At 43.9% G+C, this 103,232-nt stretch overlaps 1 protein-coding gene across 3 annotated transcripts; it reads left to right on the top strand.

Annotated features, from left to right (window-relative positions):
• Positions 1-25,344: 25,344 nt before the first annotated feature.
• notch1 (notch 1) lies at positions 25,345-99,171 on the top strand. Of its 3 annotated transcripts, NM_001135695.1 has the most exon segments (34): positions 25,763-26,079; positions 27,852-27,933; positions 46,433-46,695; positions 56,847-57,185; positions 65,401-65,523; positions 65,665-65,898; positions 66,187-66,342; positions 66,667-66,852; positions 67,104-67,217; positions 69,846-69,959; positions 70,357-70,590; positions 70,794-70,904; positions 72,084-72,276; positions 72,360-72,505; positions 75,071-75,184; positions 75,998-76,120; positions 76,236-76,388; positions 76,488-76,716; positions 77,438-77,639; positions 77,883-78,036; positions 80,660-80,844; positions 83,813-83,945; positions 84,327-84,584; positions 84,739-84,851; positions 85,280-85,851; positions 86,166-86,606; positions 86,879-87,024; positions 88,932-89,145; positions 89,219-89,309; positions 89,533-89,695; positions 93,792-94,090; positions 94,381-94,528; positions 96,444-96,541; positions 96,820-99,169. In NM_001135695.1, coding segments are annotated over 34 exon segments (7,467 nt in total). In that variant the 5' UTR covers positions 25,763-26,021; the 3' UTR covers positions 98,098-99,169.
• The last annotated feature ends 4,061 nt before the right edge of the window (positions 99,172-103,232 follow it).

Raw genomic sequence — 103,232 nt, 5'->3', positions numbered from 1 at the left:
TGAAGGTACCACGTTCACCTGTACAAGCAATAGTACGCAAGTATAAACACCATGGGACCACGCAGCTGCAAAACCGTTAAGGAAGGAGACGTGTTCTGTCTCCTAGAGATGAACGTACTTTGGTGCTAAAAGTGCAAATCAATCCCAGAACAACAGCAAAGGACCCTGTGAAGATGCTGGAGGAGACAGGTACAAAAGTAACTATATCCACAGTAAAACGAGTCCTATATGACATAACCTGAAAAGCCACTCAGCAAGGAAGAAGCCACTGCTCCAAAACCGCCATAAAAAAAGCCAGACTACGATTTACAACTGCACATGGGGACAAAGATCGTACTTTTTGGAGAATTGTCCTCTGGTCTCATGAAACAAAAATGGAACTGTTTGGCCGTAATGACCATCGTTATGTTTGGAGGAAAAGGGGGACGCTTGCAAGCCAAAGAACACCATCCCAACTGTGAAGCGCGGGGGTGTCAGCATCATGTTGTGGGGGTGCTTTGCTGCAGGAGGGACTGGTGCAATTCACAAAATAGATGGCATCATGAGGTGGATACATTGAAACAAAATCTCAAGACATCAGTCTTTACATTTTGGTCGCAAATGGATCTTCCAAGTGAACAATGACCACAAGCATACTTCCAAAGTTGTGGCAAAATGGTTTAAGGATGGCAAAGTCAAGGTATTGGAGTGGCCATCACAAAGCCCTGACCTCAATCCTATAGAAAATGTGTGGGCAGAACTGAAAAGGTGTGTGCGAGCAAGGAGGCCTACAAACCTGAGTTACACCAGCTCTGTCAGGAAGGAATGGGCCCAAATTCACCCAACTTATTGTGGGAAGCTTGTGGAAGGCTACCTGAAATGTTTGACCCAAGTTAAACAATTTAAAGGCAATGCTACCAAATACTAATTGAGTGACTTCTGACCCACTGAGAATGTGATGAAAGAAATAAAAGCTAAAATAAATCATTCTCTCTCCTATTATTCTGATATTTCACATTCTTAAAATAAAGTGGTGAGCCTAACTGACCTAAAACAGGGACCTTTTACTAGGATTAAATGTCAGGAATTGTGAAACTGAGTTTAAATGTATTTGGCTAAGGTGTATCTAAACTTCCGACTTCAACTGTATGTTTAAATGTATTATAGCAATGTTATAACATTCCAAGCAGAGGAGGGATGTTTTTTAAGATGTTGTGTTTTTGAATAATAGTCTGGTGTTAGACAATTGTGTCATGACTGTCAAGACTGTTGTCTATAAGATCATGGGTTGATTTGAATGTATTAACATGACTGTAGATTGAAAGGGAAGTGAGATTGGGCCAGTGGTCTGAGTTTGCTGGTGGTCAGGAGCTATGTTCCCTCTAAACTGAGTTGCAGTAGCGCCGAGACCACGAACTATCCACCCACAGAGAGAAGCACGAGATTGAACTTCACTCAACAATTCAAAGCAGTGGTCACTAACCCAATCGACTGGATGATCTCCAAGGCATTCCTAGTCAATCGCCAAGCATTTCTGTAAAAAAACGATAAAGCCTTGTATTCCCATTATTTATTTATTTTTGTCTCAGGCTGTTGGCGGTAGGTGCATCTGATTCAGGAAGGTGAACTGTTGCCATTTTAAACAATTTCATGTGTCTGAAGGCACAAACTCTGCCTTGAAGTGCACTATATGCCTTCCTCTGGCCAATCAGATGGTTCAGATTACTGTGTCTGCAATTTGATACTGTGAGATTTCAAAATGTTTGAAACCATGACTAGAAATATACTGTCAACGAATACAGCAAAGAGCTGCTGTTTTTATGAGTGAGTTCATGTTTAAGTTCTTACTCAGCACTGTCAACACTTTGTATTCAACACTTTTATAAGTCATAAAATAGGTGTTTTTCCTACTTCCACTCAGCGCTACAACAAGCACTGCAGCAGTAATGAATTTAGGAGGAAAGTGTATCTTTAGGCTTGGGTCTTTTTTAATATCAAGGAATATTTCACTTTCTCTGTTCATAGCAGTAACAACATGAATTTGTACATGAGGCTGAAATAATGTGGTGCGACGTCAGTTTCGCCATCAGCTGGAAGACGGTTTCCCTTTTTGGTCAGTGTCAGTGGAGGAAAGGGAGAGGGGAGGGATGTTGAGAGGCGGACTCTCTTCCTCCACTAAGACTGACCATCAGCCCAGTAAAATAAAAAATAAAATATGATTTAAATGTATGCTCACTCAGCTGTGCTTCACAAGTAATACAACAGTAATTCAACAACGGAAAAATAATACAACAACGGGTGTGATCATATAGGCATTGGCATTGGCAATGCATTGGCAGGGCAATTCAAGCAAAGTCAATATGCAGTGGTAATGTATTGGACAAACCTCATTGCTACAGTACACTGTTGCATAAGCTTACTTTTTTTTAAGTCAAGAAATAAAAAAAATCTGAGCAGTAGATCTCAGCTTCAGAGGAGGCTGGTGGGAGGAGCTATAGGAAGACAGGCTCACTGTAATGGCTGGGATGGAGTTTATGGAATGGAGTTAAACATGTGGCTTCCATTTGTTTGATATGCTTGATACTATTCCATTTATTCCATTATAGCCATTGGTTAAGAAAGCGTTTTGAACACTTATGTTAATCTTTCTGGTTATAACCTTTTTCGGTAAGACAGATCTTCCAAAGGTGGTGGGTTGGCAGCACCTTCAGTGCTCGGTTGTCTCCACCAAGTCTGTCCCCAAACAATTTGATTTGCTGGTTTTAAGCATTAAACTTTCAAATAGTTGTTTGTTGAAGGTTGCTGGGTGTTACCGTCCACCATCAGCACCAGCTTGTACCCTACCTGCCCTAAGTTCTCTCCTGGCCCCTACACTAAGTCTGAATGTGTCCTTTAAGGTGACCTAAACTGGCACATGCTTAAACCACCTGACCAAGTCCTAAAGCAATGGGACTCCCTAAATCTTTCTCAGATTATTACCAATCCCACAAGATATGACTTCAAACACCCAGAAAAGGCTTCTCTCCTTGTTGTTATTCTCACAAATAATCCTGATAGGTGTCTGGTGTTTTCTGTAATGACCTTGGTGATCACTGTTTTACAGCCTGTGTTCGTAATGGTTGCTCAGTGAAATGACCTGTCCTGATTTGTCATAGACGCTTGGTAAAAAACTTTAATGAGCAAGCCTTCCTTCATGACCTGGCCTCTGCAAATTGGTATAAAATCAGCTCCATCCCCTCTGTCGAAGATGCTTGGACTTTCTTTTTTGATAATTTCAGTGGTATTGTTAACAAACACGCCCCTATAAAAAAATATATAATTAAAGACAGTTTCAGCCTCTGGTTCGACCGTGATCTTGCAGAGTTACTCCACCTCAAGAATTGCATTTGGCGAAAGGCTCGGCACAGGCATACTCAGGCTGACTGGCTCTCGTTCAGGCAAATGAGAAATAAGTGCTAACCGGAAGGCCAAAGTTAGTTACTTTAAGGAGTCGTTCTCTCTCTCTGGGTCTAACTCCAAAAAGTTATGGAAAACGGTTAAAGACCTGGAGAATCAACCTCTTCCTCACAGCTGCCCATGTCACAACCTCTTTGGGCTAGACGTGCCGCTAGCGACCCAACTCGACAATATCCAGTGAAATTGCAGAGTGCGAAATTCAAATGACAAAAATCGTAATATTAAACATTCATGAAAACACGTGTCATACATCATCTAAAAGATTAACCTCTTGTTAATCCAGCCGCTTTGTCAGATTTCAAAAAGGCTTTGCGGCGAAAGCAAACCATGCGATTATCTGAGGACAGCGCCCCGCACACAAAAACATTACATACATTTCCAACCAAGCAGAATCAGAAATAGCGATAAAATAAATCACTTGGCTTTGAAGATCGCCATCTGGTTGCAATCACAAGGGTCCCAGCTACATAACAAATGTTATTTTTGTTCGATAAAGTCCTTCTTTTATATCCCAAAAACCTATTTTTCATTGGCGCGCCCGACTCAGTAATCCACCGGTTTCCCTCGTTCAAAATGCATATAAATGAATCCCGTAAATTACCAATAAACTTCTTCCAAACATATCAAACAACTTTCCTAATCAATCCTCAGGTACCCTAATATGTAAATAAACAATCAAATTTAAGACGGAGAATAACGGAGACCATTACCGGAGATAAATAACAAAGTACGCGCCCTCACCAGAACACGCAACAAACACTACAGCCAACTTGGGAACCACTTACTAAAACTACAAATTCTAGCTCATTTTTCAAAAACCAAGCATGAAACTCTTTTTAAAGACTGTTGACATCTAGTGGAAGCTCTAGGAACTGCATTCTGGGAGTTATTCCTTTTATATTCCCATTGACAGCCATAGTAATCAAGGGTGAGCCGAAAAAAAATTCTGGATGGATTGTCCTAAGGGTTTTCACCTGTGATATCAGTTCTGTTATACACACAGACATTATTTTAACAGTTTTGGAAACTAAACTTTAGAGTGTTTTATATCCAATACTACCATTATATGCATACCCTAGCTTCTGGGCCTGAGTAACAGGCAGTTTACGTTGGGCACCTCATTCATCCAAACTTCCGAATACTGCCCCCTAGCCCGAAGAAGTTCATGTTGATGATGTGGTTGTTCCTGACATGGTTGAGCTCTTTAATCACCACTTCATTAGGTCAGGATTCCTATTTGACTCAGCCATGCCTCCTTGCCCATCCAACATTTCCTAATCTCCCACTCCTTCTAACGGGACTAGCCCCGATGTTCCTCCCTCTTTTTTTTTTCTTTTCCCCCTGCCCCTCTATAAAGTTTCTCCCTGCAGGCGGTCACTGAGTCTGAGGTGCTAAAGGGGCTCCTTAAACTTGACCACAAAAAAACATCTGGGTCAGATGGTTTAGACTCTTTCTTCTTCAGGGTTGCAGCCCCTATCCTCGACAAGCCTATCTCTGAACTTTTTAAAAGGCCTTTCCTCTCTGGGGAGGTGACCATTGCTTGGAAGGCAGCCACGTTGTGTCCTTCAGTTAAAGAGGGAGATCAAGCTCATCCTAACTGTTATGGGCCAAGTTCTATTTTGCCCTGTTTATCAAAAGTGTTGGAAAAACTTGTCAATAATCAACTGACTGGCTTTCTTGATGTCTATAATATTCTCTCTGGTATGCAATCTGGTTTTCCTCTCAGGTTATGGATGTGCCACTGCAATCTAAAAGGTACTAAATTATGCCACCATTGCCCTTGATTCCAAGCAATGCTGTGCTGCTATTTTTATTGACTTGGCCAAAGCTAAGCTAAGGAGTATTGGTGTCTCCGAGGGGTCTTTGGCCTGGTTTGCAGTGTATGAAGTCAGAACATCTTCTGTCTCAGCCAATGCCTGTCACCAAGGGAGTACCCCAAGGCTTGATGCTAGGCCCGAGGCTCTTCTCAATTTACATCAACAACATAACTCAGGTGGTAGAAAGCTCTCTCATCCATTTATATGCAGATTATACAGTCTTATACTCAGCTGACCCCTCTCCTGGATTTAGTGTTAAATGCTCTACAAAGCTTTCTTAGTGTCCAACAAGCTTTCTCTACCCTTAACATTGTTCTGAACACCTCCAAAACAAAGGTCATGTGGTTTGGTAAAAAAAAAGCCCCTCTCCCTACAGGTGTGATTACTACCTCTGAGGGTTTAGAGCTTGAGGTAGTCACCTCATACAAGTACTTGGGAGTATGGCAAGATGGTAGACTGTTTTTCTCTCAGCACATATCAAAGTTGCAGGCTAAGGTTAAATCGAGACTTGGTTTCCTCTATCGTAATCGCTCCTCTTTCACCCCTCTTTCACCCCCAAACTAACCCTGATTCAGATGACTATTCTACCCATGCTAGATTACAGAGATGTCATTTACAGATCGGCAGGTAAGGGTGCTCTCGAGCAGGTAGATGTTCTTTACCATTCGGCCATCAGATTTGCCACCAATGCTCTTCATAGGACACATCACTGCACTCTATACTCCTCTGTAAATTGGGCATCTCTGTATATTCGTTGCAAGATCCACTGATTGATGCTTATTTATAAAACCGTCTTAGGCCTCACTCCCCCTATCTGAGATACCTATTTCAGCCCACATCCTCCACATACAACCCCTGTTCTGGCAGTCACATTCTGTTAAAGGTCTCCAAAGGACACACATCCCTGGGTCGCTCCACTTTTCAGTTCGCTGCAGCTAGCGACTGGAACGAGCTGCAAAAACACTCAAACTGGACAGTGTTATCTCCATCTGTCACGCCCTGACCTTAGAGATCCTTATTATTCTCTATGTTTGGTTAGGTCAGGGTGTGACTCGGGTGGGAAATTCTATGTCTTCTGTTTTTTTGGCAGAGTGTGGTTCCCAATCAGAGGCAGTTGTCTATCGTTGTATCTGATTGGGGATCATACTTAGGTAGCCCTTTTCCCACCATTAGGTTGTGGGATCTTGTTTTCTGTTTAGTGTCTTTGTCTGACAGAACTGTGCGCTTTCGTTTTCGCTTTTGTTATTTTGTTTTAGTGTTTTTTTAACAAAAGATTCATGAACACTTTCCACGCTGCACTTTGGTCTACACTTCCTACCATCAACGAGAGCTGTAACACCATCTCTTCATTCAAATGACTCAATCATGGACACTCTTACTGACAGTAGTAGCTGCTTTGTGTGATTTATTATTTGTCTCTACCTTCTTGCCCTTTGTGCTGTTGTCTGTGCCCAATAATGTTTGTACCATGTTTTGTGCTGCTACCATGTTGTGCTGCTGCCATGTTGTGTTGCTCCCATGTTGTTGTCATGTTATGTTGCTGCCATGCTATGTTGTTGTCTTAGGTCTATCTTTATGTGTGTGTTTTGTCCTATATGTATTTTTTTATATCCCTGTCAACGTCCCTGCAGGAGGCCTTTTGCCTTTTGGTAGGCCGTCATTGTAAATAAGAATTTGTTCTTAACTGACTTAAGACATTTAAAAAATAATTACAATGAGCCCGTTCTCCTATAGCTCCTACCAATAGCTTTCACTTCTCAGCTTGCATTTTGACTCAAAGTGATCTTGACTCTGTTCTAGAGTTTTCCCTGTTAACACTATCAATGTTTCCCTTTACTGTGGCAATTGTGATTGAATCAACGCAAAATGTGTCACTTTCAATACAACATACCTAAACAAAACAAACTATGGTGTCACACCCTGATCTGTTTCACCTAGCTTGTGCTTGTCTCCACCCCCCACCAGGTGTTTCCTAATTTCCCACATTATCCCTTGTGTACTTATACCTGTGTTTTCTGTTTGTCTGTTGCGAGTTCGTCTTGTCTAACCAACATTTTGTCCCGTTTTCCAGTATCTCCAGTTTCTGTTTTCTAGTCTTCCCGTTTCTGACCATTCTGCCTGCCCTAAACCTGAGCCTGCCTGCCGTTCTGTCCCTGTTTGACTCTGCATCGGATTACTGACCTCTGCCTGCGTTTGACCCGCTGTTTGCCTGCCCCTTTTTTGTAATAAACATCTGAGATTCTCCTGTGTCTGCATCTGGGTCTTATCCTGAGTTGTGTTAGTACGAACTGGCCATGACTGACCAAGCAGACTCGGACCAGCTTCGCAACGTTGTCTACTCCCAAGGAGCCACCATTGGAAGACACGAGGTGTTACTTCAAAATCTTATGGAAGGATTCCAGACCTTGGTGGAACACTATGACTGTGCTTTCAATACATTGCAGGAGCAATTCCGCAGATTATCTATCTAGCCACAACAGTAACCTCCCAGCCTCTCAGTAACCCCACTGTCAGCAACGCGTCTTTCCAGCCCAACCCGGCTTCCCGAGAACCCCGCTTACCTCCTCCGGAGCGCTTCGCTGGAGTTTCGGAAAACTGTTGGACATTTCTCTCCCAGTGCTCCTTCATCTTCGAGCTGCAACCCTCTTCTTTTCTCTCGGACCGCTGGAAGTTAGTGTACCTCATAACGCTGATGTCCAGGAGGACTTCCACTACTCCCGTAGAATGGCAGATTATGCGGTCGAGTTCCGGAAGGTGGCTGCCGAGAGTGCCTGGAACCCGGAATCCCTGCTCGAAGTGTTCCTTCATGGATTATCGGAGGGGGTGAAAGACGAGCTCGCAGCCTAGAAGCTGCCCATGGATCTCGACTCTCTCATCGCCTTGAACATACGGACCGATGGGTGGCTACGGGAACTTCGGAGGGAGAAAAGGTCTGTTCCCAGTCATACTCGCTCGTCCACTGATCCCACCTCACCTCCGAGGAATCCCAGAGGTCCCCGGCATCTACATTACCAAGAGAATCCGACATTACCCGTGTTCCCCCAGGTTTCACAGAGGTCTGCCGACTCGCCTCCTCCGGAGCCTGTGCAACTTGGCAGAGCTAGATTGTCTCATGCTGAACGTTTACGCAGGCTGAACTCCAAGAGCTGTATGTATTGTGGAACTACAGGACATTTCATTTCTACCTGTCCATTAAAAAGACCAGGCTTATCAGTAGGTACGAGTACGCTGCTGGCACGCTGGTGGGCCATACTCGTACCCCTCTCCATGCCATCCTGCTGTGGGGTAACCGGTTTAAATCTCTCCGGGTACTCATTGATTCTGGGCCCAAACATAGTTTTATGAACGCTACCCTGGTGTCAGAGCTGGGAAGCCCCACTCAAACCCTCTCCATTCCCATGCATGTCAGAGCACTGGATGAGCGCTCTATTGGCAGAGTTACCCACAATAAGATTCCTATCCACCTGCGAGTGTCAGGTAACCACAGTAAGTCTATGCAATTTCTGCTCATCGAATCTCCTCAAGTACCCATGGTTTTGGGGTTTTCATGGCTCTGGAGGCACAATACCTTTATTGACTGGTGTAACAGCCATTGGTGGAAGAAGGTGAGGCCCAAAGCGCAGCGTGGTACGTGTTCGTCTTCAAAACAACAAAACAACAAAGAGACAAAACAACAAAGAGACAACCGAAACAGCTCTGTCAGGTGCAACACACACTAAACAGAAATTAACTACCCACAAAACCCATGTGGGCAAGAGCTACCTAAGTATGGTTCTCAATCAGAGACAACGATAGACCGCTGTCCCTGATTGAGAACCATACCCGGCCAAAAACAAAGAAATACAAAAACATAGAAAAAGGAACATAGAATGACCACCCTAGTCACACCCTGGCCTAACCAAAATAGACAATAAAAGCCTCTCTATAGCCAATCAATCAATCAATCAAATTTATTTTATATAGCCCTTCGTACATCAGCTGATATCTCAAAGTGCTGTACAGAAACCCAGCCTAAAACCCCAAACAGCAAGCAATGCAGGTGAAGAAGCACAGTGGCTAGGAAAAACTCCCTAGAAAGGCCAAAACCTAGGAAGAAACCTAGAGAGGAACCAGGCTATGTGGGGTTGCCAGTCCTCTTCTGGCTGTGCCGGGTGGAGATTATAACAAAACATGGTCAAGATGTTCAAATGTTCATAAATGACCAGCATGGTCGAATAATAATAAGGCAGAATAGTTGAAACTGGAGCAGCAGCACAGTCAGGTGGACTGGGGACAGCAAGGAGTCATCATGTCAGGTATTCCTGGGGCATGGTCCTAGGGCTCAGGTCCTCCGAGAGAGAGAAAGAAAGAGAGAATTAGAGAGAGCCAGGGCGTGACAACTGGACTGTTGGTTCTATCAATGTTTGCAGTCCATTCAGCTACGCTCATTGTCTGGAGTCGGCACCGCATGCCCGGGACGTATTGGGATAAGGCTCAGAGCTCTCCGCCGTTCCCGCAGAGTACCAGGATCTCCAGGAGGTTTTCAACAAGACCAAGGCCACAGGGATTCCCCTGTCCTACAACTGCGTTATTGACCTTCTCTCTGGCATTACACCACCTCAGGGGCGGCTTTATTACCTGCGGGGTGGAGACCAAGGCGATGGAAAGGTACATTGATGACTCCCTGGCTGCAGGGTGTATCCATCCATCTGCTTCCCCCGCAAGCGAATCGACTACTGGGGCCTTAATGACATCATGGTTAAAAAACTTTACCCGCTTCCACTCATATCCTCATTTTCAAACCTCTCCAGGGGGCTACGATCTTCTCGAAGTTGGATCTTCGGAACCCCTACCATCTGTTGCATATACGGGAAGGAGACAAGTGGAAGGCAAACTTTAACACAGCTAGTGGGCACTACTAATACCTTCTGATGCCATTCAGACTGACCAATGCTCCTGCAGTGTTCCAGACCCTGGTTAACAATGTTCTCCATGACATGTTGAACCAGTTCGTGTTTGTCTAACTCGATGACATCCTCGTCTTTTCCTGCTCAGCATAAAAGCATGTCCTACCCGTCCGACAGGTCCTCCAGCGTGTCCTGGAGAAACAGCTTTTTCCATCGCTCCACCATCTCCTTCCTAGGATAAATCATCGCGGCAGGGAATATGCAGATGGTTCTTGACAAGGTGAGAGCGGTGGTGGATTGGCCTCAACCCACATCCAGAGTGCAGCTGCAACACTTCCTGGGGTTTGGTCATTTCTACCGCCATTTCATCCAGTGTTACGGCACCCTGGCTTCCCCCCTTTCAGTACTCACCTCTTCCAAGGTCCCGTTCATGTTGTCTCCAGCTGCTGACCGGGCGTTCTCGGACCTCAAGCATCGATTCACTTCAGCTCCCATTTTAATCCATCCGGATCTGTCCTGTCAGTTCTTGGTGGAGTTCAACGCCTCGGATGTCGGAGTGGGGTCTGTCTTGTCCCAGCGTTCTGCTCAGGAATAAAAGCTGCATCCTGCGCTTTCTTTTCCCATGTCTTAATAGCACTGAGAGGAATAATGATGTTGGAAAGCGAGGACTACTCAGTGAAGATGGCGTTGGAGGAGTAGAGGCACTAGAACATCCATTCTTAGAGTGGACTGATCATAAGAACATGGAATATTTCCGCACCGCCAAGCGCCTCAACTCTAGGCAAGCTTGATGGGCCCTGCTATTCACTTGATTCATCTTTACCATCTCCTACTGCCCGGATTCCAATGTGAAGCCTGATGCGCTCTCACGCCTCCATAGTCCCGCTGCTACACCGTTGGACCCCGAGACCATCCTCCCTACCTCTTGACTAGTGGCTGCACTCATCTGGGTCATAGAGAACTAGGTCCGGGGGACCCAGCTAACCGGATATTTTCCCCGACTCTGCCCGTTCCCCGGTCCTGGAATGGGCTCATTCCTCAAAACTTGCCTGCCGTCCTGGCCTCCGTCGAACCCTGGCATTTGTACAACAACGTTTTTGGTGGCCCACCATGATTCCTGGCGTCTCCGCGTTTGTCGCCGCCTGTTCAGAATAAGACTCCGCGGCAAGCTCCGGCTTTTCTCCTTCAACCACTCCCTGTTCCTCACCGCCCCTGGTACCATATATCCCCGGACTTCGTCACCAACAGCCTCCATCAGATGGCAACACCACTATCTTTACGGTGGTGGGTAGGTTTTCCAAAGCCGCCCATTTCATTCCCCTTCCCAGGTTACCCTAAGCCAAGGACACGGCCCAGCTTATGGTGATCATGGGTCTCAGTTCTTGTCCCAGTTATTGAATGCATTCTGACTCCTCATTGGGTCGTCGGCCAGCCTGTCCTCTGGTTTTCACTCCCAGTCTAACGGCCAGTCGGAGCGAGCCAATCAGGACCTGAAGACAGCTCTTTGTTGCTTCGCCTCCGCCAATCCCGACCACCTGGAGCCAGCAACTCGTGTGGGTGGAATACACCTGCAACACACTTCCCTGCTCAGCCACTGGTCTCTCGCCCTTTGAGTGTTCCATGGGATATCAGACCCGGCTCTTCCCTGAGCAAGAGGAAGAGGCCAGCATACCCTCGGCCCAGATGTTCATCCGCCACTATCACCGTACCTGGAAGAGATCCCGGTCCGCTGTTCCAGGTATCGGCAACAGGCGGTCCGCCACCAGTCCCCTGCACCCCACTATGGGGTCAATGGCTGTCCATTCAGGATCTGCCCCTCCGGGCGGTGTCCCATAAACGTTCACCATCTTTTATCGTCCCTTTCCCCATCGCTTGTTACGTGAAGTGGAACAGGGGTAACCAAGAGCTCAGATGAGGAGAATAGGATGAAGTAACCAAGGTATTTATTGAAACCCAGGGGGAGATGGAGTGAGGGTCAGGGGAAGCTCAGGCAGGTTGGAAGGTGGAAACCAGGTGCTGAGGCTAAGGCTGGAGCGATAGAGGTTGAGACAGGGTAAGCAGGTCCAGAGGGGAATCCAAGGGAGTAGTAGAGTGGAGAATCCAGGACAGAGTAGCGTGATGACAAGATGTGGGACTGGAGACAGGGACAAGAGTCAGAGCAGGCAGAACTGTAGCGGAGAGCAAAACAGTGTCAGGCAAGGAAAACAGGCACAACAGGATAACAGGATCTGAATAGTAACAAACAGCTAGAAGTATATACAGACTGAGCAGAGATTACGATCTGGCAACATGGAAGTGGCAGGGCTGAGTATTTGTAGAGGTATTGCTTATAGAACAGGTTGCAGCTGGTGGGGATCTGCTCTGACTCCAGCACACCTGTCTCCGCCCACACAATCACACACACAGAAGAGAGGGAGAGGGAGAGAGTACTGGGGGAGCGGCGGCAGGTCAAGGAGACACAGGATGTGTAGTAGAGGGCGTTGTAGGAGCAGATGTGACAGTACCCCCACCTCCACGGGTGCCACCTGGCGCTGGCACTGGAAGTTTGTGCTCAGCATACCTGAAATTTGCTCAGAGGGAACATTGGTCTAGAGACTCCAGACTCCTGACAGATTACAGGGCTATCACTGTATCAGTAACTTGTTGTTGAGCTTCTCTTGTGAAATAACATCCTTACCTGGTTACAGTACTAAACAATCTTACCTGCCCCAATGTGGAACAGGCATGTTCAGCAAAATGATGGAACATTTATGTTTGCATGGTTTTACCTGTGATATTATTTAAATATTGTTGCATTATATACCATGTACATCTGTCATAGATTAACCATACTTGAATTAATTATTATAGAATATAATAAAGTCGTATAGAGTATGGCACATACAGGCACATAAGGGGGGGAATTCCTACCCGAGTTAAGCGTGAGTAAATGCACATATCAGTCACTTTTCTCTCTACGGGTATTCTGACCTTGAATTTATGCATGAAAATAACATGAAATGAAGGTGTGATAGAGGAGTGTCTACAGATTCACTACGCCGTATTCTGACCTTGACTTAATTTACTAATTTTACACACAAGGAAAACACGAATAAGGTTGAGCTAACCTGCAGGTTCCAAGTGGAAAAAGCATCTACTTTATTTTTTATGATATAATCTCCATGCACAGTAATTAGGTAAATTGATAAGAGCTATTGATAAGAGCTAGGTAAATTAGCAATCCATTTGGAGAAGGGGATTTTAAATATACCTAGCAATTGTTTTAGATGATGTTTCCTTATGATCCCTGTAGACTAATGTGAAACCAGTCATATGGAAGCAAACAGAAAATCATATCAACATGACAAGTTTTGTGGCCACTTTTCTATAGTAAAACTAGGCTATAAATCGCTGTGCGGTTATTCAGAGACCTGGGTGTTTCTCAATTATATATTACTATTTGTATCAAGTTAAATATTGGGAGCTATTGGGAGCCACCGTCAGTATATACCCACATAAATGTATAACTGTCACTTTAGTGTTAGTTTCCTTCAATTTGGAGCCTACATTTTGCATCATTCTATTCCATTCTGTTTATCTTTCTTTCCTCTGTTACGTCCATATACTTGTTCCTGAGGGTTGCTAGCATAGTGGATAGTATTTGCAATAGTATTTGAATCATTATGGAACTAACCACACTTAGCAGTTTAAACCTGGAGCCTGGCGCACGGTTCACGATGACAAGATCATTGTCATACAGTTTCATGATTAGTGAGGATTAAGGTACAGTGCCCTCCACTAATATTGGCACCCTTGGTAAATATGAGCAAACCAGGCTGTGAAAAAAAACGTCTTTATTGTTTATCCTCTTGGTCTTTCATTCAAAATGTACACAAAAATCAAACCTTTAATTAAAGTAAAATAATTGGAAGAAAATATTTATTCTTATCATGAAACAAGTATTTTTCTCAAATATATGAGTGCCACAATTACTGGCACCCCTTCATTCAATGTGCAACCTCCCTTTGCCAAGATAACAGCTCTGAGTTTTCTCCTATAATGCGTAATGGCAAAACCTTGATTCTGTGATCAGTGAACCACTTTTGTGTTGATTTTGAGGTGTGCTTTGGATCATTGTCCTGCTGGAAGATCCAACCACGGCCCAAATTTAAGCTTCCTAGCAGAGGCAGTCAGGTTTTGAATTAATATCTGCTGGTACTTGATGGAGTCCATGATACCATGTATCCTAACAAGTTGTCCGGGGCATTTGGAAGAAAAACAGGCCCACAACATCATATATCCACCACCATACTTCACAGTGGGGATGAGGTGCTTTTCTGCATGGATATCTTTCTGTCTATGCCAAACCCACCTCTGGTGTTTCTTTCCAAAAAGCTCTATTTTGGTCTTACCTAACCATAGAATCCGGTCCCAGTGAAAGTTCCAGTAATGTTTGGCAAACTGTAGGCGCTTGAGTTTGTAGTTTGATGCCAGCAAAGGCTTTTTTATGACAACCCTCCCAAACAAACTTGTGGTTATGTAGGTGGCATCTGATCGTAGTTTTGGAGATTTTCTGACCCCATGACCCAACTAACGTCTGCAATTCTCCAGCTGTGATCCTTGGAGATTTTTTAGCCTCTCAAACCATCCTCCTCACTGTGCGTGGGGTCAATATATATAGACACACATCCTCTTCCAGGCCGATTGTTAACATCTCCAGTTGCTTTACATTTCTTAATTATTGCCCTGATAGTGGAAATGGGCATTTTTAACATTTGAGCTATTTTCATATAGCCATTTCCTGATTTGTGCAGCTCAATAACCTTTTGTCGCACATCATCGTTGTATTCTCGGGTCTTTCCCATAATGAAGGATGACAATGGGAACTTGGCCTGTGTGTCACCTCATATTTATACCCCAGTAAAACAATGTCGTTAAAAAACAATAATTAAATTGTTACCAATGCTCTGGATAACATGAAAACAGCCTAACAAGCTCTGCTAGGGCGAGTAAAATGGTCAGACTGAGGTGTCCTTCATTTGTGTCTGGAAGATGGCGCCGACAGAGAAGGCTGGCTCGCTTCTAGTCTTTAAAAAAACAAAATACCTCAAAGTTTCCTATGTATTATTTCTTATATTGTTAGCCCAGAAAATATTAAGTGTTATTACATACAGCCGGGAAGAACTATTGGATATCAGAACGACGTCAACTTACCAGCACTACGACCAGGAATACAACTTTTCAGAAGCGGATTCTTTGTCCACACCACCCAGGGCATTTAAACTGATCCCAGAGGCCAACCCAAAACAATGCCGCTGGAGAACAGGAAGACGGAGTGGTCTTCTGGTCAGACCTCGGAGGCCTTCACACCACTCACCGCTTTTGAGTATATTACTCGCTAATGTCCAGTCCTTGGATAACAAGGTCGACGAAATTAGGGCAAGGGTTGCTTTCCAGAGAGACATCTGCGATTGTAACATACTATGTTTCACGGAAACATGGCACTCTCGGGATATATTCGGAGTCGGTAAAGCCACCTGGATTCTCAGTGCATTGCGCCGACAGGTATAAACATCTCTCCGAGAAGAAGACGGGCGGGGGTGTATGTTTCATAATTAACAACTCATGGTGTAATTGTAACAACATAGAGGAACTCAAGTCCTTTTGTTCACCTGACCTAGAATTCCTCACAATCAAATGCCGGCCAAGAGAATTCTCTTCCGTTATTGTCACAGTCGTGTATATCCCCCCTCAAGCCGATACCACGGTGACCCTCGAGGAACTTCACTGGGCTTTATGCAAACTGGAAACCATATATCCTGAGGCTGCATTATTGTAGCTGGGGACTTTAACAAAGCTAATGTGAGAACAAGACTACCTAAATTCTATCAGTTTATTGTCTGTAGCACTCGCGCTGGAAAAACGCTGGGCCACTATTACTCTGACCTTCGCGATACGTACAAGGCCCTCCACCGCCCTCCTTTTGTAAAATCTGACCACGACTCCATTTTGCATTTAACCATGGAAAGGCGACTGGGAGTATGGCCAAATACAAAAAGTGTAGTCATTCCCTCCACAAGGCAATCAAATAAGCAAAATGTGAGTATAGAGACAAAGTGGAGTCACAATTCAACAGCTCAGACACAAGACACATGTGGCAGGGTCTTCAGACAATCACGGACTACAAAAGGAAAACCAGCCACGTCTCAGACACCAATGTCTTGCTCCCAGACAAACTAAACACCTTCTTTGCCTGCTTTGAGGATAATACAGTCCCACCAACGTGGCACACTACCAAGGACTGTGGGGTCTCATTGTCCGTGGCCGACGTGAGTAAGACATTTAAACGTGTTAACCCTCGCAAGGCTGCCGGCACAGACAGCATCCCTAGCCGCGTCCTCAGAGCATGCGCAAACCAGCTGGCTGGTGTGTTTATGGACCTATTCAATCTCTCCTGATCCCAGTCTGTTGTCCCCTCATGCTTCAAGATGGCCACCATTGGTTCCTGTCCCCAAGAAAGCAAAGGTAACTGAACTAAATGACTATTGCCCCGTAGCACTCACTTCTGTCATCGTGAAGTGCTTTGAGAGACTAGGCAAGGATCATATCACCTCCACCTTACCAGTCACCCTAGACCCACTTCCACGCCCCCCCCCAATAGGTCCACAGACAATGCAATCGCCATCACACTGCCCACTGACCTATCCATCTGGACAAGAGGAATACCTAAGTAAGAATGCTGTTAATTGACTACAGCTCAGCATCCCTCTAAGTCTCAACCCCGCCCTGTGCAATTGGGTCCTGGACTTCCTGACAGACCGCCCCCAGTTGGTCCGTCAAGAGTGCGTGCTCAGCCCCCTTCTGTACTCCTTGTTCACCCATGACTGCGTGGCCATGCATGCCTCCAACTCAATCATGACGTTTGCAGACGTCACAACAGTAGTAGGCTTGACTACCAACAACGACGAGACAGGGAGGAGGTGAGAGCTCTCGGAGTGCGGTGTCAGGAAAATAACCTCTCACTCAATGTCAACAAAAGAAAGGAGATGATCGTGGACTTCAGGAAACAGCAGAGGGAGCACCCCCCTATCCACATCAATGGGACAGCAGTGAAGAAAAAATCTAATCAAATTGTAATAGTCACATGCACCAAATACAACAGTGAATGCTTACTTACAAGCCCCTAACCAACAATGCAGTTTGAAAAAATACATATAAGAATAAGAAATAAAAGGAAAAGTCATTAAAGAGCAGCAGTAAAATAACAATAGTGAAACTATATACTATATCGCTACAGTGTCAATGTGCGGGGCACCGGTTAGGTAGAGTTATTAAAGTGACTATGCATAGATGATAACAACAGAGAGTAGCAGCGGTGAAAAAGAAGGGGGGGTAAATGCAAAGGTCTGGGCGGCATTTTGATTAGATGATCAAGAGTCTTATAAGCCATAAGACTCTTGATCATCTAATCAAAATGCCGCCCAGACCTTTGCATTTACCCCCCCTTCTTTTTCACCGCTACTACTCCCTTTCCTGGCGTCCTCGATCATCTCCTTTCTTTTGTTGACATTGAGTGAGAGGTTATTTTCCTGACACCGCACTCCGAGAGCTCTCACCTCTGGGGGTAGAAGCTGTTTAGAAGCCTCTTGGACCTAGACTTGGCGCTCCGGTACTGCGCAGTAGCAGAGAGAACAGTCTATCAGTCTAGCAGAGAGAACTATGTCTAGGGTGGCTGGAGTCTTTGACAATTTTTAGGCCCTTCCTCTGACATCGGCTGGTATAGAGGTCCTGGATGGCAGGAAACTTGGCCCCAGTAATGTACTGAGCAGTTCGCACTACCCTCTGTAGTGTCTTGCGGTCGGAGGTCGAGCAGTTGCCATACCAGGCAGTGATGCAACCAGTCAGGATGATCTCGATGGTGCAGCTGTAGAACCTTGTGAGGATTTGAGGACTCATGCCTAATCTTTTCAGTCTCCTGAGGGGGAATAGGTTTTGTTGTGCACTCTTCACGACTGTCTTGGTGTGCTTGGACCATTTTAGGTTGTTGGTGATGTGGACACCAAGCTCTCAACCAGCTCCACTGCATCCTCGTCGATGAGAATGGGGGCATGCTCAGTCCTCTTTTCTTGTAGTCCACAATCATCTCCTTTGTCGTGATTACATTGAGAGAGAGGCTGTTGTCCTGGCACCACACAGCCAATTCTCTGACCTCCTCCTTATAGGCTATCTCCTCCCTATCTCCTCGTTGTCGGTGATCAGGCCTACCACTGCTGTGTCATCGGCAAACTTAATGATGGTGTTGGAGTCGTGTTGTTACCTACCCTTAACACCTGGGAGCGGCCCATCAGGATGTCCAGGATCCAGTTGAAGAGGGAGGTGTTTAGTCCCAGGGTCCTTAGCTTATTGATGGAGGTGGAAGGTGGAAGGTGGAAGGTGGAAAGTTAAGTTCCTTGGCATATACATCACGGACAAACTGAAATGGTTCACCCACACAGACAGTGTGGTGAAGAAGGCGCAACGGCACTTTTTCAACCTCAGGAGGCTGAAGAAATGTGGCTTGTCACCTAAAACCATCACAAACGTTTACAGATGCACAATTGAGATCATCCTGGCGGGCTGTATCACCAACTGGTACGGCAACAGCACCACCCACACCCACAGGGCTCTCCAGAGGGTGGTGTGCACAACACATCACCGGGGGCAAACTACCTGCCCTCCAGGACACCTACACAACAGCCACTGCCTGTTCACCCCACTACCATCCAGAAGGTGAGGTCAGTACAGATGCATCAAAGCTTTGACCGAGAGACTAAAAAACAGCTTCTATCTCAAGGCCATCACACTGTTAAACAGCCATCACTAGCACAGCGATGCTGCTGCCTACATACAGACTAGAAATCATTGGCCACTTTAATAAACAGAACACTAGTCCCTTGAATAATGCCACTTTAATAATGCACACATATCTTGCATTCCTCATCTCATCTCATATGTATATACTGTATTCTATACAATCTATTGCATCTTAGCTTATGCCGCTCTGTCATTGCTCATCCATATATTTATATTCATATATTCTTATTCCATTACTTTACGTAGATATGTGTGTATTCGGTATCTGTTGTGGAATTGTTAGATATTACTTGTTAGATATTGCTGCACTGATGGAACTAGAGGCACAAGCATTTCGCTACACTCGCAATAACATCTGCTAACCATGTGTATGTGAACAATAATAATTTGATTTGAAGTAGCTAGCAAGCTAGCCAACGTTAGCCTGTTACCTTGGGTGCTTGACTGCAGTTGTGGGGCCAGAATGCTCGGATCAACCCTATTCGTCCAGAGCTTCCAGTGTGCGCTCTGATGCTCCGAGAAGGAAACGCCCAGAGGGCACTCTGAGCACACTTTGGCACTCCAGATTGAACATACAAATGCACCCTTTAATTGATCCCTATATTCGGAACCTGTTCTCTCGATGTATTCTAGTGAGTCTGTTGCCAAAATTTGAATTAAAAGGTATGCCGGATTTAAACGATGGCTTAACATAGATGTACTGAAAACCCTATTGAATGCAAACTCCACGAGAAAATGTGTTGGTCATCAAGGTGGAGGGTTTTCTTACCAGATGACTCAAACTGAATTCTTCTGCTGCTCCATCTTTCACAACATGCTTCAGAGATTGCCATCATTGAAGTAATTTGTGGTGAGGTCAAAATGAGGGGTGTTGTACAAAACCATTTCATCAGTGATTGGATCATCTCTAACCAATCAGAGTATCAAAGCCAAAAAAAGAATTTTCAAAAGGCCACTTTACCCACGTGTGTTCTACTCTGGCCCAACCCATCGGTTTCTGGGACCAATCAGAACGTTCAGAATGTGTTTGCATTCTAGAAATCGTTGGGTATCTAATCAGATCCAGACTCATTGCAGAGAAGAAACAAATGTCCGTGGGCTTGAAGTAGCATTTGGCCTGAGCGAGGAGTGTGGGTAGCCAGCCAAAAGGTTTTCAGCTGTTGAATTGCATGTATTCAGCATGCAAGTCTGAATACCAGCTACTGAGAAGTGAATATGTAGCGGTCTTTATATGTACCACAGGGGAACCAAATGAAGAGAGACACCACGGCTGTCTTTTTTGGCTTTTATGTCAATCAATAGTATTATGAAAAGACAGGAACACAACCGTCTCCAATGCACCATCTGACAAGTTGTTCGTTCTCTCTGTGTTTTCTCAGACTCACACAATCACATTCATACATAAAGCCACAATGTATAGTATAAAATAATAACCAAACCTTAATACAAAGAATGTATAATCTTAATTCTTAGACAATAGAACCATACCTGCAATAGTATTATGAAAAGACAGGATAGGAACACATCAGTCTCCAATGCACCACTGTATATAGACTTTTTCGATTGTATTATTGTATTATTATTGTTTGTTTATTCCATGTGTAACTCTGTGTTGTATGTGTCGAACTGCTTTGCTTTATCTTGGCCAGGTCGCAGTTGTAAATGACAACTTGTTCTCAACAAGCCTACCTGGTTAAATAAAGGTGAAATAAATAAATCTGACAAGTTGTTCTATACAGGAGCATGAAGAAAGGTAAAACACATATCCTGTCTCACATCCCCAATACATTGCTAGGTGCTTTCTGTGTTGACAGTACCAAAATACAACAACTCATGTGCAAAAACACTGAAATACAAACAAGCTACAAAGTGAAATCGCCTTTATCCCATTCAGACCTTAGAGTGCTAAAACTATATCTCCCATAATGCAACGCTAGCATCAGTCGGCAGCTCAGCTACCCGTTTGCATCACAGAAAGGCATGCTAGCTAGCAACAGCAATACTTTTTAGCACTCTGTAAACTATATCAATAACAACAATAAAACTCTGAAAGTTACATGTTTCGATAGTCTCACACTCCACTATAACAATATCTACAGCATTAACCTTTGATTGAATTATTTGAACCTTTTCTTTATTTCATGTTATGGACTTCTACAAAGGAGTAATCTGCAACATATACCCCATCTTAATTTCAGCAAACTTTAAGACAAAAGGTAAGAGTTCTTCCTCCACAGGGGTAACCTTGACCAAGAGTCATCCAGAAGGACAGCAGACTTTGCCAGGTAGAAATATGCCCATATACAGTACATAAAACATATGACCCCATAATAAAGTATTTCTCATTTCCTTAATATATCCTCTGGCCTCTGTTTCACTGGGGTACTGTCACTTCAACAAAAGTTGATATGGCTTGAATCAGGGCAGCTAGATGCTCTCTTTTGTCAGGCTCAGCAATCACTTGACTCGTTGACTCTAAAAGTCTTCTGACAGGCTTCACAACTCTTCCAGTTTGAGTTCTCAAGGTGCCTTCACTGGGTCTCAGGACTGTATCAGTGAACTCAGTTGTCTGTTTCTGTGCTCTTCCTCTCTCTGGTTACTCATTCTCTTCTTAGTAGATCTTATGCATCCAGAGCCGCTGACTGATGCACTTCTACTGCTCATGCGATGTAGACTGCTCACTGAAGTCCCTTTTCTACTTGTGTCATCTTCAGAAGGATCACTTGAATCATCACTAGGCATCCTTGAGGAGCTTCCTGTACTGGAGCTAGCTTCTTCTCTGGAGATTAGGTCCTTGCATAGGCTTTGAGGAGCAGCTTCTCTCATGTCTACTCCATCTTTCAGTCCCAAAGATTTTTGAGCTTCAGCTTCCGTAGGCCCCTCGGGGTTCTGGCCTTCAAGAATCCAGGCAGCAGTTCTTCGATCCTCTGAATCCTCATCCACATCGAACACTGGTCTTTCGTCCTCTGAAGCAATAGAGACGGCTGTGGACATCTCGTCTGTCCCACCGGCAGGAAGTTCACTGGCAGTATGAAGTTTCAATGAACTACCTTACTCTTCTTGAACTACCTTACTCTACGTAACATTGCAAAAATCAGAAACTTTCTGTCCAAAAATGATGCAGAAAAATTCATCCATGCTTTTGTAACTTCTAGGTTAGACAACTGCAATGCTCTACTTTCCGCTACCCGGATAAAGCACGAAATAAACTTCAGTTAGTGCTAAATACGGCTACTAGAATCCTGACTAGAACCAAAAAAAATGTACCATATTACTCCAGTGCTAGCCTCCCTACACTGGCTTCCTGTTAAACTTCTTATGGCTGCAGGGGCAGTATTGAGAGCTTGGATGAAAAGGTGCCCAGAGTAAACTGCCTGCTCCTCAGTCCCAGTTGCTAATATATGCATATTATTATTAGTATTGGATAGAAAACACTCTGAAGTTTCTAAAATTGTTTGAATGATGTCTGTGAGTATAACAGAACTCATATGGTAGGCAAAAACCTGAGAAAAGAATCCAACCAGGAAGTGGGAAATCTGAGGTTGGTCGATTTTCAACTCAGCCCCTATTGGAGTTACAGTGGGATATTGGTCATCTTGCTCTTCCTCAGGCTTCCACTAGATGTCAACCGTCTTTAGAAACTTGTTTGAGGGTTCTACTGTGAAGTGGGGCCGAATGAGAGTGGATTTGAGTCAGAGGTCTGCCAGCAGTCACACGCTGGTCACGTGCATTTCACATGAGAGGTATCTCCAGTTCCATTGCTTTTCTGAAGGCAAAGGAATTCTCCGGTTGGAATATTATTGAAGATTTATGTTTAAAACATCCTAAAGATTAATTCCATACATCGTTTGACAAGTTTCTACGGCCTGTTACGGAACTTTTTGACATTTCGTCTGCAATTAGTGAACGCGCTTCGTGAGTTTTGATTTGTTTACCAAACGCGCTAACAAAAGTAGCTATTTGGACATAAGTGATGGACATTATCGAACAAATCAAACATTAATTGTTGACCTGGGATTCCTGGGAGTGCATTCTGATGATCATAAAAGGTAAGTTAATATTTATAATGTTATTTCTGACTTCTGTTGACTCCAACATGGCGGATATATGTATTTGTTCTCTGAGCGCTGTTCTCAGATTATAGCATGGTTTGCTTTTTCCGTAAAGCTTTTTAAAAATCTGACACAGCGGTTGCATTAAAGAGAAGTATATCTTTAATTCCATGTATAACACTTGTATTTTCATCAACATTTATGATGAGTATTTCTGTAAATTGTTGTGGCTCTCTGCAAATTCACTGGATGTTTTTGGAACTACTGAACATAACGCGTCCAATGTATACTGAGATTTTTTTATATGAACTTTACCGAACAAAACATATATGTATTGTGTAACATGAAGTCCTATGAGTGTCATCTGATGAAGATCATCAAAGGTTAGTGATTAATTTTATCTCTATTTGTGCTTTTTGTGGCTCCTCTCTTTGGCTGGAAAAATGGCTGTGTTTTTCTGTGGCTTGGCTCTGACCTAACATAATCGTTCGTGGTGCTTTCGCTGTAAAGCCTATTTGAAATCGGACACTTTGGTGGGATTAACAACAAGATTACCTTTAAAATGGTATAAGATACTTGTATGCTTGAAGAATTTCAATTATGAGATTTCTGTTGTTTTGAATTTGGCGCCCTGCACTTTCACTGGCTGTTGTCATATTGATCCAATTAATGAAATTGCAGCCCTAAAAAGTTCTTAAGGCAAGGGCTGATTTCAAGGTTTTACTGCTAACCTACAAAGCATTACATGGACTTGCTCTTACCTATCTTTTCGATTTGGTCCTGCCGTACGTACCTACACGTACGCTACGGTCACAAGAAGCAGGCATCCTAATTGTCCCTAGAATTTCTAAGCAAACAGCTGGAGGCAGGGCCTTCTCCTATAGCGCTCCATTGTTATGGAATGGTGTGCCTACCCATGTGAGAGACGCAGACTCGGTCTCAACCTTTAAGTCTTTACTGAAGACCCATCTCTTCAGTAGGTCATATGATTGAGTGTAGTCTGGCCCAGGAGTGTGAAGGTGAACGGAAAGGCTCTGGAGCAACGAACCGCCCTTGCTGTCTCTGCCTGGCCGGTTCCCCTCTCTCCACTGGGATTATCTGCCTCTAACCCTATTACAGTTGCTGAGTCACTGGCTTACTGGTGCTCTTCCATGCCGTTCCTAGGAGGGGTGCGTCACTTGAGTGGGTTGAGTCACTGACGTGATCTTCCTGTCTGGGTTGGCGCCCCCCCTTGGGTTGTGCCGTGGTGGAGATCTTTGTGGGCTATACTCAGCCTTGTCTCAGGATGGTAAGTTGTTGGTTGAAGATATCCCTCTAGTGGTGTGGGGGCCACAGTGTCTCCTCCTGTCTCAGCCTCCAGTATTTATGCTGCAGTAGTTTATGTGTCGGGGGGCTAGGGTCAGTCTGTTATATCTGGATTTCTCCTGTCTTATCCCGTGTCCTGTGTGAATTGAAGGATGCTCTCTCTAATTCTCTCTTTCTTTCTTTCTTTCTCTCTCTCTGAGGACCTAAGCCCTAGGACCACGCCTCAGGACTACCTGGCATGATGACTCCTTGCTGTCCCCAGTCCACCTGGCTGTGCTGCTGCTCTAGTTTCAACTGTTCTGCCTGCGGTAATGGAACCCTGACCTGTTCACCGGACGTGCTACCTGTCACAGACCTGCTGTTTTCAACTTTCTAGAGACAGCAGGAGTGGTAGAGATACTCCCAATGATCAGCTATGAAAAGCCAACTGACATTTACTCCTGAGGTGCTGACTTGTTGGACCCTCGACAACTACTGTGATTATTATTATTTGACCATGCTGGTCATTTATGAACATTTGAACATCTTGGCCATGTTCTGTTTTAATCTCCACCCGGCACAGCCAGAAGAGGACTGGCCACCCCTCATAGCCTGGTTCCTCTCTAGGTTTCTTCCTAGGTTTTGGCCTTTCTATGGAGTTTTGCTAGCCGCCGTGCTTCTACGCCTGTATTGCTTGCTGTTTGGGGTTTTAGGCTGGGTTTCTGTACAGCACTTTGATATATCAGCTGATTTAAGAAGTGCGATATAAATACATTTGATTTGATATCTTTCTCTCTGTTTTCTCTGACTGAGGAGAACGGGAGCTATGGGTAGTACCGGGGTGTTAGTAGGTAACGTAAGCACCCAGATGAAATAAAATACATTTAATGAAATAAAACCCGAATATGTTAATATCATTCAGCTACTGTAGCTGTCTACTTAACATCAACAGGCCGCACTAGTAGCAGAACAATTAAAAATAGACACCAAATGTAAAGTTCCTGACGATCATAGCGATCTGACTCCCCCCTTCTGTCTGAACTTGGAATATTCCTGTTCATGGGCTTGGGCCACTGACCCTTAACATGGTTGTTCTGTTCTGCATTGTGCACTATTCTAATAATTTGAAATTCGATGGAATAACCATTTTAACTCCCCAACACATAGACAAGGCATGTGTAGGAAAGGCGTGCATATCCCAAATCTGAATAGGGCTAAACTGCATTACATTCAAACAAATACAAATGTATTAACAGGACATGATACAGCAGCAAGATACAACGTGTATTATGCGGGCTACATTCACAAATGGGGGGAAGGTGTTTCCTTTTCAATGTATTATTGTACACATTTCATTACACGTACTGTATATACGTGTATCTGCTAATTTGACAATGACAGTGAAACCATATCGAATGAGTTGACTTGATAGGCAGCCGTTGGTCTACCTGAGTGAAGGCTGGGGAGGAGGAACTTTCAGAGTTGCGCGATAGACTGCTCTTCATTCCGAACTCAGAAGCGTATGCGTCGACATCTCACGAATTGAGTTTTCACGGAGACTATTCTCTCCGGAGTGTGTCGTCTGGCAGTCCAATTTATTTATTTACAAGGGATATTTATTTAAAACAATTTAACCACGTCTGCAGCTAACGACACTGTGGATCTATGCAAATCGTAGGAATTGTAGGGCTTTTTTGAAGTTGAAGAGAGGAGGAATGTATCGTTTCTTTGTGAAACTAACGTTTCTTATTCCAGTCATCGTCATAACACAAGGTAAAGTGCCTGGAAAAAAACTACTGCAAAGTTATTTCTCCTAAGGATTTAAACCATTTGAGACTGAATGTTTTAATTCAAATCAATATTATTAAGTTGAGTTGAATGACTGTTACGTTAAGTTTGATTTTGTTGAGTGCTGCAAGATCACTATTCTTTCATTTCAGTAAATGAGGCTTTAATGTTTGGAAAATAGGCTACTGGTGCTCTGCCTCTGTAGTCTATGGATGTGAAGTGGTACTTAATCTGATATGATTTAGAAGTCTTGTTGGCTATTTGAATTGCTTTATTACGGATCTCTGATCTTCTGCGTCTTTCTCAGTGCGAACAAATCATGGGAACTCATCCCTGTGCCTTGGCACATCGGTCTTACACACTTCACAACTCAAAGTGATGACGATAATTTTAACTGTATACTCTTGACTAGTAGACTTCAGCATATTTGCAATGCAAAACGTTTAGCCCACTAAGCATGTAGGCTATTGTTGATGTGTGACCTTTGTTCATCTTCTTTTTTTAAAACGTGCACTTGATTTCGTCTCGTTAGGCTATATCTAGATTTAAAATGAGATCCATTTTGTTTTATTTCTCATGAAGTAGGCTAAGGTTAGCCTAGGCCTGACTAAACTTGATTTCGTCTGTGGAGCGATAGTTTCGTGGTAGGCTATGTATGGAAGGCGTGTGTTGCGGGGGGCGTTGGTGAGAGGGTGTTATTCTCTCTCTATGGGAGAGCGTGTCAGTCCCGTAGGAGGTGGGGGTTGCTGGCTTGTTTTATGACTGTGATTTCTTTTGTTCACACGTCTGAGCTCAGCAGCTGTTGCGCTTTCCGCGCAAAATTAGCCTTGAGAGCTGTTAATGGGTACTATGGATCTCCAATGTCATCTGGGCTTGATGTGCCCAGACGGTAATACACTCGTGTCCCCCGGCGACTGGTTCGTGCATAAAACATTCTCCATTCAGGCTGCAAAAGGCTTTGATTTCCTCCTTAATTCGATTCAATGGCAAGAACGCGGGAAAATAACTGGGAAAATATGCATACTTTCTTTATGTAACACAATTTTCCACCACCATGCTAGAGTGGCTAATGCCTAGGAATGCTAGTCACGGATGTTGCGTATCGCGTTCAGTCAATCTGGTTGCAGCAGTCTATTGTTTACCCCTGGCTGATGCTGCGTTGAAAGCAACTGGGAACTCGGAAATGTACGCCACCGGACTTCAGTGGGTCCAAATTAAGTCGAAACTCGAGAGAAACGAGTTCCGACTGGGAAAAATGTATTTGAACGCCACCAACAAAAAAACATGCCACCTGCTGGAGAGAGACAGACATGGCTTTGGCAATGTAAACATGTTTCCCATGCCTATAAAGCCCCTTAAATTGAATTGGCAGATTTTTGGATGAGTTTGGCCTCTTTCTTCCTCTTTGATGTGGGGGCAACATCAGGAAGTAGTATTAGCCCCCACCATGCATGCTGCTAGCCTCGCCGGCCAACAAGTAGTCTAGACCTACATTGTCCCCCAAACCACAGCTTGCACACAACATGATTAGTTTCAAAGCACACATCTCAGTTGGCATTTAGCAAAAATGGTTATTGTGCAAGTGTTATTAATGTGAATTGGCTTTTAAAGTTCCACTTTCTGCAGCCTATGTCTTACGGTAAAATAACGTTTTTACAGTGGGCCTATTAATGACTGAATTTAATGTGTTTTTGTGTGAATGACTGTTTTTGTGAGAGTGTTATTGTTGCTATTTTATAACAGATTTTTCCCTACAGGTCTAAGATGCTCTCTAACTACTGAATCATGTCTGAATGGAGGGAGGTGTGAGGCCTCCTCTGACAGAAATGGAGAATGCAGGTAAATAGTCCACAGTCCACATATTGACAACACTTTGCTGAATGGCTTTTCTTGTTTGATATCAACCTCAGAACTTTTTCCCCAATACCAGGCCAGTTATTACAACCGTGATCAGGATTTTGAGTTTGGGTGTTTCTAAGCACAGGAGTTCAAAGTTGGGTTAGGTTATTGGAACTCTGAAGTTATCCGTGGGTATTTTGTAAGGTGCATGGTGCAGTGTTAGGGGTATAGTAAGGTTTTGATAATAGTGTGTGGTACTAGACATATTAGAGTGTTCTTTGGTAGGCTATAGAGGCAAGAGGCCTTGTGTTTCCCCTCATTCCAGCCTTTGAGAGGCAACTCTGCTCAGCAACCAGAGGCCCTCCACTTTCCTCTGAGCAAGGTCCTTCCTGTAGCCGCAGAGCCCTGCGCGTCTGCACTCCAAAAGAAAAGACTGAAAGAGAAGTGCCCCCCCCCCCCCCCCGCGCTTATGAATGCAGGACACTTCCCCGGCGGCGTGAGGGACGCGTCCCAGTCCTAAATCTTGTTTTTCTGCTCTTTCATGGGGCGACAGCTGGGGATCGCCTGCCGCCCGGTGACCATTGTCCCTTAGTCAGAGCAATGCTGTGTGACTAATCAGAGTGGGGCTTCCCAAGAACGCTACAACTACTAACCCCCCCCCCCCCCCCCCCCCCCCCCAAAAAAACCGCCACAACACACCCTAAAACTCTTGCCGTACCCCGTTCGAGGGCTCTTCTCCTGATTCCTGAATAGGCATTCTTCCCCATTATGAACTCCAGTAGAGGGCCAGATGGTGCTGAAATGTAATTGGATTGGATGTTATTGGTGGAGTGAATTTAATTGGAGTAAACTGAAGAAATTTGAAAGCAAACAAGTGGGAGTGAGTGGAGCAGATGAGGGCTCTCTAGCCTGGGCCTGATGCTGGTGCAGGGATGGGCAGTATATGTTACAAAATATTGTGTATTTATACATTTATTGTGTATTTTTACATTTGAATTTAAAGACCGTCTGTAAAAACAAATATACAAATGACCCGTGTTCATCCCTGAAAATATTTTTATCACCATGTTGCTGGTGGTCTCTGAAAGAGTTCAGTGGTGGGTGTGGCCTGATGGCATTTGGGGAAGGCCCCACTCTGGGGACAGGGAACCTATGCTAGCCCGTGGGCCACAACTCAATTACATCTGAGTTAGAAGTGCCTTTTGTTAAATAAGTCAGGTGTTAAATTAGATTAAAATGAGACTGGATTGCCAGCACAGGATAGGGGGATCTAGTGCCTCATCAGATAGAGATGCGGATGTCTCTGTCCACTCTCTCCTTAAGCTGCATTTACAAAGGCAGCCCAATTCTGATATTTTCAAACGACCAATTAGTGACAAAAAAATCAGAATTGGGCTGCCTGTCAAAACGCAGTCTTAGTCTTCCTCTTATTCATCATGTATCTCTCTTTTCCTCACCAAGCCAAAACAACCATCAATCATAGTTGACATTTAGGTGTGTCAGTGTCAATATCCAGGGGTCAAAGTGGAGCGTCACTGGGAAGGATCTGGGAGGGTATTGATTATCAAGCTCATGTTTATTTATTAAGTTTATTATTCACACGCACACATCTCGTTCCACCTCAAAAAACGCAAGAGGATTTCGACCCTCAATCTCAGATTGTTCTGAATTCGTTTATGTTAGAAACAGAAACGCCAATCCCACCCCAACAACAGGTATATAGTATCAGTCTGTTTAACAAGTAGTAACTGCGGCTCGGAGTATTGTTTCTTCATTGCATGTAATGTATTCCCAGTGAATTTGGTGATGTTTTTTCACCCTTCTCAGAGAATTTTGTTATTGAAGTTATTGGGCACTGCATCTCAGTGCTTGATGCGTCACTACAGACACCCTGGTTTGAATCCAGGCTGGATCACAACTGGATGTGATTGGGAGTCCCATAGGGCGGTGCACAATTGGCCCAGCGTCGTCTGGGTTTGGCCCGGTGTAGGCCGTCATTGTAAGTAAGAATTTGTTCTTAACTGACTTGCCTAGTTAAATAAAGGTTCAATTTAAAAAAAACATTTTTTTTATGTCCCATCCTACATCCTGATATTACCAGATTGGGATGACTAGATGGTGCTGTTTATAATTTTTAACTACAGAAATGTTTTCAGAACAACATGGTGGGTTTTATGGTTTGCTGAAATGACATGGAATGAATTACCCCCAACTGTTTATGTGGAATTACCTAAGGTAGTCTTGGGAAAAGTGTGCCCAAGTTTCAGTGTGTGGTTTGATTGATGTGATGGTGCGGAGTTCCATCAGAGGAGGGCGGATGTCAGCAGCAGAAATGTCAAAGAGCATGTAGCACATCATCTGATCACCCTTTTACTTATTTTGAGGAATTTACAAATTATTCAAGTCATTCTAGATGAGTGATCCAGAGATTGGGCCCATGACACAGATGGCAGTTATGGTGAGGTGGAGTTTGACTCAAATATACTGGGATAGATTTCAGTCATACTCTGTCAGAGACCTGACAGGTCAAAGATTTAGAGAGTTAGAATGGACATGATAGGGGCTTAGCCTGGTCCAGATATGCATACTTTAGTTCAGCTAACTTCTCAGATAAATTAAGAGAACATATTCCCATTCAAGTCAATGTTTTATGATGGACCAACTGGTGGCAAAATTCTATATAGGTTGGTTTAGAGGACCAAGCTAAAATGCATCTGGATCAAACTATTAGGGATTAGGTTTGGGTTTAGAACAGGACATGGTTTTACTGACTTGTTTACGCTGCTCCTTCCTGCAGGATTGCCTCACCTCCTCGAAAACAGGAAGTACTTTTTTGGGGGGGTGGGGGGGTCGCCCATGTATTCTGTCCTCCACCTCAGGTTCCAAGAATAGCTCACCTTATGGCTTCACATCCTTGCATCGATATTAGTTTGGTCTGAGGGAGTTTTGTCTGATAAGGACAAAACCTTTTTAATGCTCATAATTGCCTATAAATAGTCAGTGAAACGGCCCTAATTAATATTCATCCATACTGACTGCATAATGACAATGACGGCAAATCCCGACAGGAAGACTAAAAAAGAAATGGAAGTTCTTGTAGGGGAGGTTGAAGCAAGACAAAATATATTGTTTGGTGGGCACAGTGTGGGCATTAGTGGCAGCATGTGGCAACGCTATGAATGCTTCTGGCTCAGAAGATCAGACCCTCTCAGAAATAAATAAAGAACTGGTCTGACTTAAAAATGGAGGCCAAAAGGCGCATAGCCTCACACAGACAATGTTTGTGCCACGGGCGGGGGAAAGGGGACACTGGAGCTCAACCCCCTTGATGAGCAACTTGCCAGTATTATAGGGGAGTCCCTTCTGAGTGGAGTAGTGATGGAGGGGGACACTGACATTTTATTTATTTCACCTTTATTTAACCAGGTAGGCAAGTTGAGAACAAGTTCTCATTTACAATTGCGACCTGGCCAAGATAAAGCAAAGCAGTTCGACACATACAACGACACAGAGTTACACATGGAGTAAAACAAACATACAGTCAATAATACAGTATAAACAAGTCTATATACGATGTGAGCAAATGAGGTGAGATAAGGGAGGTAAAGGCAAAAAGGCCATGGTGGCAAAGTAGATACAATATAGCAAGTAAAACACTGGAATGGTAGATTTGCAATGGGAGAATGTGCAAAGTAGAAATAAAAATAATGGGGGTGCAAAGGAGCAAAATAAATAAATAAAATACAGTAAGGAAAGAGGTAGTTGTTTGGGCTAAATTATAGGTGGGCTATGTACAGGTGCAGTAATCTGTGAGCTGCTCTGACAGTTGGTGCTTAAAGCTAGTGAGGGAGATGTGTTTCCAGTTTCAGAGATTTTTGTAGTTCGTTCCAGTCATTGGCAGCAGAGAACTGGAAGGAGAGGCGGCCAAAGAAAGAATTGGTTTTGGGGGTGACTAGAGAGATATACCTGCTGGAGCGTGTGCTACAGGTGGGAGATGCTATGGTGACCAGCGAGCTGAGATAAGGGGGACTTTACCTAGCAGGGTCTTGTAGATGACATGGAGCCAGTGGGTTTGGCGACGAGTATGAAGCGAAGTCCAGCCAACGAGAGCGTACAGGTCACAATGGTGGGTAGTATATGGGGCTTTGGTGACAAAACGGATTGCACTGTGATAGACTGCATCCAATTTGTTGAGTAGGGTATTGGAGGCTATTTTGTAAATGACATCGCCAAAGTCGAGGATTGGTAGGATGGTCAGTTTTACAAGGGTATGTTTGGCAGTATGAGTGAAGGATGCTATGTTGCGAAATAGGAAGCCAATTCTAGATTTAACTTTGGATTGGAGATGTTTGATATGGGTCTGGAAGGAGAGTTTACAGTCTAACCAGACACCTAAGTATTTGTAGTTGTCCACGTATTCTAAGTCGGAGCTGTCCAGAGTAGTAATGTTGGACAGGCGGGTAGGTACAGGTAGCGATCGGTTGAAGAGCATGCATTTAGTTTTACTTGTATTTAAGAGCAATTGGAGGCCACGGAAGGAGAGTTGTATGGCATTGAAGCTTGCCTGGAGGGTTGTTAACACAGTATCCAAAGAAGGGCCAGAAGTATACAGAATGGTGTCGTCTGCATAGAGGTGGATCAGAGACTCACCAGCAGCAAGAGCGACCTCATTGATGTATACAGAGAAGAGAGTCGGTCCAAGAATTGAACCCTGTGGCACCCCCATAGAGACTGCCAGAGGTCCGGACAGCAGGCCCTCCGATTTGACACACTGAACTCTATCAGAGAAGTAGTTGGTGAACCAGGCGAGGCAATCATTTGAGAAACCAAGGCTGTCGAGTCTGCCGATGAGGATGTGGTGATTGACAGAGTCGAAAGCCTTGGCCAGATCAATGAATACGGCTGCACAGTAATGTTTCTTATCAATGGCGGTTAAGATATCATTTAGGACCTTGAGCGTGACTGAGGAGCCCCCAAGACCAGCTCTGAAACCAGATTGCATAGCAGAGAAGGTGTGGTGAGATTCGAAATGGTCGGTAATCTGTTTGTTGACTTGGCTTTCGAAGACCTTAGAAAGGCATGGTAGGATAGATATAGGTCTGTAGCAGTTTGGGTCAAGAGTGTCACCCCCTTTGAAGAGGGGGATGACCGCAGCTGCTTTCCAATCTTTGGGAATCTCAGACGACACGAAAGAGAGGTTGAACAGGCTAGTAATAGGGGTGGCAACAATTTTGGCAGATAATTTTAGAAAGAAAGGGTCCAGATTGTCTAGCCCGGCTGATTTGTAGGGGTCCAGATTTTGCAGCTCATTCAGAACATCAGCTGAGCAGATTTGGGAGAAGGAGAAATGGGGAAGGCTTGGGCGAGTTGTTGTGGGGGGTGCAGTGCTGTTGACCGGGGTAGGAGTAGCCAGGTGGAAAGCCAGCCGTAGAAAAATGCTTATTGAAATTCTCAATTATGGTGGATTTATCAGTGGTGACAGTGTTTCCTATCTTCAGTGCAGTGGGCAGCTGGGAGGAGGGGTTCTTATTCTCCATGGACTTTACAGTGTCCCAGAACTTTTTTGAGTTAGTGTTGCAGGAAGCAAATGTCTGCTTGAAAAAGCTAGCCTTGGCTTTTCTAACTGCCTGTGTATAATGGTTTCTAGCTTTCCTGAACACCTGCATATCACGGGGGCTGTTCGATGCTAATGCAGAACGCCATAGGATGTTTTTTTGTTGGTTAAGGGCAGTCAGGTCTGGGGAGAACCAAGGGCTATATCTATTCCTGGTTCTAAATTTCTTGAATGGGGCATGTTTATTTAAGATGGTTAGGAAGGCATTTTTAAAAAATATCCAGGCATCCTCTACTGACGGGATGAGATCAATATCCTTCCAGGATACCCCGGCCAGGTCGATTAGAAAGGCCTGCTCGCTGAAGTGTTTCAGGGAGCGTTTTACAGTGATGAGTGGAGGTCGTTTGACCGCTGACCCATTACGGATGCAGGCAATGAGGCAGTGATCGCTGAGATCTTGGTTGAAAACAGCAGAGGTGTATTTAGAGGGCAAGTTGGTTAGGATGATATCTATGAGGGTGCCCGTGTTTAAGGTTTTGGGGAGGTACCTGGTAGGTTCATTGATAATTTGTGTGAGGTTGAGGGCATCAAGTTTAGATTGTAGGATGGCTGGGGTGTTAAGCATGTTCCAATTTAGGTCGCCAAGCAGCACAAGCTCTGAAGATAGATGGGGGGCAATCAGTTCACATATGGTGTCCAGAGCACAGCTGGGGGTAGAGGGTGGTCTATAGCAGGCGGCAACGGTGAGAGACTTGTTTTTAGAGAGGTGGATTTTTAAAAGTAGAAGTTCAAATTGTTTGGGTACAGACCTGGATAGTAGGACAGAACTCTGCAGGCTATCTTTGCAGTAGATTGCAACACCGCCCCCTTTGGCAGTTCTATCTTGTCTGAAAATGTTGTAGTTTGGAATTAAAATGTCAGAATTTTTGGTGGTCTTCCTAAGCCAGGATTCAGACACAGCTAGAACATCCGGGTTGGCAGAGTGTGCTAAAGCAGTGAATAGAACAAACTTAGGGAGGAGGCTTCTAATGTTAACATGCATGAAACCAAGGCTATTACGGTTACAGAAGTCGTCAAAAGAGAGCGCCTGGGGAATAGGAGTGGAGCTAGGCACTGCAGGGCCTGGATTCACCTCTACATCGCCAGATGAACAGAGTAGTAGTAGAATAAGGGTGCGGCTAAAAGCAATAAGAATTGGTCGTTTAGAACATCTGGAACAGAGAGTAAAAGGAGGTTTCTGGGGGCGATAAAATAGCATCAAGGTATAATGTACAGACAAAGGTAAGGTAGGATGTGAATACAGTGGAGGTAAACCTAGGTATTGAGTGATGAAGAGAGAGATATTGTCTCTAGAAACATCATTGAAACCAGGAGATGTCATTGCATGTGTGGGTGGTGGAACTAATAGGTTGGATAAGGTATAATGAGCAGGACTAGAGGCTCTACAGTGAAATAAGCCAATAAACACTAACCAGAACAGCAATGGACAAGGCATATTGACATGAAGGAGAGGCATGCTCAGTCGAGTGATCAAAAGGGTCCAGTGAGTGGAGAGGTTGGTTGGGGGTCACGGCGATTTAGACAGCTAAATCGGTAGCAAGCTAGCATAGGAGCAAGCTAGCATAGGAGCAAGCTAGCATAAGATGGAGGTCTGTTATTAGCCAACTCTTGCGTTCCGTCAGTAGATTAGTGGGTTTCCGTGTGGTAGAGGGGATGAATCCAAATCACACAACAACAACAAAAATAAAAACAATAGATATAGTTATAGAGGCCCAAGAAGAAAAATAAATCAATAAATAAAATAAAAATAAAATAAAAATTGTCCGATTGTCTATTCAGATAGCAGCCGATAAGATAGGCAACGGCTAGCAGGCCGCAGATGAGCGCCCAGGCAACGTTGCACCGGAGGAGCCAGCCGGACAGTTCCCTCGGGTAGACAACGTCGGCAGTCTAGCCGTGAAGGCCCGGTGGGGCTCCGCGCGTAGGCAGCAAAACGGGTCCGGATAGGTGACTGCAGCCCAGGAGTGATTGATGGAACTCTTCAGCTGGCTAGCTCCGGAACAATTGATGTTAGCTCTGGAATCGACGAAAGCCGATAGTCACACGGATAGCAGCTAGCTAGCTGCGAGATCCAGGCATGGACGTCCAGAGCCAGCGGCCGAAATCCAGGGACATGGAGAGAAAAATTGGTCCGATATGTTCCGCTCCGAGCCGCGCTGCACCGCGCCGTACAAAACTGGCGATAGATTCTCGAGCCAAAGGACAGCCGATGACCACAAACCGTGGTCAGCTGAGTACCAACGATTAGCCAGTAAATAAGCTAACTAGCTTCTGAACTAGCCCCTGAAACAGCTTCAGAGTAGCTTCTGGACCAGCTTCTGGCTAGCTCCCGGCTAGCTTCTGGCTAATTTCTGGCTAGCCTCTCGGAGGATCACAGATCTGAGGTAAATAATACTTTTTTATATAAATATAAATTGGTGAAACGGATTGCAGGAGAGTGTTCTGAAGATGAGTTTTTGGAAAATTAAAAATGTATGTGAAAAAAAAAGTTGTGTGTATATATATATATATATATATATATATATATACGGGACACGACAGGACGAGGACAAAAATACGTCTGAACTGCTATGCCATCTTGGGAGAGTGTATTGCACATGCAGACGCACCGGGTGATCCAGGTATGTAATTAGTATTCCCTCGTTTGAAAAGAGTAAACCAAATGCATCCAGTTGTTAAAAAAAATATTTAGACAAACAATTGTGATTTTTTTTTTCTATTGTTTTGAGTCGCTGCGTGTTCCAGCGGGGTCGGTGGTGCTGCAGCTGAGCAGGAGCTGGGTGCACCCAGCCCTGCCGTCTCCACTGCACCTCATGCGTCACAACCCTCCAATCGGCCGTGTCCTCACAGATGCAGTCCTGCAAACGCAAAGAGACACCATCGACTCTATTAACAAGGTTGCCAAGGAGTTGAAGTTGGACAGGCGCGGCTTGGTTTCTGCGCATGCTTTTCTGTAAAGCTGGGCCCTCTACAGCATAGAGATCCAAGAGAACAGAGCTTGGTAATCGGAACAGACTCATAAGCCACTCATCAGTGGCCAGAAATCTTCCATTTGCCAAATCTTCCAACAGTGCCAAAGCAGCCATTGTGCATCAGTGCACATTGTAATTGCATGCCTTTTTATACCCACCCATTTGATTGTCAACGCTACCCATTTGCGTAACACCTTCAGGTGTGGTAATTACCCTGATTGTAACTGACAATGACAGGACCATTATCACATTGACAGTTCTGCGCAACGAACATGTGATAACAATATATGAAACTCTGCACTTGTATCTTCCCACCTGAGGCATCGAAAACGGCATTGGTTTAAATGTAATTTGTCCTACTGTTCACCTTATTTATGAGAATACATTTCATAACATGCAAGTATTGTTTCATAATTACAGATCCAATTAAATATGATTCCCGATTAAACTGTAAAACATATTTGAGGGGTTATTTTGCAAGAACAGATATCTCCGTTTTTATTTATTATCCTAAATCATGTTTTTAGTGTTGTTTTTTGTGCACTCCAGGGAACTCTTCATATATAATATGTGAGAGGTAATATTTCTATTTATTTTACACAATGGTATCAATTTCAAGGCGTTTCTCGAGTTTCATCCTTCTGCCATCGTAGTCGGAGTTTCACATTTCTCCAGTTTAGGTGCGTACGTATGGGTCAAAGTGTCCGTGGCGTGCACCTTTTGTGCCTATGCAGCGTTTATGAATAAGGCCCCTGGGAGACTAGCAGGCTAGGAACCTGGCCTGCGGTGACACACTGCCCCAGACAACGACTGACCCTCCACCTCCAAATCGATCCCGCTCTAGAGTACAGGCTTCGGTGTAACGCTCATTCCTTCGAAGATAAACGCGAATCCGACCATCACCCCTGGTGAGACAAAACCGGGACTCGTCAGTGATGAACACTTTTTGCCAGTCCTGTCTGGTCCAGCGATGGTGGGTTTGTGCCCATAGGCGACATTGTTGCTGGTGATGTCTGGTGAGGACCTGCCTTACAACAGGCCTACAAGCCCTCAGTCCAGCCTCTCTGTCTATTGCGGACAGTCTGAGCACTGACGGAGGGATTGTTGATTCCTGGTGTAACTTGGGCAGTTGTTGTTGCCGTCCTGTACCTGTCCCGCAGGTGTGACGTTCGGATGTACCAATCCCGTGCAGGTGTTGTTACATGTGGTCTTCCACTGCGAGGACGACCAGCTGTCCGTCCTGTCTCCATGTAGCGCTGTCTTAGGCGTCTCACAGTACGGACATTGCAATTTTTTGCCCCGGCCACATCTGCAGTCTTCATGCCTCCTTGCAGCATGCCTAAGGAATGTTCATGCAGATGAGCAGGGACCCTGGGCATCTTTCTTTTTGTGTTTTTCAGAGTCAGTAGAAAGGCCTCTTTAGGGTCCTACGTTTTCAGAACTGTGACTTTGATTGCCTACCTTCTGTAAGCTGTTAGTGTCTTAACAACAGTTCCACAGGTGCATGTTCATTCATTTATGGTTCATTGAACAAGCATGGGAAACAGTGTTTAAACCCTTTACAATGAAGATCTGTGAAGTTAACTCGTAAAAATCCAAATATCTTTGAAAGACAGGGTGCTGAAAAAGGGACGTTTATTTTTTTGCTGAGTTTATTATGATGATATTTTTGTTAATTTTGTTCTTTGTCATAGGGTATTTCAACTGTTCATGCACGCCCAAATTATTGAGGCAAGCTGAAGTCTATGCCCCTTCATTGGTCAACAGTAGGGATTCTTCAATGAAGTGTTGGTTGTCATTCAACTCGTTTTCATGCAAATCTTTCACTTGAGAAATACTGCACCAAACATCTTCGTTATATATAAAACTGCACGACTAAGATCTTTGACTTTTTTTTAGGAATTGTATACTGGCTTCGGCGTCTCAAGATGGACAAGCAGTACTATTGCTGCCTTTTCTCATATTTTAAGCGAAGGTCTATTAATTAAGGGAGTATGCGAAACCCCCTCTAAGATTGTTCAGAGGAACGCATTTATCCTCTGCGATGCTCCTCCACGATTCAAGGAATGCTGCCTGCAATGTATGCGAATGCTGCTCTTCATTTGTCCTCCTATAGGATTAATCCGTGCTCTCTGGCAAAGCTCAACTCCTAGTTGAGGCTTAAGGCCATATCAGGAGCCGTGCGGCCCAGGGTCAAGCGCCAAGAGTGTTGGCAGGTGTTGGGCTTTTATTGGCTTTTAAGTCTCAAGGGCCAGCACTCCTTTCATGACCCGAACCATTCCCAAGTGCTGAATTTCCATTGGAGATTTACCCCAAGTTTTACCCCGAGCTAGAGGTCTGGGCAGAACAGATTTCTTCATCCCGCCTGCATCCGCAGCTTTTCATACTTTCTGTCCGATGCCCACCCACTACCACAAGAACTGGTCCCAAACCCAATCGCAGTCACTAGTTAGCCATGGTCCCAGCAATTGTGTGCCCTATAGGCAATATCAAAATATGCACAAATAACCAAAGAAATAGGTTAAATTACCAGAGATTCTCATATGGCCCATTATATTAGATTATTGCTATGCTATATCAGCCAATAGACGTAGTTTAAAGATGAGAGAGTGAAATCTTGCACTTTCTCTTGAGCTATTTTATAGCCTACCTTTTTGGAGTGGGGCGATTTTCAGACCGAGACAAATATACAGTGCCTTGCGAAAGTATTTGGCCCCCTTGAACTTTGCAACCTTTTGCCACATTTCAGGCTTCAAACATAAAGATATAAAACTGTATTTTTTTTGTGAAGAATCAACAACAAGTGGGACACAATCATGAAGTGGAACGACATTTATTGGATATTTCAAACTTTTTTAACAAATCAAAAACTGAAAAATTGGGTGTGCAAAATTATTCAGCCCCTTTGCTTTCAGTGCAGCAAACTCTCTCCAGAAGTTCAGTGAGGATCTCTGAATGATCCAATGTTGACCTAAATGACTAATGATGATAAATACAATCCACCTGTGTGTAATCAAGTCTCTGTATAAATGCACCTGCACTGTGATAGTCTCAGAGGTCCGTTAAAAGCGCAGAGAGCATCATGAAGAACAAGGAACACACCAGGCAGGTCCGAGATACTGTTGTGAAGAAGTTTAAAGCCGGATTTGGATACAAAAAGATTTCCCAAGCTTTAAACATCCCAAGGAGCACTGTGCAAGCGATACTATTGAAATGGAAGGAGTATCAGACCACTGCAAATCTACCAAGACCTGGCCGTCCATCTAAACTTTCAGCTCATACAAGGAGAAGACTGATCAGAGATGCAGCCAAGAGGCCCATGATCACTCTGGATGAACTGCAGAGATCTACAGCTGAGGTGGGAGACTCTGTCCATAGGACAACAATCAGTCGTATATTGCACAAATCTGGCCTTTATGGAAGAGTGGCAAGAAGAAAGCAATTTCTTAAAGATATCCATAAAAAGTGTTGTTTAAAGTTTGCCACAAGCCACCTGGGAGACACACCAAACATGTGGAAGAAGGTGCTCTGGTCAGATGAAACCAAAATGGAACTTTTTGGCAACAATGCAAAACGTTATGTTTGGCGTAAAAGCAACACAGCTGAACACACCATCCCCACTGTCAAACATGGTGGTGGCAGCATCATGGTTTGGGCCTGCTTTTCTTCAGCAGGGACAGGGAAGATGGTTAAAATTGATGGGAAGATGGATGGAGCCAAATACAGGACCATTCTGGAAGAAAACCTGATGGAGTCTGCAAAAGACCTGAGACTGGGACAGAGATTTGTCTTCCAACAAGACAATGATCCAAAACATAAAGCAAAATCTACAATGGAATGGTTCAAAAATAAACATATCCAGGTGTTAGAATGGCCAAGTCAGTCCAGACCTGAATCCAATCAAGAATCTGTGGAAAGAACTGAAAACTGCTGTTCACAAATGCTCTCCATCCAACCTCACTGAGCTCGAGCTGTTTTGCAAGGAGGAATGGGAAAAAAATTCAGTCTCTCAATGTGCAAAACTGATAGAGACATACCCCAAGCGACTTACAGCTGTAATCGCAGCAAAAGGTGGCGCTACAAAGTATTAACTTAAGGGGGCTGAATAATTTTGCACGCCCAATTTTTCAGTTTTTGATTTGTTAAAAAAGTTTGAAATATCCAATAAATGTCGTTCCACTTCATGATTGTGTCCCACTTGTTGTTGAGTCTTCACAAAAAAATACAGTTTTATATCTTTATGTTTGAAGCCTGAAATGTGGCAAAAGGTCGCAAAGTTCAAGGGGGCCGAATACTTTCGCAAGGCACTGTAGGTGATCAATATGTATTTCTAGACAATGCAGTAAACTATGTCCTAATCATATTGAGGAAGTTAATTTCCTTGGAAAAATAGCTGCCTCATGCTCTCCGTCCATGCATAAGGTATAGAATACAATTAGAAAAAATACCACACGCAGCTATTCACTCACATGGCTACTAAATTTAAAGCAGCAAGAATGATGAGAGTGGACATTTGCACTTTCTCTTGACCTACATTTACATGTAGGATATAGCCTACCTTTTAGAAGGACGATTTGGCAGATGGAGACAAATAAATGTTAATCAATATTAAAGAAAACTAAAAGGAGCAACGCTCGCTCAAAATGGTAGCTTATTCTACGCCCCATCGTCAGTGATTGATCAACATTACTACTCCCAGTAGCATATTTACTCAGTACTGGTGCCCGTCGTATATTGCCTCGTTATTGTTACCATTTTTCCTTTTGTTTAACAAATGTTTCTTACTTACTTGTTAAACTCTGCATTGTTGGTTAAGGACTCGTATGTAAGCATTACACCTGTTGTATTCGGCGCATGTTTTTTTATTTTACCAGGTAACTTTACTGAACGCGTTCTCTTTTATTTACCTTTTATTTAACTAGGCAAGAACAAATTCTTATTTACAATAATGGCCTCGGAACATTGGGTTAACTGCCTTGTTCAGGGGCAGAACAACAGAGTTTTACCTTGTTAGCTCAGGGATTCAAACTAGCAACCTTTCGGTTACTGGCCCAACGCTCTTACCACTAGGCTACCTGCCGCCCCATTTACAGCAACAACCGGGGGAATATAGGGGGAAGGAATGAGCCAATTGTAAGCTGGGGATGAATAGGTGACCACATGAGGGCCAGATTGGGAATTTAGCCAGGACATCAGGGTTTACACCCCTACGATAAGTGCCATGGGATCTTTAGTGAACACAGAGAGTCAGGACACCTGTTTAACACCCTACACAGGGCAATGTTATGTCCCCAATCACTGCCCTGGGGTATTGGGCTATTTTTTTAGACCAGAGGAAGGGTGCCTCTTACTGGCCCTTTAACACCACTTCCAGCAGCATCTGGTCTCCCATCCAGGGACCAACCAGGACCAACTCTGCTTAGCTTTAGAAGCAAGCCAGCAGTGAGATGCAGGGTGGTATGCTGCTGGTAAATGTGACAAATAAAATGTTATTTGAAGACTAACATAATGCTGAAAGGGCGGAAAAATATGAGCAGAGGGTTAATTAAGTAAGAAAGGGGGTGGTGGTGTGGGGAGAGGTAAAGGACGGAGTTTACCTGAGCAGTGGCAACAAACAGCAGGAAGGTAAATGCCACAAGTGTCACACTTCTTCATGCACGGACATGTACTTTTATGTATTTTATTTAACTAGGCATACACACCAGAATGTTTTTTATCCGCGCTACAGACTGCTATATCGGCTCGATAATAAAGGACTAGTAAAAGCCCAGTGCACTACGTTGTGTAAATGGGGGGGGGTAAAGGTGGGAGTTGGGGGCTGTTTTTGTGTAGGAGGCTAAAGTCACTCTCAGTGGCAGATGGCAGATCAGGCCCCATAGGGGGAGGGGAGGAGAGGGGGCTGGCCCAAAGTCACAAATGTGTTTGGGGTCAGGGGTCAGGGAAGCATCTGCTCTGGCCCTGAGGGGACATTGCATTGCTGGGAGAGACCTGTTGCTGGGGTCTGTTGCTGAGGCCTGATAGTTTTACAGCGTCCTACTGACTTTAGGACAAAGAAGATCCATTACAGTGAGGGGATGGGGAACACGAATAGGCAGACACGCGCACACACAGACTCCACCTCTGTCTTTCTCTTTCTTTGTCTATTTCGCACAAACACAACTCTCTCCAAACAAATAGTAGCAATTGTAGTGTGAACAAGCCCCTGACACAACCAAAAAAGTTATCCTGCATGATGTATTGAGTTTTTTTGTTTACTTATCATGTTACCTCATCCCCATATTATTATATTTTTGCTCCTTTGCACCCCAGTATCTCTGCTTGCACATCATCATCTGGACATCGATCACTCCAGTGTTAATGCTAAATTGTACTTATTTTGCCACAATGGCCTATTTATTGCCTTTACCTCCCTAATCTTACTACATTTGCACACACTGTATATAGGTTTTTTCTATTATGTTGTTGACTGTACATTTGTTTATCCCATGTGTAACTGTTTGTGTCGCACTGCTTTGCTTTATCTTGGCCAGGTCGCAGTTGTAAATGAGAACTTGTTCTCAACTGGCCTACCTGGTTAAATAAAGGTGAAAAAAAATTATAATAAATAAAAAGCAGTGGAAACTGAAGTCTGCATGGGAGGCAAAGAAAGACACGGTTTTGCCAATTGCCTCTGGCTGGACCCCTGGGAAGGGTAGAGCGGTTGGCCTCACCTCCGGTCCTCATATCGTAGTGAGTCAACCACAGTCTCCCGTGTGAGGTCTGAGACGAGCTCTGTAAAAATTACACATATAGGAGAGCTGTAAGAAGGTTCAGAGATAGTCATTGCTCTCAGCCCTGTTTTTTAATGTATATATGTAACCGCTATTTAACTAGGCAAGTCAGTTAAGAACAAATTCTTATTTATAATGACGGCCTACCGGGGAACAGTGGGTTAACTGCCTTGTTCAGAATGACCTTGTCAGCTCGGGTATTCAATTACTGGCACAACGCTCTAACCACTAGGCAACCTGCCGCACCATATGAATTGACAAAGCCATCAATCATGTTACGCCATCTATTCCTATGTGAAGACTCAATAGCGCATTGAATCCAAATGAAGTTGGTTAATTAAGATGGCGTCGCATGGAAACATAACATGCGCAGTTGGAGGTACTCCAGGGTGTGACGCTGCAGCCTAGCTCAGTGCTGCCCCCTCTCATTGAGTAACTCCAGTTGAAGGCATAATGGGGTACTGCAGGCTGCTATTAGCAACTAAATTATTCTTAATGTCTTCTGTTTTAAAAATCGCACACAATCTGTTCAATGATATATCTGGTGTATTACAAGCAATTATTGGTCCCATGATTGTCTTTTTGTTTTTTTACACGAAGATTCATCACGTAAGATTGCCATTTTTCCATTCACTATAATGGTGGGTGCTGTTTTCTGCTAACAATGCCAACAGTACCGCGGTCGGCCTTGAACTTCCGTGGCTTAAATGAGAGGGGCAGTCGTTCTCCCCTGGTTGTGAGAGAGATCATGGGTCATCACTTTTATGGCAGTAAAGCTTATTTTGAATTTGAGCGGGAGAGAGAGGATTCACAAGTGAAAGTATTTCGAGAAAGTAAGCTGTGGTGTTGCATGGTGTACCTAAACTTCAGTACTTTTGATACTATAACACAATAAAATGCTCAGGTATTCGAATTTGTTACTTTCTGTTCTATAAAAAATTTGTCGCACATTTTGGAAATCACCTAAATGTATTGAACTTATTTGAAAATGTAATTAATTTTCCCAAGCTTATCATAAGACATGAAAAGATTGCATCAATGATTCCTATTCCCTGCTTCTTTCTGAAGCGGTAATGGCACGGGAATGCCCCTGACTGTGTGTCTACAACTTTGTGTAGCCGTTAGCGATGCTAATGATAACCGTCTTAATGTAGTTGGATAGGCTAATCAAACAACAATGCTAGCTGCATGCATACTTGAATTAAAGGGTAAACCACACAAACAAACTGGGGAAAATCTGTCATTTTCATGTTTTTTTATGTGGTATTGTTTTGGTATTGAGTATCATGATACTAAACCTATCAAAGTGAAAATTCTGTTAACGTGACAATACTAGGTGAAAGGGTGACTCCGGTAAAGGTCTCATGTTTTTTTGTAGCAACACGCACCTTTCGGTAACATGATAACCCCGCCGTTGCATGTGTTCCTAGACCCCCGAATAGCAACATTCAGAAGGGGGCGATAGCAGAAATGTCCTTTTTGTCTTCCCATTTGTGGTAAAAGCAAAGAAGAATCATGTTGAAAACATCACCACTGTTAGCTCATTTCAAAGAAAAACAATTGCATATTTGAGTAATAGCTAAATGTAATGAAAGTTTAAGTTCGTTTTACATGACTTTTTTTTGTGCCTGGCAGTTGGCTGCAGGCTACTCCTCTAGCAGCGTGCTAGCTAGCTGGCTAAAAACAGCACGCCAGCTCGCCTTTTAGCTTCCCACGTGAAATAATCAGATTTTATAATGAAATAATATGCCATGGCAAAAATGATTATACTTACCAGTGTAACCTACAACATTATCCCAGTTTTCATATAAGCTAAACATAGAATGTCATCATGTTTGGACACAGAGAAAAGCACATGGCTAGTAGCTGTTTTTACCATTTGAAAATAGCCTGGAATCGTGTAGTTATACTTCCAAACAAAATACCTTTTTGGGGTGAATTGTAATAATGTTGTTTGGCTTATTATTTGAGCAGTCCCAGAGATCATATTTGGTTATCAATACATATCCTATAAAGATCAGATCAAGGAACCAAGTGAGTTTGGTGGTAAAATACAGCTTAATTGCCTACACAACACTGCCCCTACGGTTGTGCAAGGAATTATATGTTGCTTTTGTGCATACTGCAAGTAGACCTCCTTTCATGACAAAATGCATCCACTATCTAGAGGACAGCATCCCCCTCTAGAGGACAGAGAGGAGGGGAGAGGGGGAGGAGGTGTGCCTAACAGCTGCCTTCATTAACATGCGCACCTGCTCCCTGTGGAGATTCTACGAGGCCAACAGATGCCCTCTGACATGCATAGACACACTTACACTCTCTCTATCTCTCTCCCTCTCACACACACACAGATTCTCTAGATCGCAGTCTAGATCTCTTAGTATAAACGTTAGATTATTACAGTGATGCCTAGTCAGACTAGTTTTCCCCTGCCAACCACATCTGCTGCCATGGTTTGGATGGGGGTGAGGGTCTTTCTGGGAATAAAGAGGGTGTCTCATGATGTGGTGTGGGGGGGGGGGGGGGGGCGGTTGGACTAGGAGACTGTTGCTGTGTGTCTGTGGAGGGGCACAGAGGGGCTTAGTAGCCTTAATGTGGTGCTCCGTATCTGGGCAGCTGGGCCGTTCAGTGCCCCTTGATCTCTAGGGTCATGACGGGATGAGGGTGGACAGCCTGGGTTAGAAAAGGTAGCTGGAAACGGGCACAGCGAGACTGTCCCCAAATCCTGTTTTTGGTGTCGTCTGTTGTCCCAGCAGAGTGTGTTTTCGAAGTTCTGAGGGACATTTAATCCAGGAAGACACACTAGGAAAACAGCCCACCCTGGCCTGGCTCTCGCTCCATCCCTCCCTCCCTTGCAGGGCTCCGGTGGGCCTCTGCTGAACAGGAAACTGATAGGGCCACTATCCACACCCATCCTCTTGCTTCCCTCCACTCCTGGCTCGTTAGTATCATGTGTTGATATAGCGTTTGGGGAGATACAATTCTATTGTACTGCATGAGAAACTGCAATGGAATTCCACCATACTCTATCCTCATTCTCTACATAAAAGAAGTGGTTCCTCTGCTTTTATACCATTTGTAACCTTTTAGACTGCTGTCCACTTGATTCGACCACCTCTGTCACTGGTCTCCTTTCTCTCCAGGTGTACAAGTGACTATGTGGGTAGCCGCTGCCAGTACTCCAACCCCTGCAACCCCTCGCCATGCCGCAACGGTGGCGAGTGCCGCGCCGTATCCCACGGCAACACTTTTGAATTCCACTGCAAATGTCGACTGGGCTTCTCCGACCAGCTGTGCCTGACGCCTACCAACCATGCCTGCATGAGTTCGCCATGTCGCAATGGAGGGACTTGTGACCTGATCACGCTCTCCGACTACCGCTGCCGCTGCCCGCCCGGATGGTCAGGTAAGATATGAGGATGTATATTTTTAAGGTAATTTCTGATTTTAGTGAATAGATATTGGGAGATGGTGACAGTAGGGAAAGATAGAGACACTATATATACAAAAGTATATGGCTATTTCAGCCACCGCTGTTGCTGACGGGTGTATAACATCGTGCACATTCGTGCAATCTCCACAGACAAACATTGGCAGTAGACTGGCCTTACTAAAGGGCTTAGTGGCTTTCAACGTGGCACCATAATAGGATGACACATTTCCAACATATCAGTTCGTCAAATTTCTGCCCTGCTCGAGCTGCCCCAGTCAACTGTAAATGCTGTTATTGTGAAGTGGAAACGTCTAGCAGAAACAACGGCTCAGCCGCGAAGTGGTAGGCCACACAGCTCACAGAACGGGACTGCTGAGTGCTGAAGTGTGTAAAAATAGTCTGTCCTCGGTTGCAACACTCACTACCGAGTTCCAAACTGCCTCTGGAAGCAACGTCAGCAACAAGAACTGTTCGTCGGGAAAGTCATAAAATGGGTTTCAATGGCCGAGCAGCCGCACACAAGCCTAAGATCCCCATGCGCAATGCCAAGCATCAGCTGGAGTGTTGTAAAGCTTGCCACCATTGGACTCTGGAGCAGTGGAAACACGTTCTCTGGAGTGATGAAACACGCTTCACCATCTGGCAGTCTGACGGACAAATGTGGGTTTGGCAGATTCCAGGAAAACGCTACCTTCCCGACAGCGTAATGCCAACTGTAAAGTTTGGTAGAGGAAGATTAATGGTCTGGGGCTCTTTTTCATGCTTCAGGCTAGGCCCCTTAGTTCCAGTGAAGGGAAATCTTAACGCCACAGCATACAATGACATTCTTGAAGATTCTGTGCTTCAACTTTTTTTTTTGTCAACAGTTTCGGGAAGGCCCCCCTCCTGTTACAGCATGACAATTCCCCCGTGCGCAAAGCGAGATCCATACAGAAATGGTTTGTCGAGATCAGTGTGGAAGAACTTGACTGGCCTGCATAGAGCCCTAACCCCAACCCGATCGAACACCTTTGGGATGAATTGGAACGCCGACTGCGAGCCAGACCTAATCGCCCAACATGAATGCCTGACCTCACTAATGCTCTTGTGGCTGAATGGAAGCAAGTCCCCGCAGCCATGTTCCAACATCTAGTGGAAAGCCTTCCCAGAAGAGTGAAGGCTGTTATAGCAGCAATGTTCCAACATCTATAGTTTTGGCAAGTCGGTTAGGACATCTACTTTGTGCATGACACAAGTAATTTTTCCAAAAATTGTTTACAGACAGATTATTTCACTGTATCACAATTCCAGTTGTTCAGAAGTTTACATACGCTAAGTTGACTGTGTTAAACAGCTTGGAAAATTCCAGAAAATGATGTCATGGCTTCAGAAGCTTCTTATAGGCTAATTGACATAATTTGAGTCAATCGGAGGTTTACCTGGGGATGTAGGCCTGCCTTCAAACTCAGTGCCTCTTTGCTTGACATCATGGGAAAATTAAAAGAAGGAGGAAAAAGGGGTGGCTTGCAAGCCGAAGAGCACCATCCCAACCGTGAAGCACGGGGGTTGCAGCATCATGTTGTGGAGGTGCTTTGCTGCAGGAGGGACTGGTGCACTTCACAAAATAGATGACATCATGAGGCAAGGGGTGGCTTGCAAGCCGAAGAGCACCATCCCAACCGTGAAGCACGGGGGTTGCAGCATCATGTTGTGGAGGTGCTTTGCTGCAGGAGGGACTGGTGCACTTCACAAAATAGATGACATCATGAGGCAAGAAAATTATGTGGATATATTGAAGCAACATCTCAAGACATCAGTAAAAGCTTGGTCGCAAATGGTCTTCCAAATGGACAATGACCCCAAGCATACTTCCAAAGTTGTGGCAAAATGGCTTTAGGACAACAAAGTCAAGGTATTGGAGTAGCCATCTCAAAGACCTGACCTCAACCCTATAGAAAATATGTGGGCAGAACTGAAAAGGCGTGTGCGAGCAAGGAGGCCTACAAACCTGACTCAGTTACACCAGCTCTGTCAGGAGGAATGGGCCAATATTCACCCAACTTATTGTGAGAAGCTTGTGGAAGGCTACCCAAAATTTTTGACCCAAGTTAAACCATTTAAAGGCATTGCTACCAAATACTAATTGAGTGTATGTCAACTTCTGACATTTCACATTCTTAAAATAGTGGTGATCCTAACTGACCTAAGACGGGGACTTTTTAATTGGATTAAATGTCAGGAATTGTGAAAAACTCAGTTTAAATGTATTTGGCTAAGGTGTATGTAAACCTCCGACTTCAACTGTATATATTTACAGGCCCATTTAATTTTGTTTGGCTTGCCATTCCAAATAAAATAAAATAAATTGCTCATATAATCAAAAAACAAGTCGCTAGGTGTGTAGGCAAGGCCATAAGCAAGTAGGTGAACTAGGATATGACTAAGAAATTCATCAGGGTGATTTTTCTATCACGTAGACAAGTAGTTTCCTTTCCATGGTATCAAGATCTTATCTATTTAACTTTCTTTTAAAATGTATTTTATTGAGATCATTTGTTTATTTTTGGCATTTGAACACAGGGTATTATTGGTAAACAACACGGTAATATCAAAATTTTATATTTTAGTGATCCAATACGTAATAATAATGTAGTACACTTATCATAAAAAAAAATATATACAGTTCCTTGCGAAAGTATTCGGCCCCCTTGAACTTTGCGACCTTTTGCCACATTTCAGGCTTCAAACATAAAGATATAAAACTGTATTTTTTTGTGAAGAATCAACAACAAGTGGGACACAATCATGAAGTGGAACGACATTTATTGGATATTTCAAACTTTTTTAACAAATCAAAAACTGAAAAATTGGGCGTGCAAAATTATTCAGCCCCCTTAAGTTAATACTTTGTAGCGGCACCTTTTGCTGCGATTACAGCTGTAAGTCGCTTGGGGTATGTCTATCAGTTTTGCACATCGAGAGACTGACATTTTTTCCCATTCCTCCTTGCAAAACAGCTCGAGCTCAGTGAGGTTGGATGGAGAGCATTTGTGAACAGCAGTTTTCAGTTCTTTCCACAGATTCTCGATTGGATTCAGGTCTGGACTTTGACTTGGCCATTCTAACACCTGGATATGTTTATTTTTGAACCATTCCATTGTAGATTTTGCTTTATGTTTTGGATCATTTTCTTGTTGGAAGACAAATCTCTGTCCCAGTCTCAGGTCTTTTGCAGACTCCATCAGGTTTTCTTCCAGAATGGTCCTGTATTTGGCTCCATCCATCTTCCCATCAATTTTTACCATCTTCCCTGTCCCTGCTGAAGAAAAGCAGGCCCAAACCATGATGCTGCCACCACCATGTTTGACAGTGGGGATGGTGTGTTCAGCTGTGTTGCTTTTACGCCAAACATAACGTTTTGCATTGTTGCCAAAAAGTTCCATTTTGATTTCATCTGACCAGAGCACCTTCTTCCACATGTTTGGTGTGTCTCCCAGGTGGCTTGTGGCAAACTTTAAACAACACTTTTTATGGATATCTTTAAGAAATGGCTTTCTTCTTGATACTCTTCCATAAAGGCCAGATTTGTGCAATATACGACTGATTGTTGTCCTATGGACAGAGTCTCCCACCTCAGCTGTAGATCTCTGCAGTTCATCCAGAGTGATCATGGGCCTCTTGGCTGCATCTCTGATCAGTCTTCTCCTTGTATGAGCTGAAAGTTTAGAGGGACGGCCAGGTCTTGGTAGATTTGCAGTGGTCTGATACTCCTTCCATTTCAATATTATCGCTTGCACAGTGCTCCTTGGGATGTTTAAAGCTTGGGAAATCTTTTTGTATCCAAATCCGGCTTTAAACTTCTTCACAACAGTATCTCGGACCTGCCTGGTGTGTTCCTTGTTCTTCATGATGCTCTCTGCGCTTTTGACGGACCTCTGAGACTATCACAGTGCAGGTGCATTTATACGGAGACTTGATTACACACAGGTTGATTGTATTTATCATCATTAGTCATTTAGGTCAACATTGGAACATTCAGAGATCCTCACTGAACTTCTGGAGAGAGTTTTCTGCACTGAAAGTAAAGGGGCTGAATAATTTTGCACGCCCAATTTTTCAGTTTTTGATTTGTTAAAAAAGTTTGAAATATCCAATAAATGTCGTTCCACTTCATGATTGTGTCCCACTTGTTGTTGATTCTTCACAAAAAAATACAGTTTTATATCTTTATGTTTGAAGCCTGAAATGTGGCAAAAGGTCGCAAAGTTCAAGGGGGCCGAATACTTTCGCAAGGCACTGTAGATCCTCTAAGGCTGTGGACGGATCCAAATTGTGGATACATTCTTTTTTTTAAAGAATCATCAGCCTAAAATGACACCTTTTTTGTTTTTAAGCCCTGGATTTCTAGCTCCTTGATATTATTGTTGGATCTGATTTGAATAGCTGACATTTCGATTGTCAAACAAATAGATATGCCGATAGTGGACAACCTTGTTTTAATACTTTCTGAGAAGTAGCCATTATTTACTATTTTACACCTAGGTTACTATACATAACTTTAACCCATTGAAATATTCCAGGCATTTATATATATATTCCAGTCGTACTTTGTCAAAAGCCTTTTCAAAGTCAGCTGTGGTTTCACAGATTTTTCATAGTGTTCTATTGTTTCCAGTACTTGTCTTATATTATCTCAAATGTATCGTCCATGTAAAAAACCTGTCTGATTAGGATGAATAATATCCGACAAAACCTTATTTATTCTATGTGCTATGCATTTTGCTAGAATTTTTGCAATACAACCCTGAAGTGTAAGGGGCCTCCAATTTCTTTTACGGACTGGATCTTTATATTTAACACTTGGGCCCTGTTTCAGTAATAATGAAATCAGACTTTCTTGTTGACTCTCTGATAATCTACCATTTTTATAGGACTGGTTAAAACATGCTGATAGCGGTGCTCTGAGTACATCAAAAAAGGTTTGGTATACCTCAACTGCCTAGAAGACCAGCATCCCGGAGTCTGCTCTTCACTGTTGATGATGAGACTGGTGTTTTTGCGGGTACTATTTAATGAATCTGCCAGTTGAGGACTTGTGAGAGGCGTCTGTGTCTCAAACTAAACACTCTGTTTATAGTCCAATAATATATTTAAAACCATCCATCTACCTTGTGGATCTGTTTGAACAATTTGCACAGTCGGATCAAAATTATTGTTCATTAATATCATCACCCCTTTTGAGTTTCTTTTCCCATTGGAGATGTATATTTCCCCCCCCCCCCCCCCCCCCCCACCCAATCCCTTTTCCACACAATTTCATCTACATTTGTTGAATGAGTTTCCTGTAAACAAAATATATTATATTCCTTCTCTTTAAGCTAGGTAATGATAATATTTTCTTATTTTCTGCTAAGCCATTACATTTATAAATGGCAATGCTTATTTCACCATTTACCATAATGATATACAAGTTTAAATTATATTTATCATAATATATGTTTATAAACTTACCATTAAGAAGTACCATAATGATTGAGTGTCCATATAGCTGTACCATGATATTTGCACTGCTACTAGGTAAACCTTGAATTGTTGATCTATGGGTCTTTAGCTAAGTCCAGCTAACCTTTTGATATGCTGATCATCATTACTTTTATGTCAGTTATATTATTTGTCCTACCTCTCTTATTACGAGATGGAGTCCAGACAGGCTATTTTAGGAAACTTTAGATTAGGCCTATAGTGTAATTCACCATATCAAATTAATTGACAAGGAAAGTTTGAAGGGGGAGATGGAGAGACCGCTATAGTATTACTAGTGATGTCATGATTATCCCAGCATGTGCCTTATTCCAGAGGAAGATTTGCATTGGATTAGTTTTTCCCTAAATGCCTCATGTAATTCTTTATTTTTTAAATTCAGTTGAATATTTTATTTATTTATTTTATCTGTTCTTATACCAGGTAAGTTGACTCATTTACAGCAACGACCTGGGGAATGGTTACAGTGGAGAGGGGGGGGATGAATGAGCCAATTGTAAACTGGGGATTATTAGGTGACCGTGATGGTTTGAGGGCCAGATTGGGAATTTAGCCAGGACACTGGGGTTAACACCCCTACTCTTGCAATAAGTGCCATGGGATCTTTAGTGACCTCAGAGAGTCAGGACACCCGTTTTAACGTCCTATCCGAAAGACGGCACACAGGGCAGTGTCCCCAATCACTGCCCTGGGGCATTGGGATATTTTTTTAGACCAGAGGAAAGAGTGCCTCCTACTGGCCCTCAACACCACTTCCAGCAGCATCTGGTCTCCCATCCAGGGACTGACCAGGACCAACCCTGCTTAGCTTCAGAAGCAAGCCAGCAGTGGTATGCAGGGTGGTATGCTGCTGGCTCTATGCCGGAAGCCTGATGGTTTTTATTCTAGGCGTAAGGATATTTCAACATCGTGTCTAAATGATAAAAGGCTGATCCCTCATGCTTGGCTGCCTAGGTATAGGTGTCCCCATAGGGTTATTATTTAAATTGAGGAAATGTGATCATAATCATTAATTGAGCAATCCACGTTAGACGTCCCTCCTAGTCAAAAGGCTCTCGATCCTGCTGATGTGAGCTGCTGGACAGTGCACTTGCATTTGATATGCATTTTTGGATAAGACAAGCTCAGTGAGGAATCGGGGATTCCCTGTTTTGCAATCTGTTGCCTACGTCAACAGCCACTGTCAGCCAGTTTCATTAAATAGACCTGGGCACTATGCTTTTTTTTATAGCACATTTAATTAAACTGACGATTTGGAGATCTTCAACTTCAATTAATTGGCACAAAATGGGCATCAGACAAATAAATAAAAAATGGCTCTGGCTTTGCATAACACAGATGTTGGTCGCCTAAATTGTGGTAGGCTAGGTCTAATATATAGGCTAGCATAGTCCAGCCTATTAATTAACTTCTAATTTACACATATCTGTCTTCACTATTCCCTTCTTGCGCAATTCATGCATCTCCACTGGCCTCCACTGGCCATCTATCTTCCATCCTCTCTCTTTCTCTCTCTTCCATCCTCTCGCTCTTGCTGGATCGAATCCCTGAGCTGAAAAGGTAAAAATGTGTCATTCTGCCCTTGAGCAAGGCAGTTAACCCACTGTTTCCCGGGCCCCGAAGACGTGGATGTCGATTAAGGCAGCACCCCGCACCTCTGATTCAGAGAAGAAACATTTCAGTTGAATGCATTCAATTGTTCAACTTACTAGGTATCCCCTTTCCCTTTCATTTCCCTCTTTATACCTCTCTCTTCCATCCTCTCTCTTCCATCCTCTCTTCCCCTATCTCTTCTTCCTCTCTCTTCCATCCTCTTATAGCTATTGAACCAGTAGCCTAGCCCAATTCGTGAACCAGAAGTAGCAATATAGTTTGGTTACTTATTTTGAGCAAATACATTTATTTGAGGAAAGAGGCACCTTGCTCTTGCTTGCTGGATATAAAATAGGCTACTGCTTTCACAATGAACTGGCAGGGAAGTTTGAATGGCAAGAGCTTCTCTAGTGTGATGTGATCACATTGGCTGGTGGTAAAAATGCAATAAACGGGTATCTTCTGTTCTCCACACGCCACACACACACATGTATTTTGTCAGCATGCCCAATGTTACAATGTTTCCAATCAAATGTATAAATTAAGTTTACGTTTTCCTCTCAATTGAATTTGCATAAATATTGTGATTGGATGATAGCTGTGAGGGTTATTGAATCAGGATCAAATCCTCTGATCTCCTCGAGCTCATTAATGATAGAATGTTCATATTTGAAGATTGCCAAAAGGCCAGTCTCTTTGGGAAATGATAGGAGTGGAATGTAGTAGCTGAACAGAGACTGCAACCAGGCTAATGGGATACCAAGAAAATAACGTTTATTTTTTTCATTAAATGTGTTCAAAAGCCAATCAACTATCCTGCACCATTCCCAGGGGGTTGTGGGAAGGTTGTATGCAAAATAACCATAGGACAACCATTCTATCACCAAGCTCTAACATCAAAATAAAATTGATTTATATAGCCCTTCGTACATCAGCTGATATCTCAGAGTGCTGTACAGAAACCCAGCCTAAAACCCCAAACAGCAAGCAATGCAGGTGTAGAAGCACAGTGGCTAGGAAAAACTCCCTAGAAAGGCCAAAACCTAGGAAGAAACCTAGAGAGGAACCAGGCTATGTGGGGTGGCCAGTCCTCTTCTGGCTGTGCCGGGTGGAGATTATAACAGAACATGGCCAAGATGTTCAAATGTTCATACATGACCAGCATGGTCGAATAATAATAAGGCAGAACAGTTGAAACTGGAGCAGCAGCACGGCCAGGTGGACTGGGGCCAGCAAGGAGTCATCATGTCAAGTAGTCCTGGAGCATGGTCCTAGGGCTCAGGTCAGTTGAAACTGGAGCAGCAGCACGGCCAGGTGGACTGGGGCCAGCAAGGAGTCATCATGTCAGGTAGTCCTGGGGCATGGTCCTAGGGCTCAGGTCCTCCAAGAGAGAGAAAGAAAGAGAGAATTAGAGAAAGCACACTTAAATTCACACAGGACACCGAATAGGACAGGAGAAGTACTCCAGATATAACAAACTGACCCTAGCCCCCCGACACATAAACTACTGCAGCATAAATACTGGAGGCTGAGACAGGAGGGGTCAGGAGACACTGTGGCCCCATCCGAGGACACCCCCGGACAGGGCCAAACAGGAAGGATATAACCCCACCCACTTTGCCAAAGCACAGCCCCCACACCACTAGAGGGATATCTTCAACCACCAACTTACCATCCTGAGGCAAGGCTGAGAATAGCCCACAAAGATCTCCGCCATGGCACAACCCAACGGGGGGCGCCAACCCAGACAGGATGATCACATCAGTGAATCAACCCACTCAGGTGACGCACCCCTTCCAGGGACGGCATGAGAGAGCCCCAGTAAGCCAGTGACTCAGCCCCTGTAATAGGGTTAGAGGCAGAGAATCCCAGTGTAAAGAGGGGAACCGGCCAGGCAGAGACAGTAAGGGCGGTTCGTTGCTCCAGAGCCTTTCCGTTCACCTTCCCACTCCTGGGCCAGACTACACTCAATCACATGACCCACTGAAGAGATGAGTCTTCAGTAAAGACTTAAAGGTTGAGACCGAGTTTGCGTCTCTGACATGGGTAGGCAGACCGTTCCATAAAAATTGAGCTCTATAGGAGAAAGCCCTGCCTCCAGCTGTTTGCTTAAAAATTCTAGGGACAATTAGGAGGCAGGACCAAATCAGAGAGATAGGTAGGAGCAAGCCCATGTAATGCTTTGTAGGTTAGCAGTAAAACCTTGAAATCAGCCCTTGCTTTGACAGGAAGCCAGTGTAGGGAGGCTAGCACTGGAGTAATATGATCAAATTCTTTGGTTCTAGTCAGGATTCTAGCAGCCGTATTTAGCACTAACTGAAGTTTAGTTAGTGCTTTATCCGGGTAGCCGGAAAGTAGAGCATTGCAGTAGTCTCACCTAGAAGTGACAAAAGCATGGATTAATTTTTCTGCATCATTTTTGGACAGAAAGTTTCTGATTTTTGCAATGTTACGTAGATGGAAAAAAGCTGTCCTTGAAATGGTCTTGATATGTTCTTCAAAAGAGAGGTCAGGGTCCAGAGTAACGCCGACGTCCTTCACAGTTTTATTTGAGACGACTGTACAACCATTAAGATTAATTGTCAGATTCAACAGAAGATCTCTTTGTTTCTTGGGACCTAGAACAAGCATCTCTGTTTTGTCCGAATTTAAACTTAGAAAGTTTGCAGCCATCCACTTCCTTATGTCTGAAACACATGCTTCTAGCAAGGGCAATTTTGGGGCTTCACCATGTTTCATTGAAATGTACAGCTGTGTGTCATCCGCATAGCAGTGAAAGTTAACATTATGTTTTCGAATGACATCCCCAAGAGGTAAAATATATAGTGAAAACAATAGTGGTCCTAAAACGGAACCTTGAGGAACACCGAAATGTACAGTTGGTTACATATGGTTTTCAGAACATTATGTGCTAGCTGGGTATGGCCTAAATGAAGTGACCAAATGAAATACTGTTCATGCAGGTATGTTTGATGTTAATTCTTTGTTGTCATCCTATCCTCCTCCTCTAGGGAAGACATGCCAGATTGCCAACCCCTGTGCATCCAACCCCTGTGCCAACGGTGGACAATGCTCACCCTTCGAGTCCCACTACATCTGTGCATGCCTGCCCGCCTTTCATGGCCAGACCTGCAAGCTGGACGTCAATGAGTGTGCCCAGATGTCGTCACCCTGTCGCAACGGGGGCATGTGTGTGAATGAGGTGGGCTCCTACCACTGCCGCTGCCCCCAGGAGTACACGGGTGCCAACTGTGAGACCCCCTACATGCCCTGCAACCCCTCTCCCTGCCACAGTGGGGGCACTTGCGTGCAGAAGGGGGACACCACCTATGACTGCAGCTGCCTGCCAGGTAACCCTTCACCCCTTTGCTCAAATCAATTAAAATTCTTAATCTGTGCCTGTTTGAGCCTGCCTGGCATTGACTTTTCAATCATTTGTGTTTACCAAAGAGGTACTGTCAGGAATTGATTAATAGAGAGCTGTTGTAGCTTGGATGTGATTGGTGGATATAGGGCATTGCTAGTCTCTGGTTTTTGCTGGCATGATATTATTGCGCAGACGTTTCCCAGCTAACACATTTAGTTCCTTGGAAGTTGTGGGAACGTACGTTTTTGGTTTCCCATTGGTTCCGGGAACGAAACCATGAGTTTCCTGACCTGTAAAACAGAACTTTTTTAAATGTTCTGTAAACGGAAGGGAAAATGTTTCCTGTTCTGGGAACGTAAATGTATAGATTGCTGGGAGGTTCTGAAAACATGCCTTTAAATAGAACCATGAGGAAACCTGTAGGAAACGTTATGGCTAACTACTGAAATTCTACTGTTATGGCTAACTACTGAAGGCAAAGGGTGGCTACTTTGAAGAATCAAATACAGTGGGGCAAAAAAGTATTTAGTCAGCCACCAATTGTGCAAGTTCTCCCACTTAAAGATGAGAGAGGCCTGTAATTTTCATCATACACTTCAACTATGACAGAAAAAATGAGAGAAAAAAATCCAGAAAATCACATTGTATGATTTTTTTATGCATTTATTTGCAAATTATGGTGGAAAATAAGTATTTGGTCACCTACAAACAAGTAAGATTTCTGGCTCTCACAGACCTGTAACTTCTTCTTTAAGAGGCTCCTCTGTCCTCCACTCGTTACCTGTATTAATGGCACCTGTTTGAACTTGTTATCACTATAAAAGACACCTGTCCACAACCTCAAACAGTCACACTCCAAACTCCACTATGGCCAAGACCAAAGAACTGTCAAAGGACACCAGAAACAAAATTGTAGACCTGCACCAGGCTGGGAAGACTGAATCTGCAATAGGACCTGTTTTTTTTTTACCAAATAGGGCTATCTTCTGTATACCACCCCTACCTTGTCACAACACAGCTGATTTGGCTCTAACACATTAAGAAGGAAAGAAATTCCACAAATTAACTTTTAACAAGGCACACCTGTTAATTGAAATGCATTCCAGATGACTACCTCATGAAGAGAGAATGCCAAGAGTGTGCAAAGCATGGCTACTTTGAAGAATCTCAAAAACACTTTTCTGTTATTAAGGTTTGTATCACAATTAAAGTGACCAAATAACTCCAAATGTACAGTGCCATGAAAAAGTATTTGCCCCCTTTCTGATTTTCTCTATTTTTGCATATTTCTTTATACCTAATGTTATCAGATCTTCAACCAAAACCTCATATTAGATAAAGGGAACCTGAGTTAACAAATAACAAAGTATACTTATTTAATTTATTTAATTTACAATGTTATGCAACTCAAGTTCCCCTGTGTGAGAATGTAATTGTCCCCTTATACTCAATGACTGGTTTTGCCACCTTTAGCTGCAATGACTGCAACCAAATGCTTCCTGTAGTTGTTGATCAGTCTCTCACATAGCTGTATAAGAATTTTGGCCCACTCTTGCATGCAGAATTGCTTTAACTCAGCGATATTTGTGGGTTTTCAAGCATGAACTGCTCGTTTCATGTCCTGCCACAACATCTCAATTGGGATTAGGTCTGGACTTTGACTAGGCATAATGGGACCCATGTTGTCCAAAAACTTATACTTTTGACTCATTTGTCCATAGAACGTTCTTCCAAGAGGCTTGATGATCATCCATGTGCTTCTTGTCAACTTTTTGGATGAGGTGGGTCCCATTTATGTCTGCCGAAAACCAAACACTGCAAACACTGCAATACATGTGGTATTGTGATAAATTCCTCCACAACTGATCAAGAACTACAGGGACCATTTGGTTGCAGTCATTGCAGCTTAAGTTGGCTCAACCAGTTGAGTGTCAGGAGACAATTACTTTTTCACACGGGAGTTGGATGTTGCATAACTCTGTTAATTAAATAAAGAAAATAAGTATACTTTTGGTTTTGTTATTTGTAAACTCAGGTTCCCTTTATCTAATATTAGGTTTTGGTTGATGATCTGATAAAAATTCGGCATAAAAAAAATATGCAAAAAATGCAGAAAATCAGAAAGGGTACAAGTGCTTTTTCACGGCACTGTAGCCTATAGGCCCAAGACCCCTGGAACACAGTTAGAGAGCACATAGCCTACAGAGCCTAGTGAAACGTGTTCTTCTAAGCCCAGTCATTGCGCAATCGCATTTGAAAATAGAGTTTTGGATGGCCACTATTTAACAAGTGATCCCAGGATTCTTTTGCTGCTATATTTGTTGTTAAATTTTTTAAATGAAGCACATGAATCCGCTTTACAACTTGGCATACATAGGCGGCGCGTGAGTTTCAAGTTTGGTGAAGCAAATTTTCACCATAAAAATTCCCCTTAATAAAAAAGCATTCCATGCATAATCGCATTTGCAGACTTATGTAAGATAGCATACTGTTTGTAAAGTGATGAGTAGATTGGATGGTCATAATTTAGGCTAATAATATACTCAATCACTGTTCGCAAAAAACGACCGTTCAATGCATAGCTGAGCACTTATAGTGTAGATTAGGCCTAGGCTATATTGGATACTGTACATTTCTTTCTTTGCATGGGAAAGTGTTGCCTTTTTATAAACACATTTCATAAAATTATACTACACAATGACTGGATACATTAGCATAATATTTTTTATTCAGTTAGCCTACTCGACTGATACTGACAAGTAGATACAATAAAAACGACCATATAATAGGCCTAAGAGAAGGCGAGACACAGAATATGACGTTCATCTAAACTGGAGGAGGAAATTGTAAAAAGCAAACCTTTAAGTAGCACTGACTCAACAATGATGAATAGTGAATATGTTCTGTTTCAATAATATAGGCTATACTGTTGTTCGGTCAATTAAGTTGAGAATTTTGATACGACATTAGTATTTTTATTGTGTTCTCTTTACAGCAATAACCATTTGCTTACCAAATTATATTTTCCTGCATTGTATTATGAAATATTGCAATATGGCTGGCTTAGCCGCTCAACTTTTCAGACCGTTGCAACTCAACAATAATCTTCCCAAATTGCACGGACTGCCTTTCCTCCTGACTGTAGGCACTATGTATTTTTTTTAAAGAAGCTACTGATCCAAGTTTGATCCAAGTCATGCCTTTTTTTTTGTATGGTAATTAGCCTATCGCGCCTCAGACTGGGGCAAAGGTTCACCTTTCAACAGAAAGTGCATGCAGAAAGTTTTCCGACCTCTTGACTTTTTCCACATTTTGTTACATTACAGCCTTATTCTAAAATGTATTACATTGTTTTTCTCCCCCTTATCTAACTACACACAATACCCCATAATGACAAAGAAAAAACAGTTTTTTAGACATTTTTGCAAATGTATAAGTATTCAGGCCCTTTACTCAGTACTTTGTTGAAGCACCTTTGGCAGCGTTAACTTCTTATGGCTGGGGTAGAATTGAGTAGCTTGGATGAATAAAGTGCCACGAGTAAACTGCCTGCTACTCAGTCCCAGTTGCTAATATATGCATAGCATTAGCATATTTGGATAGAAAACACTGAAGTTTCTAAACCTGTTTGAATGATGTCTGTGAGTATAACAGAACTCATAAGGCAGGCAAAAACCTGAGAAGAAATCCAACCAGGAAGTGGGAAATCTGAGGTTGGTTGTTTTTCAACTCATTCCCTATTGAAGATACAGTGGGATATTGGTCATGTTGGACTTCCTAAGGCTTCCACTAGATGTCAACAGTCTTTAGAACCTTGTTCTATGCTTCTACTGTAATGAGAGGGGAAAGAGTCAGGGCTCTGCCAGAATGCCTTGAGCTTGTGACGCTCGTTCACGTGAGAGTTAGCTCGCGTTCCATTGCATTTCTGAAGACAAAGGAATTCTCCAGTTGGAACATTATTGAAGATTTATGTTAAAAACATCCTAAAGATTGATTCTATACATCGTTTGACATGTTTCTACGGACTGTAACGGAATTTTTTGACATTTCGTCTGCTCCTAGTGAACGCGCTTCGTGAGTTTGGATTTGTTTACAAAACGTACTAACAAAAGTAGCTATTTGGACATAAGTAATGGACATTATCGAACAAAACAAACATTTATTGTGGAACTGGGATTCCTGGAAGTGCATTCTGATGAAGATCATCAAAGGTAAGTGAATATTTATAATGTTATTTCTGATTTCTGTTGACTGCACAATATGGTGGATATCTTTTTGGCTTGTTTGGGCTCTGAGCGCCGTACTCAGATTATTGCATGGTTTGTTTTTTTTTTCCGTAAAGCTTTTTTGAAATCAGCGGTTGCATTAAGGAGAAGTGGATCTATAATTCCGTGTCTAATAGTTGTATCTTTTATCAATGTTTATTATGAGTATTTCTGTAAATTGAGGTGGCTCTCTGCAAAATCACTGGATGTTTTTGAAACTACTGAAAACGCGCCAATGTATACTGAGATTTTTTTAATTTAAGTATTCACTTTATCGAACAAAACATACATGTATTGTGTAACATGAAGTCCTATGAGTGTCATCTGATGAAGATCATCAAAGGTTAGTAATTAATTCTCTCTCTATTTCTGATTTATGGCTGTAGTTTTCTGTGACTTGGCTCTGACCTAACATAATCGTTTGTGGGGCTTTCGCCGTAAAGCCTATTTGAAATCGGACACTGGTGGGATTAACAAGAGGTGTATCTTTAAAATGGTGTGAAATAGTTGTATGTCTGATGAATTTTAATTATGAGATTTCTGTTGTTTTGAATTTGGCGCCCTGCACTTTCACTGGCTGTTGTCATATCGATCCCGTTAGCTGGATCTCAGCCCTAAGAAGTTAACAGTCTCAGGCCTTCTTGAGTATGGCGCTACAAGTTTGGCACACCTGTATTTTGGGAGTTTCTCCCATTCTTCTCTGCAGATCCTCTCAAGCTCTGTCCGGTTGGATGGGGAGCGTCGCTGCACAACTATTTTCAGGTCTCTCCAGAGATTAAGGACATTCAGAGACTTTATATAGACAGGTGTGTGCCGTGCCAAATCATGTCCAATCGAATGAAATAACCCACAGGTGGACTCCAATCAAGTTGTAGAAACATCAAGAATGATAAATGGAAACAGTATGCACCTGAGCTCAATTTCGAGTCTCATAACAAAGGGTCTGCATACTTATGTAAATAACGTATCTGTTTTTTATGCTTAACAAATTTGCAAACATTTCTAAAAACCTGTTTTTGCTTTGTCAGTATGGGATATTGTGTGTAGATGGATGAAAAATATACAGTTGAAATCAGACGTTTACAAACACTTAGTTCATTAAACTCGTTTTTCAACCACTCCACACATTTCTTGTTAACAAACTATAGTTTTGGCAAGTCGGTTAGGACATCTACTTTGTGCATGACACAAGTAATGTTTCCAACAATTGTTTATAGACAGATTATTACACTTATAATTCACTGTATCACAATTCCAGTGGGTCAGAAGTTTACATACACTAAGTTGACTGTGCCTTTAAACAGCTTGGAAAATTCCAGAAAATTGTGTCTGGACTTTAGAAGCTTCTGATAGGCTAATTTACATAATTTGAATCAATTGGAGGTGCACCTGGGTATGTTTTTCAAGGCCTACCTTCAAACTCAGTGCCTCTTTGCTTGACATCATGGGAAAATCAAAAGAAATCAGCCAAGACCCCAGAAAAAAAGTTGTAGACCTCCACAAGTCTGGTTCATCCTTGGGAGCAATTTCCAAATGCCTGAATGTCCCACGTTCATCTGTACAAACAATGGTACGCAAGTATAAACACCATGGGACCACACAGCTGTCATACCGCTCAGGATGAAGACGTGTTCTGTCTCCTAGAGATGAACGTACTTTGGTGCATTAAGTGCAAATCAATCTCAGAACAACAGCAAAGGAAGATGCTGGCTGGAGGAAACCAGTACAAAAGTATCTATATCCACAGTAAAACGAGTACTATATCGACATAACCTGGAAGGTTGCTCAGCAAGAAAGAGGCCACTGCTCCAAAACCACCCAAAAAAATCCAGACTACGTTTTGCAACTGCACATGGGGACAAAGATCATACTTTTTGGAGAAATGTCCTCTGGTCTGATGAAACAAAAATATAACTGTTTTGCCATATTGACCATTGTTATGTTTGGAGGAAATGGGGGGGATGCTTGCAAGTCGAAGAACACAATCCCAACCATGAAGCACGGGGGTGGCAGCTTCATGTTGTGTGGGTGCTATGCTGCAGAGGGGAAAGGTGCACTTCACAAAATAGATGGTATCATGAGGGGGGGGAATGATGTGCATATATGGAAGCAACATCTCAAGACATCAGTCAGGAAGCTTGGTTACAAATGGATCTCCCAAATGGACAATGACTCCAAGCATACTTCCAAAGTTGTGGCAAATTGGCTTAAGGACAACAAAGTCAAGGTATTGGAGTGGCCATCACAAAGCCCTGACCTCAATCCTATAGAACATTTGTGGGCAGAACTGAAAATGCGTGTGCAAGCAAGGAGGTCTACAAAACTGACTCAGTTACACCAGCTCTGTCAGGAGGAATGGGCCAAAATTCACACAACTTATTGTGGAAGGCTACCTAAAACGTTTGACCCAAGTTAAACAATGTAAAGGCAATGCTACCAAATCCTAATTGAGTGTATGTAAACTTCTGACCCACTGGGAATGTGATGAAAGAAATAAAAGCTGAAATAAATCACTCTCTACTATTATTCTTAAAATAAAGTGGTGATCCTAACTGACCTAAGACAGGGAATTTTTACTTAAATGTCAGGAATTGTGATAATCTGAGTTTAAATGTATTTGGCTAAGGTGTATGTAAACTTCCGACTTCAACTGTATATTGAATCCATTTTTAGAAAAGGCTGTAACGTAACAATGTGGAAAAATTAAATGCTTTCCGAATGCACTGTAATATTAAAAACAGGCATTTAGGAGGACCTGTTTCTTTGTTAACTGCTCAACACAGAATAGCTGCATGTGCGCATTCCCTCTGAAATCTTTTGGAGAAAATATCCTTTCTATTTTATTCAGCTATGTTCAACTGTATTCTTCATCCTATAAAATAATATACAATTCTAAACAAATCTTGTCTGTTAAATGAACTGTTTAGCCCACAGCCATATGGCATAGCCAGATCAGGGCCTAACATAAGGACAACTCAGAATATTATATTCTGTTCTTCTGAAATAGATTACATTTTCTTCATATCATGTTTCTTTAATCCTGTCTAAAATAAATAATGGATTAATTGTGATGGTGTAGTCTATATTAAATGGATTCATGTAATTGTTCCAATGGTCTGCATCAGTGGTTTGTAGGCTATTCATGGTAGCCAGGAGATGCTAAATGTGTTTATGGTAATTATTGGTCAATTACCGTGAGGCCGGCAGTTATTTGCATGACAATCACCGGCTGAAAAGAATGTCATGACCTCCACAGCCCTAATGGTGGTTCATGCATGGTGGTTGTGTCTGTTTGTGGCTCTGCTGTGGAGTTCTGCATGCAGCTGCCGAGACTCCCTCATTCCCAGCGGCTCAGAAACAGACGGTATTCCCAGATTTTTCCTTCATTCCTTCCTCCTGATGATAGTGAAGCATGTTGTTGGCCTAAAGGTTGAGATTTCAGTGGGAATCAAAGTTCAGTCACCCGTAGACCAATCCTAAAGGTTCTGAGTGAAGGACGGTTTGGATAAATGTGTGTGTGCATGCATTTTAACATTTAACTAAGAGTTAAAATGTAACCCACGGCGTGCCACTCTCGTGTATCTTTGTGATAGAATGCAGACAGAGAGTGAGGCGAGCAGGAAACCTACGCCGCTTTGGGTTTATCGTTAACCTGAGTTTTGATTTGTAAAATGGCTACACACTAAGCAGAGAGCCTTTGAAGCGTACAACGACGTAGGCTGTAGATTCAAGCAGATGGCCATGGGAATATGCAGATCTTATCTCTGTTTATAAAGGATTGTAACAATAAGAAGAAAGGTGGGTCTGAATTATGTGTAGTGAAATTGTTACTGGTTTCTATGAATGACATGTCTCTTTTTCCCTTTTCTTTCCCTATTGTCTCTACTTTCTCCCCCTCTCTCAACTCTCACGCTCTCTCTCACTCACTCTCAGGATTTACAAGTCAGAATTGTGATCACAACATTGATGACTGCCCAGGCCACAACTGTCAGAATGGTGGCTTGTGTGTGGATGGGGTCAACACCTACAACTGCCAGTGCCCCCCTCACTTTACAGGTAACCTTTATACCAAACCCTCCAATCTTCAAGATGGACAAGGTCTCTGGAAATAAATTAACTTGAGATTCCACCCACATTGGCCCTATATCAATCTTTTATGGCCCCTGCATAATGTAATCGTTGCCCTCTGCTCTCTAGGCCAGTTCTGTACCGAGAATGTGGATGAGTGTGAGATGATGCCAAACACGTGCCAGAACGGCGGTACGTGCCACGACACCTATGGCAGCTTCCACTGTGTCTGTGTCAATGGCTGGACGGGCGACGACTGCAGTGAGAACATCGACGACTGTGCCAGCGCAGCCTGTTATCACGGCGCCACATGCCACGACCGCGTAGCCTCCTTCTTCTGCGAGTGTCCACATGGGCGCACAGGTACTACGACCTCGCCTGTCCCACACAAACCACACACACATTGGAGGAAGATTAAAAATAAGAAACTGTTGAGAGCTTTGCACACCAGGCCACACTGGACTGAGGTGGCCTGGTTACACCCCCATGATAGTTGCTTGACAATATTGAGAGACTATTTTCAGGTTGGTGCTTCACAATGTTAGTTGATGAGGTGAGTCAATTCTTCCCCTTTACAATAGAAAGCATTTTGTGCCCCTGGAAATGCACTACCTATAAAAATCCCATTCATCATAATTTGTCTTTCCTTAGGTTTACTGTGTCATCTTGATGATGCCTGCATCAGTAACCCGTGTCAGAAAGGCTCTAACTGTGACACCAATCCTGTCAACGGGAAAGCCATCTGTACCTGCCCTCCAGGTTACACTGGCTCTGCATGCAACCAGGACATTGACGAGTGTTCCTTAGGTGAGTGACTTCTGTGTTCTGCTCCTCTCTCATCTCTATAGAAAGATACCCGTCTCTGAACATTCAGGATGACAAACTCTGCCAATGTGTTATTTACCAAACACTCCCTACAGCAATTTTCAATTAGACTTGCTTGGATACATAAAGGTTAAATAAAAATGAATAATTGTCAGTGTGACGCGTATGCATTTTGGTAGTATTTTGGCATTAGAACACTGACGTGCTGGATCTTTATATCTACCTCTTGTATTAATGATAGAGAAATTGCACAGGGTGAAAGTGGGGATATAAGTGGTGATGTATATCCTGTGTTTGACGTTTCAGGTGCCAACCCTTGCGAGCACGGTGGGCGCTGCCTGAACACTAAAGGCTCGTTCCAGTGCAAGTGTCTCCAGGGTTATGAGGGCCCGCGGTGCGAGATGGATGTCAACGAGTGCATGTCCAACCCCTGTCAGAACGATGCCACATGCCTGGACCAAATTGGAGGATTCCACTGCATCTGCATGCCAGGTACGATGACACATTGAAATGTACCATTTAGGGGGATATTTAGGTTTGTAACACTGTCTTACTGACATAGACACTTTGACATGCTGTTAGGTGTAAGAATAATTGTTCATGATTGGAGTTCAGTTCTCTGCCCCTGCTACACAAGACAATACTAGCTATCTAAAAATGGCTAAATATTTGAGCCTGTGAACTCAAAGTAATGTGACCTGAAACTGTTTCTGTAATATTGTCATAAACGTGTGTGTGTTCAGGTTATGAGGGGATGTTTTGCCAGATCAACACTGACGAGTGTGCCAGCATGCCCTGTCTGAACAACGGGAAGTGCATCGACAGGATCAACTCCTTCCACTGCGAGTGCCACAAAGGTGAGAGAGATGGCCCAGAGAGAGAGTTGGCGGGAGGAAGGAATTGATGAATGAAAGGAGGAATGGAGGAAGGAAGGTGTACAGGGAGAGAGGGTTGGAGGAGTAGATGGAGGGCGGGGGTCCTCAGCTCCTGATAGGTTTGGGTGGAAGTGGGGTCACTGGAGGGTGAAGTAAAGTGAATGATTACCGTGTGTGTGTTGTGTAACGGTTTTGACTTGAGGTGATTATTTATAGGGGTGCCAGGTAGGTTGTGCCTACCAGAGAAAACATTGGTTTCTCCTTTTGGTTTGGGAGGGAATGAGTCCCATCTGGTCCGTCAAGTCTACACCAATACAAAGGACTTATGTAAAAGTCAGGATGGAAATAAACTTTTCATAAACCCTTAAAACATTGGAAAGAACTTCAAAAACAACTATATTCTGGTTCCTCCAGAAATGTCCTTTACCTCGGGCCTAAAAAGAGTCCAGCCCGGTAAAGGAGTTCGGGGAACTCAAGTGACTTTTGTCACGCAATGTTTGTCCGTCCATTCAAGTGTAGCGTAAACCCAGTATTAATCATACAATCAATATAACAATTATTTTACCACAGAACTTTAAAGCGTATCAACTCTTACTAAGTCAACTGCAACTAACTACATAAATCACCACAGTATACATCACATCAAAACAAATGAAATACCGTATACAAAAAAGGTTGTGGTCAGTCAGACAATCCAATCCGCCAACAGATCTCCAGCGGAGAAAGGCCACGAAGAACGGAGAGGCGTAGTCCACGGACGCAAAGAGTGGATCCTGGGTAAACTCTATTAGGCTACAAAACACACGTTTAACGGCAACAAAACAAACGGAATAGAGAAGCTTCGGAACTGAAGGTTGAACACATCCTCATTCACGTCTCCATCACAACCCCACTTTTGCGCAGCTGATGCTGGCTATTTAATTGGGAATTAAAGGGAAAGCGCCCTATTGGAAGGAGAAGCACTGAGACGGTTCAGAAAAATTCAGGGCCGTCACTGTGTGTGTGTGTGTGTGTGTGTGTGTGTGTGTGTGTGTGTGTGTTTAATCATTTTCTGAGGTTGACTAGTGTAGGCATTTCTGATGAGGGCAGGGAGGGTGGTAATAACAAGGTCACCTGGACATCAGCATAATTAGCAGGCAAAACAGTTTGCATAAGACCTTAGCGCCCAAAGAGGGGGCTATAAGGGGTGGTGGGGTGTGCAAGTATGTATTTGGAGCTCCTGCTATATGGGTTGTGTGTGTGTGTTGAGGGGGGTGTCGTTATAAAGTTCAGGGTCCTCCAGACCTACTTTAGATGCAAATTAGTTTAACCTTTTTCCGTTTTTCCCTCCTCTAACTCATGCACTTTAGAGCCACAATAAAGTCTGGATTATGTTTGAAAGATGTGGTAAAATAATTAAGAGCGCAATTACATTCAGATAACGTTAGATATCTTTTAGGCGTACATTATAACTTTAGCATATTTAAATTACCTTAGGACAAACCAGGCTTCAATACCTTAGGACAAACCAGGCTATCAATATGCAAATCATTACATGAGGTAGAACAAATTCCGACTGAAAACTGTTAATTCACTGGGGAGTTGATCCAGCTTGCCAGTGCATTGTTCTGAGATTCCTTTCTTAATTTTTTTTCATGCTACGGCGTCAATTTCAGAATGTAACAGGCTATTAGTTCACTTTCAGAGAAAAACCCAATAAAACATATTCAACTAAAAGGAAAATGTCTGCATTTGTTCTGTTTCAAAACATTGTTCTGCTATTAAAAAAAAATAAAACTACTGTATGAGCATTTTGGCTTGAAGAGAAAATTCTGTTTAGATTGTACTGCTTGCAGGGGTGAAAATCTAATGGTCGCGTACGAGACGTGAGAAATGTGCATCTTTACATGACAGTAATATGTTTATACGTTGGTATTATTTTGATAACTCTTTAATATATCATAGTGTAAAGGCTTTCCAAGACAACACAGGATTTGAATTTTAAAAAATGGCCTCCCGAGTGCCACAGCGGTCTAAGGCACTGCATCACAGTGCTTGAGGCATCACGACAGACCCAGGTTCGATCACAGGCTGTGTCACCGCCGGCCGTGACCAGGAGACCCATAAGACGGCGCACAATTTGCCAGGGTTTGGCCGGCCAGGATGTCCTTGTACCATCGTGCACTAGTGACACCTGTGGCAGGCCGGTCGCCTGCATGCTGACTTCGGTTGCCAGCTGGATGGTGTTTCCTCCAACACATTGGTGCGGCTGGCTTCCGGCTTAAGCGAGCAGTGTGTCAAGAAGCAGTGCGGCTTGGCAGGGTCATGTTTCGGAGGAGGCATGGCTCTCGAACCTTCGCCTCTCTCGAGTCCGTAGGGGAGTTTCAGCAATGGGACAAGACTGTAACTACCAATTGGATATCATGAAATTGGGGAGAAAAGGGGGTAAAAGTAGTACAAAAATAAATAAATAAAACTGACCCCAGATGTGTAGCCCACAAATCATGTTAGATGTACATAAACTTGGATTCGATACGAGACAAATAACAAAACTGTAAGAATAGCAAAACAGCACAGAAAACAACAACAAAAAGATATATGGCTGATATATATATATTCTTCCCTGTCCAGGCTTCTCTGGTGGTCTATGTCAGGTTGACATCGATGAGTGTGCCAGCACGCCCTGCATGAACGGAGCCAAGTGTACCGACGGCCCTAACAAATACTCATGTGAATGCACTGAAGGTACAGTCGGCTTGCACATGGTCAGAACGTTTTGAGGCTCAATTTTTGTGTTTATATTAATACATTTTATAGGGTGGTTACATGAACCAAGGCCAAGCCTACTCCTGTTCATCGATAGGCTTCCTTTGGTTCGGCGGAATTTCCCCTTCTATAAGACCTCATCATCCTAGAACATAAGCTATGTTCTGATTCTCTACCCTTATTCTGAAATGTGCTCTCATACACTCCCTTTCATGGATTTAAAATACATGGATTGGATTGGTGTGAGGAATATGGTGGAAACTCCTTCCAGCTATGCTTGCACCAATCCAATGCTTTTGAAATGCACATGGGGGAGTGAACGAGGGCACACTTCTGGAGAAAGGTTTCAAACTCTCTACCTTCTCCTCCTTTCCAGGTTACTCTGGACCGCACTGTGAGACTGACATCAACGAGTGTTACTCGGACCCCTGTCACTATGGCACGTGTAAGGACGGCCTGGCCACCTTCACCTGCTACTGTCACCCTGGTTACACGGGCCGCCTGTGTGAGACCAACATCAATGAGTGTCTGAGCCAGCCATGTCAGAACGGAGGCACCTGTCAGGACAGGGAGAACACTTACATCTGCACCTGCCCCAAGGGCACTGCAGGTACAAGAACTTACACACACACACAGAGATACGCATCCACACAGGAAGACAGACACGCACATACACACATATACAGACATACGCATGCACACACCATACTACAATCCTACATATTTTCCAACACAGGCAGCCACATCTAGGCATATGTGTGAAGCTCTGCCAGTGTTAGTAACATTGAACCCCCTACTTTGGTTGTTTGACAGGCTTTAACTGTGAGGTGAATCTGGATGACTGTAAGAGCAAGCCCTGTGACTACGGGAGGTGCATTGACAAGATCAACAGCTATGAGTGTGCATGTGAGCCAGGTTACGCAGGTGAGCACTGGGTCGACGGGATAATCTGGGGCAGGTGGAAGAAAGGTGGAAGGGAGAGGGACAGGTGGCCAGTGAGCTAACTGAAAAAGAAGAGTGGTGTCACATTCACTGTGTGGGACAAGGCGGGAGAACAGAGAGGCAGCCCCAAACCTGATACACACACATGCAACTACTCTCTCTCACACACACACACACACACACACACACACACACACACACCTGCTGCATGTGCACCTGGTCTGTATGAAGTGTTTTTACACCTAAGCATTGACCCTTTTTATATGTTTTTCCCGGTGTCAGTGAAGAAAAGGTGGATTATTTAGCCCAAACCATTTGTGGAATAACAATTCCAGTCCACTTATTCCCATGGGGCTCCTGTTTCAAAACCCTGTAGGACCTGTTGTCTCTGTCTGTGTGTGTGTGTGTGTGTGTGTGTGTGTGTGTGTGTGTGTGTGTGTGTGTGTGTGTGTGTGTGTGTGTGTGTGTGTGTGCACGTACGTATCACATTTGTGTGGGTCTGTGAATATTTAATAAACTCTTAGGGTTTGCTGCCCCCTTGCTCCTCTATCTTTTTGTCCTCTTTCCTCTGTTGTGTGAGTGTTGAGGGGCAGGGCTCACAGACAGAGGGCCATTGTAGTTGTAGAGCAGGCAGTTGGGCCCTCCCCTTTCTGATTGATGGGGGGAGGGGGGGGGGTGTAATTGTTGCTCACCAGGGTGTGAAATGGGGCCTGGCCATTCTGTTTCTCCTTACCAGCCCTGGGTTAAGGTGGCCCTCCCTCCTCCACAGTTCCCCCTATGAGGCGTGGAGGAGGTGGGTGGCGAGAGGCTTTGTGTGTCCCATTGTCACTGGTATAAAATATCTGAGCTTACACCCCCTCAGATCCAGCTGAAACATTCCTTCTCCCTCCTTACCAGAGCACATCTTATTATTCAATGGGTAGGGAGAGGGAAAGGCCTCACTGCTAATCTCCAGTGGCTAGCCAGGCAGCCTCACCCTGCCTCTATATACCCTTTAGTAATGTGGCCCTGTGTGTTGTGCAGACTCCCCCATCACCTCAGCAACTAACAAAGGAATGGAGAGTGAGAGAGGGAGAAGAAAACAGTATGTCCAGCTGTGGTTTCTTTAAACAATGGCCATATATGAATCAAAACTCACCCCTTGCTGTGTTGGATTTTCAGGCGCCATGTGCAACATCAATACCGATGAGTGTGCCATCAACCCCTGTCACAATGGTGGCACCTGCATCGATGGCATCAACAGCTTCACATGCCTGTGCCCAGAGGGCTACAGTGATGCCACCTGTCTGTTGCAGGTGAACGAGTGTGGCAGCAACCCCTGCATCCATGGTCGCTGCCAGGATCTGCTCAATGGGTGAGCACACACACACACACACGCACGCATGCGCACACACGCACACACACACGCGCACTTACCTTTCTCTATCTGTATTCCAGCTACAGGTGTTTCTGTGACTCTGGCTGGGGTGGGCCTAACTGTGACATCAACAACAACGAGTGTGAGTCCAACCCGTGTATGAACGGTGGCACCTGCAAGGATATGACCAGTGGATATGTTTGTAGCTGCCGAGCCGGCTTCAGTGGTGAGTTCAATTCAACGTGTCTTCCCTTACTGTTTCTCACTCTCCCTATCATCTCCTTGTCTCTCTCCCTTTCCCCCTCCCTCTCTCGCTCTACCTTCTTACACCTTGCAAGTTAACACTAGAAGCTTATTACCTAAAATGGATCAATTGAAAGTGTGGGTTCACAGCTCCAATCCAGATGTGTTGGTCATTACTGAGACGTGCTTAAGGAAGGGTGTTTTGAATACTGATGTTAACCTTTCTGGTTATAACCTTTTTCGGCAAGACAGATCTTTCAAAGGTGGTGGAGTGGCAATCTTTACCAAGGATCACCTTCAGTGCTCGGTCGTCTCCACCAAGTCTGTCCCTAAACAATTTGATTTGCTGGTTTTAAGCATTAAACTTTCAAATAGCTCCTTGTTGACTGTTCCTGGGTGTTATCGTCCTCCATCAGCACCGGCCTGTACCCTACCTGCCCAAAGCTCTCTCCTGGCCCCTTACACTAAGTCTGAATTTGTCCAGAGAGGTGACCTAAACTGGTACATGCTTAAACCACATGACCAAGTCCTAAAGCAATGGGACTCCCTAAATCTTTCTCAGATTATTACCAATTCCACAAGGTATGACTCCAAACACCCAGAATAGGCTACTCTCCTCGATTTTATCCTCACAAATAATCCTGATAGGTGTCTGGTGTTTTCTGTAATACCTTAGTGACCTTAGTGATCACTGTTTTACAGCCTGTGTTCGTAATGGTTGCTCAGTGAAACAACCTGTCCTGATTTGTCATAGACGCTTGCTAAAAACTTCAATGAGCAAGCCTTCCTTCATGAACTGGCCTCTGTATATTGGTATAGAATCAGCTTGATCCCCTCTGTCGAAGACACTTGGATCTTCTTTTTTTAATATTTTCAGTGGTATTGTTAACAAACACACCCCCATAAAGAAAATGAGAATTAAAAACAGGTTCAGCCCCTGGTTTGACTGTGATCTTGCTGAGTTACTCCACAATAATTGCATTTGGCAAAATGCTTGGCACATGCATACTCAGGCTGACTGGCTCTCTTTCAGGCAAATTAGAAATAAGTACACTCAGGCTATCTGGAAGGGCAAAGTTAGTTACTTCAAGAAGCAGTTCTCTCTCTGTGGGTCTAACCCCAAGAAGTTCTGGAAAACGGTTAAAGACCTGGAGAATAAACCCTCCTCACAGCTCCCCATGTCCCTTAATGTTGATGATGTGGTTGTTACTGACAAGGAGCACATGGCTGAGATTTTTAATCACCACTTCATTAAGTCAGGATTCCTATTTGACTCAGCCATGCCTCCCTGCCCGTCCAACATTTCATCATCTCCCACCCCTTCTAATGCGGCTATCCCCGGCGCTCTTCCCTCTTTTTCCCATGCCCGTCTACAAAGTTTCTCCCTGCAGACGGTCACTGAGTCCGAGGTGCTGAAGGAGCTCCTTAAACTTGTCCTCAAAAAACCATCTGGGTCAGATGGTTTAGACCCTTTCTTCTTTAAGGTTGCTGCCCCTATCATCGCCAAGCCTATCTCCAACCTTTTTAACACGTCTCTCCTCTCTGGGGAGGTTCCCATTGCTTGGATGGCATCCAGGGTGCGTCCTTTATTTTAAGGGGGAGATCAAGCTGATCCTAACTATTATAGGCCAATTTCTCTTTTGACCTGTTAATCAAAAGTGTTGGGAAAAATTGTCAATGATCAATAATTTATAGATCGGGAGGGGAGGGTGCTCTCGAGCGGCTAGATGGTCTTTACCATTCGGCCATCAGATTTGCCACCAATGCTCCTTATAGGACACAACACATGACTGCACTCTATACTCTTCTGTAAACTGGGTATCTCTCTATACTTGTCGCAAGACCCACTGGTTGATGCTTATTTATAAAACCCTCTTAGGCCTTACTCTCCCCCTTATCTGAGATATCTACTGCAGCCCTCATCCTCCACATACAACACCCGTTCTGCCAGTCACATTCGGTTAAAGGTCCCCAAAGCACACACATCCCCGGGTCGCTCCTCTTTTCAGTTTGCTGTAGCTAGCGACTGGAACGAGCTGCAAAAGCACTTAAACTGGACAGTTTTCTCAATCTCTTCATTCAAAGACTCAATCATGGACACTCTTACTGACAGTTGTGGCTGCTTCACGTGATGTATTGTTGTCTCTACCTTCTTGCCCTTTGTGCTGTTGTTTGTGCCCAATAATGTTTGTATCATGTTTTGTGCTGCTGCCATGCTGTGTTGTCATGTGTTGCTACCATGCTATGTTGTTGTCTTAGGTCTCTCTTTATGTAGTGTCTCTCTTGTCGTGATGTGTGTTTTGTCCTATATTTTTATTTATTTTTTATATTCCTGCCCCTGTCCCCGCAGGCAGTTTTTTGGTAGGCCGTCATTGTAAATAGGAATTTGTTCTAAACTGACATGCCTAGTTGAATATAAATAAATAAATAAATAAATAAATAAAAACCCTCTCAATGACGCAACTCTGAGTTTGTGTGTGGTGGATATCATCCCTAGTAAATCTGCGACTCTAACCCATGTGTTCTCTAATCCCCGGCCATGCCTTAGGACCTAACTGCCAAACTAACATCAACGAGTGTGCCTCCAACCCCTGCCTGAACCAGGGCACCTGCATTGACGATGTGGCCGGCTACAAGTGCAACTGCTTACTGCCCTATACTGGTATGAGAACGTATTGATTTTCCCGGAACCATATAGGCCTAAAGAGATGTGTACAGTAGACTTATGGCTCTGGTTTTGGTTTGGCCCTCTACTCAGAAAGCCCTGTAGGGCTCCAGAATAGAAGACTTCTTGAACAATGGTATAAAAAGACATTTCTCGCAGACTTTTAGTGTTATTTCAGAAAAAAAATAGGTTGACTAATGCCCACTAACTGTGTGGAAACAGGCCTTATAATTTGTTCCTCTCTATCGTTTGTGGAAAAATCCACCCTGTCTACCGTGTGTGTGTGTGTGTGTGTGTGTGTGTGTGTGTGTGTGTGAATAACATGCTATAGACCGTGAGGACAAGGAACTGGAGCCCGTGGCCACTTCCTCTTCCTGTCTCTGGGCTAAACAATAGCAGGAAACAGGAAGCAGCTTCCTGCCTGGCCTCTGGTTACTGTGGAGATGGATAGGGAGGTGGACGGAAAAGTGGGCTTTAAAAACTGATGCCACTCTTCGGGGGGGGGGGGGGGGTAAAAAAGGGAAATATCATACAATGCAGCCATTTCCATTTCGCTGTAAGACAACTTTGAAGAAGTCAGAGTTTAAAAGCATTGAATTGTGATGTAGTACTTCTCCAAAGTTGTCCAACTGCAAAAGGGAAGTGGAGAGTGAAATAAAAATGTAACATGAACGAAACATGTATGAACGGAACAAACATTCACGGCTCTTACTCAAAAAGCGTACAGACCGATTAATGATCTGTGATGGGTTCCCTGTAGCACTTGAGGGCATTTGTTTGAGGTGTGTGTTGTGTTCCTATCCCTACCAGGTGAGATGTGTGAGACACTGCTGGCCCCATGCAGCCCCATGCAGCCCTGTAAGAACGGTGGAGTGTGTCATGAGTCAGAGGACTACCAGAGCTTCTCCTGCCTCTGTCCAGAGGGATGGCAAGGTAAACTACTCATATCTTCCTCCATCCATCTGTTCTGTTTATTCCTCCATCTGTCCACCTATCCATCCAATAGAGGGTGTTTTTTGAGAGACTGACTGCCCCCCTCTTCTCTCAGGTCAAACATGCGAGATAGATATCAACGAATGTGTGAAAAGTCCTTGCCGCAGCGGCGCCACATGCCACAACATGGTGGGCAGCTACCGATGCAGCTGCCGTCCGGGCTACACCGGCCAGAAGTGTGAGACGGACATCGACAACTGCAAGCCCAGTAAGGAACTAAACATAAACTCTTCGCTCTGTCTTGTAAAGTGAACTTGGCCCAACTATCACTTACCTGATACATATCTCTCTCGCTTTCTCTTTCTAGACCCCTGCAGTAATGGAGGTCTGTGCAGAGATGGAGTGGACAGCTTTGTGTGCACTTGTCTGCCAGGGTTCCGTGGTGGCAGGTGTGAGCATGACATTAATGAGTGCGAGAGCAACCCGTGTAAGAATGGGGCCAACTGCACCGACTGTGTCAACTCCTACACCTGCACCTGTCAACCTGGTTTCAGTGGCATCAACTGCGAGAATAACACCCCCGACTGCACAGAGAGGTACAGAGAGCAGTTCACATACTGTGTTTTCGTTAGTGGCAATTCAAAAGGACGGAGAAAAATACCCATTTTTGCAAGAAACCATACCTCTTCAGAGTATCTTAAATACATCCCATGTCTTTTCCTACTAGTGCTGAATTTGCTGAACTACTTTGAGGGAAAACCTCATTTCTATGACTGATGTGGTTGTCTCGCCCAGCTATCTTTAGATGAATGCACTAATTGTTAAGTGTCTCTGGATAATAATATCTACTAAATTACTCAAATGTAAACGTAAAATGCTTTTGAAACAATCCCTTTCCACATTGCTTGATTCAAGCTCGGGGCGGCAGGTAGCCTAGTGGTTAGAGCGTTGGGCAAGTAACATGTCGTTCTGCCCCTGAACGTGGGAGTTAACCCACTGTTCCTAGGCCATCATTGTAAATAATAATTTGTTCTTAACTGACTTGCCTATTTAAATAACGGTTAAATAAAAAAATGTATTAGTAAAATACTGACCAGATTATTCTGGATGTTGCTAAATAACCAGCTAATAAAAACAGATTGGAAGAAACAACAGAAATGTAAAATAAGCTAAAGTAAATAAAATAAAATAAAAATAAAAAGTGAACTATCCTTTTAACATCCCTTTAACTCATTTGGTTACTATACTTCTCATTTGGTTACAATACTTCTGGTTACTATACGTCTCAACTCTTCCGTTGTGGTGTTTCTTCTCTAGCTCTTGCTTCAACGGTGGCACCTGCGTGGATGGCATCAATACCTTCACCTGCCTGTGTCTGCCAGGCTTCACAGGCAGCTACTGCCAGCACGACATCAATGAGTGTGACTCCAAGCCCTGCCTCAATGGTGGCACCTGTCTGGACAGCTACGGCACCTACAAGTGTACCTGCTCTCATGGCTACACTGGAGTCAACTGCCAGGTATGGGCAGAGCGGCAGCCATCTCGACTATCTCCTGAGTGCATTTGATTTTCAGAGCTTCATGGAATTCTATGTGTGTGTTTGTATATAATTATTTTCCCTCTATTTCTATTGATATAATTTAAAAAAACATCTTTGAAACAACTGAGACGTAATAGTGGTAGTTCACTCAACAGCGAGTGTGTGTGTGTGTGTTACGCATGGGTTTATTTGTGTGTTACTGTGTTCCTGCTCTGCTTGCAGAACCTGGTGCGGTGGTGTGACTCATCTCCCTGTAAGAATGGAGGCTCATGTTGGCAGCAGGGCTCCTCGTACACCTGTCAGTGTCAGACGGGATGGACCGGCCTCTACTGTGACGTCCCCAGTGTCTCCTGCGAGGTGGCTGCCAAACAGCAAGGTGAACATTAAGCACACAGAGTAAAAACAATTCAAATTATACAGTGCCTTCAGAAAATATTAATTTCCCCTGACTTTTTTGTTGTTGTTGTGTTAGACAGAATTTTAAATGGATTAAATTAAGATTGTTGGTTACTGGCCTAGACACAATACTCACAAATCTGTAAGGTCCCTCAGATTCAACCACAAAGAGCAGGAAGGTTTTCCAATGCCTCGCAAGAAACAGTACCTATTGGTAGATGGGTTAAAAAAAAGAAAAAATAAAGCAGACACTAAATATACCTTTGAGCATGGTGAAGATATGAATTACACTTTGGATGGTGTATCAATTACACCCAGTTACGACAAATATATAGGCGTCATTCCTAACTCAGTTGCCAGAGTGGAAGGAAACTGCTCAGGCATTTTAACTTGAGACCAATGGTAACTTTAAAACAGAGTTTAATTGCTGCGATAGGAGAAAACTGAGGATGGATCAACAACATTGTAGTTACTCCACAATACTAACCCAATTGACAGAGTGAAAAGAAGGAAGCCTGTACAGAATACAAATATTCCAAAACATGCATCCTGTTTTTGCAACAAGGCACTAAGGTAATACTGCAACAATATGTATGTGTGTGTGTGTGTGTGTGTGTGTGTGTGTGTGTGTGTGTGTACAGTGCCTTGCGAAAGTATTCGGCCCCCTTGAACTTTGCGACCTTTTGCAACATTTCAGGCTTCAAACATAAAGATATAAAACTGTATTTTTTTGTGAAGAATCAACAAGAAGTGGGACACAATCATGAAGTGGAACGACATTTATTGGATATTTCAAACTTTTTTAACAAATCAAAAACTGAAAAATTGGGCGTGCAAAATTATTCAGCCCCCTTAAGTTAATACTTTGTAGCGCCACCTTTTTCTGCGATTACAGCTGTAAGTCGCTTGGGGTATGTCTCTATCAGTTTTGCACATCGAGAGACTGACATTTTTTCCCATTCCTCCTTGCAAAACAGCTCGAGCTCAGTGAGGTTGGATGGAGAGCATTTGTGAACAGCAGTTTTCAGTTCTTTCCACAGATTCTCGATTGGATTCAGGTCTGGACTTTGACTTGGCCATTCTAACACCTGGATATGTTTATTTTTGAACCATTCCATTGTAGATTTTGCTTTATGTTTTGGATCATTGTCTTTTTTGAAGACAAATCTCCGTCCCAGTCTCAGGTCTTTTGCAGACTCCATCAGGTTTTCTTCCAGAATGGTCCTGTATTTGGCTCCCCAAATTTTCCCATCAATTTTAACCATCTTCCCTGTCCCTGCTGAAGAAAATCAGGCCCAAACCATGATGCTGCCACCACCATGTTTGACAGTGGGGATGGTGTGTTCAGGGTGATGAGCTGTGTTGCTTTTACTCCAAACATAACGTTTTGCATTGTTGCCAAAAAGTTCAATTTTGGTTTCATCTGACCAGAGCACCTTCTTCCACATGTTTGGTGTGTCTCCCAGGTGGCTTGTGGTAAACTTTAAACGACACTTTTTATGGATGTCTTTAAGAAATGGCTTTCTTCTTGCCACTCTTCCATAAAGGCCAGATTTGTCCAATATACGACTGATTGTTGTCCTATGGACAGAGTCTCCCACCTCAGCTGTAGATCTCTGCAGTTCATCCAGAGTGATCATGGGCCTCTTGGCTGCATCTCTGATCAGTCTTCTCCTTGTATGAGCTGAAAGTTTAGAGGGACGGCCAGGTCTTGGTAGATTTGCAGTGGTCTGATACTCCTTCCATTTCAATATTATCGCTTGCACAGTGCTCCTTGGGATGTTTAAAGCTTGGGAAATATTTTTGTATCCAAATCCGGCTTTAAACTTCTTCACAACAGTATCTCGGACCTGCCTGGTGTGTTCCTTGTTCTTCATGATGCTTTCTGCGCTTTTAACAGACCTCTGAGACTATCACAGTGCAGGTGCATTTATACGGAGACTTGATTACACACAGGTGGATTGTATTTATCATCATTAGTCATTTAGGTCAACATTGGATCATTCAGAGATCCTCACTGAACTTCTGGAGAGAGTTTGCTGCACTGAAAGTAAAGGGGCTGAATAATTTTGCACGCCCAATTTTTCAGTTTTTGATTTGTTAAGAAAGTTTGAAATATCCAATAAATGTCGTTCCACTTCATGATTGTGTCCCACTTGTTGTTGATTCTTCACAAAAAAATACAGTTTTATATCTTTATGTTTGAAGCCTGAAATGTGGCAAAAGGTTGCAAAGTTCAAGGGGGCCGAATACTTTCGCAAGGCACTGTATATATGTATATAAAATATATATATATATATATACTTTTTTATTCACACAACAAAATGTGGAATAGGTCAAGGAGTATGAATACTTTCTGAAGACATTTGTAACTATTAGACCGTTAATTTAGGCGAGACAGAGCACAAATTGTTCTGAGCACACACTGTATGACCATCTCTAGGCCAAGCAGACAAAGATCCAATTTTGCATGTAAAATTTACCAATACAGGATGGTTAGGGGATGGTAAGAGCATGTTTGTGTGTGTTTTTGTATGCTGTGTGAGTGTATATATGTTACTGTATAGCTAATATCCCCCCCCCACCCCCTCTCTTGTCTGAAGGTGTGGAGGTGGCTCACCTGTGTCGTAACTCGGGCCAGTGTCTGGATGCTGGCAACACCCACTACTGCCGCTGCCAGGCGGGCTACATGGGCAGCTACTGCCAGGAACAGGTGGACGAGTGCTCCCCCAACCCTTGCCAGAACGGTGCCACCTGCACAGACTACCTGGGAGGGTACAGTTGTGAGGTATATATGCTCTAGCTAGCACATCTGAATCAACACAAACATAAATTATTATTCATTTGTTATCATTAATTTATACAGTTAAATGCCCACTCCGTAATTCCATGCACAACAAAAACGACAGCTCCGCCACTTGGTGTGCTACAGTATAATCTCTCTTTCTATCAAGGGTGGTAGGGTGTCAAAATTCAAGATAAAACCGTTATTATTTCATCCTTCCACAAGATATACAGTTGAAGTCGGAAGTTTACATACACTTAGATTGGAGTCATTAAAACGTGTTTTAAAACGTCTTGTTAACAAACTATAGTTTGGCAAGTCGGTTAGGACATCTACTTTCTGCATGACACAAGTCATTTTTCCAACAACTGTTTACAGAATTCACTGTATCACAATTCCAGTGGGTCGGAAGTTTACATACACTAAGTTGAACGTGCCTTTAAACAGCTTGGAAAATTCCAGAAAATTATGTCATGGCTTTACAAGCTTCTGGCTAATTGACATTATTTTAGTTAATTGGAGGTGGACCTGTGGATGTATTTCAAGGCCTACCTTCAAACTCAGTGCTTCTTTGCTTGACATCATGGGAAAATCTAAATAAATCAGCCAAGACCTCAGAAAAAAAATTGTAGACCTCCACAAGTCTGGTTCATTCTTGAGGGCAATTTCCAAACGCCTGAAGGTACCACGTTCATCTGTACAAACAATAGCACGCAAGAATAAACACCATGGGACCACACAGCCGTCATACCGTTCAGGCAGGAGACGCATTCTGTCTCCTTGAGATGAATGTACTTTGGTGCAAAAATTGCAAATCAATCCCTGAACAACCGCAAAGGATCTTGTGAAGATGCTGGAGGAAACTGGTACAAAAGTATATATATCCACTGTAAAACGAGTCCTATATCGACATAACCTGAAAGGCCCCTCAGCAAAGAAGAAGCCACTGCTCCAAAACCACCATAAAAAAAGCCAGACTACGGTTTGCAACTGCACATGGGGACAACGATCGTACTTTTTGGAGAAATGTCCTCTGTTCTGATGAAACAAAAATAGTAACAACTGTTTGGCCATCGTTATGTTTGGAGGAAAAAAGGGGAGGCTTGCAAGCCAAAGAACACCATCCCAACCGTGAAGCACGGAGGTGGCAACATCATGTTGTGGGGGTGCTTAGCTGCAGGAAGGATTGGTGCACTTCACAAAATAGAGGTCATCATGAGAAAGGAAAATGATGTGGATATATATATTGAAGCAACATCTCAAGACATCAGTCAGGAAGTTAAAGCTTGGTTGCAAATGCGTCTTCCAAATGGACAATGAGCCCAAGCATACTTCCAAAATTGTGGCAAAATGGTTTAAGGACAACAAAGTCAAGGTATTGGAGTGGCCATCACAAAGCCCTGACCTCAATCCTATAGAAAATGTGTGGGCAGAATTGAAAAATCTTGTGTTAACAAGGAGGCCTACAAACCTGACTCAGTTACACCAGCTCTGTCAGGAGGAATGGGCCAAAATTCACACAACTTATTGTGGAAGGCTACCTGAAACATTTGACCCAAGTTAAACAATTTAAAGGCAGTGCTACCAAATACTAATTGAATGTATGTAAACCTCTGACCCACTGGGAATGTGATGAAAGAAATAAAAACTGAAATAAATCATTCTCTTTAGTATTATTCTGACATTTGACATTCTTAAAATAAAGTGGTGATCCTAACTGACCTAAAACAGGGACTTTTTACTAGGATTAAATATCAGGAATTGTTAAAAAAAATGGAGTTTAAATGTATTTTGTTAAGGTGTATGTAAACTTCCGACTTCAACTGTTGTCCCAACACAAATCTAGGGTTGCTAGAGACGCGACCCAGTCGTTCAGTCTTTTTGTTCTGTATCTTTGGACGTGGCCCAGTCGTTCGTTCTAAATGTTCCATTGCCATACTGGCTGGCAGCGTTCTTATCCCTTATTTGCTAACTAGCCAACTACGGCTAATTTACAGTCACGTCAGAAGTGCAGCCAGAATAACAGCAAAGTAGCTGCATTTGCGTTTGTTTAAGCTGTTTTCTATTGACATTTATTTGGATACATCCATAACAATGAGCTAATGAGGCATGATTTCGCCTGACATAGAAAATGTGATCATTTGTCAGGACACTATTGTTCAGAGGAGCTAGCCAACAACAAAGCTACAGTAATATAATCACTTCAAACTGAAGCTGGAAAGACTGCAAATTACTTTTTTCAATATATATATTTTTGTATATATCCATAAAAATGATGCCAGCTGATTCCAGATTTTGAATGGCTGAGAAACGCTGTCTTCCTGTCTGTTTCGTCCTGACCCCCGACATGTTCATTACTATGGGACAGCAGGAGATTGAATTTCAATATTGAAACAGTGTTGCAAATGTTGGAGAGATAGATAGCAATGTTTATACAAATATCTGCTGTTGAAAGCAAAATGTTGGTTTAAAAGAAATGTGTGATAATGTCTAGATGCTTTTTATAGTGGATATCAAGTTTATAAATTGCCTGGCTGGGCTGATGAGACAAGCATTTTAACGTCATAGATTTAGCAAGTGGTAATTTGTGGAACAGACACCGGCTGAAATAGGGTTTTAATCAATCAGCATTCAAGATTAGAACCACCCGTTGTATAATATCAAGTGTATGGACCAGGGTCTCCGTTGAGTAGGGTTGCAAAATTCTGGAAACTTTCAATAAATTCCCAGATTATCCAGAAATCCAGGTTGGAAATCCGGAATCCTCCAACCACGCACGATTTTGGGAAAATCTGGGAATTTATTGAAAGTTTCCAAAATTTTGCAACCCTACTCAAGGGAGACCTGGTCCATACACTTGATATTAGAACAGTGTGAAAGTAGAGCAATGCTGGGTATCTTGAATCGTGTTTAAGATAGTACTTAATTTCTCTGGTATTTGAATGGTTTTGGTCCGGTTTGTCTCTGTCAGTGTCTTCCTGGGTACCACGGGGTGAACTGCTCCAAGGAGATCAACGAATGTCTGTCTCAGCCCTGTCAGCATGGGGGCACCTGCATCGACCTCATAAACACCTACAAATGCTCCTGTCCCAGAGGAACACAAGGTACACATTAGCACACACACACACACACCAGGCATCTCATAAAAATCTCTATGAAGCTTTCATCCGTCTACAGTCTACCACTGAAAAACAAGCACAGAACAGTGAGTAGCAGCATATTAGTCATGTAGAACCATGCAGTAGTAGTGGAGCTCTATGCTAAATTACATAGAATTAGATGTAATCATGTTCTTCCGTATTTCCTGCTTATTCCCTCCTGATTCCGGGAGTCCTCCAACCTGGATTTCAAGATAATCTGGAAATGTCTTGAAAGTTTCCAGAATTGTGCAACCCTACTCAAGGAAAACCTGGTCCATACACTTGATATTATACAAATGGTGGGTCTAATCCTGAATGCTAATCCTCAACCCACCCTTTCCCCAGGCATTCACTGTGAGATCAACCTGGATGACTGCAACCCCTCGACAGACCCTCTGACCAATGAGCCCAAGTGTTTCAACAAGGGTCAGTGTGTGGACAGAGTGGGGGGCTACCACTGCATGTGCCCCGCTGGCTACGTAGGGGAGCGCTGCGAGGGTGACGTCAACGAGTGCCTGTCGGACCCCTGCGACCTGCGAGGCTCCTACAACTGTGTCCAGCTCACCAACAGCTACCGCTGCGAGTGTCGCACTGGATACACAGGTACTGACCATACCCTACGCAACTCAAATAAATGTGATTATTCTGTGTTTATGACCGATTGACACAACAATGCAAAAAACACATTGTCCACACATTTGTAATGTACATAAATAACACACATCGTTCTCCCTCTCTCTTCTCTTCTCAACTCCAGGCCAGCGCTGTGACAAGGTGTTTGATGGCTGTAAGGGGAGACCATGTAGGAACGGAGGAATGTGTGCAGTGGCCAGTAACAACCCCGACGGATTCATCTGCAAATGCCCACCGGTGAGCACATTTACATTTTAGTCATTTAACAGACAATCTCATCCAGAGCAGTAGTGGGTGCTTACATTTTTGTACTGGTCCCCGTGGAAATCAAACCTACAACCCTGGCATTGCAAGCGCCTTGCTCTACCAACTGAGCCACACTCCACTGACCAGACAACAAACTGTGGACCTCACCCTGGCCATAATGGCAACATGTTCCCCATATAGAGAAAAGGGAATAGGGTGACATTTGGACAGCCCCTAGTTCCCTATGTATTTATAGCCACAATCTCATTAAGCATCATTATTTATGTGTTTGATTCACTTTCAGTCTCTTTTTTGTATATCTTTGTGGAAAGGGAGCGGTTTGGCAATGCAAAGTAAATGTGTGTACCAACAGACTGTTTTAAGGTACAACCTCATCTCACCGATCTCTGTCTATCCAGGGTTACACAGGCTCCTCCTGCGAATACGACTCACGCTTCTGTGGTAGCCTCAACTGCAGAAATGGTGGCACCTGTGTCTCTGGCCACCTGAGCCCTCGTTGCTTGTGCCCCACAGCTTTTACCGGCCCTGAGTGCCAGACTCCCACGAACAGCCCCTGCAATGTCAACCACTGCTACAACGGGGGCACTTGCCAGAGAACCCCCGATGCACCCTTCTTCCACTGCAGCTGCCCGAACAACTTCAATGGCCTGCTCTGCCACATCCTTGATTACTCCTTTCCCGGTGGGTTCGGCCGGGACATCACACCACCACCCGAGGTAGAGGTGAGCTGCGAGATCCCGCAGTGCGACGAGTGGGCGGGCAACCACATCTGTGACTCGCTGTGCAACAACCACGCCTGCGGCTGGGACGGTGGCGACTGCTCGCTCAACTTCGATGACCCATGGCAGAACTGCTCGGCAGCTCTGCAGTGCTGGCGGTACTTCAATGATGGGAAGTGTGACGAGCAGTGCAAAAGCCCTGGGTGTCTCTACGACGGCTTCGACTGCCAGGGACAAGAGGGACAGTGCAAGTGAGTCTCAGTCCGGCTCGAATTCCTATATCGTGTGTTCCATCTCAACCTCTCACTATCTCACTATGCGCAGTCTCAAACCTGTTTCACTCTCAGATGATTATTAAAACATATTAAACCATGTAAGAAGGATGATATGTTGTGTTTGTAAGAATAATGAACATTGTCTACTTCCAACTCCTTACAAGTCTACCTATGCAAGTAATCTTTTCTAACCTACCTAGTTTTCTATCTACATGGCGACCTCATCCAAGTCCTCTGTCTTTAGTTAACTTAAGTGCTAATCCTAATATTGACCATGTTAATCTCCCCAGCCCGCTGTATGACCAGTACTGTAAGGACCACTACGCGGACGGCCACTGCGACCAGGGTTGTAACAACGCAGAGTGCGAGTGGGACGGCCTGGACTGCGCCAACAACATGCCCGAGAAGCTAGCTGATGGCCACCTGGTCCTTGTGGTCCACATCCCCCCCGAGCAGCTAAAAAATGGTTTGTCCACGTTCCTCCGTGAGCTCAGCAGCGTTTTGCACACCAACGTGGTGTTCCGGCGCGACGCAAACGGAGAGCCCATGGTGTTCCCCTACTATGGCAGCGAGCAGGAGCTGGCCAAGCACAACGTGAAGCGTTCCACCGACAGCTGGCCTGACTGGGCGGTCGTGCCGGCCAACATGCTCGGTCAGATGAAGGAGAGCGTGGGGTCCATGGTGAACCTGCCCCGCCAGCGCCGAGAATTGGACCTCATGCAGGTCAAAGGGTAGGTACACACACTTGTTCATTTTGTTATACATTGATTGCTCAGTCACACGCATTCAATGATGCACACACGAATGCACCCACAGTCGCTCGCTCACTCACTCGCTCACTCACTCGCTCACTCACTCAGACATTACTTGTTGAGTCTTTCCAAAGAATTTTCCTTAGATTAGATATTTGAGAGGAGAGTCAGAAGTTGACCTGATTGGTCAAGTGAATCCTTTCCTTTCCTTCCCTATTATTGGTTGAATTAACTCTCCCCTTCTCTGATAGGTCGGTGGTATACCTGGAGATTGATAACCGCCAGTGCTACCAGCAGTCCACGGAATGCTTCCAGAGCGCCACCGACGTCGCCGCGTTCCTGGGAGCGCTGGCCTCCAGCGGGAACCTCAATGTTCCTTACATCGAGGCAGTCACCAGTAAGAACCAACATACAGTCTCTCAAGCTGAAATACTCTCCATTAAAAAATGTCTCTCCTTCATAAAATATGACTATGAAATTATGAAAATAGGCTAATAACTACTTTAATGCTTGTGATTTAGATGATGATGGTGACTTTATATGTATCCATTAGGAAAAATGTGTGTCATACAGCATGCCAATATACAGATATTCACAGACCGACGTAGAGCACATACAGTTGAAGTCGGAAGTTTACATACAACTTTGCCAAATACATTTTAAACACAGTTTTTCACAATTCCTGACATTTAATCATAGTAAAAATCCCCTGTCTTAGAGTTAGTATCACCACTTTATTTTAAGAATGTGAATTGTCAGAATAATAGTAGAGTGATTTATTTGAGCTTTTATTTATTTCATCACATTCCCAGTGGTCAGAAGTTTACATACACTCAATTAGTATTTGGTAGCATTGCCTTTATATTGTTTAACTTGGGTCAAACGTTTCGGGAAGCCTTCCGCAAGCTACCCACAATAAGTTGGGTGAATTTTGGCCCATTCCTCCTGACAGAGCTGGTGTAACTGAGTCAGGTTTGTAGGCCTCCTTGCTCGCACACGCTTTTTCAGATCTGCCCACACATTTTCTATAGGATTGAGGTCAGGGCTTTGTGATGGCCACTCCAATTGACCTTGACTTTGTTGTCCTTAAGCCATTTTGCCACAACTTTGGAAGTATGCTTGGGGTCATTGTCCATTTGGAAGACCCATTTGCGACCAAGCTTTTACTTCATGACTGATGTCTTGAGATGTTGCTTCAATATATCCACATCATTTTCCTTTCTCATGACGCCATCTATTTTGTGAAGTGTACCAGTCCCTCCTGCAGCAAAGCACCCCCACAACATGATGCTACCACCACCGTGCTTCACAGTTGGGATGGTGTTCTTCGGCTTGCAAGCCTCCCCCTCCAAACATAATGATGGTCATTATGGCCAAACAGTTCTATTTTTGTTTCATCAGACCCGAGGACATTTCTCCAAAAAGTACGATCTTTGTCCCCATGTGCAGTTGCAAACCGTAGTCTGTCTTTTTTTATGGCGGTTTTGAAGCAGTGGCTTCTTCCTTGCTGAGCGGCCTTTCAGGTTATGTCAATATATAGGACTCGTTTTACTGTGAAATATAGATTATTTTGTACCTGTTTCCTCCAGCATTTTCACAAGGTCCTTTGCTGTTGTTCTGGGATTGATTTGCACTTTTCCCACCAAAGTATGTTCATCTCTAGGAGACAGAACGCATCTCCTTCCTGAGCGGTATGTTGGCTGCGTGCTCCCATGGTGTTTATACTTGCGTAATATTGTTTGTACAGATGAACATGGTACCTTCAGGCATTTGGAAATTGCTCCCAAGGATGAACCAGACTTGTGGAGGTCAACAACAAAAAATTCTGAGGACTTGGCTATTTTTCTTTGATTTTCCCATGATGTCAAGCAAAGAGGCCCTGAGTTTGAAGGTAGGCTTTGAAATACATCCACAGGTACACCTCCAATTGACTCAAATGATGTCAATTAGCCTATCAGAAGCTTCTGAAGCCATGACATCATTTTCTGGAATTTTCCAAGCTGTTTAAAGGCACAGTCAACTTAGTGTATGTAAACTTCTGACCCACTGGAATTGTGATACAGTGAAATAATCTCTGGAAACAATTGTTTAAAAAATGACTTGTGTCATGCACAAAGTAGATGTCCTAACCCACTTGCCAAAACTATAGTTTGTTAACAAGAAATTTGTGGATTGGTTGAAAAACAAGTTTTAATGACTCCGACCTAAGTGTAAACTTCCGACTTCAACTGTAAGAATTACATACATGGTACAACAGTTGTCCCCATTCTGACATGCTGTACTCTCCCTGCCCCTCTCTCCCAGGTGTGCAGCCCACCCCTGCATCCTCTGAGCTATACCCAATGTACGTGGTGTTCCTGGGGCTGGCTGTACTGGGCTTCATCTGCCTGGGGGTGCTGGTATCACGTAAACGCCGACGGGAGCACGGACAGCTCTGGTTCCCTGAGGGCTTCAAAGTTTCTGAGCCCAGCAAGAAGAAACGCAGAGAGCCAGTAGGAGAGGACTCTGTGGGACTCAAGTATGTGCGTGCGTGCGTGCGTGTGTGTGTTTTCATGTGTGGCTATCTAACTTGTCTTTTCTACGTCCATCAGGCCACTGAAGAACATTTTGGACATTTCTCTGATGGACGACAGCCAGAATGGATTGTGGGGAGAGGAGGAGCCAGACTCGAGACGCTTTAGGGTAAGAGAGCATCTGAAACCTACACAGACCATGTACTACCACTAAATGTATAAAATTGTGAACACATCTGGAAATTGTTGAATTAATGTTAAATACATAAACACATAATTGCCTTTGCCTACATAATGTGTATTGTGTGGTCACAGAGATTGTGTTGCCCTGTATTCGTGTTTTTAAAATATTTTGTACGATAGTTGGTTGACCATGTTTGTCTCTGTGTTAGTTTGAGGAGCAGGCCGTGTTGAACCTAGATGACCGCACTGACCACAGACAGTGGACCCAGCAACACCTGGACGCGGCTGACCTGCGGATCCCTTCCATCGCCCCCACGCCTCCCCAGGGAGAGATCGAGAATGACTGCATGGACGTCAATGTCCGAGGCCCAGGTGTGTGAGGATCTCCCTCTGCTCTTTTTTATCTCTATATACAGTACCAGTCAAAAGTTTGGACACATCTACTCATTCCAGGGTTTTTCTTAATTTTTACTATATAATAATAGTGAAAACATTCTCTCACCCAGTTTTATGGGGTAGTCACCTGGAATGCATTTCAATTAACAGGTGTGTCTTGTTAAAAGTACATTTTGGGAAATTCTTTCCTTAATGCGTTTGAGCCAATCAGTTGGGTTGTGACAAGGTAGGAGTGGAATACAGCAGATAGCTCTATTTGGTTAAATACCAAGTCCATATTATGGCAAGAACAGCTCAAATAAGCAAAGAGAAATGACAGTCCGTCATTACTTTAAGACAGGAAGGTCAGTAAATCCGGAAATTGTCAAGAACTTTTAAAGTTTCTTCAATTTCAGTTGCAAAATCCATCAAGCGCTATGAAAACTGGCTCTCATGAGGACCGGCATAGGAAAGGAAAACCCAGAGTTACCTCTGCTGCAGAGGATAAGTTCACCGGAGTGACCAGCTTTAGAAATTGCAGCCCAAATAAATGCTTCACAGAGTTCAAGTAACAGACACATCTCAACATCAACTGTTTAGAGGGGACTGCGTCAATCAGGCCTTCATGGTTGAATTGCTGCAAAGAAACACTACTAAAGGACATCAATAAGAAAAAGAGACTTGCTTGGGCCAAGAAACACGATCAATGGACATTAGACCTGTGGAAATCTGTCCTTTGGTCTAGAGTCCAAATTTGAGATATTTGGTTCCAACCGCCGTGTCTTTGTGAGCCACAGAGTAGGTGAACAGATGATCTCTCCACATGTGTAGTTCCCACCGTGAAGCATGGAGGAGGAGGTGTGATGGTGTGGGGATGCTTTGCTGGTGACACTGTCAGTGATTTATTTAGAATTCAAGGCACACTTAACCAGCATGGCTACCACAGCATTCTGTAGCGAAATGCCATCCCATCTGGTTTGCGCTTAGTGGGACTATCATTTGTTTTTCAACAGGACAATGACCCAACACACCTCCAGCCTGTGTAAGGGCTATTTGACCATGGACCGTGATGGAGTGCTTCATCAGATGACCTGGCCTCCACAATCACCCAACCTCAACCCAATTGAGATGGTTTGGGATGAGTTGGACCGCAGAGTGAAGGAAGAGCAGCCAACACGTGCTCAGCATATGTGGGAACTCCTTCAATACTGTTGGAAAAGCATTCCAGGTTTCTGTCATCAAGGCAAAGGGTGGTTTCTTTGAAGAATCTCAAAATATAAATTAGATTTTGATTTGTTTAACACTTTTTTTGGTTACTACATGATTCCATGTGTTTTTTCAAAACCCTTGAATTAGTAGGTGTGTCCAAACTTTTGAATGGTACTGTATACATTCACTCCCTTTTCTCTCTTCTCTCTCTGTCTTTCAATTCAATTTATGGGATTTATTGGCATGGGAAACATATGTTTACATTGCCAAAGCAAGTGAAATAGATAATTAACAAAAGTGAAAGAAAAAATATTAACAGTAAACATTACACTTTCAAAAGTTCCAAAACAATAAAGACATTTAAAATGTCGTATTCTGAATATATACAGTGTTGTAATGATATGCAAATAGTTAAAGTACAAAAGGGAAAATAAATAAACATAAATATAGGTTGTATTTACAAAGGTGTTTGTTCTTCACTGGTTGTCCTTTTCTTGTGGCAACAGGTCACAAATCTTGCTGCTGTGATGGCACACTGTGGTATTTCAACCAATAGATATGGGAGTTTATCCAGTTGTATTCTTTGTGTGTCTGTGTAATCTGAGGGAAATTAACTCAGCAAAAAAAGAAACACCCCTTTTTCAGGACCCCGTCTTTCAAAGACAATTCGTAAAAATCCAAATAACTTCACAGATCTTCATTGTAAAGGGTTTAAACACTGTTTTCCATGCTTGCTCAATGAACCATAAACAATTAATGAACATGCACCTGTGGAGCAGTCGTTAAGACACTAACAACTTACAGACGGTAGGCAATTATGTTATGAAAACAGTTATGAAAACTTAGGACACTGAAGAGGCCTTTCCACTGACTGAAAAACACCAAAAGAAGATGCCCAGGGTCCCTGTTCATTTGCGTGACTTTGCCTTTATTTTGGTTTGTTTGTCAATTAGGGTGTGCAGGGTGAACACATGGTCTGTCGTACGGTAATTTGGTAAAATGCCAATTTGACATTTGCTCAGTACATTTGTTCAGTACATTTTTTGCTGAGGAAATGTACGAGTCTGCTGTTAATGATAATGCAGAGGATTTTCCCAAGGTTGCTGTTGATGCATATCCCACGGTAGTTTGTCTCCACTTTTGTGGATTGGGGTGATCAGTCCTGGTTCCGAATATTGTGGAATATGCCAGAGCTGAGGATGATGTTAAAGAGTTTAAGTATAGCCAATTGGAATTTGTGGTCTGTATATTTTATCATTTCATTTAGGATACCATCAACCCCACAGGCCTTTTGGGGTTGGAGGGTTTGTATATTTTTGTCCTGTAGTTCATTCAATGTAATTGGAGAATCCAGTGTAGTCTTTAATAGTTGATTCTAAGATTTTTATTTGATCATGTATATGTTTTTGCTGGCTGTTCCTTGTTATTGAGCCAAAAAGATTGGAGAAGTGGTTTATCCATACCTATCTGTTTTGGATAGATAACTCTTCGTGTTGTTGTTTGTTTTGGAGTTTTCCAATTTTCCCAGAAGTGGTTAGATTCTATGGATTCTTCAATTACATTGAGCTGATTTCTGACGTGGTGTTCCTTCTTTTTCCGTAGTGTATTTCTGTATCGTTTTAGTGATCCACCATAGTGAAGGCGTAGGCTCAGGTTTTCTGGGTCTCTATGTTTATGGTTAGACGACAGGTTTCTCAATTTCTTTCTTAGGTATTCTTCATCAAACTATTTGTCATTGCTGTTCATTTTCTTAGGTTGTCTGCTTGACATTTTTAGATTTGGTAGGGAAGCTGGGAGGTCAAATATACTGTTTAGGTTTGCTACTGCCAAGTATTCACCTTCATTATTACAGCGAAACATTTTGTCCAGGTTGTCTAGAAGGGATTGATTTTGTTATTGCCTAATTGTTTTTTTGGTAGATTTCTACACTATTTTCCTTCCGTCTATAGCATTCGTTAATATTATTCAGTTCCTTTGGCTTTGATGCCTCATGATTGGGCAAAGCTCTGTTCAAGGAGTGTGATTTTGCTGTGATCTGATAAAGGTGTCACTGGACTGACTGAACGCTCTGAGAGACTCTGGGTTGAGGTCAGTGATAAAGTAGTCTACAGTTCTACTGCCAAGAGATGAGCTATATATGTACCTACCATAAGAGTCCCATTGAAGCCTACCGTTGACTTTGTACTTACCCAGCGTCCGACAGAGCTGCAGGAGTTGTGACCCGTTTTTGTTGGTTATGTTGTCGCAGTTGTGCCAAGTGGGGCATGTGGGGGAGGGAATGCTGTCACCTCCAGGTAGGTGTTTGTCACCCTGTGTGCTGACAGTGTCAGGTTCTTGTCCAGTTCTGGCATTTAGGTCGCCACAGACTAGTACATGTCCCTGGGCCTGGAAATGGTTGATATCCCCCTCTTGGATGGAGTAGTTGGAGGACGTCTGATATGGGGGGCCTATATAGTGTCTCTGTCATACCCCCCTGTCACATGACTTGTTTAGAAGTAACATTAAAGATGTCCTCCAGTGATACAAAAAAAATGTAATCCTGTTAAAATGGGATATCCCACGTATAAATAAATTGAAAGTGCACACACTAAAGGGTAAATAAATATGTTATGAGAAAAATAATGTTTGTTAGACACAACTGCAAACTTCAAGGAGTAGGGCATTCAATGAGTTGGTCTGATGGGAATTTGTGATGATATTGGCCTCCCCCCTTGCTTGAGGAGCAATAACTAAAACAAAAGAGCAAAGGCTCACACCCCCATGCCCACCTATTGTTAAGTAAATCAGGTGTTAAGTGAGGTGAAAGGGAGACTGGAGTGCCACTCAGTATTTGCCCTTTGTCCTAATGTGTGTTTTTTCTCTCTATCTAATTCCCATCTCTCAGATGGTTTCACTCCTCTAATGATCGCATCATGCAGCGGAGGAGGCTTGGAGACGGGGAACAGTGAGGAGGAGGAGGACCCTTCGGCTGAGATCATCTCTGACTTCATCTACCAGGGTGCCAACCTGCACAACCAGACGGACCGCACAGGCGAGACCGCTCTTCACCTGGCCGCCCGCTACGCCCGTTCCGACGCCGCCAAGCGACTGCTGGAGTCCACCGCCGACGCCAATGTCCAGGACAACATGGGGCGCACTCCACTGCATGCCGCTGTCGCTGCAGACGCACAGGGAGTCTTCCAGGTACCAGAGTTCTCTATACTACTACAGTACTCTAGTAGTGCTACATACTTAGCATAGTGCTACTCTGAAATAGTAAATACATTCATTTTATATGCCACTTTTCATTTGTGGACTATCAAAATGCTTTTCTATAGCATGTGCAAAACGGTGCATTTTCGTGAATTGAAAATGCTATTATATACACGATGCCATATGTAGCATTCCCTATTACCAGTTAAGCATTTGGACTTTGCTCTCAGATTTAGCCTGTACTGTACATGTTCACTAAAGGTGTCTGTCTTTTCGTTCAGATTCTGATCCGGAACCGGGCAACTGATCTTGACGCCCGCATGCATGATGGAACAACTCCTCTGATCCTGGCTGCCCGATTGGCTGTGGAAGGCATGGTGGATGAGCTTATCAACTGCCATGCTGATGCCAACGCCATCGATGACTTTGGTAGGTTACAGGCTGACCACACTGTGACGCGAGCGTTGCAAAATAAATGTAGAAATCTATATTATTCAATTATTGCACCCACACTGCGCGCGCCAACGAACGTCTGCGTCGCCAAGGGCTAAAATAGAAGTCAGTTCTATTTGTGACGCAGATTGCGCTGCAAGTCCTGCCTCTCCCATCTCCTCATTGGTTTATAGAAGCAGGTACCCACGTGCCATCTCCGCATTGGTTATACCCACGTGGGTGACTGAAGATGAGGTCAGTGGCGGTAATGCACCTAATTTATGAAAGTTGCCAATCTCAATAGAAGGTCAAGAGAAGAAAAAGCCTGGAAGGATGAGAAATGACTAGAAACGATTCAGTTATGTGTGGAATAATTTGTGGAGTAGAGGACCTTGTGCGTTTCAGGTAAAATAACAACTCAATGTTTATATCCCAGGACAAATAGCTAACAACAGCAAGCTATCTAAATAGGACAAATTAGCTAGAAAGTGCAAGCTAGCTAGCTAAATTGCCATAAATGTTTGTTTTTCGACCTGTCCCCAAACTAATATAATTGGTTCAGAGTTTGTTTTAATATTTTAACCTGCGTGTCGTGATCGCGTTTGGTGGAATACACTTATGCACCATGGCGCACGCGCGCAGCCGGTTTGGGTTCCGTGTTACACTGAATTTACTTTGGTTCTGTTCACATCATATCTCCCACACAGTGTACTAAGGGAATGGGTGTAATTTGAGATTTGCCCTTAACCTCTAGTGACACCCCATCCCGTGAACGAGACCATTGTCATCATCTGACACTAATTAGCATAATGCAACGGACATAAATATTCCTAGAAAATGTTCCTATTCATGAAAATCACAAATGTCACAAATATATTGAGACACAGCTTAGCCTTTTGTTAATCACCCTGTCATCTCAGATTTTCAAAATATGCTTTACAGCCAAAGCTAGACAAGCATTTGTATAAGTTTATCGATAGCCTAGCATAGCATTTTGTCCAGCTAGCAGCAGGTAACTTGGTCACGGAAATCAGAAAAGCAATCATATTAAATAGTTTACCTTTGATGAGCTTCAGATGTTTTCACTCATGAGACTCCCAGTTAGATAGCAAATGTTCCTTTTTCCCAAAAATTGTATTTTTGTAGGCGAAATAGCTCCGTTTGTTCTTCACGTTTGGCTGAGAAATCGCCCGGAAATTGCAGTCCCGAAAACGGCGAAAAATATTCCAAATTAGCTCCATAATATCGACAGAAACATGGCAAACGTTGTTTATAATCAATCCTCAAGGTATTTTTCAAATATCTATTCAATAATATATCAACCCGGGACTGGTGGCTTCTTAGTAGGAGAGAGAGAAACAATGGCCGCATTTGTCCTTTACGCACCAAACACTATGAGAGACTTCAGCTGACCACTGACACAATGTTGACATTCAGGCTCATTTTTCAAAATAAAAGCCTGAAACTATGTATTGTGACGCTAGACACATTAGGGAAGCCATAGAAAAAGTAATCTGGTTGATAGCCCATTCACTGCTCAATAGGGACGCATAGGAACACAGAGTCTTCTAAATAAGAGTCCCTTCCTGTTTGGATTTTTCTCAGGCTTTTGCCTGCAACATCAGTTCTGTTATACTCACAGACAATATTTTTACAGTTTTGGAAACTTTAGAGTGTTTTCTATCCTAAGCTGTCAATTGTATGCATATTCTAGCATCTTGTCCTGACAAAATATCCTGTTTACTACTGGGACGTTATTTTTCCAAAAATGAAAATACTGCCCCCTAGTCACAAAAGGTCAACCGGCTGACCCATCTTCATGGACTATGGCCCTCATGGTCTAAGAATGTGCAGGTTATTTGCTTTTGCATTAAATGATCCATCCTTTTATTTATTTTAATTTCTTATCCAGGTAAATCTGCCCTTCATTGGGCTTCAGCTGTCAACAACGTGGATGCTGCCATGGTGTTGTTGAAGAATGGCGCCAACAAAGACATGCAGAACAATAAGGTGAAAAACATGGATAACACAAACATGGCTCTTACATATTACACTAGTTGACACACTAGTGAAACTACTATTTGCCAACTTGTGTAGTTATGTGTGTAATTGTTGTATGCTCAATGGTGTATTTTGAAATGTTGGAAAAAAATACTAAACGCTCATTTTGGTGCAATGCCATTCCAGTAAATGCCACCATTGTTCAAGGGATCAAAGAATAATCACAATCGAATGTAAAATAAAGTATTGTACAAAATTTTCTCACACACTGTTTGCTGTCTCTCTAGGAGGAAACTCCTCTCTTTCTGGCAGCCAGAGAGGGCAGTTATGAGACGGCCAAGGTACTGCTGGAGCACTTTGCCAACCGTGAGATCACCGACCACCTGGACCAGCTGCCCCGGGACATCGCCCAGGAGCGAATGCACCACGACATCATCCGTCTGCTCGATGAATACAACCTGGTGAGGAGCCCAGGGCTCCATAATGGGACCCTGAGCGCCACTAACCTGTCTCCTCCTCTGTGCTCCCCCAACGGATACCTGGGCAGCCTCAAGCCCACCGCCCCGGGCAAGAAGGTCCGCAAGCCAGGCTCTGGAGGGAAGGATGGTGGCAAAGATATGAGGATACGGAAGAAGAAGTCCCTGGACGGGAAGGGCAGTCTGCTGGACAGCTCAGCCGTTCTCTCGCCCGTCGACTCCCTGGAGTCGCCCCACGGGTACCTGTCCGACGTGGCGTCGCCACCAATGACATCGCCATTCCAGCAGTCTCCGCCCATGTCTTTCAACCACCTGCAAGGCAGTGGAGACAGCCACGTGGGTCAGATGGGCATGGGCAAGGGGCAGGACATGGGGCGTATGCCCTTTGACCCGAACCCTCCCCGCCTGTCCCACCTGCCTGTTTCCAGCCCCGGCAGCCAGGGAACCATCACTATGGCCATGGATGGAGCTGGGGGAAGAGGACAGTGTGATTGGCACTCCAGGATACACCCGGGTCTCGGGCAGCAGGGTGGCTTTAACCAAGGCCTTCCCATGTCCCACGGTATGATGGCTCCCCTCCGCGGGGTCCCCACTGCCACCCTGTCCCGGATCATGGGCTATCAGGGCCTGCAGACCAGCCATCTGGGCACGCCGCCCCACCTCATGCAGCAGATGCACTCCCGGCAGAACCCGCAGCTCCAGCACCAGAACTCCAACTCCACCACGGCTGGCCAGGTCCTGAGCCAGAGTTTCCTGAGCAGCGAGCTGAGCGGCTCGGACCTGCAGCAGGGCAACGGGGTGGGTCGCTCGGTCCCCATCCACACCATCCTCCCCCAGGAGACCCAGATTCTCGGCACACAGTTCCTCACCCCACCCTCCCAGCACAGCTATTCCGGCCCAATAGACAACACACCCAATCACCAGCTGCAGGTGCCTGACCACCCCTTTCTAACTCCCTCCCCCGGATCCCCTGACCAATGGTCCAGCTCCTCTCCAAATTCCAATATGTCTGATTGGTCAGAGGGCATCTCCAGTCCTCCAATGAGTTTGCATTCTCAGATGGGACTTATCCCTAACCAGTTTAAGTAGAGTGGACAGAAGAACTCGTCAATATGAAAACAAAATAAAAAATACTTTTAAATGGACAATGGACAAGAACATCGGACCTGACTGAAGATTTTCCTTTTTTATTACCAATTTTTATACTAACGACAATAACTTTTTTTTTATTTATGTACTTTTTTTGACATGATGATATAAAGAAGATGCTTTTATATTTCTGCTTTTTTTAAATTGGAAGGGAACCTGGGCTATGTGTGCGGGGAGATTGGGGACAGGGCGTCAGGAAAGGAGTATGTCTATCTACCGTGACGCAGAGGCTACTGACTATGCGAACACTGGCTATTTATTGGTGTCTTATGTTGCTCTCATCACTGGATCGTGCACCAATTTTCACTGTTTTATTTTGGGAGTGCATTGTCATTATGATGTTTTGTATAATATATTTTTCAGGGGAATGTTTGTTGTAAAAGTTCCAGTATTAATTGATTAGATGTATAACCTCATCTTTTTTTAACTGAAGCAAGTTTGTTACTGAACTACAATCCATTAAGTCTTAACACTGAGGATGGATGATCGAACCTGTGTCTTAAAGTGTGACCAAAATGCCACCCCTTTCAGTTTAACGGTTGTTGTTTGCGGTAAAAATTAGTTTGGGGGATTAGAATGGGACCAGATGAGTCCCACTGGGAAACTGTGTTAACTGAAAGTGCAACGGTAAGTTCATCCAGGACATGAGAGAACTTAAAGAAAAATTACATCTTACACATGCCTTATTCTACAATGGTGTGTCACTGTTATTTTGCTCCTTTGAAGGCAAAAATGTCATCTTTGGTGAGATTCCCAGTGAGTATCCTCTAAATCGAGGATGCTTTTTGTGTGTGTATGAGAGAAAGGAGGTAGTTCTTCTTGTGTGTTTGATGACATCACCTGTGCTTTGTGGGGAGCATGGTATAGGTGTCTGTTATGTCACATTTATAAACTAGATCAGAGAAGTGTTTTAAGAAATGTAATTCAATGGTCTATGGACATGCAATGTTTGCAAACAAAAAGTATTTCCTGTCATATCTTCTTGATTCAATAAAGGGCACTGTTAAGCTTGCAGTTATGGATTACATTTTATTTATTAACGGTTACATTCACGCAATAATGTGATTGACTAACCACAATAGATGAATATAACGGTTTTATTAGAACGTTACCGTAATAATCCTGTTTTACATGGACACATCTGAAATCAGGCTACCTGATGGGACTTTGATAAATGCAGGAAATCTCATTGTAGCCTATAGATATGAAATGTATTTTTTATTTTACCTTTACATTTTAGTCATTTAGCAGACACTCTTAAACAGAGTCACTTACAGTTAGTGCATTCATCTTAAGATAGCTAGGTGGGACAATCACATATCACAGTCATAGTAAGTACATTTTTCCTCAAAGTAGCTATCAGCTAAGTCAGAGCTAGTAAGGGGGAAATGGGTTGAAAAAAGAGAAATCAATACGACTACATGTCTGTGTGTCAGAAACAATAATGCAGTGCCAAGTTGAATCATAACCTTATGATGCACTGCATTATTGTTTCTGACACACAGAGACAAAGGACATACACAGTTTACTAGGTACTGTAACGGTTTTCTTGGTGAGAAGGAGAGTCGGACCAAAATGCGGCGTGTCTATTGCAATCCATGTTTAATGAAGTGACACACTAAACACAAACACTACCAAAACAATAAACTTAACGAAAACCGAAACAGCCTATACTTGTGTAACCTAACACAGAACAATGACATCAGGACACTAAGGACAATCACCCACGACAAACTCAAAGAATATGGCTGCCTAAATATGGTTCCCAATCAGAGACAACGATAAACACCTGCCTCTGATTGAGAACCACTTCAGACAGCCATAGACTTAGCTAGAACACCCCACTAGCTACAATCCCCATACATACACACCACATACAAAAACCCATGCCACACCCTGGCCTGACCAAATAAATAAAGATAAACACAAAATACTTTGACCAGGGTGTGACAGAACCCCCCCCCTAAGGTGCGGACTCCCGAACGCACCTCAAAACAATAGGGAGGGTCCGGGTGGGCGTCTGTCCATGGTGGCGGCTCCGGCGCGGGACGTGGACCCCACTCAATCAATGTCTTAGTCCCTTCTCCTCGCGTCCCTGGATAGTCCACCCTCGCCGCCGACCATGGCCTAGTAGTCCTCACCCAGAACCCCACTGGACTGAGGAGCAGATCGGGACTGAGGGGCAGCTCGGGACTGAGGCAGCTCGGAACTGAGGCAGCTCGGAACTGAGGGGAAGCTCAGGAGTGAGAGGAAGCTCAGGAGTGAGAGGAAGCTCAGGAGTGAGAGGAAGCTCAGGCAGGTTGATGAATCTACCAGATCCTGGCTGGCTGGCGGTTTCGGCAGATCCTGGCTGACTGGCAGATCTGGAAGAGTCTGGTCGACTGGCAGATCTGGAAGAGTCTGGTCGACTGGCAGATCTGGAAGAGTCTGGTCGACTGGCAGATCTGGAAGAGTCTGGTCGACTGGCAGATCTGGAAGAGTCTGGTCGACTGGCAGATCTGGAAGAGTCTGGTCGACTGGCAGATCTGGAAGAGTCTGGTCGACTGGCAGATCTGGAAGAGTCTGGTCGACTGGCAGATCTGGAAGAGTCTGGTCGACTGGCAGATCTGGAAGAGTCTGGTCGACTGGCAGATCTGGAAGAGTCTGGTCGACTGGCAGATCTGGGAGAGTCTGGTCGACTGGCAGATCTGGGAGAGTCTGGTCGACTGGCAGATCTGGGAGAGTCTGGTCGACTGGCAGATCTGGGAGAGTCTGGTCGACTGGCAGCTCTGGCTGCTCCATGCTGACTGGCTGCTCCATGATGACTGGCAGCTCTGGCTGCTCCATGCTGACTGGCTGCTCCATGCTGACTGGCAGCTCTGGCTGCTCCATGCTGACTGGCTGCTCCATGCTGACTGGCAGCTCTGGCTGCTCCATGCTGACTGGCTGCTCTGGCTGCTCCATGCTGACTGGCTGCTCCATGCTGACTGGCTGCTCCATGCTGACTGGCGGCCCTGGCTGCTCCATGCTGACTGGCGGCCCTGGCTGCTCCATGCTGACTGGCGGCCCTGGCTGCTCCATGCTGACTGGCGGCCCTGGCTGCTCCATGCTAACTGGCAGCTCTGGCGGCTCCTTGCAGACTGGCAGCTCTGGCGGCATCCTGCAGACAGGCAGCTCTGGCGGCTCCTTGCAGACTGGCAGCTCTGGCGGCTCCTTGCAGACTGGCAGCTTTGGCGGCATCCTGCAGACAGGCAGCTCTGGCAGCTCCTTGCAGACTGGCAGCTCCTTGCAGACTGGCAGCTCTATGCAGACTGGCAGCTCCTTGCTAACTGGCAGCTCCTTGCTAACTGGCAGCTCTATGCTAACTGGCAGCTCTATGCTAACTGGCAGCTCTATGCTAACTGGCAGCTCTATGCTAACTGGCAGTTCTGAACAGGCGGGAGACTCCGGCAGCGCTGTAGAGAAGGAAGGCTCTAACAGCGCTAAACAGGCGGGAGACTCCGACAGCGCTGGAGAGGAGGAGGGCTCCGACAGCGCTGGACAGGCGAGGCGCACTGTAGGCCTGATGCGTGGTGCTGGCACTGGTGGTACTGGGCCGAGGACACGCACAGGAAGCCTGGTGCGGGGAGCTGCTACCGGAGGGCTGGGGTGAGGAGGTGGTACTGGGTAGATTAGACCGTGAAGGCGTACTGGAGATCTTGAGAGCGGTGCTGGCACAGGACGTGCAAGGCTAGGGAGGTGCACAGGAGGCCTGGTACGTGAGACTGGCACCATCTTCACCAGCCGACTAACACGCACCTCAGGACGAGTATGGAGCGCTGACCCAGGTGCCATCAAATCCCCGACACGCTCCGTCGGGCGAATTCCATGTTTAAAACACCAACACAGCAACTCCCTCATTTCTCTCTCCTCCAATTTCCCCATTAACTCCTTCACAGTCTCTGTTTCGCTCACCTCCAACACCGGCTCTGGTTCTGGTCTCCTCCTTGGCTCCTCACGATAAACAGGGAGAGTTGGCTCAGGTCTGGCTCCTGACTCTGCCACACTCTCCCTGAGCCCCCCCCCAAGAAATTTTTGGGGCTGACTATGGGGCCTCCGTCCGCGCCGCCTTGCTTGCTTCGCAAACTCCATTCTCCTATATCCTTCCGCGCACTGCTCCATCGAATCCCAGGCGGGCTCCGGCACTCTCCCTGGGTCGACCGACCACCTGTCTATCTCCTCCCAAGAAGTATAGTCCATACTGTACTCCACTTTGGGCTGTTCCTGCCTGTTGACACGCTGCTTGGTCCCTTTGTGGTGGGTGATTCTGTAACGGTTTTCTTGGTGAGAAGGAGAGTCGGACCAAAATGCGGCGTGTCTATTGCAATCCATGTTTAATGAAGTGACACACTAAACACAAACACTACCAAAACAATAAACTTAACGAAAACCGAAACAGCCTATACTTGTGTAACCTAACACAGAACAATGACATCAGGACACTAAGGACAATCACCCACGACAAACTCAAAGAATATGGCTGCCTAAATATGGTTCCCAATCAGAGACAACGATAAACACCTGCCTCTGATTGAGAACCACTTCAGACAGCCATAGACTTAGCTAGAACACCCCACTAGCTACAATCCCCATACATACACACCACATACAAAAACCCATGCCACACCCTGGCCTGACCAAATAAATAAAGATAAACACAAAATACTTTGACCAGGGTGTGACAGGTACACCCATCTAGTACCTGGGTCGGACCCACCTTTGCCTCAAAAAACAGCCTGAATTCTTCGGGGCATTCTACAAGATGTCGGAAATGTTCAACAGGGATGTTGGTCCATGATGGCATCACGCAGTTACTGCAGATTGGATGGCGGTACATTTATGCTGTGAACAGCCCATTCCATCTCATCCCAAAGATGCTCTTTTGGGTTGAGGTCTGGGAACTGCACAAGGCACTCAAGTAAACTGAACTTGCTGTCAAGTTCCAGGCTAGAACAGTGCGTGGGTAAAATCATTAGGTAAGCCAATCCCAGTAAAAAAAGCAATATTACAGCCTATGTTTTGAAATAAACTGTTGTTGGCTCTACAACTCAATCGTT

Source organism: Oncorhynchus mykiss, chromosome 5 (assembly GCF_057628025.1).
Source record: "Oncorhynchus mykiss isolate SJ-2025 chromosome 5, ASM5762802v1, whole genome shotgun sequence".
NCBI classification, from domain to species: domain Eukaryota; kingdom Metazoa; phylum Chordata; class Actinopteri; order Salmoniformes; family Salmonidae; genus Oncorhynchus; species Oncorhynchus mykiss.
The sequence above is the reverse complement of the archived record's forward strand: the minus strand, read 5'-3'. Positions and strand labels throughout refer to the sequence as shown.

What these genes read in the sequence shown, in the direction of transcription:
- notch1 (XM_036976505.2), top strand. Translation starts at nt 65,217, where the DNA reads ATGCAGATCTTATCTCTGTTTATAAAGGATTGTAACAATAAGAAGAAA. An exon ending in CATCGACAACTGCAAGCCCA is followed by an intron (nt 76,389 to 76,487) that starts GTAAGGAACTAA and finishes TTCTCTTTCTAG; the next exon opens with ACCCCTGCAGTAATGGAGGT. An exon ending in CAGACTCGAGACGCTTTAGG is followed by an intron (nt 89,310 to 89,532) that starts GTAAGAGAGCAT and finishes TCTCTGTGTTAG; the next exon opens with TTTGAGGAGCAGGCCGTGTT.